The sequence below is a fragment of the Zootoca vivipara genome, chromosome 4 (genome assembly GCF_965207765.1).
Source record: "Zootoca vivipara chromosome 4, rZooViv2.hap1.1, whole genome shotgun sequence".
In the NCBI taxonomy this organism is placed as follows: Eukaryota; Metazoa; Chordata; class Lepidosauria; order Squamata; family Lacertidae; genus Zootoca; species Zootoca vivipara.
The window spans coordinates 96,427,455-96,570,784 of NC_142587.1; the positions used below are offsets into that span (position 1 = coordinate 96,427,455).

Consider the following 143,330-nt stretch of genomic DNA (forward strand, 5'->3'; position numbering starts at 1 on the left):
TTATCTGCTTGGTGGAGCACGCAGCTCACACACTCCTGTGCTGTTTAGCCACCTAATGCCTTTGCCACCTTTGATGGTCAAAGGCTGATGGCACCTGAGCTGGAGCTAAGTCCCTGATGCTGGGCTTCCTGATAAGATTACGCCTTATCGCAAAGTCTGAAGGTTTGCCAATCCATTGGGTGCCATTCCGCAATGTTCCCTTGGCGGCATGCCCATCACAGGGGCAGGGGAGGGGTTTTTTTTGCAGCCAGAGGACAGCATCCCTTTGCAGGAAGCATTATGGGAGGCCTCATGCAAGTGGCAGTCAGGGCCGGAAGCAAAAGTAGGAGCATCAAGGGATGAGAGCCTTTCTGAGAAGGACCCCCAATCCAAGAATGAAAAGGCATTGCCCCAGTTCAAGGGCACATTCCAGCTAGGCAAAAACACCCAAGGAGGGTTCAGAGGAGAGCTTTGGAAGAAGGTAGTGTTTGGAGTTGGGTGTGGCCTAAGGAAAGTCCCAAGGGCCACAAAACAGGGGCCTCAAGGGCCGCATTCAGATCCCAGGGGTGTGATTCCCCACCCCTGAGCTAAAGAAGCATGGGATCATAAGACAAGGCAAAGAATCGACCCAGTCCGCCTCATCATTTGAACCCAGCACACCCCTAGTTATTTACACACACGTGGTTGGTTGGCATCCAAACCACTGAGCCTCTTGGGCTTGCTGATCAGAAGATCGGCAGTTCGAATCCCCACACCAGCTCCCAGTGCTCTGCCCCAGCTTTGGACAACCTAGCAGTTTGAAAGTAGATAAATAGGTACCACTGCGGTGGGAAGGTAAACGGTGTTTCCGTGCGCTCTGTTTTCCGTCACGGTGCTTTGTTGTGCCAGAAGCAGTTTAGTCATGTTGGCCACATGACCCGGAAAGCTGTCTGTGGACAAACGCTGACTCCCTCAGCCTGAAAGCGAGATGAGCGCCACACGTGGGAATGCAGAAGAGAGGACCCTGTGCCAGATTTACGTATAAGCTAAACAAGCTATAACTTAGGGCCCCACTCTCTTGGCCCCCCCCCCAAAAAAAAATTAAGGAAAAAAAACTGGACACTTCTTAATTGTATCTCAGTTCAACAACTAAACTTGATAAAATACATATTTTGTGTCAAATGGCTTTAAATACCTATTAGGTCCATAAATTACCATATAGCATATATTCAACACAAAAAACAGCGACCTTTTGTTGTGGACAAAGGACAGCTGGACATATAAAGGGCCCCATTACCTTCAGTAGCTGAGGGCCTCATCCAACCAAAATCGGCTGCAACTCCATAGTCGCCTTTGACTGGACTTAACTGTCCAGGGGTCCTTTACCTTTACTTTTACCTGCACTTTTGGGGATGAAGTCAAATCACTGGAGAGTTAAAGCATCTGCTGTGGCTGTAGAGACCAATATGAGAGAGACATTAATAATAATAATAATAATAATAATAATAATTTATTATTATTATTATTATTATTATTATTATTATTATTATTATTTATACCCCGCTCATCTGGCTGGGTTTTCCCAGCCACTCTGGGTGGCTTCCAACCAAATATTAAAAACAGTATAGCATCAAACATTAAAAACTTCCCGCCTTCAGTTGTCTTTTAAAAGTAAAATAGTTGTTTCTTTCCTTGACATCTGAAGGGAGGGCATTCCACAGGGCGGGTGCCACCACCGAGAAGGCTCTCTGTCTGGTTCCCTGTAACCTCACTTCTCGCAATGAGGGAACCGCCAGGAGGGCCTCGAAGCTGGACCTCAGCGTCCGGGCTGAATGATGGGGGTGGAGACGCTCCTTCAGGTATACAGGACCGAGGCCGACATGTTTTGTTGCAGCTGGAGCAGGTGGAGGCATCCAGTTTTGTCGCTCTAGGCGCACCATGACATTTCTGCTCTTCTCCCAGATGCACACACAACCTGACTGTCTGTCTCTAGGCCCTGCGGTCGCCTGTAAGGTGACAGGCTTGATGTTGATAGCCTCAAGTTTGCAGATATCTTTGTAGTGCAGAGTTGGTCTGCCAACAGGCTTGGTGCCTGAAGGCAGTGTAAGGTCTCAGGAAAAACCACAGGGGCCTGTTCTTTGGTTCGCCTAACTGATGCCATTTTGCTTCTGTAAAAAACTGCCTGCTTTAGAATTTAGGAGGGTGAGCCGCAAATATGTGAAGACCAGATAAGGTTGCTAGGCGATTTTCAGGAAAACCTCCCTCTGCCAGGCAACTCTCCCCTTCAAGGTCTCCAGGCAGGGTGTCCTGTTTCGACCAGCACAAGGAACCTCGAAAGGGGGAAAGGGAGGGGGGGATGCCTATAAAAAGTATGAACAAAGGCTATTTAGGGTAGCGTTGTGGTGTAAACCACAGAGCCTAGGCTTGCCAATCAGAAGGTCGGCGGTTCGAATCCCCGCGACGGGGCGAGCTCCCGTTGCTCGGTCCCTGCTCCTGCCAAACCTAGCAGTTCGAAAGCACGTCAAAGTGCAAGTACCGCTCCAGTGGGAAGGTAAATGGCGTTTCTGTGCACTGCTCTGGTTCGCCAGAAGCAGCTTAGTCATGCTGGCCACATGACCTGGAAGCTGTCTGCGGACAAACGGCGGCTCCCTCGGCCTATAGAGCGAGATGAGCGCCGCAACCCCAGAGTTGTCTGTGACTGGACATAATGGTCAGGTGTCCCTTTAACCATCACACTGGTGAGTGTGGCTTGCCCACTCTGTTTTACTCAGCTGAATAAATGATTATGGGAATCTCCCCATAATCAGATTATGGGAATCTCCGGCATTTAATGGCTTTTCAGTGACCAAGGCAGCTTGGGCCCGATTAGCGGACCTCAACACCAGCTCCCTGTAGAGCACATCCTAGGGGATCCTGCCCTCTTCCATTCCGTGGACATGACCAAGGCAGTGTAGATGTTGCTGAAACAGGAGTGCAAACATGCTGGGAATGTGGGTTTGGGGGAGCACACCTTTGTTTGAGACTCTGTCCTGACATATGCTGCCCAAAACCTTCCTTACATAGCACACATCGGCTGTAGGAATTCAGGACACATTTTGTCTCTCTCTCAGGATCTGAGTAGGGGGCTGAGATTTGAAGAATGGCCATTTTCGCTGTTTGAGTGTCCCCAAGTGATAATGCACAGGCAGGTTCAACTAGGGACTTGAGTCAGAAAACAGAGTCTCTCTCTCTCTCCCTGGTAAATAGGGAGAGCTGGAACATATGGCATGCGTGTGTTGCTTCCTTTAATCTGAAAAGCAGCGAAAGTTGTGCTGCCTGCGACTGGTGGAAGTTGTAGGCTGTGTACAAACCCTGCCTTTAAAACCCATTCTCCACCTCTGCAAAGAATCTCAGAAACTGAATTTTGTTAAGGGTGCTGGGAATTGTAGTTAAGCTACAGATCCCATGATTCTTGGGGGGGGGCATGTGCTTTATTCGTGTGTGTGTGTTTAAAGCTTTGATTAAAGTAGTCAATCAAACAATGCAAACTACCAATTTGATAAAAATAATAGCAGCAGGGAAGAGTAAGTGGGTTTAGGATCCCAGCCTTATAGCATGATCTTCAACATGGTAAACTCAGATGTAATGAGCTCAGTGTGTTTTTCACGTGGCACACTTGCTGGTTAGTGTGTTATGCGCACTAACTTGGGAGTAAGCCCCGTTTGAACACAGTGAAACTTTGGGACTGTGTGATCTGAAAATAAAGATGAGGTGTGTACTTTTGTAGCCCAAGAAAATCTTTAAGAAAAGAAAAAAATGTTGTTGTTTTTTTTTAAAAAAAAACCCCACTGTTAATCACCACCCCAAACACCCACACACCTTGAACATTTAATCCACATAGGCAATTCCAACCCATTGGTTGTTTCTTCTGTATCTTTTCAAATTCTGCAGTTTGGGGAAGGATCATAGCTCAGGGGGAGGGTGTTTGCCTTGCATGCAAAGGTGCCCAGGTTCCGCCCCCAATAGCATTTGCAAGCACAGCCGGGGGAGACTCCCTGCATGGAACCCTGGAGAGCTACTGCCAGTATAAGGCAGCCTCCTCTGTCCTTAAAATAATTTTTAAGATGCCATTATAAATGTGGCGATGATGCTGTTGCCTATTTCTGCCATCAGTTAGGAGACACTGGCTCCTAACTCCTGGTGGCCTATTGCATTTCCCCCAAACAGATCTCTCCAATTTCTGGTTGTTTCTCCATTTCCTATAAGCAGGTGTAAGACTTGGGAGTTGAGGGAGCACGTGCTACTCTAGTCTAGGCAGCAATAAGTAGTTAAGGCAGTGCTGGATCTAGTGCGGTGTAGTGGTTAAGAGCAGTAGACTCGTAATCTGGTGAACCGGGTTCGCTTCCCCGCTCCTCCACATGCAGCTGCTGGGTGACCTTGGGCTAGTCACACTTCTCTGAAGTCTCTCAGCCTCACTTACCTCACAGAGTGTTTGTTGTGGGGGAGGAAGGGAAAGGAGAATGTTAGCCGCTTTGAGACTCATTCGGGTAGTGATAAAGCGGGATATCAAATCCAAACTCTTCTTCCTCTTCTTCTGGATCCTTGATATCTTTTCCTCCTTCCCCTGTTGTGGGAAAAACTTGCAAAGGTTTAAAACCCCACGCCCAGGAATAGAATTCTTCCCTCCCACCACAAACACACAGCTCTAGAGACTTTGGGATTTTATTTATTTTAAATGCCCCCTGGCACTTCCATAGCCTATGATCCGCCTTTCAGATTTCTAAATGGGCACGCCATGGTAGATTAAAGAGGGGGATTAATTCATTATTCACCGCTCCTTCCCTCCCTCTGCACTTTCCCCTCGCTCTTTCGTTTGAGATCTTTTAAAGGGGTGGGTTGCCTGGGGATCTGTCCAAAGATTTTTAGTACTGAAAATTCCTGTCTGGGAAAGATAATGGCAGGAATTCTGGGGTGCTGTCCAACACCTTTGCGAGAGAGAGCGAGAGAGAGAGAGAGAGAGAGAGAGAGAGAGAGAGAGAGAGAGAGAGAGAGAGATGCTTGTGTGTTTGTGTGCTTGTGTCCTTTCAGTTGCCTCTGAAAATGAGAATCTGTGTGCTTCCAAGAGGCAGTTTGGCAAGTGCTGTGAAGTCTGGGAGGGGAAGAACGGGGAGATCTGAGGCCTTTCTGTACACAAATGGGAACAAACACTGGATGGAAAGTGTAATGCTGGTGGTCAACAAAAGAGGTTTAAAGACTCTCTCAAGGCAAATCTAAAAAAAAAGTAGTATAAACACCAAGAATTGGGAAACACTGGCCTGCGAGCATGCTCCAATTGGAGAACAGACTTTACCAAAGGTGTCATGGCCTTTGAAGACACTCGAACTCAAGGCGCAAGGGAGAAATGTGCTAAGGGGAAGGCACGCTTGGCAAATCCACACCGTGATCAACTCCTGCACGGAAACCCGTGTCCCCACTGTGGAAGGACGTGTGGATCCAGAATTGGCCTCCACAGTCACTTACGGACTCACTGTTAAACCTGTGTTTATGGAAGACAATCATACTCGGCTACAAGTGATCGCCAAAGAGAGAGAAAGAGAAGAGATTCTGAATGAAGTCTGCAGGTTCAATCCCCGGCAGGCACCTCCAATAATAATAATAATAATGGTAATAATAATAGTAAAAGCAATAACAATAATTTTATTATTTATACCCCGCCCATCTAACCGGATTGCCCCAGCCACTCTGGGCAGCTTCCAACCCATATAAAAACATAATCAAACATGGAAAACCTCCCGATACAAGGCTGCTTTCGGATATCCAAGAGAGACCACCCGAGCCGGCCATTGTCTGGCGCAGCGCTTTGGAGATGTGGAGCGCTTTTTACGCATCTGCCAAGCGCCTTTCTTCCTCGGGAAGAACGCACGCCCCCCCCACACCCTTGGGGAAAGCCTCCCTCTCCTGTCCGGGCCGGGAAGGGTTAAGGGCTGCTTCCTCCCTCCTCCTCCTCCTCCTCCCCCGCGTCCCCCTCCCTCCCCCTCCCCGGCGTGCAGTGCGTGCTGACGGAGGCAGGTGATCCGACTGCATCGCCTCCCTCCAGCATCCTTCTCCGCCGACTGCGCGACTGGGTGCGGTCCTCTCTCCTCTGCAGCAGCCGCACCATCGCGGCCGTCCTTGCGCCGCTGCCGTCGGATAGCAATGGCCGGAGCCCCGAGGCGCGCGGCTCTTTCTGAAGCCTGACTCGGTGTCTGCAGGCAGCTGAGCCGGAGAGAAAGGGAAAGACAGGCAGGCAGACAGGCAGGCAGACAGACAGAGCGAAAGAAAGAGGTGGGGCTGCAAGGCCGGGTCTCTCCCCCCACCATCCATCACCCGTCCGTCCCTTCTCTCAGCTATGAGGCTCCGAAGGACCCCCCTTTCTCCTCCTCCTCGGGTGGGCGATGCCCTTTGAAAGCAAGCGTGTCTCCAGCCTCTCTTGGGGATTGCCGGCGCCCTCTGCTTTGGATACTTGCAAATCGGATATAGGACAATTTCCTCCCCTCCCCTGATCATCTTTCTCTTGGGATCTCCAGACTCTTCATCCCCCTGCCAAAGGGAGAGGCTCCGAATTTGTTTGCCCTCTTTTCTGAATGACTCTAGATATTTATTATTATTAATTGCTGGGTGTTTGTTTGTCTTACTTAAGGTAGTGGGGTTCCGCCTCTGATCAAGCTTGGGTGCTTTCGCCAACCGCACTTTTCATTTGTGTGTGTGCGTGCAAAATCACGCCTGTAACGTAAGGGAGAGAGAGAGCTGGGTTGCCACTGAGCTGGTGGCTCCCATTGTCTGTGTGTGTCTCTATCTATATCTCGGGAGGGGGAGGGAGGTGAGCAGGTGCTCCCCAAACGTGGAGGGAGGAGTGGAACTGGACCAGGCTGCCAAGATGGCCTGGCCTTGCATCAGCCGGGCGTGCTGCATTGCCCGCTTCTGGAACCAGCTGGACAAAGCCGACATCGCCGTGCCTTTGGTCTTCACCAAATACTCGGAAGCCACCGAGATCCCGGGGACCCATGTTTTGGTGCACCAACAGCAGCAGCAGCAGCACCTGCCACGCCCATCCTCGGCCATCGAGACCCAGCCCAGTGCCCTTGGTGGGGGTGACCAGGATGCGGTTGCCAGGGCGACCTCTGCAGCTGTGGACCACAAGCCCGGGCAGCCGAAAGACCCGTCGGCCGACTCGGTGATGCGGCAGGACTACAAGGCTTGGAAGGTGCAGAGACCCGAGCCCAGCTGCAAGCCGAAGAGCGACTACCAACCGTCGGACACGCCCTTTGAGAAGGAGAGCCAGTACCAGAAGGATTTCCGCGCCTGGCCCATCCCCAAGAGAGGCGACCACCCCTGGATCCCCAAACCTATGCCCATTCCCGGGGTGGATCCGGACAAAGGCTCCAAGGAGAGGCCCGGGAGCCTGGAGAGGAGGAGGAAGACCCACGTGGCTCAAGAGAAGGAGGAGAGAGGGAAGGAGGAGGAGGCCAACGCCACCAGGCCTGAAGAAGGGAGGGTCCAGAGGACCAAGAAGAAGCTCCTTGTATCTGAGGGCGACCCGCAGGTGCAGCAGGAGCAGGTGGCGGCGGGGTACTCCACGTCGGTCGACACCAGCAAAGGACGGGCGGCCGTGGATGCGCTCAACCGGCAGATCAAGGAGGAAGTCACAGCCCGGGTGAGCACCTCCTCCTACAGGTAAGAAGCCCCAGCAGGTCGACCCATACCTGGTAGGACTTCCTGCTTGGTCCAGTCGCGCGGTCGGAGGTGGGCCTGACCGCCAGGCGGAGGGAGGGGGCTGGCCGAATTCGTGGGAGATGCTCAGATCTTTGTTGCCGGGCACAACCCACAAGGCGGTTCTCCTCCGCAAGCCACGTTGAGACGGCGAACATCAGAAGCTGCCTTTGGTCCATCTAGCTCCCTATTGCCTGCATTGACTGGCAGCAGTTCTGCAGGGTTTCAGGCAAGGGGGAATCTCCCAACCCTACCTGGAGGCACCAAAGGTTGAAGCTGGGACCTTCTGCAAGCACAACAGATGTCCTGCATCTTCTGAGCTACTGCCATCGCCAAAGCAGGTCATTGGTAGGACCTGTGCTATGCGTGCAGAATCTCCCAGGTTCAACCCTGACATTTCCCATTGAGAAGATGCTTGGCCGCGGGGCTAGGAATGTCCTCCTGGCTCCCTGAAGAGCCCCTGCCATTCAGACAATACGCAGTCAGATGGGTCAGTGGTCAGCATGTACATGCTTGTATGAATTGTTCTCTCCTTTTACAGCTTGCATTCAGATTAGTGAAAACCACACAGGAGAAGTCCCTAGAGGATTGTTTCCCAGATCAATAACTGCAGGGGCACATTATCTATATATATATATCGCCCTGAGAGTCAAAATATTTGGGGCCAATTTTGCATGCTGTGGGAGATGACATAAACTTCTTTCTTTTTTTCTTTCTCCAACTTAAAATACAATGGATTTCATGGTTTCAGAAAGAACAAGTGTTGACTCCAGAGCTGACGATGAAATTCTGTAAGAGGCCCTGAAATTTTGCCATCCACGAATTCTCACATTGACGGTACAAAATTCCACACCCGGAACTGAATTTTTGTACCCAGAACCAAGACTTTGACATTTGCTAAGAGAATTCTGTTGGGTGTTCCTAATTCTGCCATCTATAAATCTCCCCCCCCCAAAAATATATGAGGGTACATATATGAACTTGCAAAATTTTATATTTCAAGTTTATTCTGTGCCTTTTAAAACTTCTTATTGCTGTCATCCATTCAGTTCCTTTCACAGAGTTCGTATATATTTTAAATCATCATAACCTCTGTGGTTTACATGAAATAGAAGACATACTTTAAAATGACTGATAAACTCAGATGTTAAAAACAAAATGAAAGCAGCAGATTTTTAAAATAAAAGATATAAACAAAAATTACACATGAGAATACATGTTGAATTGACATGTCTGGGTAGGCATGCTTCAACAACAACAAAAAACGGTATTAGCAGGTCCTGAAAAGACACCCTGGCCTAATATCAATTGACAGGGAGTTCCAAAGTATAGACTGTAATACTGAAGGCTTGATTCCTTGCAAGGGCAGAAAGAACATTATGTAGCCTTTGTGAAACTGCATGTGGTTGGAGAGAGAAAGGGCTGGTGGGCTCAGAAGAAATGTACTTAACCAAATAACCTCTCACCTGACTTTCGGATTATATCTTTAGCCAGCATAGCAGAGTAGCTCTCTGGATATTGTTCTATTACAGTTCTCATCATTCTTGACCATGGCTGATGGGAGTCGTAGTCTAGCATCTTCTGGAAGCTGCCCCTGTCTTAACTAAGACGGCAGCCCCACCCTATGCTTACCTGGGAGCAACTAGCCTTGAACCGAAGGGCGGTTCCTCGGGAGGAGACCTGCGTAGGGTTGCATATCAGTCGCACCTGTGCACACATATGATCAAGTCTGTAATTCTAAAGCAGGCATGGCCCAACTCGGCCCTCCAGGTGTTTTTGGACTACAACTCCCATCGTCCCTAGCTAACAGGACCAGTGGTCAGGGATGATGGGAATTGTAGTCCCAAAACACCTGGAGGGCCGAGTTGGGCCATGCCTGTTCTAAAGGAAAGAAGCTGGCTGTTTTGGGTTATGAGGTCCAACCCGTGTCTTAATCTTTGAATGCTAGTGGAATAGTAAGTCTCGGGCGTGGCATCCTCAGTTCCTTGGGGCTGAGCAGGGAATGAATGGGCTGCAAACAGCAGATCGAGGAAACTAATTTCTACGTGTACGATGCTGTCGTACAGGCAGCTTCCCATTAACAGAGGAGTTACGTTCCAAGGCGCCGTGCATTAAAATGAAATTGTGTATCTATATCTAATCTCCCTATTGATCTATACGTTGTTTTTTTATTAAAGGATCGCTCACAAGGGTACATACAACACCTCTGTTTTCAATAATAATAACAATAATAACAATAATAATAATTTATTCTTATTTATACCCCACCTATCTGGCTCGGTTTCCCCAGCCACTCTGGGCGGCTTCCAGCAAAATATTAGAATTCAATAATTTATCAAATATTAAAAGCTTCCCTAAACAGGACTGCCTTCAGATGTCTTCTAAAAGTCAGACAGTTGTTTATTTCCTTGACATCTGATGGGAGGGCGTTCCACAGGGCGGGCGCCACCACCGAGAAGGCCCTCTGCCTGGTTCCCTGTATGCACAGAGTCCTTTCTTCAGTTGCATTCGATGTGAGTCACTGCTTTCATGGACATTGTGAGGTTGGGGGGCAGTGTTAGATACTCCGGGGGGGGGGACTCGATGCCAAATGGCTCTTTAAACTAAGGCTACAGTTGCCAAAACAGTCTAGTTGCCATTTTGGGAGCAAGACGGCTCCAAAGCCTCATTTTCCAAACGATGATCTGACTGTGATCAGGAGCGGATTTAGGTTTGATGAGGCCCTAAGCTACTGAAGGTAATGGGGCCCTTTATGTGTCCAGCTCTCCTTTGTCAACAACAAATTGTCCCTGTTTTTGTGTTGAATATATGCTATATGGTAATTTATGGACCTAATAGGTATCTCAAGCCATTTGCACATGTTGCCATGCAACCAGTCCATGCAGAATGGAGGCACCCTATATATATATATACCGGTATATACAGTGCTACCTCTACTTATGAATTTAATGCGTTCCGAACGCACATTCGTAAGTCAAAAAAAATTGTAAGTTGAATCCCATAGGAATGCATTGGGAGAAAAAATTCGTAAGTCGAAAAAATCCTATCTAAACCGCATCCAAGATGTAGAAACATTCGTAAGTAGAGGTACCACTGTATAAAAACATTGCATATGAAGCCTCATGCTACATAATTAAAAACAAATCCATATTTCCTGGTGAATAGCCTTTGGACTATAATGTAACTTAAATGGAAAACTATCTTTGGAAAGATTTTTTCCTCCAAAAGCATTTTATTTTTAAAAAACTGATTTATTTATTTTTAAAAAAATCCAATTTAAATTTAAAAAATAAATCTGATTTTTATTGTTTATTTTTTAAAAATAATAATTGATTTTTATTATTAATTTTTTTTTTAAAAAAAAACACATAGATTTTTATCCACCCTGGCCAGCTTCCAGGCATACCTGCCGCTTGCCAAGAGGGGGAGGTGCAAAGCAAGGGGGGGGGTCGTGGCTGTGTAGACACACCAGCGAAGCCGATCTGTTACTCCCACCACCCACAAGTAGTTGCTCCTTTCCTCTTCCTTTCACCTTTTCTTGTTGCCGCCGCCCTTCTCCTGTGTTTGAGGACCGATTGTCCTTTAGCAGAAGATCTGGCAAATTCTCTCCCTGCCCTCGTAGATCAGCACAATGCAATCCCTGAAAGGTTGGGAAGGCCGTCAAGTCTGGAACCAGGAATAGAATCGTAGGTCTTTCCAGATGCAGTTATATTTAATTAAAAGGGACGTTGTGAATCATCTTCTGGTTTTCTAAAAAGGCATTGCAGAGCGCTCCTCTCATTTCAATTAGCCTCGACTGTGTACAGAGAGCCTTTCGGCATCCCTGTTTCCTAAAAAGCACCCACACCCCCGCCAGTGAAAACAGGGCTGATTTTCTGCTTCGTGTGGGGTTCTTTTTTGGGGGGGGGGGAATTCCCTTTGATTTTTCAAATGGTTTTGCTACATACCTTTAAGAAGTGACGGTGTGTGCATGTGTATTTGATGTGTGTATGAGAGAGAGAGAGAAAGGTCTTGCTTCTCCTTTCCTTAAAATAATCAAGGATAACCAAAATTGTGTGACAGCGTTAGGGCAGACGGCGCAGTGTTCAGAACGCTTTGCTGCTCTTAGTTTCAGTGGATGGGATCCACATGTGCAAATTAAGGTCTCTTGTCTGGAAAGGTCGACCATGGTTGTAGGAGCAAACGTGGAAGTGGCGTATTATTTCCCAATATTGTTAATGCATAAAACCATGGGTAGACAAACTTAAGGCCCGGGCGCCGGACACCGCCCAATCACCTTCTAAATCCAGTCCGCAAATCAGCGTGTTTTTACATGAGTAGAATGTGTCCTTTTATTTAAAATGCATCTCTGGGTTATTTGTAGGGCCTGCCTGGTGTTTTTATATGAGTAGAATGTGTGCTTTTATTTAAAATGCATCTCTGGGTTATTTGTGGGGCATAGGAATTTGTTCATATTTTTTTCTTCAAAATATTCTCTGGCCCCCCACAAGGTCTGAGGGACAGTGGACTGGCCCCATGCTGAAAAGGTGTCCCTTCCAACTCTGCAGTTCTTTGATTCTAATTAGAATGATTTGATTAGATCTGGTAAGATTGATTGATTAGATCTGGTAAGATTGATTGATTAGATCTGGTTTGTTTGTTTGGTTAGATGAATTGATCTCACCCCTTGATTTTTCCTGTAAGACCAATTGCAGTCATTAACAGTCATCCACAGGTTTACCACTCCTATCAGCCAATCACCCATTCCCACCACCCTTCTGAGTAATACCCCTCCCCACCCTCTCACTATATATAAGGGCCTGGTGACTTCTGTGTCAGTGTATCTGAAGAAGTGTGCATGCACACAAAAGCTCATACCTACCGTGTTTCTCATATTATAAGACATGTCTTATATTTATTTTTTCCTCAAAAAAACACACTATGGCTTATTTTCAAGGGATGTCTTATTTTTTTCCTCCTCCTGCCGCGGCCGGCATTGCTGCTGCGCCTATCACTATGTCTTATTTTCGGGGTATGGCTTATATTCCTTGAATGCTTAAAAATCCTGCTATGGCTTATTTTATGGGTATGTCTTAAAATATGAGAAATTTAGTTGGTCTCTAAGGAAGGATTTTTTTTTATTTTGTTTCGACTACATCAGATCAACACGGCTACCACCTGTAACAGGCTAATATTATTGTTATTTTTAAAAGTTTTTGTTTATACTCTTCAAATGTATACATTTCATTAATTTTACAATCATTTTAACATTTCAAGGTTTGACTTCCTTCCCCCTCTTTCTGCGGATCATTTGTTAATATCTTCTGCATATCCAAAATTCATTTAATTTGCTCATTTAATTATCTACAGTGGTGCCTCGCTAGACGCATTTAATTCGTTCCACGGGTCTTTTCTTATAACAAAAAACTCGTCTAGCGAATCCCATAGGAATGCATTGAATTTTTTTTTTTGCCCATAGGAACGCATTAATTGAATTTCAATGCATTCCTATGGGAAACCGCGATTCGCTAGACGAATTTTTCATAAAACGAATTCATCTAGCGAGGCAACCTCCGCTAGAAAAAACCTTTCATTAAGCGAAAATTTCGTTAAGCAAGGCATTCGTTAAGCGAGGCACCACTGTACTCTTATGAAGCTGCAGCTTATTACAATAATCCTGTCAATGTTTTTATCTGCAATTGCAATTTATCTGTAAATATTCAATAGACCATTTCCATTCTTTCCTTAAAAGTTTGTTATCTTGATTTCTTATTCTTCATTTCGCCAGTTCTGCATATTCCTTAAGTTTTTGTATCCATTCTTCCTTTGCTGGGACTTCTACTTCTTTCCATTTTGGGGCGAGTAGCATTCTTGCTTGGGACGCGGGTGGCGCTGTGGTCTAAACCACTGAGCCTAGGGCTTGCTGATCAGAAGGTTGGCTGTTCAAATCCCCGCGACGGGGTGAGCTCCCGTTGCTCGGTCCCAGCTCCTGCCAACCTAGTAGTTCAAAAGCACGTCAAAGTGCAAGTAGATAAATAGGCACCACTCTGGCAGAAAGGTAAACGGCGTTTCCATGCGCTGCTCTGGTTCGCCAGAAGCGGCTTTGTCATGCTGGCCACATGACCTGGAAGCTGTATGCTGAAAGTAATGGAAAGTGGCTTAATCTGTTCCAGACGGTCCGCGGAGTACTTAAACTGGAGCATTCATAAACTGAAGCGAACTTTCCCATTGAAAGTAATGGAAAGTGGATTAATCCGTTTCAATAAAGACGGGTCCGCGGAGTACTTAAACTGAAGCGTTCATAAACTGAAGCATGGGTATAATTGGTTCCGGAAGTCTGTTCATAAACTGAAGCGTTCATAAACTGAAGCGAACTTTCCCATTGAAAGTAATGGAAAGTGAATTAATCCGTTCCAGATGGGTCTGCGGCGTTCGTAAACCGAAAATTCGTAAACCGAGGTGTTCAAAAACCGAAGTTCCACTGTACTTTCAATGGGAAAGTTCGCTTCAGTTTATGAACGCTTCAGTTTATGAACAGACTTCCGGAACCAATTGTGTTCATAAACAGATTTACCACTGTAATAATAATAATAATAATAATAATAATAATAATAATAATAATAAAGCAATTAAACACCAATCATTAAAAACTTCCTTAAACAGAGCTGCCTTCAGATGTCTTCTAAAAGTCAGATAGTTGTTTATTTCCTTGATTTCTGATAGGATTTACAAACAATAAACAAACAATAAAATTATCTGTAAAAACAACTCTTTAAAACAAAAGATAAATCCATCGTGTCTGGAAAGGCTTGTAAACACAAGATTTGTAAAAACCCTAAAGGTGTTTTGTGGTTGTTGTTTTTTAAAGCAAGCCCTGAAATTGTATAGTGAAGGCATCTGCCTGATGTCAAGAGACAGGGAGTTCCACAGTGTAGGGGCTGCCACACTAAAATATCAATTTCGTAAGAATGCGAAATGGGTATTATGTGGCACCTGTAAGTAATTATTTGCTTGGATAAGACTTGCTTGGGTTTGCTCCTTTGCTTCTCAGATGTGAAGGCTGCACACCAGCCAAGCTGCAAAGCTCACTCATTTTGAGACCTGGGAGAGAAACCACCCCAAGAGACAATTCTGGTGGGATTGGTCACCTGGCTCAGTCTAAGGCAGTTTCACATGTGTGGAAGGTGAAAGAGGCAGGTGAAAGCATTTGTGCTACAAAACGGGCACCTGTAAAAATTTTTTGTTTGCATTTAGCAAAGGACAGAGGGATTTCAGGTCTGATGCAATAAGACTGCAGGTGCGGATGGTGACAAAAAAGGGAGAGTTAAACATAGTGGATAATATTTATTAAATATATATATATAAACACATATCAAATATCAAAGTCCCTGTGGTTTCAGTGGATGCTATGTCCAAGTTAGGATGCTATCCTGTTCTCATGTGAATGGACCTGTTGGATGTGACCACTTAGATCTGGAACGCCCAGGCTCTGTGCTGGTGTCAGGTTGAGGTACAAAGAGCGGCTCAAGTAATAACTCACAAGCAGGCCTTGGGAGCACAACTTTGCCCGGTAGATCTTACCTTGATGCCGCCGATCCCTAAGTCTCCCTCGTCGCCTGGGTCCTTCCCAAGCAATCTGAGACTTTGCCGCCTTGCCTGTCTCTCCTCCACCCTCTTCATACCACTTCTGGTACTAGGAGAACGGGAGAGGGGGGGCTGGTTGCAGCAGGAGGGGGAGACTGACTCATCTCTGCCTCTTGGTCTCCCTCCTCTTCTGCCTCTGATTCTGGACTGCTCTCTGCCACAGTTTCTTCCTGCTCACTAAAGCCTATTACTTCTTCAGCTTCCAACACCTTCTGCTCCCAGTCTTCTCCCTCTTCTCCCTCTGACCACTCATAGTTGTCCCACCACCAATCCCTGGGCTCTGAGCCTTCTTCCCTTGGGGGTCCCCCAGCTGGTTCCTCCCATCATTCTCCAGCCAGTGCATGACAGCTGGGGTCACGAGAGACCTGCTTATGGTGCTTGGATACATAAATGAATGAAATAGTGAAAGGTTCTGGTGAACTCAACAGCCCTGGCAACAGAGGAAGCCTCTTGTTATGTCTCTGCATGCTCTGTGGCCTTCCCCCCCTTACATTCAGCTGGAGATGAGCCTCTCTCCAGCCAGTGTAATTGGATCATCCTATTACAGGTAGGTAGCCGTGTTGGTCTGAGTCGAAGCAAAATAAAAAAATTCCTTCAGTAGCACCTTAAAGACCAACCGTTGCTCAACTTCTAACATTGTGTATGCCATCAAATGCCAACAGTGCCCTTCAGCTCTCTATATTGGACAAACAGGCCAAACCCTACGCCAAAGGATAAATGGACATAAATCTGACATCAGGAACCATAAGACAGAGAAACCAGTAGGAGAACACTTCAGTCTCCCAGGACATTCTATACAAGATCTCAAAGCAGCTGATTTATTACAGAAAAATTTCAGGAACAGACTGGAAAGAGAAGTTGCTGAATTGGAACTCATTACCAAGCTTAAAACCATGTAGCCACCTGGGATGAACAAAGACATTGGATTCTTATCTCATTATGCATGATCAAGCTTTCTTTAGCGCCTCAGCCCTTGCTTTTTCCCCGCAGGACCAATTGCAGTCATCAGCAGTCGTTAACAGCCACCTACAGGTTTACCACTCCCATCAGCCCCATTCCCACCTACCCCCACCCTCTGTATATACATAAGGGTCTGACTCTTCTGTTTCAAGTGTATCTGAAGAAGTGTGCATGCACACAAAAGCTCATACCAAAATAAAAACTTAGTTGGTCTTTAAGGTGCTACTGAAGGAATTTTTTTATTTTGGATCATCCAATTCAGTGATGTAGTAGAATTTGATTCCCTTCAGGGGAAGCTTTCCACTGTATCTCGGCGTCAGTTCCTCCCATGGGCTTTCTGAAGAGGCACACCCAGATCGGCAACTCACACAGAGAGAACAGAGTTGGCTACCTCACTTTTACACACTCAGGTGCAAAAATAAAGCACTTCTGTTTTAATTCAGGGAAAAAAGTGTGTCCCCCAATATCGGAAAAGGTGCTTCGCAGATAGCGAGAGATTTGAGCCTGTATTTTCTAGTTGGTTTCCTTAACCACTGAATTTGCTCTTTAGATGTCATGCTGATTAAAAGAGTAGAATGTTCATTTTTGGTCCATGATGCAACCTTTGCAGCTGCCTGTTTTTCGAAATTCCTGCTGCTTGATTAATAGCCAAGTCCTGCTCACTTTCATTAATAATAGCATTGTCCGGCTACTCTCTGGATAAACATCTTAGCTCTTCTCCTGATACTATTTTAAGGATCCACATACCCTCCTGATATCCTGGCAGTCAAGCTTTGCCAGACACCACAAGCCAACAGAGGAGCTTTTAGAAATACAACAATTATAGCCCATGCTTAAAGCTTAATGCTGCTGCTAAAGCGGACACGGAGCAATGGATTCAAACTACAAGAAAGAAGCTTCCACCTAAACATTAGGAAGAACTTCCTGACAGTAAGAGCTGTTCGACAGTGGAATTTGCTGCCAAGGAGTGTGGCGGAGTCTCCTTCTTTGGAGGTCTTTAAGCAGAGGCTTGACAGGCATATGTCAAGAATGCTTTGATGGTGTTTCCTGCTTGGCAGGGGGGTTGGACTAGATGGCCCTTGTGGTCTCTTCCAACTCTATGATTCTATGATATCTTTGACAAGGTTTGCCTCTTTTCTCCCTCACCACCATGGCCAGTGCACAAAACTCTTCTTGCATATGCTTAATAATAATAATAATAATAATTATTTATTTATTTATTTATACCTCACCCATCTGGCTGGGTTTCCTCAACCACTCTGGGCCGCTCCCAACAGAATATTACAAACACGATAAAGATCAAACATTAAAAACTTCCCTAAACAGGGCTGCCTTCAGATGCCCTCTAAAAGTCAGATAGCTGTTTATTTCCTTGGGAGGGCATTCTATAGGGCGGGCGCCACCACCGAGAAGGCCCTCTGCCTGGTTCCCTGTAACCTCACTTCTCGCAATGAGGGAACTGCCAGAAGGCCCTCGGAGGTGGACCTCCGTGTCCGGACTGAATGATGGGGGTGGAGATGCTCCTTCAGGTCTACTGGGCCGAGGCCATTTAGGGCTTTAAAGGTCAGCATCAACACTTTGAATTGTGCTCGGAAACGTACTGGGATCCAATGTAGGTCTTTCAGGACCGGTGTTATATGGTATCGATGGCTGCTCCCAGTCACCTGTCTAGCTGCCGCATTCTGGATTAGTTGTAGTTTCCTGGTCACCTTCAAAGGTAGCCCCATGTTGAGCGCATTACAGTAGTCCAAGCGGGAGATAACCAGAGCATGCGCCACTCTGGCGAGATAGTCTGCGGGCAGGTAGGGTCTCATCCTCCGTACCAGATGGAGCTGATAGACAGCTGCCCTGGACACAGAATTGATCTGCGCCTCCATGGACAGCTGTGAGTCCAAAATGACTCCCAGGCTGCGCACCTGCTCCTTTGGGGGCACAGTTGCCCCATTCAGGCTTCCAAGGCAATGTATTCTTTTCAAACTCAGAAGCCCCAAGTTGCCAACTGACCTTTGGTGACACTGCAGGAATGAGCTTGTTTTTGCACTACCCAAAGGGTCAAGCGTCCTTATGGGTCGGTGTGCAAGGATCCAGAGCTCCATTAATTTGTAAAGTGGGGTAGATTTGTGTGCAGACACCCCGAGGCATAATGTGGGGCGGCAGGGAAGTGAGAATTTCTACCAATGGGGGGGGGATTTTTATCGGTGTTTCCCTTTGCCAAAAGAATTCAGAGGGTCAGGGAGAATCTCCTCTTTCCCCCCAAACTCCCAAAGCTTCCCTCATATTGCTGTTGAATCCTGATTTCCTTCTTTTCTTTTCAAAAAAGTTTTTATTTATACTTTTCAGGTTTATACATTTCATTAATTTTACAATCATTTTAACATTTCTAAGTTTGACTTCCTTCCCCCTCTTTCTGAGGTTCTTTAAATTTATTTTTTCGCATCTTCCGCATATCCAAATTCATTTCATTTGCTCATTTAATTATCTACTTTAAATATATACTCTTATGTAACTGCAGGTTATTGCAATAATCCTGCCAATGTTTTTTTATCTGTTTGAAATTTATCTGTAAATAGACCATTTCCATTCTTTTCTAAAAAGTTTGTTATCTTGATTTCATATTCTTCCAGTAAGTTTCACCATTTCGCATATTCCATGAGTTTTGTATTCATTCTTCCTTTGCTGGGACTTCTGCTTCTTTCCATTTTGGGGGATGAGTAGCGTTCTTGCTGCTGTAAAGGTAAACGTAAAGGTAGAGGTAAAGTAACCCCTGACCATCAGGTCCAGTCACAGACGACTGGGGTTGCGGTGCTCATCTCGCTTTACTGGCCGAGGGCGCCGACGTTTGTCTGCAGACAGCTTCTGGGTCATGTGGCCAGAAGGACTAAGCCACTTCTGGTGACCAGAGCACTGCACGAAAATGCCGTTTACCTTCCCACCGGAGCGGTACCTATTTACCTACTTGCACCTTGATGTGCTTTCGAACTGCTAGGTTGGCAGGAGCTGGGACAGAGCAACGGGAGCTCACCCCGTTGCTGTTCAGTTTCTGTTAATTGATTCTCATGGGAAACTTACAGATTCTTGCTTCACACAATTAACTCAAGGCAGTGTCAATTTAATCTTGGCAGAAAGCCAAGGTCTGCCTGGCCTGGAAGCTACTCTCTGATTGGTTAATGACCAGCACTGAACTCTGTTATCTAGGAATGCTAGCACAGTTGTTCCTTGTTGGGTGTTAGGAGTAGGAGTGCTGTGTATGGTTGGAGAGAGAGAGAGAGAGAGAGGATTTATTTTGCTTTGCTTTGTATGCAGAAACTCTGCTGCTTTTATTTTTCTTTTAATAAATCCTGTAAATAGTTATTCTGCGTCTAGCCGACTAGTCATTTCCACCTCAACTAGCTTCTGCGCTGTGCAGGAAAACTCTGCTACGTTTGGACTAAAGCCACTAGAGCTATGCCTGACACTTCAAAATTCTAAGAGTTGCGGGGATTCGAACTGCCAACCTTCTGATCGGCAAGCCCTAGGCTCTGTGGTTTAACCCACAGTGCCACCCACGTTGTAGTAGCATACATAAATAAATTTCTATACAATTTCCCATTCTGCCCCTGAATGTATCCCAAAGGAAATTGGTCACCTCAGAGTTCAATTTCCTCTTGATTTCTCCCCTTCTCTATTTGTGTGTGTGTGTGTGCGTGTGCGCAAGCAGTGCCGAATTTACATATAAGCTAAACAAGCTATAGCTCAGGGCCCCACTCTCTTGGGCCCCCCCAAAAAAATTAAAGGAAAAACAACAACTGGATGTACATTTCCAAAATATAAGATAAAAAAACAAATAAAATAAAACCTACATCATTTTAAGTTAGAGCTCAATAATTATCTCACCATTAATATACTTCTTAATTGTATTTCACTATTAATATACTTCTTAATTTTACTTCGGTTCAACATTTACTTTGATAAAGTACCTATTTTGTTTTGCGCAAATGACTTGAGATACCTATTAGGTCCATAAATTACCATATAGCATCTATTCAACACAAGAAACAGTGACCTTTTTGTTGTGGACAAAGGACAGCTGGACATAAAAAAGGGCCCCATTACCTTCACTAGCTGAGGGCCTCATCAAACATAAATCCAGCTGTGTGGAGGGGGGAACTTGCTGAGCACCCCCCCATCCGTGCACCGCAAATTTATTGCCAGGTAATTACTTGTCTGCTCCAGTTACCGCTATGTGATGCAGTTGGGGAAGAAGAGGAGGACGTGTGCAGGCTTGCATTATATCACGGACGCTCCACTCGCCTAAAGTGCTTTGCTGGCAAGCACTCTGGGCTCAGGTGTGCAGAGGTCAGCAGAGTAGCTCAGAAAGGGAGGGGGGAAATGGATGGAGACCCTCGCTTGGCTGCAAGCCAAATGAGAGCATGTCAAGCGCAGCTTTCGAAGCGCCCAACCTCTGCATTGTTAATTTAAATATAATATATAGCTGGAAAAGAGGGACCCAGGTGGCGCTGTGGGTTAAACCACAGCGTCTAGGGCTTGCTGATCAGAAGGTCGGCGGTTCGAATCCCTGCGACGGGGTGAGCTCCCGTTGCTTGGTCCCAGCTCCTGCCAACCTAGCAGTTCGAAAGCACGTCAAAATGCAAGTAGATAAATAGGAACCGCTACAGCGGGAAGGTAAACGGCATTTCCATGTGCTGCTCTGGTTTGCCAGAAGCGGCTTTGTCATGCTGGCCACATGACCTGGAAGCTATACGCCGGCTCCCTCGGCCAATAATGCGAGATGAGCGCGCAACCCCAGAGTCGGTCACGACTGGACCTAATGGTCAGGGGTCCCTTTACCTTTACCTTTTATTGGGGTTTTATGTTGTCATGGCCCTGAGACCTGCGGGTATAGGGCAGTATACAAATTTAAGTTTGGGTTGTTGTTGTTGTTGTTCCTTGGCTACTGAACATGCTCGATCTTCAGTGAGCTGTTTGGAAAACAGTGACTTCTCCCTCTTATTTTTTCAAAACTTTCCAATCATTGGGTTTCCCAGTGCTGGGCATAGCTGTCAAGTTCTCCCTTTTTTAAAAGGGAAATTCCCTTTTGCTGAATAGGCTTCCTCGCGAGAAAAGGGAAAACTTGACAGCCATGGTGCTGAGACCTCCTCCTTGCACCTCTGACACACTAACCTCATTCTTCGCTCTCCATCTGGTACGCAGGCTGAGACCCTACCTGCCTGGAGACTGTCTCGCCAGAGTGGTGCATGCTCTAGTTATCTCTCGCTTGGACTACTGCAATGCTCTCTACGTGGGGCTACCTTTGAAGGTGACCCGGAAACTACAACTAATCCAGAATGCGGCAGCTAGACGGGTGACTGGGAGTGGCCGCTGAGAACACATAACACCGGTCTTGAAAGACCTGCATTGGCTCCCAGTACATTTCCGAGCACAATTCAAAGTGTTGGTGCTGACCATTAAAGCCCTAAATGGCCTCATCCCAGTATATCTGAAGGAGTGTCTCCACCCCCATCGTTCTGCCTGGACACTGAGGTCCAGCGCCGAGGGCCTTCTGGCGGTTCCCTCACTGCGAGAAGCAAAGCTACAGGGAACCAGGCAGAGGGCCTTCTCGGTAGTGGCACCCGCCCTGTGGAATATCCTCCCATCAGAGATCAGAGAGATAAACAACTACCTGACATTTAGATAATACTCAAAGGCAGACCTGTTTAGGAAGCTTTTAATCTGTGATATTTGATGTATTTTAATGTTTGTTGGAAGCCGCCCAGAGTGGCAGGGGAAGCCCAGCCAGATGGCGGGGTAATAATAATAATAATAATAATAATAATAATAATAATAATAATAATAATGATATATTATTATTATCATCATCATCATCTCCAGTCTTTGCCTGCCTTCCTTCCTCTTTACAACCAGTCCATGGGGTCATAGCTGCCAAGTCTCCGGTTTTTCGCGGGAAACCCCCGTATTTTAAACCGTTTCCCGCTGGCAGCCCGGATTGGGAAAAATCCCGTAAATCCCCCGGATTTCCTACCTGCCAGGGAGGCTCCATTTTGGGTCCTGGCGCCGCCCGATTTCCGGTGCGCAGACATGGGTAGCCCAGCACCGGAAGTTGCTTCTACGCATGTCCGGACATGCGTAGAAGCGACTTCCGGTGCCGCGCCGCTGCTGATCCCGCAAATCCGCAGGCAGAGTAAGATCCCAGGCCTGGAGGAGGAAGGATGAATAATAGTTTTGGTGCAGTGTGTGGGGGTGCAAATTGCTTTTCAGTGGCTTGCAGAACATGCAAACAAATAAACATACAGTGGGTGTAATTAAAAGCTTATTGAATGCCAAATCAGGCCAAATCTCAGGTCCTGTTACTTGCAGATCACGGCTGCTTCACAAATCTCACAAAAACCAGTCACTTGCTGACACTCACTTTTGTGAATGAGTTTCTCACACCCTGCTCTTCGCAGACCTGTGAAACTCATTCTAGTGAATGGGCTATTCACACGCCCCAGTGTTTCGTTCTTGCATTTTGAATATGGCCTTATTGAATGCTGCAACCTATTCCCTTCCCCCATGCTATGAAACCTGCATTTTCTTAAATCTGGTAACGAAGACCTCCAAAACAACATCATTGGTGATTGATGTGAGCTTTCCAGGAGCTGCTCAGATCATGGCAAATCTGTGTAGTCAACATGCAAACTTTTGCAAAATTCCTGCGTGCAGACTGTAGCTCCTATCTAGAGTCTTGCAAGAGGACATGGCAATGTTTTAGAGAAGAGCTGTTCAGACTCTCGGGAGCAGTAAGAGCTTTAGATTCGGTGCTTTTTTGCGCTATGGCAAGGGCCTCACAACCTAACACCTGATACAAAGTTCTTATCACAGAATCATATAATTGTAGAGTTGGAAAGGAGTTTTTGTCAAACTCCCTGCAATGCAGGAATATGCTTCTGTCCCATACAGGGATCGAACCTGCAACCTTGGCATTATCAGCACCACGCTCCAACCAATTGAACTATTTCCAAGGATGCTTGCACCTTAACTCTCTCATTCATTTGCTCCAGGTGGGCCTGTGGGCCTTCAGATGGACTCTGACTCTTATCACCTGTCCCCACCTACCAAAGCCATTGCCCAGGAAGAAGACGAGTTGTAGCCTAGCTTCTTCTTCTTCTTCTTCTTCTTCTTCTTCTTCTTCTTCTTCTTCTTCTTCTTCTTCTTCTTCTTCTTCTTCTTCTTCTTCTTCTTCTTCTTCTATCCCTCATAGCCGAGTAAGATTGTCTTCCATAAACACAGTTTTAACAGTGAGTCCGTAAGCGTTCCTTCCTCTTAGTGCATTTCCCCCTTGTGTCCTGAGTTTGAGTGTCTTCAAAGCCCATGACACCTTTGGTAAAGTATGTTCTCCAACTGGAGCGCTCGCAGGCCAGTGTTTTCTAGTTGTTGGTGTTTATACTACATTTTTTTAGATTTGCCTTGAGAGAGTCTTTAAACCTCTTTTGTTGACCACCAGCATGTTGGGAATAGAGTAGTTGCTTTGGAGGAAGATAATCAGGATCTGAGAGGCTGCAGAGTCCCCATGCCAAATTTATTCGTACATGGCTGTGGCTTCATGCACAAAAATTTGGTAGCCTGAAATGTCAACCTTAGAACCACTGAAGCTAAAGCAATGAATCAAACTACAAGAAAGAAGATTCCACCTAAACATTAGGAAGAACTTCCTGACAGTAAGAGCTGTTCGGCAGTGGAATTTGCTACCAAGGAGTGTGGTGGAGTCTCCTTCTTTGGAGGTCTTTAAGCAGAGTCTTGACAGGCATATGTCAAGAATGCTTTGATGGTGTTTCCTGCTCGGCAGGGGGTTGGACTGGATGGCCCTTGTGGTCTCTTCCAACTCTATGATTCTCTGATTCTATGAGCCCAGAGCGCCTCAGCATGCACCAGGAAACCCAATTATTCTTATATGAATCTCTCCTTTTATCTCTGGGTGCTTCCCACACAGTCTATCAGATTATGCGTGAGCTGGATTGCACAAAGCTCATTCTCGTTGGCACCACTGTTATCCTTGGATGAGTGCAACTTGGTGATGCAGGAGCCCTCCCCTTTAACAGGCTGTCTGGTTGATTTCCTGTCTGCATTGACCTTGAGATCCCTTGCATCTTTTTCCATGCTCCCTGGAGGTTCGGAGCAGCATCTAGCAACTATAATTGTAATAGAAAGTGTCTGGTGATGGATGGGAGGTTCATCAGGATTCAAATTATCCTGATGGCTTTTCTTGATCCATAATTTGCACTGCTTTTCTCTCTGTCTCTCGCTTGCGCCACCCCTCCCCACATCAATAAATATTATGGGAATAACTCAGCAGCTGATTTCAGCATCTTCTTCTTTGGCGATCCCTCGTAGCCGAGTAAGATTGTCTTCCATAAACACGGTCTTAACAGTGAATCCGTAAGGAACTGTGGAGGCCAATTCTGGACCCACACGTCCTTCCACAGTGGGGACATAGGTTTCCAGACGGGAGTTGATCAGGGTGAGGGTTTGCCAGGCGTGCCTTCCTCTTAGCACGTTTCTCCCTTGCGTCCTGAGTTCGAGTGTCTTCAAAGCCCATGACACCTTTGGTATAGGCTGTTCTCCAATTGGAGCGATCACAGGCCAGTGTTTCCCAGTTTTCGGTGCTGATGCTACATCTTTCAGATCCCGCCTTCTTCCCTGACAGGGGCAGCATACAGATAAAAACAAGAACCGCTAGAAACACAAAAAATAATAATTGAAAAACAATTGATAGAAATCAATCTAATCTTTTGGGACGCAGGTGGCGCTGTGGTCTAAACCACTGAGCCCCTTGGGCTTGCCGATCAGAAGGTTGGTGGTTCGAATCCCCACGACGGGGTGAGCTCCTATTGCTCAGTCCCATCTCCTGCCAACCTAGCAGTTCGAAAGCATGCCAAAATAGTGCAAGTAGAGCAATAGGTACCACTCCGGCAGGAAGGTAAATGGTGTTTCTGTGCACTGCTCTGGTTTCGGTGTTCCGTTGTGGCAGAAGTGGCTTAGTCCTGCTGGCCACATGACTTGGAAGAACTGTCTGTGTACACACGCCGGCTCCCTTGGCCTGAAAGTGAGATGAGCGCTGCAACCCCAGAGTCGTCTGCGACTGGACTTAACTGTCAGGGGTCCTTTACCTTTTTATCTAATCTATTAAAACCGTACAAATAATTGCAATAAAAGTGGGATAGAGCCAGCTCTTTCATGAAAAGCAGTCAGTTCCCTAAAGCCTGTTGGAACACAGGTCTTCACGTGCCGGCCGAAGGGCAGAAAGGAGGAATTTCTCCAGAGAGGGAGTTCCAAAGTTGCCTGGGGGCTGCCACAGAGAAGACCCTCCCCTGCATTCCCACCAACCATGCTTGTGATGGTGGTGGGACATAGAAAGGGGTCATTGAGTCTTCCCCATGTTACCTGCATTAGTCTACCTCCCCCAGCAGGGCGCTGTCCGGTGCTGAAATCGCATTCTGCCGCCAGTCAACTTCTCTGAATTGAATGATGGGAACATCTCGTCCTTTGCTTCAGCCAGCAGCATCTCTTGGATTGGCATCAACTCCTGCAGCAGATGGCAGCAGGGAGATTCCTGCATACTTGCGGAACTCCCTGCCACAAGATGTGGTGATGAGCACTAGCTCCAAGCAGCCCTTTTGTCAGGGGATGTTTAAGAATGTTTGACAGGAATGTTTGGCCAAGGAGGAATGCAGCTGATGGGCCAAAGAAGGGCCAGTCACTTCTAGTTTAAGAGACGGGTGTTTTCTTCCTTTCTTGCACTGCAATTCATAGGAACCTAGGAAGCTGTCTTACAGTGAATCATGCCACTGGTCCGTCTAGCTCAGTATTGTCGACACTGGCTGCCAGCAGCTCTTTAGGGATTCCCAGTTATATCTGTAGATGGTGGGGATTCGAACCTGGGGCCTCCTGCGTACAAGGCAGATGCTCTGCCAATGAGCTTCTTCCCCAGATTAGGAATCATACTGAGAACACAGGGAGCTGCCATAGAATCATGGAATTGTAGAGTTGGGAAGGAACCCAAGGGCCATCTAGTCCAACCCACTGCAGTGCAGGAATCTCAACTAGATCATACTTGACAGATGGCCATCCAACCTCTGCTTAAATAGATCTAGTGAAGGAGAGCCCTCCACCTTCCAAGGGAGTCCATTCCACTGCCAAACTGTTCTCGCTCTCAAGGTTATTCCTGGTGTTTAGTCAGAATCTCCTTTCTGGTAGCTTGAAGACGTTGGTTTGGTTCCTATTCTCCAGAACAGGAAAAAGCAACAACAACAACAACAACAACAACAACGGTGATTTATTATTTCCCCAGCCACTCTGGGTGACTCCCAACAGAATATTAAAAACACAATAAAACATCAAACATTAAAAACTTCCCTAAACAGGGCTGCCTTCAGATATTTTCTAAATGTTATATAGTTACTCTTCTCCTTGACATCTGCTGAGAGGGCGTTCCACAGGGCGGGGGCCACCACCAAGAAGGCCCTCTGCCTGGTTCCCTGTAACCTCACTTCTTGCAGTGAGAGAACCACCAGAAGGCCCTTGGAGCTGGACCTCAGTGTCCGGGCTGAACGATGGGGGTGGAGATGCTCCTTCAGGTATACTAGGCCGAGGCCATTTAGGGCTTTCAAGGCCAGCCCCAACACTTGCTCCATGTTCCATATGGCAACCCTTCGGATATTTGAAGATGGCTATCATATCTCCTCTCAGGTCTCCTCTTTTCCAGGCTAAACAAACCCAACTCCTCATAAGGCTTGGTTTCCAGACCCTTGATCATCTTTGTCGCCCTCCTTTGCACACCTTCCAGCTTGTCAACATCCTTCTTAAATTATGGTGCCCAGAGATGGACACAGGACTCCAGGTGTGGGGTGACCAAGGCAGAATAGAGCCTAGACTTTTGTTGATGCAGCCTAGAATAGCATTAGCCTTTTTCCCTGCTGCATCACACTGTTGACTCGTGTTAAGCTTGTGGTCTACTAAGACCCCTAGATCCTTTTCATATGTACTGCATGTACTGGCAAGCCTTATACTGACATCAGCCTTATACTGAATCAGAACATTGGTCCATGTAGCTCAGTAATGTCTACCCTGGCTTTCAGCAGCTCTCTAGAGCTTCGGGTAGAGGTCATTCTAGATATTGGGGAACAAGCCTGGGGCCTTCTGAAGGTTCTGCGACTGGGCCATAGCCCTTCCCTATAATGCTCCAGGCACATTATGATATTGTGGTACAGTGGTACCTCTACTTACGAATTTAATGCGTTCCCAACGCACATTTGTAAGTCGAAAAAAATTGTAAGTCGAATCCCATAGGAATGCATTGGGAGAAAAAATTCGTAAGTAGAAGCAACCCTATCTAAAAATTCGTAAGTAGAAAAAATCCTATCTAAACTGCATCCAAGATGGCGGACAGAGCTCCATTCGTAAGTAGAAACATTCATAAGTAGAGTTATTCGTAAGTAGAGGTACCACTGTACCTTGGTTCTCAGACTTAATCTGTTACGGAAGTCCGTTCCAAAAGCAACACATTCCAAAACCAAGGAGCGCTTTCTCATAGAAAGTAATAATAATAATAATTTATTATTTATACCCCACCCATCCGGCTGGGTTTCCCCAGCCACTCTGGGCGGCTTCCAACAGAAAAATGAAATCAAATAATTGATTAAACATTAAAAGCCTCCCTAAACAGGGCTACCTTCAGATGTCTTCTAAAAATCGATGTCTTCTAAAAGTAATGCAAAATGGATTAATCCGTTCCAGACTTTTAAGAACAACCCCTAAAAAAAGAAATTTAACATGAATTTTACTATCTAACAAGACCATTAATCCATAAAATGAAAGCTTTGCAGCTTTTATCCATTTCCGCAGTCACACAATCTGTCAGTAGCTGAACTGGGTTCCACACAGCCACAAAAACAAAACAAAAAGCCACAAGAATGCAAAATAAATAGGAAAAACAGACCGACCTCAGCGTAGTACTCAAAATGGAAGTTTGGCACTCAAATCGGAAGCGCAACACTCAAAACGGAGCACGTTCGGCTTCCAAAAAAAGTTCGCAAACCAAAACACTTTGCAGCGTTTGGGTTCCAAATTGTTTGAGAACTAAGCTGCTCGAAAACCAAGGTACCACTGTATATCATTCAAACTGTGGCATCCTATTCTCCTATGCAAATTAAGAGCTTTTATAAGTCATGCAGAGGAATTGTATTCCCCCATGTTCATGCCATTGAGCATGCGCTGTAAGCTTGCCTGAGATTGTGGACTTTGGGTCAGTTTATACGTAGTGGCAAATCAACCAAGCAGCCCCCCAAACCATTGTTTGCTGTGCTTCGAACGAACACCATTGCATCCCAGCTGCCAAACTATGATTTGTGTGAATCCTGCAAAAATAGTTTGCCATTGCATCCAAACAGCATCGGGGAGATAATGGACAAGTCAGTGCAAGAGAAGAAATTTAGCATTTATTTATTTACGTATTGATGTAGCCCAAGTCATGCTTAATGACTGTTCGGCTTGCATGTTCTCCCCATCTCCTTCCCCTCCTTCTCCTCCCAAATCTGTTCTGGGGGTTCTCATACTCCTCCAGAGCAGAACTGTGGGGCACATTCAGGCGGAGGAAAGAGGGAAAACGTTTGCTGCGCCTACTAACAGCGTTGAGCGCATTGGATCCCACCCTTAGCGTTACAAATGGGGAAACTGATAAGGACTTGTGCTCAATTAGTGTCAGCCCCTTCTGTCAAGAGTTTGGGTGTAACCTTGGATCATACCTACCAAGTTCCTGCGGGAGAAATAAGGGACCGGACCAGAAGTAGCAGACCGGAAGTAGCGCTGCCGCCATTTTGGAACTGGGCGGAGCATGCTCAGAAGCGACTTTTGATGCTGCTTTGCCCAGTTCCAAAATGGCCGCTGCGCCAGAAGTCGCACTACAGCCATTTTGGAACTGGGCAGAGCAGCATCAAAAGTCGCTTCTGAGCATGCTCCGCCCAGTTCCAAAATGGCCGCCACGCCAGAATAAACCGGGGGGGGGGGACATTTTTTCAGCTGAGAAAAACGGGGGTTTCCCGGGAAATACGGGAGACTTGGCAGCTATGCCTTGGAGGCCTCCCTTTCCATGGAGGCGCAGGTTGCAACCACAGCCAAGGTGGCTTTTTCCATCTCTGCCGCATTAAGCAGTTGACCTTTCTCAACCTGATCTGGCCACAGTGATCCATGCGATGGTCACCTCTAGGCTTGATTATTTTAACTCGCTCTACGCGGGGCTGCCCTTAAAACTGACCCAGAAACTCCAGCGGGTGCAGAATGCCGCGGCGAGGCTCCTTACAGGGTCCCGGCCGCGGGATCACATTCATCCAGTGCTTTACCGGCTGCACTGGCTCCCGGTGGAGTACAGAGTCAGGTTTAAGGTGCTGGTTTTGACCTTTAAAGCCTTATGCGGCTTAGGACCCTCGTACCTACAGGACCACCTCTCCCGGTATGCCCCGCAGAGGACATTAAGGTCCACAAATAATAACATACTGGAGATCCCGAGTCACAAGGTGGTTAGACTGGCCTCGACTAGGACCAGGGCCTTCTCAGTACTACCCCCGACCTGGTGGAACGCTCTCTCTCAGGAGACTAGGGCCCAGCGGGAGTTGCCATCTTTTTGTAGGGCCTGCAAGACGGAGCTGTTCCGATTGGCCTTTGGACTGACTCAGTCTGACCCCAATGTTACCCTCCCCTAAGGCTTTGTCCTACAGATATTTAAATGCACCTGTAGATTCCTACTTTTAAAATTGAATTTTAACATTGTATTTCATTTGCATTTTAATTGAATTGTTTTTACGCTTGCTTTGATATTCTTACTGTTAGCCGCCCTGAGCCCGGTCTTGACTGGGAAGGGCGGGGTATAATAATAATAATAATAATAATAATAATAATAATAATAATAATAATTATTATTATTATTATTATTATTATTATTATATTCAGGAGACATGCAAAGGCTCTTTCTCCCCCTAGGACGGGAGAGGATCAAACAGAAATAAAGGGAGTGATACTTTGGACTAAGCCGCGAGGACTAAACCTTGGCACGCATTAAATTTTAAGCAGAGTGTCTGCGAAGCTTCGTTGCCCATTATCTAGAATGTGATGGTTGACAGTGATTTTTCCCCCTCCCTCTCTTTTAATGATGGCTTTCCCACAAACACCACCTGTGTTACAGCAAACGCCTGTCACCTGCGGCCTCCACTTCAGTCACCGAGTCCTTTTATAGTGGATGGCTAATTAAACCGAGAAAAGACGACTCTCAATCTGGCCATCTGCTTCGAGGCTCTCAGCCTGCCTTGCAGACTCCCCTGAGACCTTTGGGGACGGCCCTGATGTTTGCAGAGATTCTTGACATGGCGAGAAGCAGGGCTAAATTAGCAGTTTGAGAAACTGGGCTCCAGGATTTATTATTATTATTATTATTTTGCAAAAGAGGTCATCCATCCGTTTGTAGAAAATGGTGTTGAAACGAAGAAAAGCTCCTAAGTTTGCTTTCCTGAGGCACTGCTGCAGCAAAGCCTAGTCTCTGCATGTACGTGGTTTTTTTTTCAAAGAGATCAGATTTTGCATCACATCCTAACTCCTGCAGCCAGAATAAGTTCAGAAAGCGTGCACAAAGCAATTTATTTCATTAAAAATTATACGCCACCCATTGACAACAATTATAGAATAATGGAATTAGCCGTTAGAAACAATTTCAGACATTTGGGTCTGAAGATTGGGGAAATACTGCTTAACAGAAAGTAGAATAGCTGGATGTCATCCTAGAGGGAATGTATTGAATAATTTCTTTTATGTAACTGACAGACGGAAAAGGAAAAGCCCTTGTTTTCTCTTTCTTTCTTTCTTTCTTTCTTTCTGGGAGGGGCCACAACTTCCTGTGCGAAACAAGAGAGGATAAAAACAATGAAATCTTCAGCTTAAAACAACCCACTTACAGACAACTATCTTAAAACATTCAAAAAGTATCGAAATCTGCAATTAGCTAAAAGCCAGATTAAAAGACATGGCAGCGTACCTGAATACACTTTCCTAAATGAGAATGCTTTCAGTAGGCACCGAAAAAAGTACAATGAAGGTTCCTGCCTGACATCAATAGGCAGGGTGTTCCAAAGTGTGGCTGCTGCCACAATGAAAGATTAATTTATTTCAGATCTTGAATGGATGTTATTTGGTTCCTGCAACTGTGCCAGTACTGTCAATGGAAGTGGTCGAGTGAACAGATACGGCAAGCACACAGGTAGTTGCTTTGCTGAAGTTATTTCATCCATACGATGGTAGTTTTCAAATGCAAACATGTGGACGGGTGCCTCCCTGCTTTCATGCGTTTGCCTTGCGTGAGACCTCGGCGATATGCGATTTAACTAAAAAGGCACGAAACTGGCAAAACCAGCCCCAAACCAGTGGGGAAACTGCAAAAAATGGTGCAAAAGGAACATGTCTGGTAATCCCAGGAGCCTTTGCACCAACCTTTGAGGCCTGGGAAGAGTTGGAGTTTGAGAAAGGAAATCTGGAGGGAGCAGTTGTGGTGGTGTTTGCTGGACTTTTTGATTTGGTGGAGACTTTTCAATGGTGTCCTTAGGTTTAAAGGATGGCACTGTGGGTTAAACCACAGAGCCTAGGGCTTGCTGATCAGAAGGTTGGCGGTTCGAATCCCCACAATGGGGTGAGTTCCCGTTGCTCGGTCCTGGCTCCTGCCATCCTAGCAGTTCGAAAGCACGTCAAAGTGCAAGTAGATAAATAGGTACCACTGCAGCGGGAAGGTAAACGGTGTTTCCGTGTGCTGCTCTGGTTCGCCAGAAGCGGCTTTGTCATGCTGGCCACATGACCTGGAAGCTGTACGCCGGCTCCCTCGGCCAATAATGCGAGATGAGCGCCGCAACCCCAGAGTCGGTCACGACTGGACCTAATGGTCAGGGGTCCCTTTACTTTTACAAGCATTTTAGATGGTGTCCCTCACTATACACGATTTCCTGTTTACACGTGGAACCATAAGTGGGGAGATTCATGTAGCTGAAAATGTGCATCTTGCAGATGGAACGTATCAAACATATATTATTCTTGGTTAAATCTGCATCAACATCTTTCTTCTCTGATTGAAATCAAGGGGGTATACATGGTGAGGGTCCCAGGCAATCTCCAATTCAGGGACCAGGAAGCCCAGGCTTGCTTGCCGTAAGTCGTGCTGTCGGGTTTTTCAGTCATCCAAGCATCTTAAGACTCTGCATGTGCCAATATCCAGCTTTCTAAGTGGTCTGGAATGAGCCTAACTATTTGGGATGCATTCCTAGCCCTTCGTTTCCAGGGAGAGACTTGACAAACATACCATTGCTTCAAATTTTCATAGCAACCAGAGTTTTTTTTGGGGGGGGGGACAGCAGCCTTTTTTTTTTTTTACCTCTCCCGGGGTTCAGGGGGCGAACACTGGCTTTCACTCAACCCAGCTGTTTCGGACAACAATTCCCATCAGCCACAGCCGGGGAAGGCACGAGGTTGGGGGAAGAAATAAAGGGGACATGAGAGAAGTTTGTAAATGTATGCATGGAATGGAGGAAGCAGACCTCTTTCAAACCACCAGAACTTGTGGACATCCAAAGAAACGGAATGTTGGAAGGTTCAGCATGTAGTTAAACTATGGAACTCCCTGCCACAGGAGGCAGGGATGGCTACCAATGTAGATGGTTTTATTTTTATTTTAAATAATTTTTATTAAATGTTCCAAATAAACAAAACAAATTAAATTTCATCCTATATTCACCCTTCTCAATCCTTTCGCTCTGCCGAGCTTATTACTTCCCGCGCGCCATCCGGCTTTGTTTCTCACTCTCAATCTCGCAGTTCCTTTTTAAGGGTCAAGTTCACATCGTAGGATTTATTTCAATCCTGCAAGTGTCTTCAAACCTCTACAGTTCTTCTCAATATAGTCAATAAATTTACTCCATTCCCTCTGGAACTTTGTCTCACCCTGGTTTCGGATCCCTCAGGTCAGCTTTGCATATTCAGCATAGTCCATCATCTTCGTTTGCCACTCCTCAATCATTAATTTCCACTGTAATTTCCACTTTGGGGCTAGTAATGTCCTCGCCACGGTTGTTGCATACATAAATAGTCTCTGATCTCCTTTTGCAATTTCCTGCCCCATCAAACCTAATAAAAATGCTTCAGGTTTTTTGGGAAAGGTATACTTAAACATCTTTTTCAGTTCATTATAGATCATTTCCCAAAATCCTTTTGCTTTCTCGCATGTCCACCCCATATGAAAAAATCCACCATCTTTATCTTTACATTTCCAACATGCTCTATTACTCATCCTGTTGTTGTTTAGTCGTTTAGTCATGTCCGACTCTTCGTGACCCCATGGACCATAGCACGCCAGGCACTCCTGTCTTCCACTGCCTCCCGCAGTTTGGTCAAACTCATGTTTGTAGCTTCGAGAACACTGTCCAACCATCTCATTAATTTCCACTGTAATTTCCACTTTGGGGCTAGTAATGTCCTCGCCGCGGTTGTTGCATACATAAATAGTCTCTGATCTCCTTTTGCAATTTCCTGCCCCATCAAACCTAATAAAAATGCTTCAGGCTTTTTGGGAAAGGTATAGTTAAACATCTTTTTCAGTTCATTATAGATCATTTCCCAAAATCCTTTTGCTTTCTCGCATGTCCACCCCATATGAAAAAATCCACCATCTTTATCTTTACATTTCCAACATGCTCTATTACTCATCCTGTACATTTTAGCTAATTTCACCAGTGTTAAGTACCATCTATACATCGTTTTCATTACATTTTCTTTCAAGGCGTATATATGTAGATGATCTAGGAGTCAGCAGTGTGATGCAGCAGCTAAAAAAGCCAATGCAATTCTGGGCTGCATCAATAGGAGTATAGCATCTAGATCTAGGGAAGTAATAGTACCACTGTATTCTGCTCTGGTCAGACCTCACCTGGAGTACTGTGTCCAGTTCTGGGCACCACAGTTCAAGAAGGATACTGACAAACTGGAACATGTCCAGAGGAGGGCAACCAAAATGGTCAAAGGCCTGGAAATGATGCCTTATGAGGAACGGCTTAGGGAGCTGGGTATGTTTAGCCTGGAGAAGAGAAGGTTAAGGGGTGATATGATAGCCATGTTCAAATATATAAAAGGATGTCATATAGAGGAGGGAGAAAGGTTGTTTTCTGCTGCTCCAGAGAAGCGGACACGGAGCAATGGATTCAAACTACAAGAAAGAAGATTCCACCTAAACATTAGGAAGAACTTCCTGACAGTAAGAGCTGTTCGGCAGTGGAATTTGCTACCAAGGAGTGTGGTGGAGTCTCCTTCTTTGGAGGTGTTTAAGCAGAGGCTTGACAGGCATATGTCAGGAATGCTTTGATGGTGTTTCCTGCTTGGCAGGAGGTTGGACTGGATGGCCCTTGTGGTCTCTTCCAACTCTATGATTCTATGAAAAGAGGGTTGGACAAATTCACGGTGGAGGAGAGGGCTATCAAGGGCTGCTAGCCAGGATGGCTGTGCTCATTCTGCTTCCACCTTCGGAGGCAGCAATGTTTCTGAATACCAGTTTCTGGAAATCTAGGAGGAGAGAGGGCTCTTGTGGCCAGATCCTGCTTGTGGGTTTCCCACAGGCATCTGTTCAGCCACTACAAGAACAGGGTGGTGACCTAGACGGGCCACTGGCCTGATCCAGCAGGTTTAGAATCATAGCATCATATGCGACCACGGCAGCTGCGCGGGTGTTACTGGCCCAGAGATGGAATGAAGATAAAGTCCCTACCCAGAGAAGAAGGGTGGATTATGCCGAAATGGCAAAAATGACTGGAAGGATCAGAAATCAGGAAGACCAAAATGTTAATAAGAAATGGGGGGGAATTATAATTCATCTTAAAAACCATTGTACACAGTTGAAATCGTTAGTAGGATTGGAATATCACTTACAGTTTAGGGTTGAATTCTGGACACAGGGGCGTAGGAAGATAGGGGCGGTGGGGGCGGGCCGCCCCGAGCGGCAGGCTCCAAGGGGCACCATCGCGGGCGCCCGCCCCCAAAATGCAAACTCCGCCCCCCGGAACGTGTGCCACGCCCCTCTTAGTTCAGCATCTTCTTTTCATATAACACAGACTTGTTACTCCAGCTCCTGCATCCCTCTCCAACACTCTACTCCCCCCCCCAACTGCCAACTCCCAACTGCCATTTGGAATGCCCTCTAGCTCCGCCTCCCAGGGAACACCTGCCTATAATGGGAGTGATAGATTAACCCACGATGAACCAGAATCATCATCGGGCGCCATTCCGCCCCACGCCCCACCCCCAGAACAGGCGCCAGCCCCGCCCCCCGGAGCCGGTGCCGGAGCATGAAGCTCTGCCACTGTCTGGACACTATGGAGATGTAAAGGATGATCATAAAAGATGCAGGAGGAAATGATTAACAATAGGACCCACAAAGGGGAGGAGGGAAGCTTTGGAATCTTGTTTCTATGTTGCATGTTGGATATGTGACTGTAAATTCTTAATCTGGAGAAAAGCAAATAAATAAATAAATTTATATAACAGATTCATAGATCCATCGAATTGCAGAGCTGGGAGGCACCCCGAGGGTCATCTAGTCCAACCCCCCTTGTCCACAACTGTCCCTGGGTGGGCCTGAACCACCAGTCTTCTGGTTACCACTGACCCATTTCTCTTAAAGGTTTGAGTCTGCCCAAGACCCAAGGCATCCTGGGTTCTTCAGGTGTTGCTGAACTACACCTGTTCAAGTTTGGGGATGACACCAAATTGGGAGGGGTGGCTAATACCCCAGAGGACAGGATCACACTTCAAAATGACGGATTAGACAACTGGGCCAAAGCAAACAAGATGAATTTTAACAAGGAGAAATGTAAAGTACTACACTTGGGCAAAAAAAATGAAAGGCACAAATACAGGATGGGTGACACCTGGCTTGAGAGCAATACATGTGAAAAGGACCTAGGAGTCTTGGTAGACCACAGACTTGACATGAGTCAGCAGTGTGATGCAGCAGCTAAAAAAGCCAATGCAATTCTGGGCTGCATCAATAGGAGTATAGCATCTAGATCAGGCATCCCCAAACTGCGGCCCTCCAGATGTTTTGGCCTACAACTCCCATGATCCCTAGCTAGCAGGACCAGTGGTCAGGGATGATGGGAATTGTAGTCCAAAACATCTGGAGGGCCGAAGTTTGGGGATGCCTGATCTAGATCAAGGGAAGTAATAGTACCACTGTATTCTGCTCTGGTCAGACCTCACCTGGAGTACTGTGTCCAGTTCTGGGCACCACAGTTCAAGAAGGATACTGACAAGCTGAAACGTGTCCAGAGGAGGGCAACCAAAATGGTCAAAGGCCTGCAAACGATGCCTTATGAGGAACGGCTTAGGGAGCTGGGTATGTTTAGCCTGGAGAAGAGAAGGTTAAGGGGTGATATGATAGCCATGTTCAAATATATAAAAGTATGTCATATAGAAGAGGGTGAAAGGTTGTTTTCTGCTGCTCCAGAGAAGTGGACACGGGGCAATGGATTCAAACTACAAGAAAGAAGATACCACCGAAACATTAGGAAGAACTTCCTGACAGTAAGAGCTGTTCAACAGTGGGACTTGCTGCCAAGGAGTGTGGTAGAGTCTCCTTCTTTGGAGGTCTTTAAGCAGAGGCTTGACAGCCATCTGTCAGGAATGCTTTGATGGTGTTTCCTGCTTGGCAGGGGGTTGGAATGGATGGCCCTTGTGGTCTCTTCCAACTCTATGATTCTATGATTCTACAACTCCCACCAGCCCCAGCAAGCATGGCCAATGGGCAAGGGTGATGGGAGGTTTGGCTCAGCCACATCTGGAGGGCCAAAGGTTCCCCACACCTGGCCCACAGGATCCAAACCCAGCAAGCAGGCACAGGTGGGGGGACGGTCACTGCATGCAATGCTGGCCTCTCTGCCTGCAGCAAACATGCTTGCTTTGGGTATATCAGGGTTCTGCTACTGTGGGCGAGGCTGCCTTTGGTGATGCTGTCAATCTCCCTTAATTTCACTACAGCAAAACGAGACTCGCGTGCCGGTCCCCACACCCAGTTGTAGAGCTCCGTACGGCTTGCGCTTATTCTTAGCTCCTGCCGCCTGCACATTACATTCTTCATGTGCCTTTTGTCTCGGGGATGCGCACGAGGCAGAGCATTTTAATGAAGGCGCACTCGGCGGCACGTCTCTTTCCATGCCTGCCTGGAAGCCCCCCTCCTCATCTTTGCATTAGGGCCAGGAAAGTAGGGAAAGTGGGCTACTGGACTCCTGGGGGAGGGGGGCATTTCAAGGAAGAACCCGTTCAGAATTGCCTTCGACTCTCAGACTAAAAGGCCCAGGGTTCTGCTGCCAAGAGAACATCAATCTCATCGATGCCTCTGGCTTCCTGCAAGACGGTGAAATGAGCCCGCTGGATCAGGCCAATGGCCCATCTTGTCCGGCATCCCGAATGCATGTAGTCCAGAATGTTGGAAGATTCAGGACAGTGGAAAAAGCAGCACATAGTTGAACTACGGAACTCCCTGCCACAGGAGGCAAGGATGACCGCCAACCTACGTGGATTTGAAAGAGGATTAGACAAATCCATGGGTGAGGTGTGGGCTATCAGTGGCTGTGGTTGGAGACTGCAATGTTTGGATGAACTGGATAGCTCAGTCCATCCAGCACAAGACTCATAATCTCAGGGTTGTGGGTTCGAGCCTCACATTGGGCAAAAGTTTCCTGCACTGCAGGGGGTTGGACCAGATGATCGTGGTGCTCCCTTCCAACGATTCTGAACACCAGTTGCTGGAAACCGCTGGAGGGGAGAGTTGCTCCTGGTTCTGCTTTTGGGCTTCCTCACAGGCAACCAGTTGGCCACCGTGAGAACTTCTGATGTTCTTAGGAGTGAGAGCTAGAGGGTTTCAGTCCCAAAAGGCAAGCGGTCAACTAGATGGCCATGGGAAATCTGCAAGCAAGATTCAACCCCATGAGCCCTCTGCCCTCTGGCTGTTTCCAGCAACTGATGTTCAGAAGCATTTCTGCCTCCCACTGTGGCTACTGAGCATAGCCATCATTTCTAGTAGCCAGTCCCGGATTTACGTGTAAGATAAACAAGCTATAGCTTAGGGCCCCACTCTCTTGGGGCCCCCCCCCCCCCAAAAAAAAATTAAAGGAAAAAAGAACTGGGTGTACATTTCCAAAATATAAGATAAAAAAACAAATAAAATAAAACCTACATACAGCAACAGTATTTTGTGTTGTGCGGGCTCCCCGCCTGCTCGCCTGCTCCCTAAAATATCACTGGTTTGCTCCTTTCTATATATAGGGTGCCTACATTCTGCATGGACTGGTTGCATGGCAACATGTGCAAATGGCTTGAGATACCCATTAGGTCCATAAATTATCATATAACATATAAAAAAAATTCCTTCAGTAGCACCTTAAAGACCAACTAAGTTTTTATTTTGGTATGAGCTTTCGTGTGCATGCACACTTCTTCAGATACCTGAAGAATCTGAAGAAGTGTGCATGCACACGAAAGCTCATACCAAAATAAAAACTTAGTTGGTCTTTAAGGTGCTACTGAAGGAATTTTTTTTATTTTACTTCGATCCAGACCAACACGGCTACCTACCTGTAACCACATATAACATATATTCAGCAGAAAAAACAGTGACAATTTGTTGTTGACAAAGGACAGCTGGGCATATAAAGGGCCCCATTACCTTCAGTAGCTTAGGGCCTCATCAAATCAAAATCTAGCCCTGCTGGTAGCCATCAATAGCCATAATAATAATAATAATAATAATAATAATAATAATAATAATAATAATATAGTGGTACCTCAGTTCTTGAATGTAATCCATTCCAAAAGACCATTTGAGTTCTGAAATGTTCGAAAACTGAGGCGCAAAAGGGCTGTCTGCAAATTCAAGTGAGAAAATAGAAAAACACGTTCGACTTCCAAGGCCTGTTGAAAAATGGAAGCATTTACTTCTGGGTTTTCAGCATTTGGGTTCTGAAACATTCATCAGTGGAGACATTTGAGAACTGAGGAACCACTGTAGTAGTACAGTAACAACAACAACAACAACAACAACAACAACAACAACAACAACAATAATAATAATAACTGGGTTGCCCCAGCCACTCTGGGCGGCTCCCAACGAAAAATAGTAAAAGCACAATACAACAGCACACACTAAAAACTTCCCTGGTGTCTTTTAAGAATCATATAGCTGTATATCTGTTTGACGTCCGATGGGAGGGCATTCCACAGACTGGGTGCCACTGCCAAGAAGGCCCTGTGCCTGGTTCCTTGTAACCTCACTTCTCGCAGGGAGGGAACTGCCAGAAGGCCCTCGGAGCTAGATCTCAGCGCCTGCACTGAACAACAGGGGTGGAGATGCTCATTCGGGTATATAGGGCCGTTTAGGGCTTTAAACTTTGCGTTGTGCTCAGAACGGTGAATTTGTCCTGATTACAACCCTCATCGGTCCCAGCCAGCAAAGCCATCTGGAGTCACCAAGTTGAGGAAGGCTGGTCTGGACCAAAGTTCCTTGTTAGAAACGACCTGTTGTGCATGCAGATCTCAATCCAGCGAGTGGAGCCCTGATCTACATGCAAATCTCCCTTCTGGGATGCCTGTCTGTTTTATTAATGCAAGGGGAGAAATCATATGCATGCAGACACACATTTGCTGCTTGTGGTGTTTGCGGTGTGGTCTTCGGCGATTCGCAAGCGGTTTGTCGCTAGTCTGGAGTGTGTGCTGAATATTAACGACCGGCTAGGTTTTAATTAATGGGTGTGTTTCTGCCCTGGAGGAAGGACGCAGCATCAGGGGCCGCTGTCGCTCAAATGGATCACAAAGTGGATTGATCATCCTGAAAAGGGAAAAGGGGGGAGGGGAATAAGGCATCCCTTACTGGACAGTCCACCATCAACTCTCATTGGCTATTTTCCACTGAGGATGGTGGAAGCTCAAAGATGCTTGACAGTAACACACACTACCCCTCATTTTTATACCAAAATAAAAACTTAGTTAGTCTTTAAGGTGCTACTGAAGGATTTTTTTTTTATTTTGCTTCGACTCAGACCAACACGGCTACCTACCTGTAACTACCCCTCATTTATTTTTGAAACAAAATAAAAAAATTCCTTCCAGTAGCACCTTAGAGTGACTAAGTTTGTCAATGGTATGAGCTTTCGTGTGCATGCACACTTCTTCAGATACAAATTTCGTATGCATGCACATGAAAGCTCATACCAATGACAAACTTAGTTGGTCTCTAAGGTGCTACTGGAAGGGGAAAAAATTATTTTGTTTCGACTACGGCAGACCAACATGGCTACCTACCTGTAACTCTTATTTTCGAACAGAGGTTCCCAACCTTATTTGGCCTACTGCCCTCCTTTTCGGGGGAGGGGGGAATTTACTCAGCAAAAAACAAAGATGCAGAGATGAATTTGCATTCTTTTGCACCACGACGCAGGTCAAGGGGGAGGCGTTTTGGGGTGCCCCGACTACTTTGCTGGCATAAGAACAGACGTATCCCATTGCCGGATTCTGATTCTGAATGAGAGGTCATATTTTAAGCTGTCTCTGCACTGTAAATACCTTGCACAATAAAAGTCTATAAAAACAAACTGGACTCAAGCGGAGTTACTCTAGAGTATCCACGACGACCCTCTGACACCACCCATCCAAGATGGTGCATTTGCAACCAAATACCTTTGCCACCTGATCTAAGGTTAAACACTCACATGTTAGCTAGCAGACAACAGTAGTTAATTATCAACTCATCAAGGAGTTCACATCTAGGCATTCCCCCTTTCGGTGTCAATTAAACAACTGACACTGATCAGCATAACGGTGTGTACAAACAGAAAGCTACTTAAGCCATTCTATTTCTTAGCCGTTCTGGCCAGCCTTCTGATTCCCTGCTTCTCACTCAAGCTCTCCCCCTTCCCCTCAGAAATGAATTCCAACCCTGGACAGACGTCAAGCCGGCGAAGGCCATCAAAGTCAAGCCCCAGTACAAATTTCCGGAGGGGAAGATGAACCACAAAACGAGCTACAGCACCCAGTTCACTGTCGAAGGGGCAAAGCCCGGCCCTTCGGATAACAAATTCCTCGAGCATCGGAGGATACGGAGCCTGTACAGCGAGCCCTACAAGGAAATGACAAAGGTAAGGGAGATGGGCAGCAAGGCTCCTCTGTGGGATACTTCCCCGCCGAAACAAAACACTTATTTATTTCATACTTTTGTATGTTGCTTCCTCATGCATGCTCGCTGGGGCTGATGGGAGTCCAACATCATCTGGAGGGGCGGACGTTCTCCCTCCCTGCTCTGTGGCAAATTTGGGGAGGGGGGAGTCTCTGCGCGGCAAGCAGGATCCAACCCCCCCCACGCATCCCACCAACATCATGTCCAGTTGGTTGGCTAGTTCAGAAGTTATCACCTCCTTGGACTGCTCTGTGATTAATAATAATAATAATAATAATATATTATTTATACCCCGCCCATCTTTCTGGGCTTCCCCAGCCACTCTGGGTGGCTTCCAACAGATTAAAATACAATAATCTATTAAACATTAAAAGCTTCCCTAAACAGGGCTGCCTACAGATGTCTTCTAAAAGTCTGGTAGTTGTTATTCTCTTTGACATCTGGTGGGAGGGCGTTCCACAGGGCGGGAGCCACTACCGAGAAGGCCCTCTGCCTGGTTCCCTGTAGCTTTGCTTCTCGCAGTGAGGGAACCGCCAGAAGGCCCTCGACGCTGGGCCTCAGTGTCCAGGCAGAACGATGGGGGGTGGAGACACTCCTTCAGTTTCATTTTGTTCCACAAACCAGATTCGACAGAGACTAGGAGCCATCAAATCAGGCTCCCCCTGTTGCAGAAGCTGCAGGGCTTGGGTTTTTGTTTTGTTTCCAGGGCCTATAACAGTGATGGGCAACCTTTTGAGCTTGGTGTGTCAAAATTCGCCTAAAAACCAAGCATAACTTGAGTGGTGTGTCACTTAAAGAGAAAAAAACATAATTTTGCAATATTTATAGTTTAAATAACAAAAATGTATAATTTTAATATATACAGTAACTGTATTTAATAAACCAAAACCTAATTATTTAACCAAACCAAACCAAAAACCCCTTATTTATCAGAAAGTGCCCAGAGTTGTTGAGCTTTTTGGGGAGAGGTGCTGACCAAAGTTTTGGAGCTTTTGGGGGGTTGCCCAAAGCTGCTACGCTTTTGGGGGGGGAAAGAGAACAGAAATAAATGATGAATAATACCTTCGCTGGAACTAACACGCAGCACTGTCATAGTCTGCCAAAGCGCCAAAAAAAAAAAAAAGCACAGAAAGGGTTAAAAAGCGCCAAATAAAAACAGCACAGAAAGGGTTAAAAAACGAACCTGTTGCACCCAATTAGAACCATCCACTGGTTCAGCAAATTGAAAAACAGACCAATCGCTGAACACAATAATCTCTGGCTACCAGGAACAACAACAACAACAAAAGTATCCGAGGAGGAGCGGGAGAACAAATGGGGGGGGCGGGGAGAGACAACAACAACGCGTGCCAGCAGTGAGGGCTCTGCGTGTCACATCTGACACGTGTGTCATAGGTTCGCCATCACTGGCCTATAATAACCCCTAGTATCTCTGTGTGCCCTCATTTGTTCACTACAAATCTATACGTGATCTGGTGTAAGCAGATTAGTTCTCTGGATCTGCAGAGCACTGCCGTAGCATGGCTCCCAGCTTCCCTTGTGCCGTAGGATTCAGGATGCCGCCTTCACCATCACACATGGAGCCTCTTCAGACATTCTCTGTCCTCTCGGGGATGGTGGTGGTGTGTGAGGGGCAGAGATCGAGGCATCTCTTTGGGGTCCTGGCTAGGGGTCTCTCCCAGCCTTTACTGCCCAAGGTTTTAGAAGGGCCCTGCACAAAACTCCCTGGGATATATCTGGCTACAATTTTGGAGGCAGGCTTAATCCACTCTGAAAGGACTTTGACCAAAAGGAGGGGGGTTACGCCCATTTTTATATTACACATTACAGTGGTGCCTCGCAAGACGAATTTAATTCGTTCTGTGAGTCAATTCGTTTTGTGAAAAATTCGTCTAGAGAATCCCATAGGAATGCATTGAATTATTTTTATTTTTATTTTGCCCATAGGAACGCATTTGAATCATAGAATCATAGAGTTGGAAGAGACCACAAGGGCCATCCAGTCCAACCCCCTGCCAAGCAGGAAACACCATCAAAGCATTCTTGACATATGCCTGTCAAGCCTCTGCTTAAAGACCTCCAAAGAAGGAGATTCCACCACACTCCTTGGTAGCAAATTCCACTGCCGAACAGCTCTTACTGTCAGGAAGTTCTTCCCAATGTTTAGGTGGAATCTTCTTTCTTGTAGTTTGAATCCATTGCTCCGTGTCCGCTTCTCTGGAGCAGCAGAAAACAACCTTTCTCCCTCCTCTATATGACATCCTTTTATATATTTGAACATGGCTATCATATCACCCTTTAACCTTCTCTTCTCCAGGCTAAACATACCCAGCTCCCTAAGCTGTTCCTCATAAGGCATCGTTTCCAGGCCTTTGACCATTTTGGTTGCCCTCTTCTGGACACGGCATTAATTGAATTCCAATGCATTCCTATGGGAAACCACAATTCGCTAGACGGATTTTTCACAAAACGAATTCGTCTAGCGAGGCAACCTCCGCTCGAAACATCTCTTCGTTAAGCGGAAAATTTGTCTTGCAGGGCATTCGTCTCGCGAGGCACCACTGTATAGTGAACAGGGCACCCAGAGCTTCGTTCATGCAGAGCAGCCCAGAACTCAGAGCACAGGTCTACTGTAAGTGGAGAACGCACAGTGGCTCAGAAACAGACTGGAAATATAGGTTGTTGACACCCATCTGTCTTGAAAGACAATGGAGTGTGCCTTTAGGGGCGAAGTGAAACCAGTGCATTAGCAGCACCAAAGTGACCTCTCTGGGGCACAAGCCTGGAAGTCCTGGGCTGCCCCCCCCCTCGGCCTCGCTAATGTGCTCCAAAGGAAAGCAGAGCAAGGAGTTTGGCACCAGCTTGGCTGCAGGAGTTGCCAGAAGGAGGCGTACAAGGTACCGTCCAACCATCTTAGAGACTCCACTTTGGATTCGCGTGAGCCTTTCCTTCTCCCGAAGATGTCCCACAAGGCAGCGGAGGTTTAGGATCAGAGTTTGCCTTCTCCTAGATGAGCTCCCTTCCCAGGTGAACGAGCCCCAATCTGCCCCTACAGCAGGGATGTCCAGCCAGTCGACCACGAACGACTGGTTGATCCCCAGGAGGTTTCGGTCAACCGCGGGCTCTTCTTCCTTTGCGGGGTTAAAAGAGCATCTGGTGTGGGTAAATGCCAGGATCTGTCCAGGTCTTCTTAGGCCCCTATGCCTGGGCAGGACGTCTGGAACACCTTCAGCATACACCCGGGAATCATGGACTCATAACTGGGCTTTATGAGCACCAAATCAGCAGTAAACAGCAGAAGCATTTGTAGAGGTTTCAAAACATTCCTCATTTATTTCTATTAACTACTGCATATTTACAGATCTGGCTTTGTGAGTGTTACAGCCTCTCACTTAGCCATCTTGTCTACAGAAGATATTAAACTGCACACAGCACACAGCAGAGAGCAGAGTCAGGAATGAAAAACAACAAAGTAACAATTCCTAACTGTTCCCTCCCAACAGCAGATATCACCAGATTTTCAGAATGGGAGGGGTGAAAATGCTCACAACCTCCCCCTTTTCATTCTGACCATTATGAAAATCTAGCACAAAAGCAATTTCTTTACATATATACCAAGTTGTTCCTTATTAACAGCTTTAGTCAAAGCATCAGCAGGTATTTCTTTCCCTGGCATATATGAGACTTTTACAACTCCTTTCTGAATGCATTCTCTGGCACGGTGCAATTTGATTAGCAAATGTTTTGTTCTTTGCTTGCACCCTTCTGAATGGATTAGTTCTATGCAGGCTTTGTTGTCCTGATAAACTTGAACTGGACAACAAATTTTTACTCTCATATCCTCACATAGTTGCAACAACCACTCTACATTCATGAGGGAAAAATTTAAAGCGTTGAGTTCTGCTTCACATGAACTCATGCTTATTGTTGCCTGTTTCTTACAAGACCAATCAAATAGGCACTGATTGTACAAATAACACACACCTGAGGTGCTCTTGCCATCAGTTGTATCACTACCAAAACTGGCATCGGCATAGATCTCAAGACCTCCAGATTTTTGGCTAGTAAGCTTCAACCTGTAATGCATAGTGCCTTTTAAATACCTAACTATGCGTTTCAGTGCCTTCCAGTCTTGCACTGTAGGTTGATTTACATATCTGCTGAGCAAATTTACGCTAACAGCAATGTCTGGTCTTGTGCACCTTGCTATAAAACTAAGTTTACCCAAAACACTTCTGAACAATGTAGTGTCAGGAAAAACATTAGCATTAGTATCATGTTGGTACCCTGTGACCATGGGGGTGTCTACAGAATTGGCATCTGTCAGATTTAATTTTTCAATCACATCATTGATCTTACGTGATTGATGCAGCAAAACATCACCTTGCTTATTTCTCTCTACTTCCAGTGAGAGATAATTGCTGACTTCCCCTAGGTCTTTCATATCAAAATGCTTTTGCAGTTTTGCAAGAGTGGTTTTGTAAATATTTGCATCCTTCCAGAAAAACAAAATATCATCCACAAAACAAATGCAGTACAATTTGTGCTGGTTAGATTCTTTAACAAAAACACAAGAATCAGCCTTTCCTTGCTGGAAACCTAAGGAAAACAGCACTTCTGTCAGCTTAGTGTGCCAGCATCGAGCACTTTGTTTTAGACCATACAGGGATTTTTTTAATTTACACACCATTCCCTTTTTTATCTGCACTCCGTCTGGCGGTGACATGTAAATACTCTCATTGAGAATTCCGTACAAAAACGCAGTATTTACGTCGTGATGAGATATGGTCATGCCCTCTTCTGCAGCAATTTTCATCAACAGCCTAACTGTCTCAAATTTGACTGTCGGTGAATATGTCTCATGATAGTCCTGATCAGGAACTTGAGAAAAACCACGTGCAACTAATCTGGCTTTATATCTGACCACTTTACCAGTCTGATCAGTCTTGGTTTTGTAAATCCACCTGCTGTCTACAAGTTTCATGCCTGGTTCTACTGGAACCAATTCCCACGTGTCATTTTGCTTTAGGGAATTCAATTCAGCTTTCATGGCATTAAGCCAAGGTTCGGCATCTTTTTCAGGTAAATTTTGAACCTCTTTGTAGTTAGTTGGTTCAAAAACTGAGTTTGGATTGCTAGTGGCAGCCATATCTGAAATAGCAGCTTTAGCAAATTCTTTAGAAAATCGTTTAGGTGCTTGTCCCTTGGTAGTTCTCTCAGATCTACGCAATACTCTGGGATCCTCTGGGTCTGGTTCCTCCTCCTTGGGAGAATGGTGACCTGTATCTGGCAAAGATTCTACCTCTAGATCAGTGTGAGACCCATCTGATTTCTTAAAAGAGGTCTTTTCATTCTGATCATCTGTATCAGTGTCAGAATCTGTGCTACCATCAGCATCAATTACAGGTTTTGCCTCTTTGTTAATTGGTTTAACCACCTCATCATCTGAAATGGGATGACATTGAAAAATGCCAACTTTGTCCCATTTTGGATTACAATCCATGCTTCTGGTCAGCCTAATTGTGTTTGTGTCTGTCATCAGCACACGATAGGAACCTTTTTCATAACCTAGAAAAATGCCATGTTGACCAGATTTGCTCAGTTTGTCACCTTGCAGAGTGTGCACCCAAACTTCAGAACCGAAAATTTTTAAATGTTTTACAAACGGTTTCCTTTTGAACAGCATTTCGTATGGGGTGCAATCAATGGCTGATTGATACCTGCGGTTGTAAATATAGGTGAAACACGATAGAGCTTCAGCCCAGAAGGGGTTGGGTAGGCCTGAATCATGCAACAGAGTTTTAATTCCTTGTTGCAAGGTCTGGTTTACTCTTTCACATAAACCATTCTGCCATGGAGATCTGGGCGTGGCAGTCATGTGCTCTATGCCCTGTTCAGCAGTAAAGTTTTCAAACTGTTCTGAACAAAATTCTCCACCCCTGTCAGTAAAAAGACAACGTACATGCTCATCGTGAACATTCCTGAGCCATGCACAAAATTTTTGAAACTTAGAGAAGGCTTCAGACTTCTTTTGTAACATATAGACCCAAACATATCTAGAATAGGCATCTATCAGAACCAAAAAATAACATGAGTTTCCTCTAGAGAGCGCTAGAGGTCCAACCAAGTCTGCATGCACAATCTCATAAGGTTTCTTAACCTCCCTCCCAGATTTTGTACCTTTGGGAGCTTGCTTAATTTTGTTCTCTGCACATGAGACACATTTCATATGATAAGGACACTTTTGAACTTTCATGCCCTCAACCATATTTTGCATTTTACCTACTGCCTGGAAATGCAAATGACCAAACAAACGATGATAATCATGAATACAATGGTTATGCAATTTCTCATTCTTATCTACTGATATATTACAGCATGCCTTTTCAGTTTCTTTAGTTGCTCCAGCAGCTGTACCTGTAACAAAAGGCAATACATATAAACCATCAACACACTTAGCATAAAGAATGAGTTTGTTATCTCGAAGAATTTCACACCGAGAGTTTGCAAACACCACTTTAAATCCTTGAGCGTCTAGCTGAGAAACACTCAAGAGATTATCCTGCAAATGAGGAGCATACATAACATTTTTAACTGTTGCATTAAGGCTCTGCAAAGAAACCGTTCCCTGAGCCAAACTTTTAATAGTCGTTCCATCCGCTTGATGAATTGCTCCTCCCTGTTTCTCAAGATGAAGAAAGATATTTTTATCATTGGCCACGTGCCTTGTCGCTCCTGAGTCGACAACAAAAACAGAACGTGTGAGTTGATTAGAACTGCGTGAGATCAAAGCCTTTGATGCAGCTGGCCCTTGGGGTTTTCGGCCTCCTCCCCCTTTGCCTTTGAAGTTGCCCTTCTTTTTTGAAGAGTTTTTACACTGATTTTTAAAATGGCCGACCTCTCCGCAAGAAAAACAGCGGCGCATTTTAAGAGCTTTTGCAACACTTTCACTTTCCCCTGTTGAAGGCTTGTAAGCATTTCCAACAGCCTTGTCCCTGCTTTCTCTAGCAGTCTGTCTGCGATCCCACTCATTCAAGAGCACGCTAGACACATAATCTTCTGTTAGACGGTCATTGGGCAAAGACGACAATTGAGCAGCTACAGCATCATAAGATTCATCCAAACTGTTTATGATAAGCATTGCAAAAACAGCTTCTGAAATATTTAAGTCTCGCTGGACAAGATCTTGTCTGAGACGTTTTAATTGGGCTAGATGGCTGGGCAAATCACCATCTTTCTGCAATTCCAGCCTACACAGCTTTTTAAAGAAAAGCACACTGGATCCTGCATTTTGTCTTAGATGCATATCTCGAAGTTTATTCCAAACAGCCCGTGCAGTCTGCTGGTTCTCCAAGTTGACCAACAACTGGTCCTGGACACTCAGAATAATTGTCCCCCTGGCTCTCATGTCTGCCTCATGCCACGCTGGCCATCCATCATCATCCTCATTAGGGGGGTCATCTTCTATAATATGGTAAAGCTTTTCCCTTTGTAAAAGTGCTTTCATTTTGACCTGCCATGTAGGATAGGTCTCTGGTGTAAGGAGAGGAAAAGATAGAGACATCTGGCCAGAATGTGCAGAAGCCATGCCTGTGTTTAGTTAACAGCAAGACACTTCCCTTCATGCACCCCAAATACTCTTGACTCTCTCAGCAACTTCTCTCCCCACTCAGCACAATTAACAGGCAAACTGGAAAAGCGTCTCTGCTGTCTTCTTGGCAGCCAGCAACATACCTTTTCTGTAAATCAAACAGCAGCTTGAAAAACAGCTTCAGCTCACAGCTCAACTCCGATGTGCAGCATCAGATGGAAATGGATCAGAAACATCCAATTATCCAACCATCAATAGCCATCTGCAACCACCAGTCTGCTACCAGCAACTATCCGCCTGCTACCATATGTGGGTAAATGCCAGGATCTGTCCAGGTCTTCTTAGGCCCCTATGCCTGGGCAGGACGTCTGGAACACCTTCAGCATACACCCGGGAATCATGGACTCATAACTGGGCTTTATGAGCACCAAATCAGCAGTAAACAGCAGAAGCATTTGTAGAGGTTTCAAAACATTCCTCATTTATTTCTATTAACTACTGCATATTTACAGATCTGGCTTTGTGAGTGTTACAGCCTCTCACTTAGCCATCTTGTCTACAGAAGATATTAAACTGCACACAGCACACAGCAGAGAGCAGAGTCAGGAATGAAAAACAACAAAGTAACAATTCCTAACTGTTCCCTCCCAACAGCAGATATCACCAGATTTTCAGAATGGGAGGGGTGAAAATGCTCACAACTGGCCCCGCCCCCCTCACCCACTCTCCATTTGCACATGATCACTAGAACAGAAGGCGGAGTTTTCGCTGACTTTCTCCGTTTCCCCCTAAAGAAAGCTCAACATTTCTACCTGCCCCTCTAGAAAAGCTCAACAACTTTGACCTGACTGCCAGTTTTTTTTAATTCTGTGAGTAGATCACAGTTTCATGGGAGCTGGATATCTCTGCTCTACAGCATGTGCAGAAACGGATTTTTTTGTTTTTCCCCGGTTTATTCTGGCGCGGCGGCCATTTTGGAACTGGGCAAAGCAGCATCAAAAGTCACTTCTGAGCATGCTCCGCCCAGTTCCAAAATGGCGGCAGCGCTACTTCCGGTCTGCTGTTTCCGGCCCGGTCCCTTATTTCTCTGACAGCAACTTGGCAGGTATGGCTCTTAGTCTCACCCACTCAATCTGCCAGAGCCTGTCTTCACATGCAGGGGGAACCCCTAACTCCCTGAGGGTTTGAGACCCCATCAGCTACCCTCACCTGGTTTAGCTGGCCAGTCTAGGGTGTGGCTGCTGTCGCCTACTGACAATTTCTTGGAGCCACAGGTGAGAGCCGAGTGCAGGGTGGGGACCAAAGGTGGACAAACTACCTCAGAAGGAGCACCACCAGAGGTACTAACTGCCCCCTAACGCTCCATACACCCCATATACACTGGTACCTTGATTTACGAACTTAATCCGTTCTGGAAGTCCGTTCTTATTAAACCAAAGCATTATTAAGCCAAAGCGTGCTTTCCCATAGCAGCGGGGGACTCAATTTACAAACGCAACACACTCGACAGGAAGCGGAACATGTTCTGCTTCCAAGGCAAAGTTCACAAACCAAAACACCTGCTTCCGGGTTTGCAGCGTTCTTAATCCAAGTTGTTCATAAACTAAGCTGTTCTCAAACCAAGGTACCACATTATATCAGACTAGTGTATTTCAGCCCGTTCAATAACGGGCGCTAGAACATCCTGGGGTTCGGAGAAGCGCTTGCGCAGCGCTTCTCCGAACCCTGGGACCTGTCCTTGCTGTTGGCGGCAGGGGGACAGGGACGGAGGAGGAGAAAGCGCTGCTTTCTCCTCCTCCGTTCCTCTCCCGCAGCCGCCGACAGCAAGGAGACAGGGAGGGTTGTCAGGTCCGCGGGTCGCCGGGCTCCTCCTCGCAGGCGGTTCGTCCTGGCGGGCGGGCAGGATTAGCTCATCTCGGCCGTGGAGAGGCAGCACAGCAGCGGCGGCAGCAGCAGCAAGAGCGGCGGCACCTCAGTAGCCTCGTCCTCCTTCTCGCCCGCCTTTTTGCGCGCTGCTTCCCGGCGCCCTCTCCCCCCGCGGGCTGGTCCCTCACGGAGGGAGAGCGCGCGAGGGGATGGTGTGAGGGGAGGCGGAGTCCGGCGCTTGGGCTTAGCATCCCTCAGCCATGGCGCGCTTCGGCGCGAACTTCGCCTACGGCGACGGGGAAAGCCTGGCCGCCCTTGGTCCACCGCCGCCGGGAAACGGGAAGTGACAGGAAGGAGACATTGCTGGACACACACGCGCTCTCGCTCTCTCTCCCCCCCCCACCAACGCTTAGTCCGGCTGGGATCAGCGGTTGGCGGCCGCAGGGAAACGGTAGGTGGGGGGTGGGGAGAGCACGCGCGCGTGTGTGTCCAGTCTCTGCTGTCCAGTCCCTGGGGGACATGCGCAGTGACCCAGGGACACACGGGACAGCTTGGACGCAGGGACAACTTGGACTTTATATATATAGATAGAGATGCAAGGAAAATCTTGCGGCCGATGGTGGTACATACACAAAGAGGGTTTAATGCAGGCATCCCCAAACTTCGGCCCTCCAGATGTTTTGGACTACAATTCCCATCATCCCTGACCACTGGTCCTGTTAGCTAGGGATCATGGGAGTTGTAGGCCAAAACATCTGGAGGGCCGCAGTTTGGGGATGCCTGGTTTAATGCTTCTTAGGACAGGTTAGTTTAACCAGTCAACCTCAAGCAGGCATAGGCAAACTCGGCCCTCCAGATGTTTTGTGACTACAACTCCCATCATCCCTAGCTAACAGGACCAGTGGTCAGGGATGATGGGAAGAAGAAGAAGAAGAGTTTGGATTTGATTTCCCGCTTTATCACTACCCGAAGGAGTCCCAAAGCGGCTAACGTTCTCCTTTCCCTTCCTCCCCCACAACAAACACTCTGTGAGGTGAGTGGGGCTGAGAGACTTCAGAGAAGTGTGACTAGCCCAAGGTCACCCAGCAGCTGCATGTGGAGGAGCGGAGACGTGAACCCGGTTCACCAGATTACGAGTCCACCGCTCTTAACCACTACACCACACTGGGAGTTGTAGTTCCCAAAACATCTGGAGGGCCGAGTTTGCCTATGCCTGGCTTAAAGGCTGCAGCGCTTCCTTGACGCTGCCCTCTCGATGAAACCTTTGCCACCGTTTGGCAACGCCTCTCTAAATCCACTTTTCTCCTCCCTCCCCCTCACCTTTCCTTGTGTGTTGTGTGTGTGTCGTTTCTCTCTGTGCCGGCGGTGGCTTGTCGGTTGCGCCCGCCCAGGTGGAGAAGCCGAGCCCTCAGCCTTCTAAGCCAAAAAAGACGACCACCAGCCATAAACCCCTGAAAAAGGCCAAAGATAAGCAGATGGTTTCGAGCCGGCCGTCCAAGAAAAAGAGCACCGAGGGGCCCAGCGGAACAAACGCCGAGGAAAAGGAGAAGAGTAAAGAGATAAACAATAAATTGGCCGAGGCGAAAGAGTAAATTTCACTGCACTTACTTGCTTTCTCTTTCTCTCTCTCTCTCTTTCTCTCGTTTTCTACCCCCCCTTCCTTTTCTTTTCTTTTTCTTTTCTTTTTAAATAAAGGCCACAAATTTAATTAGAGGCTTCTAATCTGCCTGTGTTCCAATTGTATTAGAAGCTTTTTATCTTTGATTTCAAAGGCGGATTAGAAAGCCTCCCTTTTTGGGGGGGGGGTGTTTGGCTGCCTAGCGTAATAGGAGGCAGGGAAAGGCACAGCAGATTAGTTTTCAATCTATGTACATCCAGAGATTTAGGGGAGAATTAGAATAAGAGGGTGGCTGGAAGATAGGTCTCCTCGTCCAGCTTTCGCCCCGGAGAAACAGGTTGGCCTGTTTTTTTTGGCATCACAAAATCCTGCAAAACCTGTTGGACCCAGGGGCAAGAATGAGGCAAAAGGAGTGTGTGTGTGTTTTCATACACTTAAAACAGAATCCCCTTTGGACCCCTTCCAGCTCCCTTAGAAGCAAATACAAGTCTCTACCCGAGTGCCCCTTTCTTATGCCTTAGCCTATAAAGCTCAGAAGAAGAATAACCTCAATTCATACCACTAAGAGAGGGTGTAAAATAAATATAAGTTCGTGTGTAAAAAATAATCTATCCGGTAGCTCTCCTGAACCTCCTTGAGGTGGTTTTTTTTTTAAGTCAAAGTAATGAGATATTTGCATTTTTGGTGGGGGTGAATGGGACCGTCTTGCCACTCCTAAGCAACTTGGAAAGGGGGCAGGATCAGCCCCTTGGTTAGAATCAGTTTTGAGGACGGACGCAAAACCAGTGACCTAGTATTTGAGGGCCCACCCCTTCCCACCCACAATGCCTTAGGAGAACGTGGCGCTTGCTGTGATGTCACAGCGTTCCATATTTCCTAGCTCCGCCTCGGCCAACCAGGGTGGAGAGCGTCTCATGGTTGTGATGTCACTAGGAGAAAGTTCTACTAAGCAGGACAGAAGGAAAGAGGTGGGGGGGGGAGGAACCATGCCCGTTTGCAGCAGGAGCCGATGCAATTCCCATTAACCTAGTTTCTTTGGACATCCGCAGCCTGCACCGTGCGAGGTTTCAAAAATTGTAAACGTCTCCCAGAGGAAATGCTGTTTTTCAGCTTTCAAGTCTACGTAGCTCTGAGGTTCAGAGCTAGCACCTTGCAGAAGTAGATCAGAAACCAGAAAATAAAAAGGGAACTTCCAGAATATAAATAAAGACCCAGGGATTTCTGTGATCAGTCTAAATGGCGTTGCCAGAACCCTGCTGATTTCAGATTATGTCATACAGAAAGCTGCATTCTACCATCCAGCATTCCATCTTGCTCAGCATTGCCTACACTGGCCGGCAGCAGCTCCCCAGGTTTCAGAGGTCTCTCCTAGCCCTACCTGAGCTCGCATGTTGGGACCGGTTGTCCTCAGCAGAGGTTGGTTTTCATACATTGCCAACAGCAGAGAACTCATTCCAAGGATGGAGAGAGGCGGCTGGGTTGACCCTCTCCTCAATCCCAACCCATGCTGAAAATAACATGAAATTTCAAGGTCTCCACCTGGCAGCCACGTGCACCGACGTCCTGATTTGCCCAACGTTTTCGCCTCCGAAAAAGGGCAGATCAAGCGTGTGTGTGTGTGTGTGTCGCATGTATGCTATGTCAGATATTCATGCAGGTGTGATGTGAAAGACTGTACAAAACTGGAGTCTGATGAGGACAGCCGGCACCAGCAAATGACCTCATGATGATGTCACGCAACTGACAATGATGTCATACAAGTGTCAGCTGATCGCTGCTGAACCACCATCACAAATTTGAAGAGTACTAGTTAGTATCTCTCCAGGTGGGTTCTGAAAATCCAGGGTTAGGTAACATCACCACTCAAAGGCCCTGGGTGCTTGTCCTGTCAAGGACAAAACACTTTTTAGTTTGTTTGTTTTTCTGGTTCTTCCAAATGTACAAGTAAGAACACCACTGCAAGCGATTGGGGGAAAAAAATAAATAATCCACTGTCTCTAGAGAAGCAGCCGTTGGGTTTAATTGCTCTTTGGCCCAAAATTGCCAATTAGTTTTTAAAAGAATGTTAACAAAACAGGAAGGGGCGAGCGGGGGGATGGATCAAAAGGGCAAATTTCCAGGTCCGCAGTCGCTATGGAGATGTTCGAGGAAGGCTTCCACCCTCCCCCCCCCCACTCCCCATGAATCTTTTTTAATATTATTATTTATAGAGCGCAAGATTTGCAGAATGTAAATTTTTGAGATAGGTGAGAAAGAAGCAGAGATACATGTCTTTGCCGCAGAACCAGGTTGGGGGGAAACAGATCTTGGGCTGCAGACCTAACTAACCATGTCTGCCCAGAAGTAAGGCCTATTGAATTCAGTTGGGCTTACTCCCATGTAAAGTGGAGCTTTTAGGATTGCAGCCTCAGAGGCTAGGCTGGGGTGGGGTGGGGGGGAGAGGGTGGGGTGAGCTGTATGATAACCGGGTAGCAAATGTTGTGGGCTTGGCTTGACTACTGAACTGAATGCAAAAACCGTACTGTATTTGTGTGTGACGTGTTCTATTAAGGCTTGCTCCCGAATGCTTTCGGCTATAGAGTATGTGTAACAAAATTCTGTGCTGTATCTCCAAGTGTACCTATATTAGAACTTGTAGAGTATGAAGTATAGCCAGGTTTGTGTGTTTGTGGAAGGGTTGTTGGGGGGGTGGGGTGGGGAGGTGGGGAGGGGGCAAGGTTCTTATACCTCCAGTGCTTTGGGAGAAATGCAGGAATATCCATCAGGAAGCAGAAGCGTAGAAATAATTGCAAATGTGTGATGCATTAAAAAGAGAGAAAAAATCTCAACAAAGATTCGTGCATCGTGGAGAGCTTCATTGATTGATTCATAATGCTCATTTGCTATTCAGAATGCTTTTTTAAAAAGGAAAGGGGGGGACACCTGCATGGACATTGCTTGATTATAAAAATTTGCAGCTCTGAAAAGATGCTATTTCCTTCTCTGCGATAGCATCTCATCTACATGCTCCATGAGAGCCCTGCAGCAAAAAGTTGGGCCATGATCCAGGGGGTAGATCTCTGTTTTTCTAAAGAAGTTTGTTGTTGTTTTTAACTCCTTAGCTTAACCACCATCACCCTAAGGAATCCACAACCTTTAAAACTGCCCTGGGTCCATTTTTCTTCTTGAATTTCTGCCAGCTGGAGCACAGCAATCTAATTCACCATAGTGGGATCATTGCCTCAACCTTTCCCCAGCTAAACAGGGAGTTTCAAATACCCAGCTCAAGCTGGGAATAAATCATTTCCCTTTCTTTCTTGCCATACAGTGGTGCCTTGCTTCCCAAACTTAATCCGTTCCGGAAGTCTGTTCCAAAACCAAAGCGTTCCAAAACCAAGGCGCGCTTTCCCATCGAAAATAAGGCAAAATGGATTAATTTGTGCCAGGCTTTTAAAAAACAACCCCTAAAACAGCAATTTGACATGAATTTTACTATCTAACGAGACAATTGATCCATAAAATGAAAGCATTAAACAATGTACTGCAGTCACACACACAATCAATCAATCAATCAATCAGTAGCTGAACTGGGTTCTACAGAGTCACGAAAACGAAACAAAGAAGCCACAAAAACAAAAACGCAAAATAAATAGCAGAAACAGACAGACCTCAGTGTAACACTCAAAACGGAAGGGTGGAACTCAAATCGGAAGCGTAACACTCAAAACAGATCCACATTCGGCTTCTGGGAAAAAAAGTTTGCAAACAGGAACATTTACTTCCGGGTTTGCAGTGTTTGGGTTCCAAGTTGTTTGAGTACCAAGGCGTTTGAGAACCAAGGTACCACTGTATTCATAAATTTGGGGTGGCAGATATTTGTTTGGGTGGACGGGAACAGGGAATGGATTTGGAAAGTCGAGGGAGAAAAGCCTGGGGCTTCATTTGATCTTTGAAGCACTGTCAATTGACACACGGAGCAAAGGGTAGCCATAGGAAAAATGGTATACTTCCGGTATACTATCTCCAGTCCTGTGCAGAACCGGGATATGATTCAGCCTGGCTCAGGCAGCTGAACAAGGCAGGGAACCGGGAGCTTCCTACGCCAGGCTGAATAGCATCTTAGGGGTGTGTGTGCGCACTTTTCACCAGGGCAATGGTGCAGGAGGGAAGGCGTGGCTCCAGGTCTCCCTGCACAATCAGAACCCTGACCTCCCACCCCCTCACTGAGATTGCTATTTGAACAACAAAAACCACACACCCGAAATAAGGAAACTCACACACCTCGAATGCATCTAGCGCAGTCTTTGCCAACCTGATGCTAGAGCTGATTTGAGAACTGTCGTCTGAACGGCACCGGGTTAGCAAAGGTTGATCTAATTCAGGCATCCCCAAACTGCGGCCCTCCAGATGTTTTGGCCTACAACTCCCATGATCCCTAGCTAACAGGACCAGTGGTCGGGAAAGATGGGAATTGTAGTCCAAAACATCTGGAGGGCCAAAGTTTGGGGATGCCTGATCTAATTCAGTGCTTCCAGCTGTTTTCGGACTACATTTCCCATCATCCCTGACCCCTGGTCTTGCTAGCGAGGGATGATGGGAGTTGTATTCCGAAAAACAGCAGGAGACCCAAGTTTGGGGAAGACTGATCTAATCCAAGTGCGGGGAACCTTGGATCTGCCAGATGTCTCCAAACTACAACTCCCATCAGCTTTAGCTAGCATAGCCAATGACCAGGGGTGGTGGGAGTTGTAGTTCAGCAACATCCGGAGGGCCAAAGGTTGGCCACATCTGAACTAATGCATTTTCTGCTTTGATCCGAAGCCCCATTAAGCATAACTGGGCAGCTTAAATGCTCATCTGGCCTCTTATAGGATGCTAAGATGCCCCTCCGGGTCCATGGGGAAACTCGACACTAATGAAACAAGGATGTGGGTTTATTATTATTATTATTTTATTTTAAAAATCCTCATGGCTCATGGAGGGTGCGAAAGGCCTTTAGTAACTCATATTTTCTCTGGTTAACACCCAAGTGTCTCTTTTAAGACCGATCATATAGCAACAGCACCTGAAATCTCCTGCGGTCTTGGATGCAAAATATGATTTCGTTTCATTCAGCCATTCAGGTTTTCCTTCTGAACTGTGTCTCGGCAAAACTTCTGTAACTCCCTCATTCTTTGCATTCCTAGTTGTACAAATATTTGCTTGCTGGCTTCCCTTCCCGTCCCCGTCCCCCCCCTTCCTTTTGAATATTCCTGCGCTTTCTCGTCTGCTTGTTTGATCACCTCCTTCGTTGTACACTGTTATATCCTCTTTTTGGTGAGATGGTGCTTAAAGTCCTCTTCACGGCTTGTTGACACCCCCACCCACCTTGGCTTTGCAAAAAAAATCTGAAATAAATTCCACAATCACTCGCTTTGCTCATCTGCAGTGTTTCTGTTGGGGGGGGGGGGAGAGATTGTGTGGTCTTTTCACAAACTCATCCATGCTCATGATTCTGCAAGGCAGAGCCAAGATGTCTTAAGGGATATTTTGTGGCCTCGATTCTGCTGCGTTATCACCGGGGGGGGGGGAATTGTCTCCCTAAACTGTGCTAAGAGATCACTGTCTCAGTACTGCCTTCAGTTTTGCTGTTAGTATAATCACAGCCAGACCTACATTAATGTATAGCCAATGGATTGTGGTGTGTTTGTTCAAATAGAGGGTCACTTTCTTCTTCATGGACAACGATAAATAAATGCTGAACACAAACACCCACTTCCTCGATTTTTGTTTTTACCCTCCAAATTGAGTAAGCCAAAGATGTTTCCTTTTTTTTGACTGTAAGTCCCACAAGAGATCTTAGTTTCATCCGGGAGAAATTGCGAGAACGTTGCTCTGCAAAGTTTGGTTCTCTTTCAAACTTGAGCTGATTGATCGATTAGGTATAATAATAATAGGAGGAGGAGGAGGAGGGTGAAAGTAGGGGTGGACGCAAAAGTTTGCTTCCGTTTGCATTTAAAAATAAGCCTACACAATTCACACTTTGCAAAACTCTGCACGAACTGAAACACAGCCACCTTTTCAAACATGCGCTTCTCTGAATGTTGCAATGCTTTTCTTTAGCCAAGTAATGTGCACAAGCAAGCAAATACTATGGTAAAGAAGGTGGTGTGCATTAAAACATATATATTAGTGGCAATAGCAGACACCCCATCCCACCCGAAAAAAGCACTCTGTTAGGAGCAAGTGTTTTGCAAAAATGTGAATATTAGGCAAAATTGTATATATAAATGTGTTTGTGGTGGGGGAACGCACTAAAATGCTGATGAATTTTCATGAAGGCTTTTTTTTATTAAAAATAATAATTGTGAACGTAATGTGGAAATGTGGAGAACTGAACTTTAAGGCTGGGGAAATGAGATACCAAGATGGGACAAATCAAAGTACGCTTCATGCAGAGTTTATAGAAAAACAAAATACGCAAACAGACGTTGACTTGGCTAAAATACACCACCAAGAGTTTAAAGATTTTTCCCCAACCTAGCATGAAACCCCTGACTAGCAGTATACCTGTTTAAAGTATACAGAAGAAAAACAAAAGGTTGGTTTTCTCTGACAGAAAAACAAACTGACTCGGAAGAGACTTTAAACTAAAGATAAACGCTCCCTCTCCCAGCAACTTTACATACCCACATGCCAAACCTCCCACCATACTCCCACACAACTACCACACAAAATGCTTTCCAACAGAGCCTTATATACATGGAGTAGAGCCTGCGAGCGATTAAACAGAAATTACCGGCACCTGTTTTTCTTAAACAGACAGTATAGACATTAGACCGGCTCAAAAGCAACTTTGATTATTCAAGAAACCCAACACTAGTCACATGCAGAGGAAGTTTGTCCCAGCTCAGGAGGAAACTGGAAGTTTTCTCTTCCCCTGGCTGGTACAAAGCATCCCCTAGCATGTCCATTCTAGGAATGTTGTACTTGACTGCTCTGTGTTTCACATCCCACAGATAAGACCTTCGTGTTCCCTTCCGATTCTACAATTCTATGATTCATTTAAATGCCTCAGACGGGCACAGCCCCATTCCCAGTATTGAAATAAGATTCAGCTGTCAGCCAGCCCAGCTCCTGCACATGAAATGGGCTGGTTTAGCCATTTTGGTCTTTGCCTCAGGCAGAAAAACATCTTCTAGCCCAGGCAACCCCAAACTTTGGCCCTCCTAGATGTTTTGGACTACAATTCCCATCTTCCCCGACCACTGGTCCTGTTAGCTAGGGATCGTGGGAGTTGTAGGCCAAAACATCTGGAGGGCCGCAGTTTAGGGGTGCCTGTTCTAGCCCGTCGCTGGAGACGAAAGCACCACCACACTCCTGGACAAGGCCTGATTTAGACAAACGCCATAAAATGTTTGAAGGAAAAGCTCGAATGGAAGAAACCCATGCTTCATGAGGTCTCGCTTTTATTTAGAGGAAGGCTGGAAACCATTTTGGTTCTGAGCGCTGAACTAAAAACAAGGGAAGGAGGTAACCAGAGGCATTTTGGGGGTGGGAATCTCTCTCCACTTGCACTGAATTTGGAAAAACTGCAAAAGGACTCCTCCCCTGTGCCGTCACCACAACAGTCATCAAGGATGGGGAAGCGATTTGGTTTGGATTGCATTTCGATGCAAATTTACCTAACCTACAGGTCGCCTTCAACATCCACACCTCTCTGAATTTTGCAATGCAGTTCAGCAACGCAAAAGTGTGTACAAAAAATGCATTATGTTAGGGGAAATCAAGTGTGAAAATGCATATTACTAGACAAAATTGCATACAAAAAAAATGTATGTATTGGGATAAAGAGGAATTAACATGGTGCTGAATGTTCACGAGGAGCTGTTTCTTTAATTGCAAACTTAAGCAGAAATATAGTGGACTGAGAAAACGAGAAATGAAGAAACCATGATTAACAAATCCACCAGTCAGCCAGCTGTTGTAGGAAGCTCAGAGACAGGACCCAGTGTCCTGGTCCTTAAGAATAAGTTGCATTCTCTACATTAAATTCCCATAAAATAAATGCCTTGCACACCCAGATATTCTGTCTCTCACGCCTACGCAAGTACACGCCATAATAAATGTTTTCACTTTCAAGATGCTCTCAAGAACTTCACCCGGTCTCACCAAGAATTCGGTTGCACGAAATGTCCAACTTGGCTTTGGAAATTGCCATTTAGAGTCCTGTAGAGATACTTAAGAAACAAAATAAAACGCTCCAGTCGAAAACAAGCGTTAAGACGACCGATCAAAAGGCTTGTACATTTGTGCGATTTGTTTGGGATTGTGACCACTGGATCTTTCCGCTTAATGGATGCTGCAAATCTGCTTAGCAAATGCACTAAACCCCACCAGCACTGGGAATGTTCAAAAATACCATATGATGGGCTTTTGCAAGAAGACGGGCACCGAAGCTCCTGCGAATTATTTTCCTTCATCTTTTAAAGATGGAGACCATTGCACATGGCGGGTAGGGGTTTTTCACCCTTCCCTCCCACACAGATTTCCCACCCAATTCACACGATAAACATCTCTAAAAACAGGTCCCGGGAGATTAAGATGCCATAAAGACTTCCTGACAGTAAGAGCTGTTCGACAGTGGAATTTGCTGCCAAGGAGTGTGGTGGACTCTCCTTCTTTGGAGGTCTTTAAGCGGAGGCTTGACAGCCACCTGTCAGGAATGCTTTGATGGTGTTTCCTGCTTGGCAGGGGGTTGGACTGGATGGCCCTTGTGGTCTCTTCCAACTCCATGATTCTATGATTCTAAGACATGCAAAAGCATGAATGCAACTACAAAACACACGCAAAAAAAAGATTATTTGTGACACGCAGATGTGAACCAAGTGGATCATTTTGGGGAAACCTTTGCAAGCGAGGGAGAATCAAAGTTATCCGGCCATCTCTGGTCTTCTTTCTCTCTCTGCAGTCGAGTCTTCATCGTGGCCTATCAGAATTTCCCGCACACTGTAGCACATCCTGGCAAATTCGTTCTTCACAGATGGCAAAGGGGTTCCTATTGCGACTCAACATTTGCCAGCCTCCACCTTTTGCTTCAAAGGGAAGCAAACGCCAGGGATGTCATTTTGAATAAGCTCCAAGATATGTGGTTGAAATTTCAAAATGCGAATGTAGAGGTGCAGCTTGCGGAAACGGATTATAAATCCCCCCCCCCCGCTTAGGGACAAACTATCTCTCATCTGCAACAGGGGACAGGCCTCAGACTAGAATATACATCATCGTCCTTTGGATGTTTAGGAGCCGTATTGTCTGAGTTTAAAAACAAAAAGACCCAAAGGAAAACAACTCTCTCTCTCTCTTTGGCTGTTAAATTATTGTCCACCTTTTGGCTACAGCCCTGTAATGAAATAAACACTCTCACAAAGCATTATTCATATATAAAATGTGAAACCTCTTCCATATTGTAAGCCTTCAGGGTGCGATATCAAAAGCCAGTTTCAACATGACTCCATTACAGGAGCATAGTTCTAATTTTCTCGTTAACTAGACAGTTGGGGGAGTTGTTTTGCATTCTATGCAAGTAATAATAATAGGCAAATCCATTAAATAGCCAATATTGGATGGGGGGAGGGGTATTGAACTCACAGTGCGCTCAACATGCAACAAAACCAGCCTAGCCTAGTGGCTCCAGTTTAGGCCAACCTTTGAGAGCAGAAACACCCAATGATAGGGTTGTAGGGGGAAAAAAGTTGTTGAGTTTTGGGCGAGAGTTTCAAAAATCCAGACATTTCCCGATTTCCTGAAATTCATTATTGGAATCCCGGACATGTCCAGGAAAATCCGGATGTATGGCAACCCTACCCAATGAATTGTTTTTATGAGTTTTTAGAATAGAATAGAATAGAATAGAATAGATATTGTCATTGTCCCCTTACGGCAGGGGTGGCCAACTCCCAAGAGACTGCGATCTACTCACAGTTAAAAACTGGCAGTAATCTACCCCCTTTTTTGAGGTTCAGGTCAAAGTTGTTGAGCTTTTTTTAAGGAAGGAGGAAGGCCCATTTGGGGGGGGGGTTCGGGTCAAAGTTGTTGAGATTTTTCAGGGAGGAGGTAAAATGTTGAGCTTTTTTTAGGGGAGCCAAAGTCATAGCTGCCAAGTTTTCCCTTTTCTCGCGAGGAAGCCTATTCAGCATAAGGGGAAATCCCTTAAAAAAAGGGATAACTTGGCAGCTATGGCCAAAGTTGTTCAGCTTCTTTGGGGGAGCCAATGATCTACCAGTGATCTACCGCAGACGTCCAGTGATCTACCGGTAGATCACGATCTACCTGTTGGACATGCCTGCCTTACGGGGACAGCAAAATTTCTCCATTGCTGTATCCAACAAAGCCATGCTCAGAGTAGACGCATTGAAGTAATGGACTACAGACAGTGATGTTTATTGATTTTGGTAGCTTCTTATCCGAATGACATCTTAGTTGGCTGCCTATGGACCACATCCTGCAGTTCCACGCTACGCAAATGATTGCAAGTTCTGCTGCCTTTATGCGTGACAGAATAGGCTTTCGGTTAGTCTTGCGCCATGATGACTTGTTTCCTTTTTTTTGCTTTCAGTGCCTCCAATAAAACAACCGGTGCTACAGACAAGGAACCCATTTCCTTAGGACGGGACCACCTGGTCGAGGCTAAGCCCCTGCCTTCTATTCCTGAGTAAGCAGTCGGGACAAGCATGTAGCCTGCATGAAACTTATAAAAGACTTATTTGAATCATAGTGCAAAAAATAATAATTAAAAAAAAATCAATAAAGTGGTGCTAGAGCCTCTGTTGTCTCTGGAATCATTTACAGAATTGCGTCTGGATTCATTCCATCAAGTTGAGAATGGCGAGGGTTGGATTTCAGCAACATCTGGAGAGCAAAAAGTCTGCCGTGCCTGTTTTAAAGAGTCAAGCTCCAAATCTCTGCCGCTAGAGTCTCTGGGCCTTTACAGGCCAGTTACTAGGGATGCTGCCTAGTGGGGCGAGCGCTGTAGATCTTGTTTCCATTGGTTTGAAAGGGGAAACAATATTTTAGTGGTTAAAAGGATAGTTCTCTGGGTGCCTAGATCCAGGTTCGGGGCAAGTACTTTTCATGAGAGAACCCCAACAGATTTAAAATCGCAAAACACGCAGCCAAGTGAAGAGTAGGAATGTAGCCTGTTAGACCTTTAAAATACCCCCTTCTAAGTCGCTTCCAAAGTTCCCCGCTTCCCTCAGCATAGAAAGAGACCACACATTTGGTAACTTGAAAAAATGGTTTACTTACAAACTCTTCAAAGGTCAGATTCATGTGCTTTTTCATACAGCAGCAAGACAGACAACTTAGTTTCAAAAATGGTACGAGTTTCTAAATTATCTGTACAGAAACAGAGAGGTGGCTTGCTAAAGCCACATGGCCTGGGATTGGAGCAACCTAGCTCAGACGCCGTTATTGGAAGGGTTCACATGGTGGAAGAGAAAAAAACAAAGAGTCTGGTAGCGCTTCCTCCCAAGGTGAGTGGGTGTGACCTAGCTAAGCCTGGCAGGACAGCTTACTCTATGGTCTTAACCCCTTCATGCATTAATTAGAGTTAAGCATGTTGGTTATATAAGACTGGATATATCCCACAGATCTCAGGTGCTCCTGGAAGGCGGCATACATGATTCAGATTCCTCCATTGTAGGGGGGTTGGATTAGATGATCCTTGGGGTCCCTTCTAACTTTACAGTTCTACAATTCCATGGCTGAGTGGGAATTTGAACCCCAGGTCCAACACTCTAACCCAGCCTTTCTCAACCTTGGGTCCCTAGATGCTGTTTGTGTGCATCTCCTATCATCCATGACCACTGGGTCCTGCTAGCTAGGGATGCTGGAATTTGTAGCCCAACAACATCTGGGGAGCCAAGGTCGAGAAAGGCAGCTCTAACCATTATGTCACACTGAATCTCAAGACTTGGGATGCCAGTTCCCATCATCCCTGACAAGTGACCATGCTGGTCAGAGCTGACGGGGTCCCACCAATATCACCCGGTCCACAGGATTTCCATTCTTGTGTTAAAAAATAAGGGCCTCTAACCACTGACACCCAGGGTATTAAAGAGACCCATATTTATTAAAACACATACATACACAAGTCTACGCTGATGTCCTTGCATGGATGGGAGAAATGTAAAGTACTACACTTGGGCAAAAAAATTGAAAGGCACAAATACAGGATGGGTGACACCTGGCTTGAGAGCAGTGCATGTGAAAGGGATCTAGGAGTCCTGGTAGACCACAAACTTGACATGAGTCAACAGTGTGATGCAGCAGCCAAAAAAGCCAATGCAATTCTGGGCTGCATCAATAGGAGTATAGCATCTAGATCAAGGGAAGTAATAGTACCACTGTATTCTGCTCTGGTCAGACCTCACCTGGAGTACTGTGTCCAGTTCTGGGCACCACAGTTCAAGAAGGATACTGACAAGCTGGAACGTGTCCAGAAGAGGGCAACCAAAATGGTCAAAGGCCTGGAAACGATGCCTTATGAGGAACGGCTTCGGGAGCTTGGTATGTTTAGCCTGGAGAAGAGAAGGTTAAGGGGTGATATGATAGCCATGTTCAAATATATAAAAGGATGTCATATGGAGGAGGGAGAAAGGTTGTTTTCTGCTGCTCCAGAGAAGCAGACACGGAGCAAAGGATTCAAACTTCAAGAAAGAATATTCCACCTAAACATTAGGAAGAACTTCCTGACAGTAAGAGCTGTTCAGCAGTGGAATTTGCTGCCAAGGAGTGTGGTGGAGTCTCCTTCTTTGGAGGTCTTTAAGCAGAGGCTTGACAGGCATATGCCAGGAATGCTTTGATGGTGTTTCCTGTTTGGCAGGGGGTTGGACTGGATGGCCCTTGTGGTCTCTTCCAACTCTATGATTCTATGATTCCTTCTCTTTGTCTCTTTTGCCCATTCCTTTGTGTCCCAGCCTTCATGTCAGCTCCATCCTCCCCCCCCTCTCCTTAACAATCCAGTAGTCACATACCTATCCCAGATCTCCATTATTATTTAAGCTGGGCGAGGATTTCCCATTCAGTAACCACCAACCATCAAGCCTTGTGACATTTCTGGGTCACAATCAGGATTCCCCCATCTCAGAATAAGATATATACTGTATATTATAGTGTTCCATTTTTAATGAGCGATCCATTATTTAGGCAGAGGCATTAATGATGTATAACTAAGCCAGGACCACGGAGTTAAACGTCTGTCTGTGTCATGTTGCGGAAGTGAAGTGGGAGGGGGGCAACGTTCTCCATCTAGATCTACATCTGTAACATAAATTGTCGGGATTATGCAGGAACCTCGGAGCTACAGACATAATCTCAAGGTTGTGGGTTTGGGTCCCACGTTGGGCGAAGGATTCCTGGGTTGCACAGTGTTGGACTAGATGACCCTCACGGCCCTTTCCGATTCTACGATCTTCCTTTCAACCACTTTTCAACACCTCGGGAGTGGGGCAGGTTCGATGTATTTTCTTACCGCGCCGTAAAAGCATGGGAGTTGGCACTGGGCACTGAACTCCGCGTCAAGAATGCCAATTCTACATTCAAAAAAAGAAGGCAGGTTTCTAGTCCCCGTGAAGATTGGATGGATATTAGGAGTGAGCCATACCTGCCAAGTTCCTCTCTGAAAAATAAGGGACCCGACCGAAAGTAGCATACCGGAAGTAGCGCGGCGGCCATTTTGGAACTGGGCGGAGCATGTTCAGAAATGACTTTTGATGCTGCTGTGCCCAGTTCCAAAATGGCCGCCGCACCAGAAGTCGTGCTGCAGCCATTTTGGAACTGGGCAGAGCAGCATCAAAAGTCGCTTCTGAGCATGCTCTGCCCTGCCCAGTTCCAAAATGGCCGCCGCGCCAGAATAAACCGGGGGGGAAACAAAAAAAATCCGGTTTTTTCGGCTGGGGACAGCTGGAAAAACGGGGGTTTCCCGGGGATAACAGGAGACTTGGCAGCTATGAGTGAGCAATGACTCTGTCCCAGACTGCAGCCTGTTTCCTTTGTCCAGCAGAACTGAGCAGAAGTCAGAGCCGAGCTAGCCCATATCTACATGATGGTGTGTGCATTTCTTTCACGAAAAATTGAAAAGCTGAACTGAAAGGAGTCTGTTCGTTTCTGTTTTTGGATGTCTGGAGGGAGAGGGAACTTGTGCATTTAATTACATGCCTGATTTCGCTCTCTCCCTTCCCTACATACAGTACATTAATGCAATATGCAGAGATGTCAGGGAAGCAGTGATGTTGCAGTGTAGCTTTCCCGCTTCCATGTTCATCAACACAGGAATCCTATTCCTGTGGTGCTGCAGTCTAAACCACTGAGCCTCTTGGGCTTGCTGATCAGAAGGTTAGCGGTTCGAATCCCTGCGATGGGGTGAGCTCCCGTGGCTCAGTCCCAGTTCCTGCCAACCTAGCAGTTCGAAAGCACGTCAAAGTGCAAGTAGATAAATAGGTACCGCTGCGGCAGGAAGCTAAACGGCGTTTCCATGCGCTCTGGTTTCCGTCACGGTGCTCCATTGTGAAGTGGTTTACTCCTGCTGGCCACATGACCCAAAAAGCTATCTGTGGACAAACGCCGGCTCCCTCAGCCTGAAAGTGAGATGAGCGCTGCACCCCATAGTCACCTTTGACTGGGCTTAACTGTCCAGGAGTCCTTTGCCTTTACCTATCCCGTTTCCCCTATTTTAAGACATGGTCATAAAATAAGCCATAGCAGGATTTTTAAGCATTCAAGGAATATAAACCATACCCTGAAAATAAGACACAGTGATAGGCGCAGCAGCAATGCCGGCCGTGGCAGGAGGAGGAAGAGGAAAAAAATAAGACACCCCCTGAAAATAAGCCATAGTTGGGGGGGGGGGGTTAAAGGAAAAATAAATATAAGACGGTGTCTTATTTTTGGAGAAACACGGTATGATTCTATGGTCACCTATAATGCTTGCACAGGAATTAGTTCTGTGCAGCCTTGCGGGGAGAGGGGCGTCACACCTATACAGGTCTACTCAAAAGCAGGTTTACCCTGAATTTAATGGGGCTTACTCTCGACAGGTAAGCACAGCTAGCCAAAGTGTGGGGAAAAGGAGAAAGATAGCCTTCTGCTGATTAAATGCAAATGCTTGGGGTTGATCTGTCTCCTATTTATGCTGAGTTCTCTTTTCCCGATCACATCTTCGATCATCAATCCCTGTGATCGATTGCAGCTTCCTGAGGATCCAGAGAACTGCTGAATTCCATGTTGTCCACCATTGATTATATCTTCCAGAGGACGTTCCAAATGTTCAGCGATGTCGCAGCTACTGGGAATCCTTTTTCTCTTTTCAGAGGCGCTCGCGTGAATGACGGCCCTCTCCTTTGGGCAGCTGCCCAGTCATCTCTTGGGCGTTTTGCACATCTACTCATTTTTATCTATACTGGGATGCATGCATCCTCATTTGCACGTGGCATCCAGCCAAGTAAGGTAGGTGGGTGGGGAAATGCCGTTCCTGGAGAGAGCCATCGCTTGGTTGTTGCTATGGCAACGTGGGCACTCTTTTAGTCATGCAAACGGCAATGCTTAGCTAAGCAGCTAAGGCCATTAGCCCAACGAAGAAACTGTGGTGCCTCGACTTACGAATTTAATCCGTTCCGAAGGCACCTTCGTAGGTCGAAAAATCCGTAAGTCGAAAAACGCCATTGGAAACGCATTGGAATGCATTGGAAACGGAAAAAAATCGTAAGTCGAAGCAACCCTATCTAAAAATCCGTAAGTCGAAAAATCCCTATCTAAAACCACCGCAGTTTTCTTTCGGATGTCGAGACATTCGTAAGCGCGCAGCCATTACCCCCATTCGTAAGTCGAAAAATTCGGTTGTCGAGTCGTTCGTAAGTCGAGGTACCACTCTAGTTCAGCTTCACCGTCTACTAGATTCTCAACCTTATGGAAGCAGACTCAGAGGCTTGGAATAATAATAATAATAATAATAATAATAATAATAATAATAATAATAATAATTTTATTTATACCCCGCCCATCTGGCTGGGTTTCCCCAGCCATTCTGGGTGGCTTACAGAATATATAAAACATAAAAAATTAGGCATCCCCAAACTGCAGCCCTCCAGATGTTTTGGCCTACAACTCCCATGATCCCTAGCTAACAGGACCAGTGGTTAGGGAAGATGGGAATTGTAGTCCAAAACATCTGGAGGGCCAAAGTTTGGGAATGCCTCTAATAAAGCATCAATTTCTTTTAAAAAAAACCTCCTGATACAGCGCTGCCATCAGATGTCTTCGAAAAGTTGTATATTTCTTTATCTCCTTGACATCTGAAGGGACCCACAGATATCATCCAGACTGACCCCCCAAACCCATAGCATTAATATTGGGTGTGACTCTTATGTTGCCACCCCACGCTTCTCAGTGCCACCATCCAGGCAAGCAAGGGGCATGATCAGAGTTCAAGGACACATTCCAGCCAGGCAGAAACACTCAAGAGAGGTACGGAGGGGGGCCAGTGATTTATTTGGCTTGAGGATGGGCAAGTCCTAGAGAAAGGCCCAAGGGCCAGAGAGAGCACCCTCAAGGGCCAGGTTTGACTCTTGAGATTCCCCAGCCCTGGTTTACACTGGTGGGAAGCAGCTTTCCCAGGGACCAAGCGCAGCAACTCCTGTAGGCACAGGGGCGTAGGAAGATAGGGGCGAGGGGGGCGATCCCAGGGGGGCCATCGCCGCTGCCCGCCCCACCCCCAAAACGTGCGCCCCGTCACTGCGCACAGCGCCCCACCCCCAAAACGTGTGCCACGTCACTGCGCTGTTAAATAGTCCAATTGTCTAATTGGCTATTACCGGTATCAATAACACAGCTTTGTGAGACAGAAGGATAGCAGAGAAATCTATCTGCCTACGAACAACTTTAGCTGTGTTCCAGACACTTGCAAAAAACTCGCCCAGCACGCTCCGTCACAAATGTCTTTGCTTCTGTTTCAAAACGTCCAGAAACTTTTCCTTCTCAAGTTTAGATAACAGTCTGCAGCAGCGGAAACTTTCTCCGACTCTCCGTGTCTGTGAAATAACTCAGTCCACTCCCTTGTTCATTAAAACAAAGAGATTTATTGCTTAGGGCAACTCAGCCAGGAGAATTCATCTCCATTCTGGCTGGAAGCTGCGACACGAACAGAAACAGGATACAAACATACAGTCCTATATAACAGAAAGTATACAACAGCAACAGGTACTACTTCCTGTTTACATGGACACGTCCCATGATCCAGGACGATTGCTGAGCTATTAACCCTCTCAGCTCACATGCGCATAGAACGCGTGCCACGTCATTGGGGGCAGCGCGCCTGCTCTCCGCCCCCAGTGGCGGAGCATGAAGCTCTGCCGCTATGTAGGCATGGTATGTGATCTGTCACCAGGTTTTTTTTCCAGCTGGAACTCACTGGAACGCATTTCCAGCAACTCTCAGGTGGTGTCAGGCTTCGGGGAATCGGATCCCTCCCCCGGCGGCAGTAAATAAGCAGATCAAACAAAAGGAACATTCTTTCTTTTAATCTTTATTGATTGTATACAATGAATCACAGTTGTAACTCTCCATCAGTAGTATAAATAAAAGAAGTTTTAAAAAAAGTACTGTTGTTCCCATATTGAGACTACCCTCCTCCCCAACCTGGGTTTTCTACATTTCTATATCTACTTTGCATCTATTTCGGAATTATCCAGCACTTCCAAAAAGTTATATCACATTGCAGAAGTCATTCAAAGCCTGCCAAAGATTTTACATGTTTACAGTGTTCTTTTAAATATTACAGGTAGGTAGCCGTGTTGGTCTGAGTCAAAGCAAAATAAAAAAATTCCTTCAGTAGCACCTTAAAGACCAACTAAGTTTTTATTTTGGTATGAGCTTTCGTGTGCATGCACACTTCTTCACTTCTTCTTCACATCTGAAGAAGTGTGCATGCACACGAAAGCTCATACCAAAATAAAAACTTAGTTGGTCTTTAAGGTGCTACTGAAGGAATTTTTTTATTTTGCTTTTAAATATTGTCTGTATATTTATCCCATTCTCTGTTAAATTTTTGATCTTCTTGATTCCTAACTTTCCCTGTCAATCTTGCCATCTCAGCGTACTCAAACAATTTAGTCTGCCATTCCATTTTGTCGGTATGTTCTCTCCTTTCCAACATTGGGCTAACAACATTCTCGCAGCCGTGGTTGCGTACATAAATAATCTCCTTAAATCTTTCGGTGTCTCTAGGTGTAGAGATACTGAAAGGAGCGTTCTTACCAGCTAAGTTCTTTATAAATCACAGCGAGAGATGAAGGAATGCATATCTCTCTTAAAAAAATGGTGTTGCCCCCAGTAAAGGTTCACCCCCCTCCATCCCCATTAATCTATGTCACTCCTACATTGGGTAATCTGAGCTTGTTGCTGTTGCGTTTTCTGTTCTATCACTTTCTAAGCCCATCTAGTCTTAGGCGAAGGGGGGTAAGGAATGCTGTCCAAGGACACTGAATCAGCCAGCTGTCTCTCTCCTGTTGCTTCCTCTTCTAGCTGTTCCTCACCGAGTATTTCCCAGCTTTTCCCCTCTGGACTATGCCCCTCTGCAAACCGCTGTTCTAAATCTATACTGTCCTCCTGCCCTTAGGAAGTTTCAGAAAAAGGAGATGGCAGCTCCCACCCTTCCTCCTTAGTCCAATCCCTGACAGGTGGGCATGATTGGCATTATAACGGGGGGAGGGGGCGTGCAGTGCCTGATTTACGTATAAGCTAAACAAGCTATAGCTTAGGGCCCCACTCTCTTGGGGGCCCAAATTTTTTTTAAGGGGAAAAAACTGGATGTCCATTTCCAAAATAGAAGATAAAAAACAAATAAAATAAAACCTTCAGACAGCAACAGTGTTTTGTGTTGTGTAGGCTCCTATGATGTAAGTCATGGGCCCTGCCTGCTAGCCTGCTCCCTAAAATATCACTGGTTTGCTCATTTCTATATATAGGGTGCCTACATTCTGCATGGACTGATTTCATGGCAACATGTGCAAATGGCTTTACATACCTATTAGGTCAATAAATTATCATATGGCATATTTGTTTAGTCGTTTAGTCGTGTCCGACTCTTCGTGACCCCATGAACCATAGCACGCCAGGCACTCCTGTCTTGCACTGCCTCCCGCAGTTTGGTCAAACTCATGTTCGTAGCTTCGAGAACACTGTCCAACCATCTTGTCCTCTGTCGTCCCCTTCTCCTAGTGCCCTCAATCTTTCCCAACATCAGGGTCTTTTCCAAGGATTCTTCTCTTCTCATGAGGTGCCAAAGTATTGGAGCCTCAACTTCACGATCTGTCCTTCCAGGGAGCACTCAGGGCTGATTTCCTTAAGAATGGATCGGTTTGATCTTCTTGCAGTCCATGGGACTCTCAAGAGTCTCCTCCAGCACCATAATTCAAAAGCATCAATTCTTCGGCGATCAGCCTTCTTTATGGTCCAGCTCTCACTTCCATACATCACTACTGGGAAAACCATAGCTTTAACTATACGGACCTTTGTCTGCAAGGTGATGTCTCTGCTTTTTAAGATGCTGTCTAGGTTTGTCATTGCTTTTCTCCCAAGAAGCAGACGTCTTTTAATTTCGTGACTGCTTTCGTGTGTTGAATATACATATGGCATATATTCAACACATAAAACAGCAACAATTTGTTGTTGACCAAGGACAGCTGGACATACAAAGGGCCCCATTACCTTCAGTAGCTTAGGGCTTGGATTTTCAAATCTAAATCCAGCCCCGGGGGCATGTTCAGGGGTGAGTTCCAGAACATCTTTTTCTAGAAAAATAGCACTGTATATCACTGACCTATGGCACCGCGCTGAAGGTCTGGAAGCAACACCTGTGCATGCCACCCAAAAGAAGAAGTTTTCAGAAACATTCAGTTCTTGACTTTGGTGCAGAAGCATGCCAACTGAATCAACAGATGAATCAGTCTATTGGCTAAGGCAGTTAACTGAGTCAGATCGCTTGAACATACCTGCCAAGTCTCCCACTGAAAAATGCGGCGTGGCACTGGAAGTTGCGTAGAAGCAACTTCCGGGGCTGCTCTTCCCATGCGTGGGCATTGGAAATTGGGCATGCGGCCACCACCAAGATGGCCACCAGGCATGCGTAGAAGCGACTTCCGGTGCCGCTCATAGCTGCCAAGTTCCGGCCTGAGAAATAAGGGACTGGACCGGAAGTAGCAGACCGGAAGTAGCGCTGCCACCATTTTGGAAATGGGCGGAGCATGCTCAGAAGCTACTTTTGATGCTGCTCTGCCCTGTTCCAAAATGGCCACCACACCAGAAGTCGCGCTGCAGCCATTTTGGAACTGGGCAAAGCAGCATCAAAAGTCGCTTCTGAGCATGCTCCGCCCAGTTCCAAAATGGCCGCCGCGCCAGAATAAACCAGGAAAAAACAAAAAAATCCGTTTTTCGACTGGGAACAGCTGGAAAAACGGGGGTTTCCCGGGGAATACGGGAGACTTGGCAGCTATGGTGCCGCTCTGTCTGATTTCCAGTGCCCACACATGGGAAGAGCGGCACCCCAAATGGAGGCTCCCTGGCAGGTAGGAAATCTGGGGGATTTCCAGGATTTTTCTCCATTTGGGAGAACAGCGGGAAACAGATTAAAATCCAGGGGTTTCCTGCGAAAAACGGGAGACTTGGCAGCTAAGCTCTTGAACCAGGGGACACATCTCGTCGTTAAGCTTCCCGGAAATGCAAACTGTGCTTGTCGGGTGGGACGAGGCGAGGAATGGTGTTTTCTCAGCTAATGGGAGATGTTGAGGGTCCGATTCTCCAATGAGGACCTGTATTGAGGAAAGGCAGTACGCCTGCCGCTGAGCAAAAACTAAGATGTACGTTGCAATGAAACAAAGACTAAGCTGCGCCTTGTTCTTCAACAAAAGCAAATAACCAGAAAGGCTCTTTGAGAGACCGCTAAATGAAAACAGCTACAGCTCATCTCTGTTTCCACCCGTTGGTTTTCTTTTTTAAAGAAGAGTTATATAAAAAACAAGTGGCGGATTACTCTGAGCGACTGGCGTGCGCTCGTTTTCTGCGGCTCTTGTGTAATCCGAGGGCAGGAGGGGTGAGAGGCCCGTCACCGAAGAGCTTGTGAACAACCGCTCCAAAAACTAGTGTAGCATTTGGGCAGTGAGAGGAAGCTAAGGGCTGTAATGACTCTGGCTGCCATTTCTCACCGTCCTGTCCTGAACTTGACTTGAGAAAGTGTTTCTTCGCACAGCGCACTGTTCAGTTCTGGAACTCGCCCCTGCAGAAAGCGATGAAGGCCACCCACCTAGGCGGCTTTTAGGAAGAACTGGACAAAGGCATGGAGGAGAAGGCGATCGATGGCCACTAGCCACAATGGCTATGCTCTGAATCCCAGTTGCTGGAAACCACTGGAGGAGAGAGGGGGCACTCGTGTTTGAATCCTGCTTGCGCAGGGCCGGATTTAGGTTTGATGAAGCCGTAAGCTACTGAAGGTCACAGGGCCCTTTATATGTCCAGCTGTCCTTTGTCAACAACAAATGGTCGCTGTTTTGTTGTTGTTGTTGTTGTTGTTGTTGCTTATATGCTATACAGGGGTCAACAAACTTTTTCAGCAGGGGGCCGGTCCACTGTCCCTCAGACCTTGTGGGGGGCCAGACTCTATTTTGGGGGGGGGGAATGAACAAATTCTTATGCCCTACAAATAACCCAGAGATGCATTTTAAATAAAAGGACACATTCTATTCATGTTAAAACATGCTGATTCCCGGACCGTCCGCGGGCCAGATTTAGAAGGTGATTGGGCCGCATCCGCCCCCTGGGCCTTAGTTTGGGGGACCCCTGTTCTAAGCTAAAGTCTTTATTTACAAAGCAATGAATCTGCAACTCCCAGCGAACAGCACTCCATGGCACTCCATGGCTGCCGGTTGAAAACAAAAGTAATTACAGCAATACAGAGAACAAAGGAACAGAATTCCCCGTATGTACTCCTCCCTCCTTCTCCTCCCCCAGCGACCAGACGTCACAGCAGACTGCTTAACTCCGGGCCTTAGTTTGGGGACCCCTGCTATATGGTAATTTATAGACCTAATAGGTATCTATTAGGGACACAAGTGGCGCTGTGCGTTAAACCACACAGCCTAGGGCTTGCTGATCAGAAGGTCGGCGGTTCAAATCCCTGCAACGGGGTGAGCTCCCGTTGCTCGGTCCCTACTCCTGCCCACCTAGCAGTTCGAAAGCACATCAAAGTGCAAGTAGATAAATAGGTAACGTTACAGTGGGGAGATAAACGGTGTTTCCGTGCGCTGCTCTGATTCGCCAGAAGCGGCTTAGTCATGCTGGCCACATGACCTGGAAGCCTAGGGCTTGCTGATCAGAAGGTCGGCGGTTCAAATCCCCACGATGGGGTGAGCTTCCATTGCTCGGTCCCAGCTCCTGCCAACCTAGCAGTTCGAAAGCACGTCAAAGTGCAAGTAGATAAATAGGTACCACTACAGCGTTTCCATGTGCTGCTCTGGTTCGCCAGAAGCGGCTTAGTCATGCTGGCCACATGACCTGGAAGCTGTACGCCGGCTTCCTTGGCCAGTAAAGCGAGATGAGTGCCACAACCCCAGAGTCAGTCACGACTGGACCTAATGGTCAGGGGTCCTTTCACCTTTAATAGGTAGCTAAAGCCATTTGCACATAACAAAATATGTATTTTATCAAAGTACATCCAGTTTTCCCCCCTTTACATTTTTTGGGGGGCCCAAGAGAGTAGGGCCCTAAGCCATAGCTTGTTTAGCCTATACAATAATAATAATAATGATGATGATGATGATGATTTCTTATACCCCGCCCATCTGGCTGGGTTTCCCCAGCCCCTCTGGGCGGCTTCCAACAGGAGATTAAAAATACATTAAAACATCAATCATGAAAAACTTTCCTAAACGGATTTCTTCTAAAGGTCATATAGTTGTTTATTTCTTTCACATCTGATTAAAGGGCATTTCACAGGGTGGGCACCTCTACCAAGATCCGTGTGCTTCTGCATTTCCCACGGGCATCCGGTTAGCCGCTGTGAGAACAGGATGTTGGATTTGGTGAGCCATTAACCTGATCCGCAGAATTATAGAGTTGGAAGGGCACCCCGGGGGTCATCTAGTCCAACCCCACGCAGTGCAGGGATTTCCCTCTGTGTGGGAGAGAAGGTGGAGTGCCTTCCAAAAGAGGGTTTGCTATCCACAGTTCATGGAGAATGCTTGCACTGACATACAGCTACCTTTATCTAGCCAACAAAAATGTTGTGTATTTGTCTGTGCAAACTTCAGAGTTCTCTAAAAAATTCTTTGTTGTTATGGCTGCTGTTGTTGTTACCCGCCCAGTCTGTGTCTTGTAAGAGTCTGAGGGAAAAGAGGAGGCAGAATATGTTGAAACGAAGCTAAATTTGGGTGATATTCTACCCTGACTGCATTATAAGGCTTACAAGGTGCAGACAGAGCGCTCTCTCTCTCTCTCTCTCTCTCTCTCTCATATCTAGCCCGATGAAGATTTTTGTAGTACTCAAAAGCTTGCACACAATTTTGTGACATTTCGGTTGCCCCTCCAAAAGGGTCTTGTCCCACATGCAGATTTTTTAAAACTTCCTTGTGGGCCAAGGTGGCTGCCTTTGCTATTTATTTATATTATATAGAATTATAGAATTGCAGAGATGGAAGGGACCCCGAGGGTCATCTAGTCCAATCCCCTGCAAAGCAGGAGTTTTTTAAATAAAATAATATACCCTGTTTCTCATATTTGTATATGATGAAAACAATTTACTCCCCCCCCCAATCATTAAAGGTTCCTTTCTAATTAGTCAGAAGTGTTTTCATCAATTAACCAACCGTTTAATTAAAGCACCATATTTACTGTTTATGATCCACAGTGATATTTTCTCCCTCCGCGATTTATTGCCATGAAATCTTGCCTTCTTCCGACTTAACCCCAGACATGACTGCCCATTGGACAAGACAAATGGAGGGAAGAAGGCTGCAATGGGGGAGGGGGCTGCAATGAGCCTATATCGTGAGCAGATGGTGATGCTCTGGTCCTGGGGGGGGGGCGGGGAGAGAATTTGTAGGGGGAATGGGTTCAGTCACGCCCCCCCCCCACACACACGTATTCACAAATGGATTAACTGCCTGCAGGATGGTTCTTGATCCCTAAGGGTGGATTTTTGAAAAGTGAGATGGGAGCAATTAGGAGGAGGAGGAAATCAATAGATGAGCAATTTGAAAGCCCCATCATTCATCTTCATTGATCATTCATGATGGCATTTCCCTGAGAAGGCAGATTAATGAGTTTGCTAAGCTAAGAACATAAGAAGTCCAGAATTCTGTTCTCACAGTGGCCAACTGGAAAGTTCAAAAGCAGAACCCCCCCCCCCAATAATTTTCTATTAAATTTTCTGTTTTTAGAATATTCATTTAAACCACCTTCATTCATTTAAACCATCAGTGACTTCCCTTCTTCTCTTTCCATGGTTCATTTTGCATAACGTAAATCCCTGCATATTTTATATAAACTAAACCACTGAGTATTCCATTATTACACCCATCAAAACTTATTTACACTGATGAATTTATCTTAATGAGGCTCACGTTTTCAAATATACACAATCACCCCCATATCTATCTATCTATCTATCTATCTATCTATCTATCTATCTATCTATCTATCTATCTAAAAATGTAAAATTTGTGAAAGTGTGGGCTCCACTTTTCTCCGTAACCGCTTGACCGATCGTCCTGAAATTTTGACACAACAATCCAGCCCACTCCCCGAGTGTTCCTAGGGGGGAAAAATCCCTCAGATCTCACACCTGCGCAGGTACAGACCTCTTTTTCAACAAAGTAAAACAGCGCCCTCAAGTGCATTTCCTCCCACAGTACACCCCCTCCCTTCCTGTGAAATTTACACCATACCCACAAACCCTGCCTCAACCACGAGATCCACCAGTCACATCCATCCATCTGGCAGAGGTATTGAAGACCTCACCAGAACTGAAAACAAGGACCAACATTGCCAAGTGGAGGTAGGGGCCTGACGGGGGGGGGGCAAATAGAGGGCAGGGATAGGTAATGGGTCACAACAGGGTGGGGGGAGACACAGGGATGAAACCTGCCCTCTCCACAGTATCTCGGCTCAGGGGGACTCTGAGGCTCAGGGGGATCTGAAGGGGGGCTATTACCCTCCATCTCACAGACTAACGCGCAGACACGTGTGCAGCGCCAGCTAGTATTCAATAAACATTTTCCAATCCTCTCTAAACATATGTTCTTCTTGATCTCTTATTCTATATGTTAGGTCCGCAAGCTGCACTTATTCCATCATTTTAAGTTGTCATTCTTCTTTGGTTGGGACCTCGCTCTTTTTCCATTTTTGGGCTAACGAAACATGGGCCGCAGTAGTTGCATACATAAATAACCTTTTTTGACACCTGGGAATTTCAGTCTGAATTACCCCCAACAAAAATGACTCTGGGTGGTGGTTTTTTTTGGGGGGGGTGTTACTTTTAAACTTTTCCCCCCCAATTCATTATGAATTCTTTCCGAGTACTCTTTTACCCTTTTAACAAGTCCACCAGCTCAAAAGCAGAACCCGAGTACCACCTGGGCTTCATAGTTTTAGAAGGACCCTGACAAGCTGGAACGTCTGCAGAAGAGGACCAGCAAGACGATCGAGGGTCTGGAAGCCTTATGAAGAACGGATGAGGGAGATGGGGAAGTTTAGCCTGGAAAAGAGGCGACTGTGATGTGATGTGATAAAGGTAAAGGTAAAGGGACCAAGCAACGGGAGCTCACCCCGTCACAGGGATTCGAACCGCTGACCTTCTGATCAGCAAGCCCTAGGCTCAGTGGTTTAACCCACAGCGCCACCTGGGTCCCTTGATGTGATGTGAGACCCATCATCAAATATCTGGGAGACAATGCAAGCTTGCATTCTTCTTCCTCTCCAGAGTCGAGGATCTGGGCCAATGGATTCAAATGACAGGAACAGTGCCAGATTTACATATAAGCTAAACAAATAGGGCCCCACTCTCTTGGGGACCCCCCACCCCCCCAAAAAAAATCAAAGGAAAAACAAACTGGATGTACATTTCCAAAATAAAGATAAAAATCAAACCAAATAAAACCTACATACAGCAAATGGCTTTAGATACCTATTAGGTCCCTAAATGACCATATAGCACAGGCATCCCCAAACTGCGGCCCTCCAGATGTTTTGGCCTACAACTCCCATGATCCCTAGCTAACAGGACCAGTGGTTGGGGAAGATGGGAATTGTAGTCCAAAACATCTGGAGGGCCGAAGTTTGGGGATGCCTGATATAGCATATATTCAACACAAAAAACAGCAACCATTTGTTGTTGAAAAAGGACAGCTGGACATATAAATGGCCCCATTACCTTTAGTAGTTTAGGGCCCCATCAAACCTAAATCCAGAGATTCTGAATAAAAAATAGCAGGAATTTTCTGACAGTAGGAGCTGTTTAACAGTGGAAGGAACACGCTTAAAAGCTGGTGGACTCTCCTTCCTTGGGGGTTTTAAACCGGTGTATCCCAAAGTTGGGTCTCCATCTGCTTTCAGACTACAATTCCCATCATCCCTGACCACTGGTCTTCCTAGCTACGGACGGTGGGAGTTGAAGTCCAAAAACAGCTGGAGACCAAACCGTGGGAAACACTAGTTTAAACAGAGGATGGCCGGCCATCCGTCAGATGTTTCTTCGCTGTGTTTGCAGGGGGTTGGACTAGATGAGCTTTCGGGTCCCTTCTAACTCTACAGTTCTATGATCTTGCCCCACCTGCAATTGCCAGCAGCTAGTAGCCATTGGTGGGACCAATGGCTGTGGTTAAACCACTGAGCCTAGGGCTTGCTGATCAGAAGGTCGGCGGTTCGAATCCCTGTGACGGAGTGAGCTCCCGTTGCTTGGTCCCAACTCCTGCCAACCTAGCAGTTTGAAAGCACATCAAAATACAAGTAGATAAATAGGAACCGCTACAGCAGGAAGGTAAACGGTGTTTCCATGTGCTGCTCTGGTTTGCCAGAAGTGGCTTTGCCATGCTGGCCACATGACCTGGAAGCTATACGCCGGCTCCCTCGGCCAATAATGCGAGATGAGCGCGCAACCCCAGAGTCGGTCACGACTTGACCTAATGGTCAGGGGTCCCTTTACCTTTACCTTTAGTAGCTATTGATAGCCCTCTCCTCCTCCATGAATTTGCCCAGTCCTCTTTTAAAGTCATCCAGGTTGGGGGGGGGGCATCACTACATCATGTGGGAGGGAGTTCCATAGCTTTAACTATGGGGGGGAAAGTACTTTCTTTCATCTGTCCTGATTCCTCCAAAATTCAGCTTCATTGGGTGTCCCCGATGAGAGGGAACGGAGAAACGATTCTCTATCCATTTTTGCCCACGCCAGGCATATTCACCCGCAAAGGCATTGTTGGGTCACGCTGCCTCCATAAAATGTGATTGGCCAACAGGTTCCCACGGCAAGTGACGGTGCAATAATGCAAAGGGTCCTTTCCCCACCATCATCTCTGCTCCTGACATGTCCGCTCCGGGGTTGGGGTTGGGGAGGGGACATTAAGAACAGCTGCATGAACGAGATCAAGGAGAAGAACAACTGGCAGCTGGCAAGAAAGGGGTTTGTTCCATAGCTTAATATAAGACGGGTGCCGTCCTTGAATCACAGGGGGGCAGGAGAAAACTGGAGAAGCCCACGGTTTGGCTAAAATTGTAGGGTGCTAGGGGGTGGGGTTTTCTTAAGCCCACACAGTGGCGTGGCGTCCTTTGCTGGCACCCGGGACACCCACACATGAACCAGGTGGGACTAGGGGCTTTGCAAAGGAGGAACAAAACCCACGACGTCTGCCCAACTCCGTGGCTTTAGACATGGAGGGTTCACTGCATTGCCCACCGGTGCAAGGGGGAGACTGGTCAACCAATGCACCCCTTGGCAGGTGCAACACCCCCCCCCAACACTGGCCAGTTGGACATTCAACAAGGGGGCCAGGGGCATTGTGGCATGGCCCCGGGCTCTTGGGCCCAGAGACCCCCAGCAGCAAGCAGGACAGGGATCCCTGTGTGGGGCACCTAGCCTGGGGTTACGGCCCTCCTGGGGCTCCCCACGCTATGCCCCTGAGCCCACCCCATAAATTTCCTTGTATATTTCAGTCAATGAGTGGGGGGTAGGCAGAAAAAAAAACTATACACAAATAGGCACAGGTTGCTCAAACAGCAGCATCTAACAAATGGGGAAGAGGTGCTGTCCAAAATGGTGTTGGACTACAAGTCCCATCAGCCTCTGCAAGCAGATGGCAGTGGTCAGAGATGATGGGCGTGGCAGCCCAGCAGCAGTGGGGAATCTGTGGCCATCTGGATTTATTGCTTTCATTTATTTATAGCATTTATAAACAGATTAACAGGTCCAAAAAAGGGACCCAGGTGGCGCTGTGGGCTAAACTACTGAGCCTAGGGCTTGCTGATCAGAAGGTCAGCGGTTCTAATCCCTGTGACGGGGTGAGCTCCCGTTGCTCGGTCCCAGCTCCTGCCAACCTAGCAGTTCGAAAGCACGTCAAAATGCAAGTAGATAAATAGGAACCGCTATACCGGGAAGGTAAACGGCTTTTCCATGTGCTGCTCTGGTTTGCCAGAAGCGGCTTTGTCATGCTGGCCACATGACCTGGAAGCTATACGCCGGCTCCCTCGGCCAATAATGTGAGATGAGCGCGCAACCCCAGAGTCGGTCACGACTGGACCTAATAGTCAGGGGCCCCTTTACCTTAACAGTTCCAAAATGTATTTGGATGACAACTCCCATCACCCTTGACCATTGGCCAAGCCCAATACATGAATAAAAATATTTCCGCCCCCTTTTTGTATTCAGTGAATGCTTCCGCCGCCACCACCAAACGAGAAATATCTGCAAGAAGCAGCTGTCTGTATCCAGCCAGCGACGCCACAACGAAACCTAATCCAGAATCTCAGAGGCAGCGGGGAAATATTCGATCAGATTCGCCTCGATCTGGAGGAATGAAATTTGTGCTGAAAAACAAAGATTTAAAAGAAAAAGAACAAGAGGAAGGAAGGAAGGAAGGAAGGAAGGAAGGAAGGAAGGAAGGAAGGAAGGAAGGAAGGAAGGAAGGAAGGAAGGAAGGAAGCCAGATATATCAAGAAGATGAGCCAGAATTTGCGAGACACTCTCGAGAAGTTTCGGAACGTGATGGAAGAAATGGAGCGGAAAGTTGCGACCATGCGGGAAAGGACGGAGGAAGCTTACAAAAAGATCAACGAACTGGAAGATCAGAAATATTCTCTGTTTGACTCCAATGAGCAGCTAAGTAGGGAGGTACACAAATTGTCCTGCCAAGTGGCCCTCTTTGAGACCCAGAAAAACCCTCAAGAAAAGATCTATCAGACTCCCAGACCGAAGGCAAATCTTGCTGTCGAGAAATGAACAGGAGACAAAAGAATGGCAAAAAAAAAGTTGGTTTTTTTTTGCTAATGATCACAACCAACAGCGTGAATTAAAAAATGACAAAAATGTGTTGGTTTCCCCACTTTTTAAAAGAGCTCAAGGGTCCCGTCCTCAAGAAAAGACATGGGGACATAGGGAGCACCTCTTTCACACACAGAGACAAAGACACATCCACCATGGATGCTTTAGTTGGGATTCCAAAAGTCCTCACCCCAACACCTAGGCCTGATTGCCGGGACCCACTGCATAGCTGCCAAGTACCCCGTTTTCCCCGGGAAACCCCCGTTTTTACTTACCTTTTCCCGGTGGTCCCCCGTATCACTTCATCTCCCGTTTTTCTCCATTATTTTCTCCTGCCGGCGGCCATTTTTTTCTTTCTGATTTGCCCTTCTATGGGCACAAAAAATGGCCGCCGCCGGCTTCAAAAGTCACATCTACGCATGACCGGAAGTGCGTAGATGCGACTTCCTGTGTCGTCGTCGGCCATTTTGGTGCCCATAGATGGGCGGGCTGACACCGGAAGTTGTGTCGACGCACTTCCGGTCATGCATAGAAGCTACTTTTGAAGCCGGTGGCGGCCATTTTTTGTGCCCATAGAAGGGCAAAGCGACACCGGAAGTTACATTGACGCTACTTCCGGTGTCACACGGCTGCCGGTCCCGGATTCTGCAGTCCGGGACTTGGAAGGTAAGACCCACTGCAATGCATGCCCTCTCTTGTAGGGAGGACCCGATTTCTCGTGTGATGAGAGGGAACGGAGAAATGTTTCTCTATCCATTTCCCCCCCCCCAAATAATTTTTATTAATTTTACAACAAACAAGAAAACCAACAAAAGCATACAACACAGTAAAACACAATAACATAACAATAAAAAGAAAACACAAAAATCCAAATACACAATCCTTTTCCTTTAACATTGTATATAGGGACCTCCTCGAGTTCCCTCGATCTGCGGTTCATTTCACTTTTATCTTTAGCAATTTCCAATGCATTTTTTGTAAAAATTTCTTACAATTTCAAATCTTTCATACCTCTATTTACTTCACATAATTGCCAAATCCACAGCTTCTAAACACTTCTAAATCTAATCTCAATATGCAACTTTAGCATATTTTTTAAAATAAATTTTAAAATCTTTCCACTCTTCTTCTGTCGCTTCTTCTCCCCGCTCGCAAATTCTCCCGGTCATCTCGGCCATTTCCATATACTCCATCATCTTCATTTGCCAGTCGTCCACTGTTGGTAATTCCTGAGACTTCCAGTTCTTGGCCAATAATACTCTTGCCGCCATTGTGGTATACATGAAAAAATTAACATTTTTCTTTGGAGTCTCTTTCCCGACTATACCCAATAGAAAGGATTCTGGTTTCTTAGTGAATGTGTTTTTCAACACTCTCTTTAGTTCATTACAAATCTTTTCCCAGAAATCCCTTACTAATGGAAGAAGAGAAGGTTAAGGGGTGATATGATAGCCATGTTCAAATATATAAAAGGATGTCATATGGAGGAGGGAGAAAGGTTGTTTTCTGCTGCTCCAGAGAAGCGGACACTGAGCAATGGATTCAAACTACAAGAAAGAAGATTCCACCTAAACATTAGGAAGAACTTCCTGACAGTAAGAGCTGTTTGGCAGTGGAATTTGCTACCAAGGAGTGTGTGGGGGAGTCTCCTTCTTTGGAGGTCTTTAAGCAGAGGCTTGACAGGCATATGTCAAGAATGCTTTGATGGTGTTTCCTGCTTGGCAGGGGGTTGGACTGGATGGCCCTTGTGGTCTCTTCCAACTCTACGATTCTATGATTCTATGAATGGGCAAGTCCACCATGTTTCTCTATCCATTTTTGCCCACGCCAGGCATATTCACCCGCAAAGGTAAAGGCATTGTTGGGTCACACTGCCTCCATAAAATGTGATTGGCCAACAGGTTCCCACAGCAAGTGACGGTGCAATAATGCAAGGAGTCATTTCCCCACCATCATCTCTGCTCCTGACATATCCGCTCCGGGGTTGGGGTTGGGGGGGACATTAAGAACAGCTGCTTGAACGAGATCAAGCAGAAGAACAACTGGCAGCTGGCAAGAAAGGGGTTTGTTCCATAGCTTAATATAAGACGGGTGCCGTCCTTGAATCACAGGGGGGCAGGAGAAAACTATAGAAGCCCACGGTTTGGCTAAAATTGTAGGGTGCTAGGGGGTGGGGTTTTCTTAAGCCCACACAGTGGTGCGGCAGGTAGGGGAGAGATCCCTGTGTGGGGCACCTAGCTCACACCCACTCAAAATAATCCGCATGGGTTTGCGACCCTCCTGGGGTTCCCCACGCTATGCCCCTGAGCCCACCCCATAATTTTCCTTGTATATTTCAGTCAATGAGTGGGGGCAGGCAGGGGGGGAAAACCCACACAAATAGGCACAGGTTGCTCAAACAGCAGCATCTAACAAATTATTATTATTATTATTATTATTATTATTATTATTATTATTTATACCCTACCCATCTGGCCGGGTTCCCCCAGCCATTCTGGGCAGCTTCCAACAAAACATTAAAATACAGAAATCAAACATTAAAAGCTTCCCTAAACAGGGCTGCCTTGAGATGCCTTCTAAAGGTCTGGTAATTGTTGTTCTCTTTGACCTCTGGTGGGAGGGCATTCCACAGGGTGGGCGCCACTACCGAGAAGGCCCTCTGCCTGGTTCCCTGTAACTTGGCTTTTTCTAGCGAGGGAACCACCAGAAGGCCCTCGGCACTGGACCTCAGTGTTATTATTATTTATTATTTATACCCCTCCCATCTGGCCGGGTTCCCCCAGCCACTCTGGGCAGCTTCCAACAAAATATTAAAATACAGAACTCCATCAAACATTAAAAGCTTCCCTAAACAGGGCTGCATTGAGATGCCTTCTAAAGTTGTTCTCTTTGACCTCTGGTGGGAGGGAATTCCACAGGGTGGGTGCCTCTACCGAGAAAGCCCTCTGCCTGGTTCCCTGTAACTTGGCTTCTCGTAGCGAGGAAACCACCAAGAAGGCCCTTGGTGCTGGATCTCAGTGTCCGGGAAGAACGATGGGGGTGGAGATGCTCCTTCAGGTATACTGGACCGAGGCCATTTAGGGCTTCAAAGGTCAGCACCAACACTTTGAACTGTGCTCAGAAAAGTACTGGGAGCCAATGTAGGTCTTTCAGGACCGGTGTTATGTGGTCTCGGTGGCTGCTCCCAGTCACCAGTCTAGCTGTCTAGTTGTAGTTTCCGGGTCACCTTCAAAGGTAGTCCCACATAGAGCGCATTGCAGTAGTCCAAGCGAGAGATAACTAGAGCATGCACCACTCTGGCGAGACAGTCTGCAGGCAGGTAGGGTCTCAGCCTGCGTACCAGATGGAGCTGATAGACAGCTGCCCTGGACACAGAATTGACCTGCGCCTCCATGGACAGCTGTGAGTCCAAAATGACTCCCAGGCTGCGCACCTGGTCCTTCAGGGGCACAGTTACCCCATTCAGGACCAGGGAGTCCTCCACACCTGCCCGCCTCCTGTTTACCCAAAACAGTACTTCTGTCTTGTCAGGATTCAACCCCAATCTGTTAGCCACCATCCATCCTCCAACCACCTCCAGACACTCACACAGGACCTTCACCGCCTTCACTGGTTCCGATTTAAAAGAGAGGTAGAGCTGGGTATCGTGCGCATACTGATGAACACGCAGCCCAAACCCCCTGATAGTCTCTCCCAGCGGATGCATGTAGATGTTAAAAAGCATGGGGGAGAGGACAGAACCCTGAGGCACCCCACAAGTGAGAGCCCAGGGGCCTGAACATTCATCCCCCCCACCACTTTCTGAACGCGGCCCAGGAGGAAAGAGCGGAACCACTGTATGACACTGTGACAGTGCCCCCAGCTCCCAAGCCCAGACGGTCCAGAAGGATGTTATGGTCGATGGTGTCAAAAGCCGCTGAGAGATCCAGCAGAACTAGGAAACGTCCAGCAGAACTAGGAAACAAATGGGGAACAGGTGCTGTCCAAAATGGTGTTGGACTCATAGCTGCCAAGTCTCCCGTATTCCCCGGGAAACCCCCGTTTTTCCAGCTGTTCCCCGGTTTATTCTGGCGCGGCCGCCATTTTGGACCTGGGCGGAGCATGCTCAGATGCGACTTTTGATGCTGCTCTGCCCAGTTCCAAAATGGCTGCAGTGCGACTTCTGGCACGGCGGCCATTTTGGAACTGGGCAAAGCAGCATCAAAAGTCACTTCTGAGCATGCTCCGCCCAGTTCCAAAATGGCGGCAGCGCTACCTCCGGTCTGCTACTTCCACCCGGTCCCTTATTTCTCTGACAGCAACTTGGCAGGTATGGTTGGACTACAAGTCTCATCAGCCCCTGCAAGCAGATGGCAGTGGTCAGAGATGATGGGAGTCGCAGCCCAGCAGCATTGGGGAATCTGTGGCCATCTGGATATATTGCTTTCATTTATTTATAGCATTTATAAACAGATTAACAGCTCCAAAATGTATTTGGACGACAACTCCCATCACCCTTGACCATTGGCCAAGCCTAGTACATGAATAAAAATATTTCCGCCCCCTGTTTGTATTCAGTGAATGCTTCCGCCGCCGCCACCAAACGAGAAATATCTGCAAGAAGCAGCTGTCTGTAGCCAGCCAGGGACGCCACAACGAAACCTAATCCACAATCTCAGAGGCAGCGGGGAAATATTCGATCAGATTCGCCTCGATCTGGAGGAACAAAATTTGTGCTGAAAAATAGTTTTAAAAGAAAAAGAACAAGAGGAAGGAAGGAAGGAAGGAAGGAAGGAAGGAAGGAAGGAAGGAAGGAAGGAAGGAAGGAAGGAAGGAAGGAAGGAAGGAAGGAAGGAAGGAAGGAAGGAAGGAAGGAAGCCAGATATATCAAGAAGATGAGCCAGAATTTGCGAGACACTCTCGAGAAGTTTCGGAATTTGATGGAAGAAATGGAGCGGAAAGTTGCGGCCATGCGGGAAAGGACGGAGGAAGCTTACAGAAAGATAAATGAGCTGGAAGATCAGAAATATTCACTGATTGACTCCAGCGAGCAGCTAAGTAGGGAGGTACACAAATTGTCCTGCCAAGTGGCCCTCTTTGGGACCCAGAAAAACCCTCAAGAAAAGATCTATCATACTCCCAGACCGAAGGCAAATCTTGCTGTCGAGAAATGAACAGGAGACAAAAAAAATTGCCAAAAAATGTTGTTGGTTTTTTTGTGTGCTAATGATCACAACCAACAGTGTGAATTAAAAAATGACACAAATGTGTTGGTTTCCCCACTTTTTAGAAGAGCTCAAGGGTCCAGTCCTCAAGAAATGGCATGGGGACATAGCGGGCACCTCTTTCACACGCAGAGACAAAGACACATCCACCATGCATGCTTTAGTTGGGATTCCTGCATTGCAGGGGGGTTGGACTAGATGACCCCTGGGTTCCCTTTCCAATTCTGCAATTCTATGATGCTATGATTAGGCCCCTAGCTCAGTGTTCTCAGTGTTTGCAAGTCCTGTTCGATTTGACCTTTCACATGGGCGCAAAGGCACGACCAAAAGCTAAAGTGTTATAATGTATTTTTAGCATTCATTTCTCATACTCATAGAATTGTGGAGTTGGAGAAGGGACCCTGAGGGTCATCTAGTCCAACCCCCTGCAACGCAGGAATCTTTCACAGAACGTGGGGTTCAAACCCATGACCCTGAGATTAAGAGTCACATGCTCTATCGACCGAGCTACGTAATCTGTGTGACTACATTCTGGAAAAAAGCCTGTTAGCCTGCAAAACGGCGGAAATAAAGTGATGAAATTTGGGGGCGATATACCAGATTACAGTTCTTACCTGGGAGGGGGGGAATTAATTGGGGAACAGAAGCACACCTGTGCGGAAAGGGTGTTAGAGAAATTTCCCTTGGGGGTTCAAGTACGGATGCTCAGAATCATTCCCACTTGGTCAGACATTATTCAGGAATGCATTACGGGACAGAGTGCAAATATCTAGTTACAGGTACGTAGCCGTGTTGGTCTGCCATAGTCAAAACAAAATAAAAAAATTCATTCCAGTAGCACCTTAGAGACCAACTAAGTTTGTCATTGGTATGAGCTTTCGTGTGCATGCACAGGTATATCTGTGTATCTGAAGAAGTGTACATGCACACGAAAGCTCATACCAATGACAAACTTAGTTGTTGTTTAGTTGTTTAGTCGTTTAGTCGTGTCCAACTCTTCGTGACCCCATGGACCATAGCACACCAGGCACTCCTGTCTTCCACTGTCTCCTGCAACTTGGTCAAACTCATGTTCGTAGCTTTGAGAACACTGTCCAACCATCTTGTCCTCTGTCGTCCCCTTCTCCTAGTGCCCTCCATCTTTCCCAACATCAGGGTCTTTTCCAGGGAGTCTTCTCTTCTCATGAGGTGGCCAAAGTATTGGAGCCTCAGCTTCACGATCTGTCCTTCCAGTGAGCACTCAGGGCTGATTTCCTTCAGAATGGATCAGTTTGACCTTCTTGCAGTCCATGGGATTCTCAAGAGTCTCCTCCAGCACCAGAATTCAAAAGCATCGATTCTTCGGCAATCAGCCTTCTTTATGGTCCAGCTCTCACTTCCATACATCACTACTGGGAAAACCATAGCTTTAACTATACGGACATTTGTTGGCAAGGTGATGTCTCTGCTTTTTAAGATGCTGTCTAGGTTTGTCATTGCTTTTCTCCCAAGAAGCAGGCGTCTTGTAATTTCGTGACTGCTGTCACCATCTGCAGTGATCAAGGAGCCCAAGAAAGTAAAATCTCTCACTGCCTCCATTTCTTCCCCTTCTATTTGCCAGGAGATGATGGGACCAGTGGCCATGATCTTGGTTTTTTTTGATGTTGAGCTTCAGACCATATTTTGCACTCTCCTCTTTCACCCTCATTAAAAGATCTTTAATTCCTCCTCACTTTCTGCCATCAAGGTTGTGTCATCTGCATATCTGAGGTTGTTGATATTTCTTCCGGCAATTTTAATTCCGGTTTGGGATTCATCCAGTCCAGCCTTTCACATGATGAATTCTGCATATAAGTTAAATAAGCAGGGAGACAATATACAACCTTGTCATACTCCTTTCCCAATTTTGAACCAGTCAGTTGTTCCATATCCAGTTCTAACTGTAGCTTCTTGTCCCACATAGAGATTTCTCAGGAGACAGATGAGGTGATCAGGCACTCCCATTTCTTTAAGAACTTGCCATAGTTTGCTGTGGTCGACACAGTCAAAGGCCTTTGCATAGTCAATGAAGCAGAAGTAGACGTTTTTCTGGAACTCTCTAGCTTTCTCCATAATCCAGCGCATGTTTGCTATTTGGTCTCTGGTTCCTCTGCCCTTTCGAAATCCAGCTTGCACTTCTGGGAGTTCTCCGTCCACATACTGCCTAAGCCTGCCTTGTAGAATTTTAAGCATAACCTTGGTAGCGTGTGAAATGAGCACAATTGTGCAATAGTTGGAGCATTCTTAGGCACTGCCCTTTTTGGGGATTGGGATGTAGACTGATCTTCTCCAATCCTCTGGCCATTGCTGAGTTTTCCAAACTTGCTGGCATATTGAGTGTAGCACCTTAACAACATCATCTTTTAAAATTTTAAATAGTTCAGCTGGAATATCATCACTTCCGCTGGCCTTGTTATGAGCAGTGCTTTCTAAGGCCCATTTGACTTCACTCTCCAGGATGTCTGGCTCAAGGTCATCAACCACACTACCTGGGGTGTACGAGACCTCCATATCTTTCTGGTATAATTCCTCTGTGTATTCTTGCCACCTCTTCTTGATGTCTTTTGCTTCTGTTAGGTCCTTACCACTTTTGTCCTTTATTATGGTAATCTTTGTACGAAATGTTCCTTTCATATCTCCAATTTTCTTGAACAGATCTCTGGTTTTTCCCATTCTGTTGTTTTCCTCTATTTCTTTGCGTTGCTCGTTTAAGAAGGCCCTCTTGTCTCTCCTTGCTATTTTTTGGAAATCTGCATTCAGTTTCCTGTATCTTTCCCTATCTCCCTTGCATTTTGCTTGCCTCCTCTCCTCCGCTATTTGTAAGGCCTCGTTGGACAGCCATTTTGCTTTCTTGCATTTCCTTTTCATTGGGATGGTTTTCATTGCTGCCTCCTGTATAATGTTACGAGCCTCCATCCATAGTTCTTTAGGCACTCTGTCCACCAAATCTAAAGCCTGTTCCTCACTTCCACTGTGTATTCATAAGGGATTTGATTTAGATTGTATCTTACTTAGTTGGTCTCTAAGGTGCTACTGGACGGAATTTTTTTTATTTTGTTTCCAGAATCTCTGTGAGATATTTCCATTTGAAGACATCATCTTGGCTGCTCAGCTGCCCACCCTCTCCCCCATCATCACCTTCTGCCACCCCATCATCTCTCATTCAACCATAGTCCTTGAAATGGACTGTGATTGCTCAATCCATCTTCACTATACCAATCAGAACCCTCCTTGTACCTTGCACAGAGTTGTTTTTCACATTAACAGCCAGGCATTAGGTGTGCCCCCCCCCCCGCCCAGTTTTGCTGTCAGGCTTCACTAATAATGGGTAATGAAATATACTCGGAGTCGCGTAGTGATTTCATGTTCTTTATTGCAGCTCATAAAACAGTGAAAGGATTTCCCCCCAAAACCTCAGGCTTTTGATTGACGGAATTTGTGTGGAGAGGGTAACAACGTTTAGATTTCTAGGCATTGAGTTACAGGAGGATCTGTCCTGGAGTGTTAATACGAGGGGGCTTGTGAAGAAGGCGCAGCAGAGACTGTACTTTTTGAGAATTTTAAGGAAAAACCACCTTCCACAAAAGCTGCTGCTTGCCTTCTATCACTGTGCCATACAGAGCGTGCTCACGTACGGTTTGTGTGTGTGGTACGGAAGCTGTACGTCTCAGGACAGAGCAGGGCTGTGTAGAATTATTAAAACAGCAGAGAGCATTATTGGCTGCTCACTCTCCACCTTAGAACAATTCTACAGCACCAGGTGCCATAGAACAGTGTTTCTCAACCTTTTTTGGGCCACGGCACACTTGTTCCGTGAAGAAAATCACGAGGCACACCACCATTAAAAAAGTTAAAAAATTTAACTCTGTGCCGCCCTATATTATAACTATGACTGTAAGAAACACTTGCCAAATATTGCTTTCCGGTGGGTCAGTGTAGGGTATTGGCGGCCGCCAGGCTCGTTTGCACTGAGCTTTGGGAAAGAGGAGGAGAAATATTGCTTTCCGGCGGGTTAGCGTTGTCTATTGGCGGCCGCCAGGTACGTGACAATGCAAATCGCCCTTCTCGTCGCCGCACGTCGCGGCACACCAGCCAGCGTCTCGCGGCACACTAGTGTGCCGCGGAACAGTGGTTGAGAAACGCTGCCACAGAAAAGCACTAGACATATCAAGAGATCCAACGCACCCTGGTCACCGTTTCTTCAAGCTCCTGCCATCAGGACGGAGATATAGAACAATGCAGGCAAGAACGAGCCGTCTCAGGAACAGTTTCTTCTCTAGAGCGATTTTGGCCTTACATGGAAAGCCTGGACTTTGAAGTCATCTTATTTTACTTGTTATTTGTATTATATTTACTGTTTTTAATTAGGTTTTGTAATTTTGGATTATGCGGAATGCTTTGTCTGAGTGGATGTAGCAACCGAGTAATTTCGTTGTTCCCGCAAGGGAACAATGACAATAAAGATATCTTAATATACATTATTTACACAATGGGTCCCGTCAAATTGGCTGATTCTGCTTCCCTCCTGGAGCTTGGAGCAGCCCAATCAGGTTGTTGCATTCTAGGATCCTACCTGCCTATTGTTCTAGGATCCAAGCTCAGTACATAACAGGTAAGAGAAATCCCACCTCATTGGGGGAGTAATGGCATTGTCCAACAGGGTCCGTTGTTGTCACAACATGCCCATTGGTGTGAACGAAACTTAGCTTGGCGTACCAGCGTGTCAATCAAAAACTCACAGTTCCATAATGCAACAGGTATTGAACTGCAGGTCTGATTTGCGGCAAACGGAATCCCTGATCTGGACCATACGCAGGGTAGAAATAAATGAGCTCCCCGCCGCAAGAAAAGAGTTTCAAAGCTTTACTGCAAACGGTCTTAAACTAAAAAAAAATCCTTCAGTAGCACCTTAAAGACCAACTAAGTTTTTATTTTGGTATGAGCTTTCGTGTGCATGCACACTTCTTCAGATACACTGAAACAGAAGTGTCAGACCCTTATATATAGAGAGAGAGGGTGGTGGGAGTGGGTGGGAATGGGTGATGGGCTGATAGGAGTGGTCTTAAACTAGTTACAAAATAAACATTGGGGGTGTGTGTGGCTTACCTGAGTAGAATGTGTCCTTTTATTTAAAATGCATCTCTGGGATATTTGTGGGAATTTGTTCTTCCCCCCCAAAAAATATAGTCCGGTCCCCCACAAGGTCTGAGGGACAGTGGACCGGCCCCCTGCTGAAAAAGTTTGCCGACCCCTGGACTAGATGATCCCCGTGGCCCCTTCCAACTCTACAATTCTATGATTGTAGAAGACAGTGTCTTCATTGAGAAATTGAGTTGTATAGAGTATTGGAGTAATATAACAACTAACGTTGCTTTGAACCTTGTGATCTTAATTTATTATGTTTGATTTTGGTATGGAAATTGGTTCCTTTTGGACAGCAACAGTTCAGCTTGTTGTTAGCAAGCATCGTGGACCAGGGACAAGACTTAAATGTCACTCTTGTAGATGAAAGGGATCTTAAAATACAAGCTTCCAATGATGCACAACAAAACAAGGAAAAGGAAGAAGAAAGCGCTCAACATGAAGAGAAGAACTTTCAAAAAACAACTGAGAAATTATTTACTGTGGGAATGCATCGCCAAGAATTGGAACTGATTTTTGAAGGAAATAGGGAGGAGTGGGAAAATGTAATTGGGCAAGGGAATGAGATTGAAGGGTGGGAAAAGCAGAGGGAGGGGAGGACAAAGATTTGGAATCTAAAATGGGATAGAACTTGGGGTGGGTTGAAAAAATTGGTAAAATTGTATTTAGGCTGGTTGAAAAACGGTTTTGAAATCTTGGCTTGGTTATGGAAATGCTGAACCGAATGGGGGAAAGAATCCAGGGGAGAGGAGGAGGTATTTAGGATAATAAGGTTAAGAGGTATGAGTAGAGATTTGAATAATCATTTGATATTTCTTGTGGGGGAGGTGGAGGAATGGCTTGGGAAAAAATCTTAGGTTAGCATAACAGAAATTGCTATAGTTACAGGTAGGTAGCCGTGTTGGTCTGAGTCGAAGCAAAATAAAAAATTCCTTCAGTAGCACCTTAAAGACCAACTAAGTTTATATTTTGGTATGAGCTTTCGTGTGCATGCACACTTCTTCAGATACACTAGAAACAGAAGTGTCAGACCCTATATATATATATACAGAGGGTGGTGGGGGTGGGTGGGAATGGGTGATGGGCTGATGGGAGTGGTAAACCTGTAGATGGCTGTTAATGGCTGCTGATGGCTGCAATTAGTCCTGGGCTGAGGTGCTAAAGGTTGCAGAGTTTTTTATTTTTCCGGTTCTTCAGTAACTCCAGTTGAGAGTGGTAAATGGTTTGTTTTTCCTTGTGGAACTCCTGCCAGGCTGGGTGATTCCTGATAGAGTTGTCCAGTGCAGAGAGTTCCTCCTTTATAAGCTTCTGTTTTGAATAACAGAAGCACCTCAGCCCAGGACTAATTGCAGCCATCAGCAGCCATTAACAGCCATCTACAGGTTTACCACTCCCATCAGCCCATCACCCATTCCCACCCACCCCCACCACCCTCTGTATATATATATATATAGGGTCTGACACTTCTGTTTCTAGTGTATCTGAAGAAGTGTGCATGCACACGAAAGCTCATACCAAAATAAAAACTTAGTTGGTCTTTAAGGTGCTACTGAAGGAATTGCTATGTTTAGTTAGGTAGTTGGGGGGATATCTGCCTCTCTCCTCCCTGCCATCCTGGAGCCTCTTGTGGCAGGGGGGGCTCGGGGGGGGAAGGGCGAGACGGAGGGAAACCCAACTACAAAATGGATCACCTTTGGATGGTCACTTCTCATGGGTATCCCTAGTGGCAGGAGGGGGCCTGTGGGGAGGGGGCACAAAGAAGGTGGAAATTGTTGGATAGTCTGATTAAAGAGTAAGAATTGAATTTAAGCGTAAGAAACCCGCTATGATTAATATTAGGAAACTATGAAAACCAGGAAGAAGGGATCTGAGGAAGTCACTAAAATAATGTTTAACAAAGTAAGAGATTGGAAAAGGAGATATTTTAACTGCTTGTTTGTTTTTCCTTTTTGTGTTTTATTTTATTTTTTCTTCTCTCTTCTTTTTCTTTTTTCTTTTTTAGAATTTATTGGGATTATATATAAATAGTTGTGGGAACTCCAACCCGTATCTCTCCTTGTCATCCTAGGGACTCTTGGTGGCAGGGGGAGGCTCTGGGGGGAGGGAGGGGGGGAGGACATAAAATGGACTACATTCGACTCTCATCGTCCACGGGATTCCCTTGTGGCAGAAGGTGTCTGGTGGAGGGAGGGAGAGAATGTGGATTGATATGTTCTGTATGTTTTTGTTTTTTGTGTTATTATATAAGACCAATACATTTTTTTTTAAAAAGGAAATTGGTTCCTTTACATTGCATTCTAGATATTCCCTTCTGCTTTATTTGGCATCTGTTATTATACTTTGTTACATTGTACTGTAAATAAATATATGACTCCACATTTGGGGGGGGGTATTTATTTACACCCCACCTTTTCTCTGAGGAGCTCAAGGCGGCAGGCGTAACTCTCCTCCTCCCCAATTTTAGCCTCACAAAACCCTGTGTGAGTGTGAGTGGCCTTAGTAAATACCAACAAGGGGCTACCTTTGAAGGTGACTCGTAAACTACAACTAATCCAGAATGCGGAGCTAGACTGGTGACTGGGAGTGGCCGCCGAGACCACATAATACCCATCGCGAAAGACCTACATTGGCTCCCAGTAAGTTTCCAAGCACAATTCAAAGTGTTTGTGCTGACCTTGAAAGCCCTAAATGGCCTCAGCCCAGTAGACCTGAAGGAGCATCTCCACCCCCATCATTCTGACCAGAAACTGAGGTCCAGTGCCGAGGGCCTTCTGGTGGTTCCCTCCTTGCGAGAAGTGAGGTTGCAGGGAACCAGGCAGAGGGCCTTCTCAGTGGTGGCGCCTGCCCGGTGGAACACCCTCCCTTCAGATGTCAAGGACATAAACAACTATTCTGACTTTTAGAAGACATCTGAAGGGAGCCCTGTTTAGGAAGGTTTTTTTAATGTCTGGTGTTTTGTTGTGTTTTTAATATTTTGTTGCAAGCCCCCCCCCCCCCTGAGTGGCTGGAGAAACCCAGCCAGATGGGCAGGGTATAAATAATAAATTATTAATTGTTATTTTTATTATTGCAACAGGATTGAAAGAAGAAAATTCACGCTGCGGGCGCCTCACCATTCAAGAGAGTTTTCAAGGGATGAATGAATGAATGAATGAATGGAGAGATGGTTCTTCCCAAACCTCAAGAGGCAGGGAGTTCCACAGGGCTGCCACATCAAAGGCTCAGTCCTTGATGATGGTCAGCAGAACCCCAGGAGCTGTGCTGGGAACCACCAGAAGTGACCTGTTTCCTTGACTGCGGTTTCTCGTCCTCCTTCCTGTCCACCCTTTTCTTCTTGCTCCGTCCAGGAAAAAACCCCAACCAATGCTATAACCCTACCTGGAGAACCCAGGGATCAAATCTGAGACCTTCTGCCTGCTAGGCAGATGTTCTACCCACTAGGCTATGGGCCTAGAGGGCAAAGATGCCTGCTTCTCCCATGACCACCTCCCCACTCCTCCATGAACACACACCCAAAATGCGGTGGCAAGCTATCAAAGTGTCATTCAAAGAAAGTGGATTTCAAGAGCCCAATCAAAGCCAAGGTTTGTGACATCACCCTGCCTCCCCGCTGACGCTATTGGCCGAGGCGTTGCCATGACGAACGACAACACAATGGCACCCGGAGTGATTTCTGCCTTCCTGACATGGGAGCCGAATTAAAAACAGCTGGATGGAAACAAACGAGGAGTTGGCAGCCGGTGATATAGGAAAGAGGGGTGTGTTTTCTACCCGTGGTTTTGGGCTTGGAGACAAAAAAATAATAATGCTTAGTAGTATCTGAAAGCGGAAAGCAGGGGAATGAGGGAAGTAGCAATGGTCAACCCAGTGAGGGGGCATAATTAGGGTGCTAGGCCAGAAAGATCCTCATCATGACCAGCCAGGGAAGAGTCCGACCCGGGCGCCATGGCAGTGCCAACTTCTGTTGCTAGCCCTCGCACCTGCGGCTGAGTCGCACAGGTATAGCATCCCCGGAACTGAGGCTGAGGGTTCGAGGTCAGGGGTGGGGAATTCGTGCGGGGACGAAATTTCGCAAAACGCCCAAGCCTGGCTAAATACTAAAAAAATCAAAGAATCGTAGAGTTTGCAGGGACCCCGAGGGTCATCTAGTCCAACCCCTGCAGTGCAGGAATCTCCTCAACTAGGTCATACATGAGACATGGGCATTCAGCCGCTGTGGGTGCGGTGACCGCAGGACTTGCCGTCTCAATTTTCAGCTTTGGAATTTGACCTCAGCACCTGAGATGTGCCTATTTTGATTGGCGAAACCGGATTCATGCCATAGATTGAACACACATCCAAGGCATGACTCCCCCCAAAATAATAATAATAATAATAATAATAATAATAATAATAATAATAATAATATGGGAACTGTAGTTCCTGCCCTAAGGGAGCAATACTTCGCAAACTCAATGCATTCTCAGGGAAATGTGAGGTTTAGGAACTAATTCCTTGAGTTTGGTTAAATGAATTTTCAGTTGACAAGCGTTTGGAGAGCGGGACATTTCCAAGCAACATTAAGGGCTGTGGTACATCAAATGTAACTGATCTGTAGAAAATATACTTTTGCAAACCAAGAAAATCTTTTATTTAAAAAAAAAGTGTGTGTGGAATCAATAGAACATTGGAGCATGGGCAAAGCGCTCAGGCAGGCTTTTGAAGACCCCCCTTTGTTTCCATTCGCCAGGCTCCCTAAAGAAGGCGTCATCCTCCAACACTCCTCCCCATTTTCCCCGAGGAAAACAGTTTCTCTCTCCCGGCTGGCGCAAGTTTCGTGGGTCACCAAGAGACACAGTGAGTCTTAGAAAACCTTTTGCAGTATTATACATGCACCAGTAGGGGGCGCTTTTGCCTTAAACATGTGCCGGCAAAGTCATTATTTACATATATAGGAGAACGGATTTTACAACCTAGTACAGGCATGTCAAACATGCGGCCCTCCAGATGTTTTGGCCTACAACTCCCATGATCCCTAGCTAGCAGGACCAGTGGTTGGGGAAGATGGGAATTGTAGTCCAAAACATCTGGAGGGCTGCAAGTTTGACATGCCTGACCTAGTAGGTTTACTTGCATAAGCAACTCCCCATTCATTAAAATAACAGCTACGCTCAGGAACAGGCATTGGAAAGGTGTTATGTTATTAAAGTGGGCACATTCCTACAAAATATCCCCTGTGAGCAGGAATCAAGCTTAGGGGGAAAGGTCCCATTTATACAAACATAACCTTTCCGTAAACCTAATTGTGATGCGGAGGGGGGGGCACAATTTTGGCTTAAGGAGTGGCATTAAATTAAGTTTCAGAGTAGACCTACTGAAATGAATGGGCCTGACCAAGGTGTCATCCACTAAATACAGTGAAAGGATTATTCTGCCTCTTTAACAAACATGGGGAATCCTGGGAACTGTAGTTTGTTAAAAGGGCCGCGCATTGCAGCTCTAGGAGGTCGGCACCCTTCGCAAACTACAGTTCCCAGGCTGCTCCGTGGCTGTGAAAGTGCTAGAATAGTGCTTTAAATGCATGGTGTTGTAGTCACGTTTGTTAATTTCAATGGGTCTACTTGGAGTCAAGGGACGCGGGTGGCGCTGTGGTCTAAACCACAGAGCCTAGGGCTTGCTGATCAGAAGGTTGGCGGTTCAAATCCCTGCAACGGGGTGAACTCCTGTTGTTCGGTCCCAGCTCCTGCCCACCTAGCAGTTTGAAAGCATGTCAAAGTGCAAGTAGATAAATAGGTACCACTCCGGCAGGAAGGTAAACGGCGTTTCCGTGCACTGCTCTGGTTCGCCAGAAGTTGGTTAGTCATTCTGGCCACATGACCCGGAAGCTGTACGCCGGCTCCCTCGGCTAGTAAAGCGAGATGAACGCTGCAACTCTAGAGTTATCCGCGACTGGACCTAATGGTCAGGGGTCCCTTTACCTTTACTTGAATTCAAACCACCTGTGGCCATTACTCCCCAAATAACCCCTTGTGCGTCATGCGCCCTGCCTCAGGGCCCTAGTGTCAGCCCGAGGAGACCCTTGCCAGTTACCCTACTTGGGGGAATCCCACTGCACCCTTCCACTGTACCATCCTGGCTTGAAGTCGTGGTTCTCCCCAAATCCTCAGACTCTGAGGACAAGAACATAACATAAGGCTAGTTTGCTGGGTCAGGCCAAGGGCCCATCTAGTCCAGCATCCTGTTCTCAGAGTGGCCAACCAAATGCCCGTGGAAAACCAGCAAGTGGGCTTATTCTTTATTTTATTTTTGTAACATCTTTATTAAAATTTTAAAAGCACATAACTATATGTGCACCAATTAGGGACCCAGGTGGCGCTGTGGGTTAAACCACTGAGCCTAGGGCTTGCTGATCAGAAGGGTCAGCGCTTCGAATCCCTGTGATGGGGTGAGCTCCCGTTGCTCGGTCCCAGCTCCTGCCAACCTAGCAGTTCGAAAGCACCTCAAAATGCAAGTAGGTAAATAGGGACCGCTCCAGCGGGAAGGTAAACGGCGTTTCCGTGTGCTGCTCTGCTTCGCCAGAAGCGGCTTAGTCATGCTGGCCACATGAGCTGGAAGCTGTATGCCGGCTCCCTCGGCCAATAATGTGAGATGAGCATGCAACCCCAGAGTCGGTCACGACTGGACCTAATGGTCAGGGGTCCCTTTACCTTTACTTTATATGTGCACCAAACATGGTGAGACACAAACAAAAAAGAGAGAGAGAAAAAGAGAAACAGAACCTGTGCAGAAGGGAAAACAAAGGCGGAGGGAGGGAAAAACCCAAAACTGTATATTTTACAAGGCTGTTATTGTTATTGTCCTTCACCAAATCTTAACCTATTGCAGTATTTGTAAGAATGGATTCCAAATGTTGTTGTTTAGTCGTGTCCAACTTTTTGTGACCCCATGGACCAGAGCATGCCAGGCACTCCTGTCTTGCACTGCCTCCCACAGTTTGGTCAAACTCATGTTCGTAGCTTCGAGAACACTGTCCAACCATCTCGTCCTCTGTCGTCCCCTTCTCCTTGTGCCCTCCATCTTTCCCAACATCAGGGTCTTTTCCAGCGAGTCTTCTCTTCTCATGAGGTGGCCAAAGTATTGGAGCCTCAGCTTCAGGATCTGTCCTTCCAGTGAGCACTCAGGGCTGATTTCCTTCAGAATGGATAGGTTTGATCTTCTTGCAGTCCATGGGACTCTCAAGAGTCTCCTCCAGCACCAGAATTCAAAAGCATCAATTCTTCGGCGATCAGCTTTCTTTCTGGTCCAGCTCTCACTTCCATACATTACTACTGGGAAAACCATAGCTTTAACTATACGAACCTTTGTTGGCAAGGTGATGTCTCTGCTTTTTAAGATGTTGTCTAGGTTTGTAATTTGTCATAAATAGGTACCGATGCAACGGGAAGGTAAATGGCATTTCCGTGTGCTCTGGTTTCCGTCACGGTGTCCCGTTGTGCTAGAAGCAGTCTAGTAAGTCTGTGGTTTATTCCTGCTGGCCACATGACCCGGAAAGCTGTCTGTGGACAAACGCCAGCTCCCTCGGCCTCAAAGCGAGATGAGCGCCGCAACCCCATAGTTGCCTTTGACTGGACTTAACCATCCAGGAGTCCTTTACCTTTACCTTTTACCTTTATTGGGCAATATACAAATTTAATTAATAATAATAATAATAATAATAATAACTTATTATTATTAATTTTTATTTATACCCGGCCAGGGCTGGGCTCAGGGCGGCTAACACAGAATATAAATTACAATAAATCATAATAGAAAAAAGAAGAAAAAGTTAATTAAAATATGGCTTAAAATACGGCTTAAAATGCAGCCTCAATTTAGTAGTAGCCCATAAATCAGGACCATAAAGGGAGGAACCATCAGATATTCACCCGAGCCAGCTATCCATGCTAGTCCTACATGGGACAGCAAAATGCCAAGGGAAAATTTATATACCAAATCCCATATGAGGGGTCAGAGTGAGTCCAAGCCTGAAGGCCGGGCAGAACAGCATCTTTCTGCAGGCCCTGCAGAAAGATGTCAAATCCTGCAGGGCCCTGGTCTCTTGTGACAGAGCATTCCACCCCCGTCGGGGCCAGTGCTGAAAAGGCCCTGGCCCTAGTTGAGACCAATCTAAGCTCCTTGAGGCTTGGGACCTCCAAAGTGTTGTTATTTATGGACCTTAAGGTGCTCCGCGGAGCATACCAGGAGAGGCGGTCCTGTAGGTACGAGGGTCCTAGGCCGCAGTGGGCTTTAAAGGTCAAAACCTTTATTATTTCCCATAGAATTGGCTATGGGCCCTTTAAGACTGCAGACCTCTGGCTGAGACAACATCTTCCCAGGCTCAGCTAGGAGAAGCCACTGGGAGCTGACCAGGGTCCTGATCTGTTTTGCTGTAGATTGCTTGCTCCAAGCTTCAGAGCATATGGGTGAAGAGTTCAAGGCTCAAGGCTCCCAGCTGGGCATAAATATTTATCATGATGATCAACTATTAGGCACTCCCTTGGCTGGAATAAATCTCTCTCATTTTCCCCTCTGGGTCTTAGCTGTCTTCATATAAGAGGCTCAAAATTAGAATCGTTCTGTCCCTTTAATCTGTTTGAGGGGCCCTTTTGCTGTCAAGCGGTTCATCATTAATTGCTTCCTCTCTGCCTCTTACCGAAACACTCTCTCTCTCTCTCTCTCTCTCTCTCTCTCTCTCTCTCTCTCTCTCTCTCTCTCTCTCCAATAATATCTTCTTTATTTATAAAAGAAGATTTTATATTTTATACCAAACTCATGCAACGCAACATGACGATGTGCAGCAGTATAAGAAATGAGACATAAAACTCCGTTAAAAACAGTGCAAAACGATTAAAATGAAACAAAAATTAGTTGCATGAGCCTGACCACATTCAAATGACTTCAGGAGACACTTCAAAATTGAAAAGGAAGGAGCCTTAGCATGGGACCAGTGATTCTAAGTAGGATTTGAGTAAGCAAAGATTTACAGAATGCCTTTCTTTCAAGCAAACAACAAAATAGGTGGGCAGCAAAATTTAAAATGGAAACAAATGTGCAACATCCAATGCATTTTAAAATGTGTTGGGGAGGGAAATTAGTGGGTTGTTTTGTTTTTTGTTTTTCTTATGTGTTTTGTGTTTTTACCGTATGTTGTGAACTTCCCTGAGACCTGCAGGTATGGATAGGGTGGTAAGGTCAAGGGGCCCCTGACCATCAGGTCCAGTCGTGTCCGACTCTGGGGTTGCGGCGCTCATCTCGCTCCATAGGCCGAGGGAGCCAGCGTTTGTCCGCAGACAGCTTTCGGGTCATGTGGCCAGCATGACAAAGCTGCTTCTGGCGAACCAGAGCAGCGCACGGAAACCCCGTTTACCTTCCCGCCGGAGCGGTCCCTTATTTATCTACTTGCACTTTCGTGTGCTTTCGAACTGCTAGGAGGGCAGGAGCAGGGACCGAACAACAGGAGCTCACCCTGCTGCAGGGATTCGAACCGCCAACCTTCTGATCAGCAAGCCCTAGACTCTGTGGTTTAACCCACAGTGCCACCTGGGTCCATTGGATAGGGTGGTATACAATAATTAAATCCCTGCGATGGGGTAAGCTCCCGTTGTTCGGTCCCAGCTCCTGCCAACCTAGCAGGTCGAAAGCACGTCAAAGTGCAAGTAGATAAATAGGTACCACTCTGGCGGGAAGGTAAACGGTGTTTCCATGTGCTGCTCTGGTTTCATCAGAAGCGGCTTAGTCATGCTGGCAACATGACCCAGAAAAACTGTCTGTGGGCAAATGCCGGCTCCCTCGGCCAGTAAAGCGAGATGAGTCCCGCAACCCCAGAGTCATTCACGATTGGACTTAGCTGTCATTCTTAGCTGTCATGCCATTCTAATTGGGAATTCTGTCCCAGGGATATGGCTGGGCTGCAAAGAAGGTGCATGAGCTCATCATTGAAACACTGCCAAACACACACACACACACACACACACACACAAAACCCCAACCTTATTATAACTGTGCACAGAATTGTATCACAAGCCATTTTTATCAACGTGCTGTGGTCTAAACCATTGAGCCTAGGGCTTGCTGATCAGTAGATAAATCAGTAGATAAAGTAGATAAATAGGTACCACTCTGGCGGGAAGGTAAACGGTGTTTCCGTGCGCTGCTCTGGTTTCGCCAGAAGCGGCTTAGTCCTGCTGGCCACATGACGCAGAAAAACTGTCTGCGGACAAACACTGGCTCCCTCAGCCAGTAAAGCGAGATAGATGAGCGCCGCAACCCCGGAGTCATCCGTGACTGGACTTAACTGTCAGGGGTCCTTTGCCTTTACCTTTTTAATCTTCTCATAGGCTCGCCAGCTCTGAACCAGCTCTGCACGAAACGTCTTCACCATGTCGCTGACAATGGAGGAACTGTCCACAACGAACGAAAAGCTCCGCTACCAAATCAATGACCTGACAGAGACGGTGGCCTACCTTGATTCCGAGAACCAGGCGCTGCTCAAGGACAACAGCAGTATCAAGGGCCACAACAGGAGCTTGCAAGAGACGGCAGACAGATTCAAGGCCGCCATGGAGGAGATGCAGAAGAAGGTGGAGGACATCAGAGAGACGATGGACCACACCAACGCGAGGATTCAAGAACTGGATGCCCAAAACAAGGCCTTGGCAAAGGCTAACGCAGAGCTCAGCAAGGAACTCCACGAGGTCACCTCCCAAGTGGCCCTTTTCGAAGACTACAAAGCCGCTCAGGAGAAGGACCTTCGAGAGATGCAGAACCTGTCGGTGGAAGTCAAAAAATACCTGAAGAGCCTGGAAGATAGGCTGCAGGAGACAGAGCATCACTATCAAGCGGAGAAGAACAATTCCTCCCAGCTGAGGGAAAAAGTCGGGGCGCTTCTTCAACTCCGCCAGAGCCAGAGGAACGATATCAAAGATCTGCAGGCCCAGCTGGAGACCTGTGTGCAGCAGGCCACCATCTTGAGGTTAGACCAGGAAAACAGGGTGCAGATAGGCTCGCTAATGCACGAAATCGTGGAGGCCAAACTGGTGGACGTCGCCTTGCAGCAGTCAAAGGGCAGGAAAGCCATGTACTGGTTCTGGCAGGTGGGGAAAGTCCTGAGCATTTTGGTGCTCGGCTGCGTTCTCCTGCTGACCTTGGCCTTATGCTACACCTATTTTTTCAACCACGAATTCATGGCGGAGACTCTCCTGGCGTTTCTTGGGGAGCACAACGTCAACAGAATCGTGCAAGGCTTCGCTCACTACTTGACATGGAGGAACGATGGCCTGTTGCCTTTCTGAAATGTAGCCCGCGTGGAACTCCTCCATGTTCCTACAACTTGATTTTGACATTAGAAATCTATGGATTTAAAAACTTTGTAAGAATCCCAATAGATGGGTCCGGTTGTTTCTCCTTCTTTATTTCATTGTGCTTGGTTTTTTATGCTGGCGTAAAAGACATTAGTAAATTCAGGGGCAGATAAAACACAAAGGCCAGCTCAGTTTATCTCTAACTAGCAGTCTCGTGCCTTAGCATCGCTTGAAGAAACAAAAAATGCAGAGTTTTTAATGGTTTGGTCTGCCACCTTGATTCAAAATGGCATCCAGCTGTAGCCAAACATAGGAAAAAACCTGCTCTTTGATCTCAGGGGCTAGCATGCAAAATTGGGTCATAGTATCTTAAGAGGAAGGGACACGGGTGGTGCTGTGGGTTAAACCACTGAGCCTAGGGCTTGCCGATCAGAAGGTCGGTGGTTCGAATCCGCACGACGGGGTGAGCTCCTGTTGCTCGGGCCCAGCTCCTGCCAACCTAGCAGTTCAAAAGCACATCAAAGTGCAAGTAGATAAATAGGGACCGCTCCTGTGGGAAGGTAAGTGGCTTTTCCATGCGCTGCTCTGGTTCGCCAGAAGCGGCTTTGTCATGCTGGCCACATGACCCGAAAGCTGTACGCTGGCTCCCTCGGCCAGTAAAGCGAGATGAGCACCGCAACCCCAGAGTCGTCCGCGACTGGACCTAATGGTCAGGGGTCCCTTTACCTTTACATTAAGAGGAACCATATCTCTTAGGTGAAGAAGTAGCATCTCTCTAAATTACATTTTAGGAACATGGGAAGCTGCCTTAAACGGGTAGATCTAGCTCAATATTCTGATGGGCGGCAACTCTCAAGGATTTCAGGCCGGGAACCTTTCCCAGTCCTACCTGGAGAGGACAGTTGGGTCTGAAATCTGGGATGGTCTGTATGAAAGGTAGACCACTGAGATTTGCCTCTTTCCCCAAGGCATGTCCTGTGGTCAGCGGTGTTCGAAGAGACATCTTCCTGCATTTCCTACACTGCAGACCTGCTTAATAACAAACAACAAATGGTCATTGCCTTTCATACCTACCCTTCACTAGAGGTTCCCAGGGCATCTTATCACCAAATAAAAATACGATATTAAAATCAGTTTAAAACGCTTAATACTGCCGAGCCCCACAATGACCTGCCTTCATTGTCTCCGTAGCGGGAGTTCCCAGATGGCGATGGCAACCTTTTATCTCCGTTAATCGCTGATCGCCTGCCTTCTCAAGCTGGGGTCTTTCAACATTGCTCATTTTGAGAGCTCTGTCGTCTCACACCAGCTGGACACCCCCATTATATTTCTGAAAACCCACCCACCCACACAACCCAGCGGCAGCTCAGGAGGGTTAGAGAAAGGGATCTGCCTTCGTGGGATTAGGAGTTCTTTAGCAATGCGCGGGCGATAAATGTGCAAAAGAGGGAGATTGAGAGTATGAATTGGCCTCGGGGAAGCAGAGGGGTGCAGCAGCAACAGAAACAAATGGTTCATTGGGAGAAAAACAGAGAAGAAATGGGGCAAGATTGGGGCCGAGGATTTAATGTGAACAATTTAAATATCTCCTCCCTCATCATCTCTCTAGGTAGCTGTAGGCTTAACTACCTCAACCTTTGTCTCTATCTGCAACATGGTGATCATTCATATGGGCCTACCTTGAAGGGCTGTTGTTAGGTTAAAACAATTATGATGGAGAAGCACTCCCCCCCCCCAAAAAAAATGATAGTCACAAGGTTTTCTGTTATAAGGGCATCCTTCCCCAATCTGGTTCCCTCCAGATGTTTTAGACTACAAAACCCATCAGCCCCCATTGGGCTGGCTAATGGACGATGGGAGTTGGAGTCAACAACTTTTGGAGGTGGTGATGAGGAGAGAGATTCCTTCGGCTCACATTTTGATGCAAAACTATGTTAACTGGCACTTCTCCAAGCAGTATGCAAAATGAAACGCAGCTGTCTCTTGAAATTTAGCACCAACTTTTGCAATGGGAAGAGCAAACACACAAAAGAAAACAATGTACAAAAAAAAAAAAACCCCTGCACTATGTCAGAAGAAACTGCCTGGAGGAATGTGCGCAAGAGGCAAAACGGCGTACAAAACGGTGCTCGTTAAGTGAAACGCATAAGAAGGCGTGTGTGAATTTTCTGGGGTGGGGGAAATGAAACACCCAAACGGATGTGGAAATGGAGAGGGCTGAACTTAAGGTTGGAAGAATGAGAAACCAAAATTGTCCATCCCTTATTGGGAGGGCCATCTCCCGAAGAACCAGTCGCGGGAGCCTTTTGAAAGGAGCAATTATACACGGGCCGTGGTTGTGTAGAGGATGAAAGTGTGTGGGAGGGTCCCCGCGGGGATCACCTGGTCCTGCTCCGGAGGATGGTCACGCAACCATGGCAACTGGTGCAGCGCTGGAGCGGAGTCTCGGGTTCAACCACCCCAGTCTCTGCATCAAAAGCGAACACCTTGTCCGTGCCTTGCTCGTTTTTGTCTGTGCCCCCCAGGATGTAGATTTTGCCAGAGCAAACGGTGACGCCGCAGTTCTCCTGAAGGAAGAGGGGAAAGTCAGGAGGAGAGGTCTGTATCCCCTCAGAAATCCACAAAAAATCGCTCTCTCAGCTCAGCTGTTATCTGTACTGGCTCAGCTTCTCCTTCCCTCGACCACCCACCCCTTTAAATTTGTCCACATCTCAGGGCCGGCCCATGCATGAGGCTAGGTGAGGTGGCTGCCTCGGGCAGCAAAACCCACAGGGGCAGCAGATCTCGATACAGTGGTACCTCGGTTTAAGAGCAGCCCTCCTTACGAGCGATTCGGTATACGAACTCCGCAGAACTGGAAGTAGTGTTCCGATTAGTGACCTTTACCTCAGTCTATGAACGGAAGCTGAACGGTGGAAGGGCACTGGCGATGGGGGCCTCAATAGGGAAAGCGCGCCTCGGTTTAAGAACGGCTTTGGTTTAAGAACGGACTTCTGGAACGGATTAAAGTTCGTAAACCGAGGCACCACTGTATAGATCTTTCTTCCCTTCCTTGTTCCAAATATAGATCTTCCCTCACCTAGTGAGGTCTGCTCAGATGTAATGATCTCTGGCAGGCAAGCAAGGCCCGATAAGAAGTAATGACCCTCTGGCAGTTTTATGTACGTTTATTTACAAAAAGACACACCCAGAGCACGGCTTCTTGCCTGCTTGCATTTACGATACAGTGATACCTCGGTTTAAGTACACAATTGGTTCCGGAAGTCTGTACTTAGAATCATAGAATCATAGAGTTGGAAGAGGCCACAAGGGCCATCCAGTCCAACCCCCTGCCAAGCAGGAAACACCATCAAAGCATTCTTGACATATGCCTGTCAAGCCTCTGCTTAAAGACCTCCAAAGAAGGAGACTCCACCAGACTCCTTGGTAGCAAATTCCACTGCCGAACAGCTCTTACTGTCAGGAAGTTCTTCCTAATGTTTAGGTGGAATCTTCTTTCTTGAAGTTTGAATCCATTGCTCCATGTCCGCTTCTCTGCAGCAGCAGAAAACAATCTTTCTCCCTCCTCCATATGACATCCTTTCATATATTTGAACATGGCTATCATATCACCCCTTAACCTTCTCTTCTCCAGGCTCAACATATCCAGCTCCCTAAGCCATTCCTCATAAGGCATCGTTTCCAGGCCTTTGACCATTTTGGTTGCCCTCCTCTGGACACGTTCCAGCTTGTCAGTATCCTTCTTGAACTGTGGTGCCCAGAACTGGACACAGTACTCCAGGTGAGGTCTGACCAGAGCAGAATACAGTGGTACTATTACTTCCCTTGATCTAGATGCTATACTCCTATTGATGCAGCCCAGAATTGCATTGGCTTTTTTAGCTGCTGCATCACACTGCTGACTTAACCTGAAGCGTACTTAACCTGAAGCGAACTTTCCCATTGAAAGTAATGGAAAGTGGATTAATCCGTTCCAGGCGGGTCCGCGGAGTACTTAATCTGAAAGTACTCAAACCGAAGCGTACTTAAACTGAGGTATGACTGTAGTTTGTAAGTCTGAATTTTCGCCCCTCCCACAGCATGAGGACGCCAAACTCCTGCCTTTCCCCTCTTGCCATCTGATCTTCTCCAGACGCCTAGAATGGGGACTGAGAAGTTGGCCTGTCCCCTCCTTCCCCACTGTCACTCAACACAGACTCAGATCTCGGCTTATCTGCTGGCTGCCTAGCAACACTCTGGCTGCCTTCCGACTCTTCCTCTCCTTGAGAGCTAATACAGTCTTCTCCAGCAAGGGGGTCAAATTGCCCTTTCTCGACTCTGTCAGCCAGCTCTCATCTGCAGTCGGTACCTCGTTCACTAAATTCATTTTCTGAGTCTAACTTTTCCCCTGCGCTCTTGGGGGGGTGCACGTTTCTGACACCAGGCACCAAAAGGTCTTGGGCTGGCCCCGTCAGACCTCATTTGATACCAGGATTGGACACCCACCCTACTTGTGTTCTGGACAGAAGCAGGAGCAAAGAGGTGGCAAGCATGAGAACAGGTCCTTTTCTGTGGTGGCTCCCCGCTTGCAGAATGTTCTCCCTAGAAAGGCTCATCTGGCCCCATCGTTACATACATTTAGATGCCAGGTGAAAACATTTCTTTTCCACTAGGGGCCTTTGGCTTTTATATTTTTATTAAACTTGTTGGTTGCTTTATCTTGCGCCCAGGGCAACTCAAAGCAACTTACAATCAATTGTTTAGTGGGTGGTTTTTTCGAATCCTGCCTTTTAAAAATACAAATGTGCTTTAGAGCTTTCTGTGTTTTGTTTTGTGCTGGTTTTAATGTATGTGTTGTTTATTTATTGCTGCAAGTTGCTTTGAGTTGCATATAGAAAAAAGAAAAAGGTGACTAATAATTTTAAAAAATAATCGAAAATAAAATAATAAAATGGCTACTTCCTGTGAGCAAGCATGATGACAGCTGGTGTAGGAGCCTTTGTCCCTACTGACGGCTGATGAGGGGCCTGTCCTCACCATTCTGGGGTCCTGGTCCGTCCGTTCCCCCCCCCCTTTTAGATGTGGCAGCCATCTTGGGACTGGTGCCCACAGCAAATTCTCTAAGGGCCCAATGACCTTCTCTTTACCTGAGGTCCTGGGAGGGACGCAACTTCAGCCCAAGTGTCCTTCTGGGGGCTGTAGCTGAATATTTTACTGAGGAGTCCTCCAACAACGTAAATCGAGTGATCCAAAGCGACGGCACTGATGCATCGCTGGCGGAAAGGAGCCGCCGACAAAATGATCCACTTGTTTTCCTCCGGGTCATAGCACTGAACCTGGGGGGGCAAGAAGCCAGACAGCTTCAAAGAGGGAGGCGTGCTGGCGCTTTGATTAAGCTATGAATATCGGCTTTACCATCTATTCACCTCTCAAATCTTCGCTCACTTGCCAATAAAATGGATGAACTGCACCTTATTAATCAAGAAAACTCAAGCAACTCCGATATGTTAAAGAGGAGGCTTGCAGGAAAGGAGGCGGTATTTTGTACAACCAAGCCAGGAATGCGCTGACAAAGGAGATTAAAGTGGCGAAACGAACCTATGGTGAAAAACTGCAGACTCATTTCTCAAGCAGGGACTGAATATAAAAGAACATCTTCTTCTGCTCCGGAGAGTCAAAAATTGGCAAACGAGCTGAATCAGTTTCATAGCAATTTCAATGTTTACATCGCAATGTAGCCGAAGCAAAATTCCAAGTATATTGGTACTTGGCCAATAAATTTTTATTCTCTTCTCTTCTTGCTGCAGAGGCTCAGTTTGCAAAAGTCCCCACGGTCCGGTCCCCCCCAAAGGTTGGCAACCCCGACAGTACCTTATCTGTGTTGGCCCCGTCCTCCACGGCACCCCCGATCACATACAGCTTGTCGAGACACGGCACCACAGCCGCCAAGCTCACTGCCTCTGGCAAAGGGGCAACATCTGCCCAGCTGTTGGAAAAGGCGTCGTAGCATTCCACGCTGGCCAGGCAGCGAAAGCCGTCGCATCCACCCACTGTGTAGATCTGTCGACGAGAATTGGGGAGGACGCGATTCAGATCTCCGATACCACCAAGGTGCAGGTGTGTTTGTAAATGGGGGCGGGCAAAGAGAGAGACAGTGTGGTACAGTGGTTAGAGTGCCAGACCAGAACCTGAGCAGACCAGGGTTCAAATCCCCCACTCGGCCGCAAAGTCACCTTAGGCCAGTCTCTCTCTTTTTTTTTTGAATGATATTTTTTTATTTTTTCCCATCACCAAACCTGAACATTGTTCTTCATGCTTGTATACATATACATATACATACATATACATACACATATACATTTATGTTTGTTTGTTACAATTTTTCGTATCGTATTTCTAATCCTCCTTTCCCAGAGAAAAAAAGGGAAAGGAGAAAAAAAAGGGAAAAAAAGAAAAAAAAGTAAATTTTATCTTTGGACTTCCTGTTATCTCCATCAGCATACTCTCCTCTTTTTGTCGCAGAGTGTATATTCAATCCATGCTATCTCTGTTTTTACATATCGTTTGACACTCCCATTTCTTAAGGAAACTGATTTCTGCAAATCCAAACAGATTTTTTCCCTTTTTTACTCAAACGCTATCATAGAAATTTTGTTCTCAGTATATTTTCTAACATATTTCTTGTACCTGTCCCATTTTTTTAGAAATTCTTCTTTAACCTTTCCTCTCAAACTGTTATACCTATTTCAAACCATACCAATTATAGGAAAGACAAATATGATTGATAAATGGCAGAAAGAATTGTCGAAATTTCTCTGGCAAAGTAAGAGGCCAAGGGTCAAACATAAAATACTTATTGACCTTCCGGAAAGAGGTGGCTTTGGCCTCCCAGACCTCAGGCTTTACTATGAGGCTTCCTGCCTTACATGGTTAAAGGAGTGGTGCCTGTTAAAGAACGTAGATACACTGGATATTGAAGGATACGAAGCTAGGTTTGGATGGCACGCGTACCTGAACTACGGAAAGGCAAAGGTCCACAAAAAATTTACAAATCACATTATTAGAAACACTTTATTTAAGGTATGGGATAAATACCGGAATTATCTGGAGCCAAAGGTTCCAAGATGGTTATCTCCAATGGAGGCAATTACACCAAAAAGAGTTAACATGGGAGCTACTTGGATAACATACGATAAGATGATATTAGAAGAGGAAGGACAAACAAAGATAAAAAAATATGAAGACATAAGGGAACAACTTAACACATGGTTGGATTATTATCAGTTGAACGAATTATTCAAAAAGGACAATCAAGTAGGGTTCCAAAAGGAGAGGTCAAGATTTGAAAAAGAACTGTTGAATGGCAAAACAAAACTTATTTCCAAAATGTATAAATTGTTATTGGATTATGAAGTAATGGATGAAACGGTCACCGCTTCTATGACCAAATGGGCACAGGACTGTGGTTATCCGATTACATGCTCGGAGTGGGAAAATTTGTGGAAAATAAATATGAAATTTACCTCGAGCTATAATATAAGAGAAAACATGCTAAAGATGAACCACAGGTGGTACCTCACACCTTCCAGACTTTCTAAAATGTATAAGAACATCGCAAATGTCTGCTGGAGGTGTGGGGGAAACGATGGGAACCTGTTTCATATGTGGTGGACCTGTGAGAATATCAGGAAATTTTGGGATAAAATTCATGATGAGATCCAAAAAATTATAGGTAGGAATATCCCAAAAAGACCAGAGATCTTTCTACTAAGTATCACCTTTCAAAAAGATATTCCCATACAGGCAAAAGAACTCCTTCTATATTCATTAGCAGCGGCTCGTATTGTTATTGCCAAAGGATGGAAAGAAAAAGAAGCTCCAAGAATTTTAGATTGGCAAAATAAACTTCAAGAGTTTGCTGAAATGGCACAGTTAACACCTTAGGCCAGTCTCAGTCACTCAGTCCGACCTACTTTGCAGGGTTGTTGTGAAATGTAAAATGGTGTAAATATGTAAAAGAATTTTGGCAAAGCGTGTTTAAGGAGATAACAGAAATCATAGAAACATAGAATCATAGAGTTGGAAGAGACCACAAAGGCCATCCAGTCCAACCCCCTGCCAAGCAGGAAACACCATCAAAGCGACTTCTGGTGCTGCTCTGCCCACTTCCAAAATGGCCGCAGGTGCAACTTCCGGTGCTGATCCCGGATTTTTGGGGGGAGTTGGCACCTATGTTCAGCAGCCTCACGGCCCATGGGTAGGGACTGTTCTTTAACCTGTTGGTGCGGCTTATCATGCTTCTATATCTCCTGCCCGAGGGCAGGAGATTAAAAAGGTGCTGGCCAGGGTGTGAGTCATCCCTGAGAATGTCCCTCTCTCTTCTGAGGCAACGGTCTCCCGCAATAACATCTAGCCGACTCAGGGGACAGCCCACGATATCGTGTGCTGTCTTCACCACCCTCCGTAAGGACTCTCTGTCCATGGCTGTCAAACCAGCATACCACACGGTAATGCAGTATGAGAGAACACTTTCTATCATGGCCCAATAGAAGGAAATCATCAGTTGCTGTCCAACCTTGTTCTTTCGCAGGACCCTAAGGAAATGAAGTCTCTGTTGGGCCTTCCTAAGCACCTGGGCTGTATTGACCTTCCAAGTGAGGTCTTCACTAAGATGGACCCCCAGGTATTTAAAGGAAGAGACTCTCTCCACACAGCCCCCCTGATATATAACGGGGCTAGCTCCCCTCTCTTCCTCCGGAAGTCCAACACCATCTCCTTTGTCTTGCCAATGTTTAGGTGCAGAGGGAGAAGAGATGGGAGGAGGAGGCATCGGAAGATGGAGACGGAGCAGGGCTTCGTGAGCGGGGAGAGTCAGTGGCAGAGAGAAGGCCAGAATCAGAGGCAGAAGCTGAAGCAGGAGAGGAGAGGAGAGGCAGAGATGGGTCAGGTTGGGGAATAGTAACAAATGTCTCTCCCTCCTGCGGGCACGACACCCCCCCCCCACCAATCACAAAGCAAAGAGAAGTCTGTACCTTTCCCTGGAAGGCGGCCATCTTGTGCCTCCACCGCCCTTTCTGCAAACAGGCGACTTTCATCCAGACATTCAGCTGGGAGCTCAGCACCCAGACATCTCTGCTGTTCAGGTGGCCTCCTTCAAAAACAGACACAGAGCAACCACATAAGGCAACAGAAAGGAGGAGCCGGGTTAAACGCTGGGAGAAGGAGGCGCATCCCGTTTCACCGCCTGAGGCAAAATGGGAAAGTGTTGGGCCGGCCCTGTCTCCAGACGTTTTGGACGACAACTGCTGTGCTGTCTGGATCTGAAGGGAACTGGAAGTGACAAGGTGTGAAGGGAGCCCCCTTAGTGACCCCTGATAAGGATAAAATGAGTTTTAGTTAAAGGACAGGTTGCTTAAAACAGTGGTGGGAAGCCCTCCTTGGAGATTTAACAGGAGCGCAGGCAGGAATATGGACAAGACGCAGTGTTGGAAGCTTGGACAGGAGAAAGTTAATGGACTCAGGAGTCCTACTGCAGATTGGTGCGACAGATGGACACTGTGAAATATAGCTTATAGGCAGTGTGAAGAATCATAGAATCATAGAGTTGGAAGATTGGAAGAGACCACAGGGGCCATCCAGTCCAACCCCCTGCCAAGCAGGAAACACCATCAAAGCATTCTTGACATATGCCTGTCAAGCCTCTGCTAAAAGACCTCCAGAGAAGGAGACTCCACCACACTCCTTGGTAGCAAATTCCACTGCCGAACAGCTCTTACTGTCAGGAAGTTCTTCCTAATGTTTAGGTGGAATCTTCTTTCTTGTAGTTTGAATCCATTGCTCCGTGTCCGCTTCTCTGGAGCAGCAGAAAACAACCTTTCTCCCTCCTCTATATGACATCCTTTTATATATTTGAACATGGCTATCATGTCACCCCTTAACCTTCTCTTCTCCAGGCTAAAGATACCCAGCTCCCTAGGCCGTTCCTCATAAGGCATCGTTTCCAGGCCTTTGACCATTTTGATTGCCCTCCTCTGGACACGTTCTAGCTTGTCAATACCCTTCTTGAACTGTGGTGCCCAGAACTGGACACACTATTCCAGGTGAGGTCTGACCAGAGCAGAATACAGTGGTTCTGTTACTTCCCTTGATCTAGACCAGGCATCCCCAAACTTCGGCCCTCCAGATGTTTTGGACTACAATTCCCATCATCCCTGACCACTGGTCCTGTTAGCAAAGGATCATGGGAGTTGTAGGCCAAAACATCTGGAGGGCCGCAGTTTGGGGATGCCTGATCTAGACGCTATACTCCTATTGATGCAGCCCAGAATTGCATTGGCTTTTTTAGCTGCTGCATCACACTGCTGACTCATGTCAAGTTTGTGGTCTACCAAGACTCCTAGATCCTTTTCACATGTACTGCTCTCAAGCCAGGTGTCACCCATCCTGTATTTGTGCCTTTCAAATTTTTTGCCCAAGTGTAGTCCTTTACATTTCTCCCTGTTAAAATTCATCTTGTTTGCTTTGGCCCAGTTGTCTAATCTGTTCAGGTCATTTTGAAGTGTGATCCTGTCCTCTGGGGTATTAGCCACCCCTCCCAATTTGGTGTCATCTTACTAGGAAATATTTGGCAGACTTTTCTTATAAGAGCAGTCCTGTTGGATCAGGCCAAGGGCCCATCTAGTCCAACATCCTGTTGTCACAATGGAAAACCCCAAAACAGGACCTGAGCGCAACAGCTCTCCCCCACCTGAGATTCCCACCAACTGGTATACAGGGATATTTTGTGGTTTATATCCAGCCTCATATAACCAGCACGCTTAGTTTTAATTAACGCATGAAGGGGTTAAGACCATAGAGTAAGCTGTCCTGCCAGGCTTAGCTAGGTCACACCCGCTCACCATGGAAGGAAGGGCTACCAAACTCTTTGTTCCGTCATCTTCCACCACGTGAACTCTACAAGTAAAGATGTCTAAGCTAGATGCTCCAAGCAAGTCATCTTTGTGTTTCTATACAAATAATTTAGAAGTATTTAGCATTTTGTAACCGAAGTGATGCTGTCTAGGTTTGTCATTGCTTTTCTCCCAAGAAGCAGGCGTCTTTTAATTTCGTGACTTCTGTCACCATCTGCAGTGATCAAGGAGCCCAAGAAAGTAAAATCTCTCACTGCCTCCATTTCTTCCCCTTCTATTTGCCAGGAGGTGATGGGACCAGTGGCCATGATCTTGGTTTTTTTTGATGTTGAGCTTCAGACCATATTTTGCCTAGACAGCATCTTAAAAAGCAGAGACATCACCTTGCCGACAATTGTCCGTACTGTATAGTTCAAGCTACGGTTTTTCCAGTAGTGATGTTTGGAAGTGAGAGCTGGACCATAAAGAAGGCTGATTGCTGAAGAATTGATGCTTTTGAATTCTGGTGCTGGAGGAGACTCTTGAGAGTCCCATGGACTGCAAGAAGATCAAACCTCTCCATTCTGAAGGAAATCAGCCCCGAGTGCTCACTGGAAGGACAGATCCTGAAGCTGAGGCTCCAATACTTTGGCCACCTCATGAGAAGAGAAGACTCCCTGGAAAAGACCCTGATGTTGGGAAAGATGGAGGGCACTAGGAGAAGGGGACGACAGAGGACGAGATGGTTGGACAGTGTTCTCGAAGCTACCAACATGAGTTTGACCAAACTGCGGGAGGCAGTGGAAGACAGGAGTGCCTGGCGTGCTCTGGTCCATGGGGTCACGAAGAGTCAGATACGACTAAACGACTAAACAACAACAACTGAAGTGATACTCCCTGCCTTTTCTTGCCGCTGTGTGGGAAAGCTCACGAATCTGACCTTTGAAGAATTTGTAAGTAAATCCTTTTAAACTGACCAAACGTGTGGTCCCTTCCTCTGCTGAGGGAAGTGGGGGGGTTGTTGGAAGCAACTTAGAAGGGAATATTGGCACCTTGGCTCTTTCCCATGACACATACAGAAAGACAGTGTGGTGTAGTGGTTAGAGTGTCGTGTTGGGACCTGGGAGACTGGAATTCTAGTCTCCACTCAGCCATGGACCTCCCCGGGTGACCTTGGGCCAATTGCTACCTCTCAGCCTAACCTACCTCACAGGATCGCTGTGGGGATCAAATGAGGAGGGAGAGAACCATGTGTGCCATTTTGAGCTCCTTGGAAAAAAGGGCGGAATAGAAATATAATCAATCAATCAATCAATCAATCAATCATACAATGGTCTTCTCCATCTCCTCCCAAGGAAGGAAGGAGACCGTTTCTGCAGTGGGTTGGACTAGATGACCCTCGGGATCCCTTCCAGCTCTACGATTCTATGTTTCTATCCAGCCATCTCACCTGAGATGTAGACGTCGTTCTTCAAGGTACAAGCAGCAAACTCTGACTTGGTATATCCAGGGACGCTGGATAGTGGCTTCCACTGCTTGCTCTCGGGGTGCAGGATATCCACAAAAGGAAGTTTCAAGGATCCTTTCTTGCCGCAGCCTCCAATCACAACGATCATCTCTGCTAACTCCATGTATCTGGGATAAGAAAAGAAATTTGTTAGTCTTAGGGGATAATAATAATAATAATAATAATAATAATAATAATAATAATAATAATTTATTATTTATACCCTGCCCATCTGGCTGGGTTTCCCCAGCCACTCTGGGCGGCTTCCAACAGAAAAATGAAATAAAATAATCTATTAAACATTAAAAGCCTCCCTAAACAGGGCTGCCTTCAGATGTCTTCTAAAAATCTGGTAGCTGTTTTTCTCTTTGACATCTGATGGGAGGGCGTTCCACAGGGCGGGTGCCACCACCGAGAAGGCCCTCTGCCTGGTTCCCTGCAACTTGGCTTCTCGCAACGAGGGAACCGCCAGAAGGCCCTCGGTGCTGGACCTCAGTGTCCGGGCAGAATAATGGAGGTGGAGACACTCCTTCAGGTATACTGGGCCAAGGCCGGTTAGGGCTTTCAAGGTCAGCACCAACACTTTGAACTGTGCTCAGAAACGTACTTAAGACCCAAACTACACCTGACCTTTAGTGCTGATGATATAAATCTAATAACTAAATATTTTGCTCTTTTGTTTTACTTATTTTCTGATAACTTAGGATGAAGAGCTGTATAGTAATACCTCTGTTTAAGTACGCTTCAGTTTGAGTACTTTCAGTTTAAGTACTCTGTGGACCCGCCTGGAACAGATTAATCCACTTTCCATTACTTTCGATGGGAAAGTTCGCTTCAGGTTAAGTACGGACTTCCAGAACCAATTACACTCATACCGGTACTTCGGATTAAGTACGTTTCAGGTTGAGTACTCTGCGGACCCGTCTGGAACGGATTAATCCACTTTCCATTACTTTCAATAGGAAAGTTCGCTTCAGGTTAAGTACGCTCCAGTTTAAGTACTCCACGGACCGTCTGGAATGGATTAATCCACTTTCCATTACTTTCAATGGGAAAGTTCGCTTCAGGTTAAGTACACTTCAGGTTAAGTACAGACTCCCGGAACCAATTGTGTGCTTAAACCGAGGTACCCCTGTATATGAATTTAATAAATTAAACAAATAAATAACCACTCTGGGCCAAATCTGCAAGTAGGAAGCTACTAACTAAAGGCACAGTAGCCCAGTAAGGCTTCTGCGGCACTTTGCGAGATCACGCCGGAAAGGCTGGCGTTGAAGTCAGTGGCATTTTAAGGAGTGGGTAGGAATTCCCACAAAAAAGAAACAGGAAGAACTTGGACACACGACGGGTTGAAATATAATGGAAATAATTGGCCATCTTTTTATATACGCTTTTATATAGACCCCTAAGTAGTATCAGTTTCCAGGACATTACCCCCTTCACCTCTGAATAGTTACATCCCTATTTCTGACATCAGGATATATCAGTATATCAGGCTGTTTAGCTGGCTATATATCACAAAACCGAAAGCCAAACATCGCTCAACCCTAACGTGCATCATGATATGCGATATATTGCTAGGTCAAAAATTATGAAACCGGTAGTAAAATAATTTTGGGAAATGATATATAATGAGTTGAAAAAAATGTTTAAAATATCATTTTCTTTTTTTAGAAAAAAACCTGAAGCCTTCCTTTTAGGAACTCTAGGTGCCGAAATCTCTCTTTTTTAAAAAAATAATAATATAATCTTTATTAAATTTCCAAATAAACAACACCAAACAACAACAACAAATAACAACAACAAACAAAAACTTTTTTCTTTTTGCATTTTATCTTCTATTCACCTATTTTAGTTCATTTTGCTCTGCCGAGCTTTGACTTCCCTCCCTCCCATCATTCCGTTTTCTTTCCCACTCTTATCTCGCAGTTCCTTTTAGTCCATCTAATTAAAACCAATTCGTAGGATTTATTTCAGTCCTGCAAGTGTCTTTAAACTCCTACAGTTCTTCTCCATATAATCCACGAATTTACTCCATTCCTTTTGGAACTTTGTCTCTCCCTGGTTACGGATCCCGCAGGTCAACTTTGCTAACTCTGCATAGTCAATCATTTTCATCTGCCACTCCTCAATAGTCGGTAACTCCTGTAATTTCCATTTTTGGGCTAATAAAGTCCTTGCCGTGGTTGTGGCATACATAAATAATTTCTGATCTCCTTTTGCAATATCCTCTCCCATTAGTCCCAATAGAAAAGCTTCAGGCTTTGGGGGAAAGGTATACCTAAACATCTTTTTCAATTCATCTAGGTGCCGAAATCTCAATGGAGCAGAAAAGACTATTTATGTATGTGACCACAGCTGCCTGGATGTTATTGGCCCAGAGATGGAAAGAAGATAAAGTCCTTAGCAGAGAAGAATGGCAGATCAAGTGGATGGATTACGCCAAAATGGCAAAAAATGACCGGAAGAATCAGAAATCAGGAAGACCAAAAAATTTAATAAGGAATGGGGGAAATTCATAATCTATCTGAAAAACCATTGTAAACAGCTAAAGACGTTAGTGGGATTGGAGTAACACTTGTAGTTTAATGGTGAATTTTGGACATAATGGAGATGCAAAAAGATTTGTATTATTATAAAAAATGCAGGAAGAAATGATTAACAATAGGATCCACAAAGGGGAGGAGGGAAGTCGTATATATTGCCAGGTCAAAAATTATGGAATCGGTATCACAATATGGACTTCAAACCGGTTTGGGACGATATATCAATAGGTTGCCCAGCCCTAGTAGCAACTTTATCTCTCTCTCTCTCTTTACCTTCTAGGTCTAGACCGCTGAGAGCTGGCCTCCCTGCCTTGGACATAATACTTGCGGGCTTCGAGCAGCAAAGGGATGCACTCCTTGGATTCCTGGATGAGCTCGTCCGTCTCCACCCTCTCTAGAAAATAAACAGGGTCGAGCAGAGGGAGCCGCACGTGCTGGAGCAAATCCTTCAGGGCCCTTTTCCTGGCAGCCACGTCGTGGTACACCCACCGCATCACTGCCTCGAAGACCCATTCCTCCTTGGGGACAGCCAGACGCTCGCTCGACAGGCAGCTCGCGAGCTCCTTGACACCCAGCTCCAGGAACTCCTTGTGACGAGAGACCTCCACAAAGCCCTCCAGCAGACACCTCTTGCTCCTCTCGGTCAGGGATGGGATGGAGAAAGAGTTTGCAACCTTCATGATGCCCAGGCAGTTGCGAGGATGCAGCTGGCCTTCTAAGAAGGCGACGCAGGCGTCCTTGAGCCTTGGGATTTGGAGAAAGCTGGACAGCTCCAGCAGGTCTTCCACGTTGTCCTCCTGGATGAGGAGGTCCCCACCATATATGTAGTCCAGGACGAGGCTCATGCTGGGAGCAGAGACCTCGCGGAGATGGACGGTGCCTTGGCGGGCTTCCTTTGCGCCCCCGGCAAACAGAGCCCGGAAGTAAGGGATGCTGGCGGATAAGGCAGCCCGGTGGCAAGGGAACTCCTGCCCGCCCGTGGCAAGCACCACGTCGGTGAAGATGCCGTCCAGCCGGTAGGAGTTGAGAGTCTGGAGGATCTGCTCGGCATGGCGGGACCCGCTGCAGAGTTTCACATGGAGGTTTTCGCTGCCTTGGCCCAGAGAGGCAGGGTGATCGCTGCCACCTGTTCTGGACTGCGACTCTTGTTTCATCCCGATTCAGGGCATGAAAAAGTTGGATTCCTTTAAAAGTGTGTTTTAATGCTGCGATCTTCCACAGGACCTTGAAGGGAGGGAGGGAGGGAGGGAGGGAGGGAGGGAGGGAGGGAGGGAGGGAGGGAGGGAGGGAGGGAGGAAGGAAGGAAGGAAGGAAGGAAGGAAGGAAGGAAGGAAGGAAGGAAGGAAGGAAGGAAGGAAGGAAGGAAGGAGAGAGGAGGAGGAGGAGGAGGAGGAGGAGGAGGAGGAGGAGGAAGAAGAAGAAGAAGAAGAAGAAGAAGAAGAAGAAGAAGAAGAAGAAGAAGAAGAAGAAGAAGAAGAAGAAGAAGAAGAAGAGACAGAGGAATAGGAGGAGAAGGAGAAGTAGTGGTGACACTTGTAGTTTAATGGTGAATTTTGGACATAATGGATATGCATATTAAATAATAATAATAATAATAATAACATGATTAAAACATATGAAAACATTGCCCACCTAAAAGTTTCCTTTCAAAACCATGAGGACTAGGAACTTGCTTATGATCTGGAATCATGCTTCTTTGTGACATAGCGTAGTTCCAGGGTATTTTGAAGGCTGGGAGAATGATGGCTGGCAGTACAGGGAAGCCCAAAGGCGCACGAGGGAGCTTTCCTCCGCAAACCTTTTAAATTCTCCTCTGCCCAATGCCAAACAGTTTATATTCAAACTCCTGCCAAAACTTCGCCAAAAGTTCAACCTGGTGTACTTTCCATCTCATGCGGAGCTCATCTCGCTTTCAGGCCGAGGGAGCCGGCGTTTGTTCACAGACAGCTTTCTGGGTCATGTGGCCAGCAGGACAAAACCGCTTCTGGCGCACGAAGGACTGTGCCGAGTGCCAGAGCGCACAGAAATGCCGTTTACCTTCTCACCACAGTGGTACCTATTTATCTACTTGTACTGGCGTGATTTCGAACTGCTGGGAGCTCACTCCGTCACAGGGATTTGAACCGCCAACCTCCCGATGGGCAAGCCCAAGAGGCTCAGTGGTTTAGACCACAGCACCACCCGCATCTCTTCAGTCACATGCACCCCTTGTTATGGTTGTTTCATATGCTCTCCAATGAGCTTTATAGCTGGCAAGCTCCGAGCAGAATTTATACCATGGACAATATAACCTTCTTTCTTCCCTCAATCCAGGAATAGGGTTCCCCACCCACCTTCCATCTCCTAAGTTCAAACACCAAGAAGGAGAAGGAGAGCTGGATATTTCCTTGAGGACTAGCAGCATGATTCTCCAAAGGAAGTTCAAACCCTTGGTTTTTCATGGTGCCATTGTCCCATTTCCTACAAATCAGAGAGAGGGTAGGCTTTTGCATTCAGACATAACTTTGCCTGCATGTTCATCGTTGCATGTCCCGCTTCTGAAAACGTTAAATCATTTGGGAACTGCAAAATGTCAAGGCACACAACACGGTTTCCGAGGAAAAGAGGTGACAGACAGTCTGCCAGAGAGTTGATTCAGTGAACGCCAAAAACCAGAGCAAAATAGACTGTGTAAATTTAATAATAAATATAAATATAAATATATTTTAGCACAGGCTTTAGTATCCTAGCCTTGACCTCAGCAGCTCAAGAAAGCATTCCTTGGGTAGCTCCCATTTCACCTTCGCAGCTCAAACCCAGCAGGTTGCCTTAAAACTTCCTAGGAAAGGCGAAGTGGGGATTCGAACCCAGGACCCTGCAGATGACATTCAGCTATATACCCATCCTAGTGGAGCAGCTTGATCTAATATGGGAAAGGACCACATCTCAGTGGTAGAGTGTCTGCTTTGCGCCTCCTCCAATCCCCAGGTAGGGCTGGCAGAACCCCTTGCCTGAAACCCTGGGCAGCTGCTGCCAGTCAGTGCAGACAACACTCAGCTTGATCCACCAACGTTCTGTAGAAGGCAGATTCCTACATCCCCCTCACCTGATCTCTTTGCTCATAGGCACCATCCCCTTTGTTTGGGAAGGTCTTTCTCACCTGTCCGATGGAGATCCGTCACCTGGAATGGAAGGATAATGGCTCAGGTGTATGTTCCTCCGAAGGCATAGGACCAAAGAGCATCACAGCTTGGTTCTGGCACCCCTTGGCCCATGTAAACAGGCCAGCAAAATAAAAATAAAAATAAAATAGGACACTCCCTTTGCTTTTGCGCTTGCCAAAGACAAATAAAAACCCTCCAGCCTCCAAGCCACAAAGCAAGAGGCGAGTGGGTTCGGCTTTGTTCCTGGTAATTATGATGCGCTTGGCATTAGCTGCTGGCAGCTGCCAAGTGATGGTTCAGGCAGGAGGAATCTCCCTGTCGCCTCTGCAGAAGGGAGGGCGTGAGGATGCAGAGGGAGAGTTCACCCAGGGGAGAGCTTAGAGTCAGCGGCCCATCTGGGAAAGCATCATTTGAGCATCATTTGAGCGAGAGCCTGGCAAATTTGCACGGAAAAGGAGAAGGTTCAGGGTGGGACGGCTCAGCTTAAGCCCGCTGCCTAGCGGCCCATCTGGGAAAGCATCATTTGAGCATCATTTGAGCGAGAGCCTGGCAAATTTGCACGGAAAAGGAGAAGGTTCAGGGTGGGACGGCTCAGCTTAAGCCCGCTGCCTAGTGGCCCTGGCAACAAAGGATTCCCGGTGCCTGCAGCCCCTGGTCCACCTCCCTGAGCCACTTCGCGAAAGCTAAGCGGAGATTTGAACCCGAGACCCTGCAGGCGACACTCAGCTTTATAGCCATTCTAGAATGGAGCTGGACCTCAGTGTCCGGGCTGAACGATGGGGGTGGAGACGCTCCTTCAGGTATACGGGGCCAAGGCTGTTTAGGGCTTTAAAGGTCATCACCAACACTTTGAATTGTGCCTGGAAACATACTGGGAGCCAATGTAGGTCTTTCAGGACCGGTGTTATATGGTCTCGGCGGCCGCTCCCAGTCACCAGTCTAGCTACCTTCAACGGCAGCCCCACGTAGAGCGCAAACGTGTACAATGTACATTTGCTGAGCTAGTCCCCATTACCATATCTATGCATACGCATTTTGATTCCGTGCAGATTCAATAAAAACCATTCCCCTCCTAAGACAGGTTTATGGGTTGACAGGAGCTTGGACACAGCAGTTTGTACATTGGTTACTTCAAGATTGGAATCACAGAATCACAGCATTGCAGAATAGGAAGGTACCCCCAAGGGTCATCTAGTCCAACCCCCGTGCAATGCAGGAATCACAGCTCAAGAATTCCTGGCAGGTGGCCACCCAAACTCTGCTTGAAATCCTCCAAGGAAGGAGAGTCCACCGCCTTCCGAGTGAGACTTTTCCCGTCAAACAGATTTCAGTGTCAGAAAGTTACTCCTAACATTCAGTTGGAATCTCCGTTCTTGCAATTTAAATTCATTGAATACTACAATGCACTTTATGTGCAGCTTCCTTGAGCTTGATCCAGAAGCTGCAGTTAGTGCAGAATGCTGCAGCATAATTTCTGACAAGGCCGGGGGGTGGGTGGGTTCCTCTGTCAGCATATAACATCACTGTTCAGAGACTTGTATTGCTTGAGCCAAGTTCAAGGTGTTAGTACAGGCATAGGCAAACTCGGCCCTCCAGATGTTTCGGGACTACAACTCCCATCATCCCTGACTATTGGTCCTGTTAGCTAGGGATGATGGGAGTTGTAGTCCCAAAACATCTGGAGGGCCGAGTTTGCCTATGCCCATAGCTGCCAAGTACCCCGTTTTCCCCGGGAAACCCCCGTTTTTACTTACCTTTTCCTGGTGGTCCCCCGTATCACTTTGTCTCCCGTTTTTCTCCGTTATTTTCTCCTGCCGGCGGCCTTTTTTTTTCTTTCTGATTTGCCCTTCTATGGGTACAAAAAATGGCCGCCGCCGGCTTCAAAAGTCACATCTACGCATGTCTGGAAGTGCATAGACGAGACTTCCGGTGTCGGCGGCGGCCATTCTTGGTGCCCATAGATGGGCGGAGCGACACCGGAAGTTGCATCGACACACTTCCTGACATGCGTACAAGCGACTTTCGAAGCCGGCGGCGGCCATTTTTGGTGCCCATAGAAGGGCAAAGCGACACCGGAAGTTACGTCGACGCAACTTTCGGTGTCACACGGCTGCCGGTCCCGGATTCTGCAGTCCGGGACTTGGAAGGTAAGTATGCCTGTGTTAGTATATAAAGCCCTGAACAGCTTGGAATCAGTTTACTCGTAGGATCGCCTTACCTGTATGTGCACATTCAATCTGCAGAACTTACACCATTAAAGGTGCCAAATAATATTTCACCCTTGTAAGAAATCAATCTTTTAGTGAGGCAGAACTCGCACTTGGAACTCCCTGCCTGTTGACACCCGTACCTTCATTGTACAGTGGTACGTGGGACTCACAACAACTTGGAACCCAAACACTGCAAACCCGGAAGCGTTCCAGTTTGTGAACTTTTTTTCCAGAAGCTGAACATGCTCCGTTTTGAGTGTTACACTTCCGATTTGAGTGTCTGTCTGTTTTTGCTACTTATTTTGCATTTTTTTGTTTTTGTGCTTCTTTGTTTTTGTGACTGCATGGAACCCAGTTCAGCTACTGATTGATTGTGTGACTGCAGTACATTTTTTATTGCTTTCATTTTTATGGATCAATGGTCTCGTTAGAAAGTAAAATTCATGTTAAATTTGCTGTTTTAGGGGTTGTTTTTTAAAGTCTGGAACAGATTAATCCGTTTTGCATTACTCTCTATGTAAAATGTTGATAGGTGTTTTAACCCGGTGTGCTGATTTTATTTACTGTATTTTTCGCTCCATAAGATGCACTTTTTTCCTCCTAAAAAGTAGGAGGGAATGTCTGTGCGTCTTATGGAGCGAATGCATGGTCCCTAGAGCCGAATTGCCCAGGGGCGAAAGGCAGAATGTGCTTTATTTTTTTAAAGAAAGAGCTAAAGGCTAACAAGAGGGAAAGAGAGTGTTGAAAGGACCCGCTCAGCAGCTGACTGCAAGAGATAGGGGAGGGATATAAGGGAGCTAGCTCCCTTCCCAGCCCCGCCCAGCCCCTTGCCCAGGCCTCAATTGTTGTCTGCAGAGGGAGACATGTGACTGGCTGATTAGATTATCTGTCTGGAAACTGTAGAAATAGGTCCCTTTCCTTTCCTAGAGAAGCTGCAGAACTGTGAGTTGAAGCCCATAAAAACAGGATTTTTTCCCTTTGCAAGGTAAGCTCAACAACTTTGAGCTGATCCTCAAAAATGGAGCTTTTCCCCTTTGCAAAAAAGATGCACAACTGTGAGCTGACCCCCCCCCCAAAAAAACATGGCTTTTCCCATTTGCAAAAAAGCTGAACAAAAAAGCTGAGTTGATCCTCAAAAAAATGGAGCTTTCCCCCTTTGCAAAAGAAGCTTCCTCAAATATTTAATGGGGGGGGCAAGGGCACCTAGGCCTCTAGGAGTTGGCTGCTATGCCTAGGACAATTCAAGAAAGCAAAATATTTTTTTTACCTTGTTTTCCTACTCTAAAAACTAGGTGCGTCCTATGGTCAGGTGCGCCCTGTGGAGCGAAAAATGCGGTATTTGCGAACCGTTTTAAAGAGCTGTTTTTAACCGGTTATTTTGTCCCTTTTTTTTTTGCTTCTGTAAACCACTGTGATGTTTTATGAGAATCAAGCGGTCCATAAACCTTGGGGAACGAAAAGTAATCTGGTGCGATTGTAAATCCAGCAAAACATCTGGAGAACCCCCCCCCCCCCGTTTTAAGAAACAGTGCATAAGCCTTGTGTTGCATCTTGACTCGGTTTCCCTACAGAGATCCAGGAAATGAGATTTGCTCCTATACATGGGATGTACTGCTTGCAGCCTATATTCTTAGCCCAGCCTCTAGTGGGGCCACCCGCTGTTCACCCCACAACTGCTTTTTGTCATGCAACATTCTCCCTCTCAGAGCTGCCTTTCCCATTGCTCTTAAGTCAGGCACCCCCAAACTGCGGCCCTCCAGATGTTTTGGCCTACAACTCCCATGATCCCTAGCTAACAGGACCAGTGGTCAGGGATGATGGGAATTGCAGTCCAAAACATCTGGAGGGCCGAAGTTTGGGGGTGCCTGTCTTAAGTGGTTTGTTGCGCCAGGGCGCCGGCCCCTCAGGGGCGCCCTAGCGAGTGGGGGAGCTGCACGGCTTTGCCGGTAGCCTCCCCTTTCCCTGCATGCCTGCCAGCTGTGCCCCGCCAACTATATGGCTGGCGGGTGTGCAGCTTCCTTCCCAAGCCTCCGCAGGAGGAGAGTGATCCCCGCAGAGGATACCGGGTAGACGCTGCGCCCTCCCAAGTCTCTACATCTGCTAAAGACGGCCCTGCTCCCGGTCGTTGTCCTCCTGCTGCTTCCTAGCAAAAGGCGGCACGTTTCTTCCTAGGCTGCCTTCTTGGGCACCCCGATGCCAGAGAGCATGTCCGCCATCATGTTTTCCTGCTTGATCACCGCCGCCCATAGCTGCCAAGTCTCCCGTATTCCCAGGAAATTCCCGTTTTTCCAGCTGTTCCTAGCTGAAAAAACGGATTTTTTTGTTTTTCCCCGGTTTATTCTGGCGCGGCGGCCATTTTGGAACTGGGCAGAGCATGCTCAGAAGCGACTTTTGGTGCTGCTCTGCCCAGTTCCAAAATGGCTGCAGTGCGACTTCTGGCGCGGCGGCCATTTTGGAACTGGGCAAAGCAGCATCAAAAGTCACTTCTGAGCATGCTCCGCCCAGTTCCAAAATGGCGGCAGTGCTACTTCCGGTCTGCTACTTCCGGACCGGTCCCTTATTTCTCAGGCCGGAACTTGGCAGGTATGCCTCCGCCACGCTGGGGATCAGGGCAGTGGGGGAGGCAGGACATTTTCCACTTCCCCCTCCCTTCTTTTGGAGTTGCCGGGGGGGGTGGAGGGATCTTTGTACCCCGGCGCCATTGAGAAAGCAGAAAGATCAAAGCCATTCCACGTTCAGGCTTGTAAAATATTTCCAGTTAATGTCTCCCTTCTTCATGCTTGGAGCTGTTCTTCCTCTCCACATCAACCTACCTGCAAATCAGGATTGGGAAACCTCAAACGCATTGAAATTGGCCCCCCCAGGCCTCTCTATGTGGCCCCCGGCACCCCTCACAAGCCCTGCTTCTCACCCCCAAGCACCTTTGCCTGTCTGCAACACGTCCTTCCCCACTTTTGCTTCTGGCTCCGCCCACTAGTCACACGGCCCTTGGAATGTTGTCTAGATGGGCAATGCAGCCCTCAGATTTCAGGCTGGACATCTCCCCAGTGCCCAGAAGATTTCCAATCAATAAAAATATGGATAATAACCACGCTTCGCAAAGGCGTCACAACATACATCTTTAAATAAGTTCAGCTAACAATCGCTGCACCGAGGAGAGGAGAGGAAGACAGCGGGGGTTCCTTCCGTCACATGACCCTGCATGATGCTGGACTACAAATCCCATCAGCTGTAGCCACGCATGGTCTCCTGGATGATGGGACTTGTAGTCCGGCAACGCCTTTGAAGGCTATCTTCTAGTCTAATGGGCGGTCCAGCCAGGTGGGTCCCATCGCCAGATCACTCCTCGCAAACATGCCTAATCCTGCCCCACCCGCCCCCAATCCCATGATAGGCAAGAAAAGGGGTCACAAAAAAGGGGGAATATTTACAACAACGACAAAAATCAAAGAAACCCAGTCCAGCTTCAGTTTCCAGAGAGGCACCAGGCCACCCTCACGAAGTCCGTTGCATTAATAGTTCTGGAGAACGGAGTACAGTCCCAGGCTGTCCACGCAAGGACCAAGGAAGCGTCGGAAGGTTCCGGAGTCCCCCCAGCCGCTACTCCGCTGCCCCCTCAGTTGATACGAAGCTTCACCTCTCGGTGGTCCAGGGGAGTGACGACTTCATTGGCGTAGCCGTTCTCCGAGCACAACGAAAGCTCGTCCGTCGTCTCGATGCCGCTGTTGATTTCTGAGGAGGAAAGAAGAGAGGCCGTTGAAGTGCGGGGTGTTAGAAGGCGGAGGGGGAAGGATCTTAACAGATGCTGGGTTTCCTATAGGCCAGGCACGCCCAACTCCCAAGAGATTGTGATCTACTCCCAGTATAAAAAAAAACTGGCAGTGATCTAATCTACCCATTGTCACTGGAGGGAGGAGGAGCATGCGTTTTGGAGAGAGCCTGGATTTCCCAGTTCATCATTTCTGGGTCTTTTGGCACAAGGCGTGAGAGCCCTGGGCTGTCATATGACCACTTGAAGCAGCGACTTTGCAAAACCTCGGGCTGGGTCTGTAATGTTTAAAAAAGACTTAGCCTTAGCCGCATGACAATGAATTTAAGGCGAGACTCGAACTTAAGACCCAAAGAAGAGCAGGACACCCCCCACAGGAAGTCACTTCTCGGCTGCAGATCCAAGTTACAGCTGCGTGGAATCTCACCTGAGAAGATGAGTTTCTCCTTCATGATGTTGACATCCCGGCTGGACCTTCGGACGGCGGCACTCAGCATGATCTGCTCGGGGTTGTAGCTGCGGATGCTGCCCATTCGCCACCTGAAATGGACAAGGAGAACGTCAGGAACCAAACGCTTCAGGCGCCCGACTAGGTTTCCAGGCAAGGAGCTCACAATCCATGGGCTCTTAGCTCACGAGGAAAGGATTCTGAACTATTCTCCTAGCACGGCGGCAGAGAACTCGTTTCCTTCTGTTTTGAAGCTCTGCAAGCCAGCCTGACCGTCTCAGGGGCAGTTCACAGAATAAAAACAAGTACTGTAGATAATTATCAAACAAAACAGAAAGAGAATAGCCTCCCCCACCTTCCCACAGACACATTTAAAAGGCTACAGAATATGAATCAGCCCAAGGCCTGGTTTTAGAGGATTTTTTTCGTCTGGTGCCTAAAATATATATAATGAAGGTACCAGGTTAAGCTCCCTGTGGAGAGCATTCCACAAAGAGGGAGCCGATAAATAATAATAATGCGATAAAACTAAGATAATAACGCAATGAAATCCAAAACAGCAACCATTAATGGCACATTTATTGAAAGCCCAATTAAAGCTATTTAGTTTAATTGATCCATTCATTTAATTGATGAACTCTCCCCGTTAAAGAGCGCAGGACTACCGTGCCTCGAGGACCCTGAGATCATCCTTTGGGGTCGTTCACCATGTGCCCCCTACACGAGGGGTCCGGAGGGTGGCAACATGAGAATGGGCCTTTTCTGCTGAGCCGAGCACAGATTCAGTGGCTGGGCTCCTCTCAAATTGGGGAGGGGGGGAGATAGTGGGAGGGGGCCTCAGCATGCTTTCAATGGAAATATGAGAAAGGACTGGAGATTAGCAAAAGTATTGCAAAAGGAGGCAGCTGCTCAATGACCAAACACCCCCTTCCCCTCCAGCAAAGCAAAAAAAAAAAGGTGCGCTGATCAGGATTCGATCTACTGGGAAGGGTGATGGTAAGCAAAACAGGCACAGGCAACTTAATCCCACCAAGGGAAACAGGAGTCGGAGTGAGTCGGAGATTCCCAGTTAATCACTTCTGGCTCTTTTGAGTCTCTGACACAACGCCTGAGAGCCCTGGGCTTCTCACATCACCACTTAAAAGCAGCGACTTTGCAAAACCTTGGGCCGGATCTCTATAATGTTTTTAAAAACGATTTATTTATTTATTTTAAATTAAGCCATCTAAAAAAGGTGCCCCTTATTGATTAATCAATCAGATTGTGTGTGTATACACACACACACACACACACACACACACACATTAAATCAAATTAATAAAATTAGGCACACATATATAAAGGAGGCCCCTTCATGGATCAATGCCTTGTCGTGGCGAAGGGGCTTGAATAACTCAGAGAAGCTATGAGCTATGCCATGCAGGGCCACCCAAGATGGACAGGTCATAGTGGAGAGTTTTGACTAAACGTGATCCACCTGGAGAAGGAACTGGCAAGCCACTCCAGTAACCCTGCCAAGAAAACTCCATGGACAAAGACAACAGGCATATAAAAGTTATGACGCTGGAAGATGAGCCCCTCAGGTCGGAAGGCGTCCAACATGCTACTGAGGAAGAGCGGAGGACAAGTACAAGTAGATTCAGAGCTGATGAAGCGGCTGGGCCAAAGCCGAAAGGACGCTCAGTTGCGGATATGCCTGGAAGCGAAAGGAAAGTCCGATGCTGTAAAGAAAAATATTGCATAGGAACCTGGAATGTAAGAACCATGAGTGGAGGTAAGCTGGATGTGGTCAAAAATGAGATGACAAGAATAAATATCGACATCCTGGGCATCAGTGAACTAAAATGGAAGGGAATGGGTGAATTCAGTTCGGGTGACTATCATATCTACTACTGTGGGCAAGAATCCTGTAGAAGAAATGGAGTGGCCCTCATAGTCAACAAAAGAGTGGCAAAAGCTGTAATGGGATGCAATCTCAAAAATGACAGAATGATCTCGATACGAATCCAAGGCAGACCTTTTAACATCACAGTAATCCAAGTTTATGCACCAACTACCGGTGCTGAAGAAAGTGAAATTGACCAATTCTATGAAGACCTACAACACCTTCTAGAAATGACACCAAAGAAGGATGTTCTTCTCATTACAGGGGATTGGAATGCTAAAGTAGGGAATCAAGAGATAAAAGGAACAACTGGCAAGTTTGGCCTGGGAGTTCAAAATGAAGCAGGGCAAAGGCTAATAGAGTTCTGTCAAGAGAACAAGCTGGTCATCACAAACACTCTCTTCCAACAACACAAGAGACGACTCTACACATGGATATCACCAAATGGGCAGCATCGAAATCAGATTGATTATATTCTCTGCAGCCAAAGATGGAGAAGCTCTATACAGTCAGCAAAAACAAGACCTGGAGCTGACTGTAACTCAGATCATCAGCTTCTTATAGCAAAATTCCAGCTTAAACTGAAGAAAGTAGGAAAAACCACTGGGCCAGTAAGATACAATCTGAATCAAATCCCTTATGAATACACAGTGGAAGTGGGGAACAGGTTTAAGGATTTAGATTTGGTGGACAGAATGCCTGAAGAACTATGGATGGAGGCTCGTAACATTATACAGGAGGCAGCAACGAAAACCATCCCAAGGAAAAGGAAATGCAAGAAAGCAAAATGGCTGTCCAACGAGGCCTTACAAATAGCGGAGGAGAGGAGGCAAGCAAAATGCAAGGGAGATAGGGAAAGATACAGGAAACTGAATGCAGATTTCCAAAAAACAGCAAGGAGAGACAAGAGGGTCTTCTTAAATGAGCAATGCAAAGAAATAGAGGAAAACAATAGAATGGGGAAAACCAGAGATCTGTTCAAGAAAATTGGAGATATGAAAGGAACATTTCGTACAAAGATTACCATAATCAAGGACAAAAGTGGTAAGGACCTAACAGAAGCAGAAGACATCAAGAAGAGGTGGCAAGAATACACAGAGGAATTATACCAGAAAGATATGGAGGTCTCGTACACCCCAGGTAGTGTGGTTGCTGACCTTGAGCCAGACATCTTGGAGAGTGAAGTCAAATGGGCCTTAGAAAGCACTGCTAATAACAAGGCCAGTGGAAGTGATGATATTCCAGCTGAACTATTTAAAATTTTAAAAGATGATGCTGTTAAGGTGCTACACCCAATATGCCAGCAAGTTTGGAAAACTCAGCAATGGCCAGAGGATTGGAGAAGATCAGTCTACATCCCAATTCCAAAGAAGGGCAGTGCCAAAGAATGCTCCAACTACCGCACAATTGCGCTCATTTCACACGCTAGCAAGGTTATGCTTAAAATTCTACAAGGCAGGCTTAGGCAGTATGTGGACCGAGAACTCCCAGAAGTGCAAGCTGGATTTCGAAAGGGCAGAGGAACCAGAGACCAAATAGCAAACATGCGCTGGATTATGGAGAAAGCTAGAGAGTTCCAGAAAAACGTCTACTTCTGCTTCATTGACTATGCAAAAGCCTTTGACTGTGTCGACCACAGCAAACTATGGCAAGTTCTTAAAGAAATGGGAGTGCCTGATCACCTCATCTGTCTCCTGAGAAATCTCTATGTGGGACAAGAAGCTACAGTTAGAACTGGATATGGAACAACTGATTGGTTCAAAATTGGGAAAGGAGTACGACAAGGTTGTATATTGTCTCCCTGCTTATTTAACTTATATGCAGAATTCATCATGCGAAAGGCTGGACTAGATGAATCCCAAGCCGGAATTAAGATTGCCGGAAGAAATATCAACAACCTCAGATATGCAGATGACACAACCTTGATGGCAGAAAGCGAGGAGGAATTAAAGAACCTTTTAATGAGGGTGAAAGAGGAGAGCGCAAAATATGGTCTGAAGCTCAACACCAAAAAAACCAAGATCGTGGCCACTGGTCCCATCACCTCCTGGCAAATAGAAGGGGAAGAAATGGAGGCAGTGAGAGATTTTACTTTCTTGGGCTCCTTGATCACTGCAGATGGTGACAGCAGTCACGAAATTAAAAGACGCCTGCTTCTTGGGAGAAAAGCAATGACAAACCTAGACAGCATCTTAAAAAGCAGAGACATCACCTTGCCGACAAAGGTCCGTATAGTTAAAGCTATGGTTTTCCCAGTAGTGATGTATGGAAGTGAGAGCTGGACCATAAAGAAGGCTGATCGCCGAAGAATTGATGCTTTTGAATTATGGTGCTGGAGGAGACTCTTGAGAGTCCCATGGACTGCTAGAAGATCAAACCTATCCATTCTTAAGGAAATCAGCCCTGAGTGCTCCCTGGAAGGACAGATCCTGAAGCTGAGGCTCCAATACTTTGGCCACCTCATGAGAAGAGAAGACTCCCTGGAAAAGCCCCTGATGTTGGGAAAGATGGAGGGTACAAGGAGAAGGGGACGACAGAGGACGAGATGGTTGGACAGTGTTCTCGAAGCTACGAACATGAGTTTGACCAAACTGTGGGAGGCAGTGGAAGACAGGAGTGCCTGGCGTGCTCTGGTCCATGGGGTCACGAAGAGTCGGACACGACTAAACGACTAAACAACAACAACAAATATAAAGGAGGAGCCTCGCTTTGGCTTGCGTTTGTCATCTGCACTTTTTAAAAGCGCCTCCATTACACACACACACACACACACACACACACACACACACACACTATCAAATACATATGCAAGATTAAGTACGAACACCAAAACCACAAACAAAGCAGCCACACACCACCCCAATTTCGTCTTCGTTGCACCTCCTAGTGGTCATTTAAATAACCCACCCAGGACCATCAAGGGATTTGATTTTGACAGGCCTGTGTGCCATAGCTGCCAAGTTTCCCGTATTCCCCGGGAAACCCCCGTTTTTCCTGCTGTTCCCAGCCGGAAAACGGATTTTTTTGTTTCCCCCCGATTTATTCTGGTGCGGCGGCCATTTTGGAACTGGGCACAGCAGCATCAAAAGTCACTTCTCCGCCCAGTTCCAAAATGGTGGCAGCGCTACTTCTGGTCTGCCGCTTCCGGTCCGGTCCCTTATTTCTCAGGCTGGAACTTGACAGGTATGCTGTGTGCTAACATCAGGTCTGCTGCCAAATCAATAAAAAAAATAGAGGAGTCTGCATTTGCTGCATGTGCACCCAGCCCCCTGCTGCTATCCCCACCCCAACGGGACTCTGAAACCAAAAGGCCTTCTTGCTGGGAGAATGGGCCGCAGCGCTTCCGGAATGAGAAGCCTGCAAGCAATTTTTGCATTTACAACTACCCCTTCCTATATCAGGGGCAGGGAACTGGTAGCCCTAGACATCAAGCTACAATTCCCATCAGCCCATGGCCAGAAATAATGGGAGTTATGGTTCAGTAGTACAGTGGTACCTTGGTTCTCAAACGCCGAAAACCCGGAAGTAAGTGTTCCGGTTTTCGAACATTTTTCGGAAGCCGAACGTCCGATGCGGCTGTCGCCTGTTGTTTCTGGGGCGCCTGCACCAATCAGAAGCCGTGCCTTGGTTTTCAAACATTTCAGAAGTCAAACGGACTTTCGGAACAGGTTAAGTTTGGCGCTTTGGTTTTTGCTATTTATTTTGCGTTTTTGTTTTTGAGGCTTTTTTGGTTAATTTGCTTTTGTGACTGCGTGGAACCCAGTTCACCTACTGATTGATTGATTGATTGATTGTGTGACTGCGGAAATGGATAGAAGGGCCCCCCCCATCCAAACAATGACTATCATCAGTGCAGGTAAGAAAAAATAATTATTTTTATTTTTATCATCTACAATACTGTCTTATTTACTATATAGTACAGTACATTGATTATTGCTTTCATTTTACGGATCAATGGTCTCATTAGCTAGTAAAGTTCATGTTAAATTGCTGTTTAAGGGGTTGGTTTAAAAGACTGGAACGGATTAATCCGTTTTGCATTGCTTTGTATGGGAAAGCGCGCCTTGGTTTTGGAGCGCTTTGGTTTTGGAACGGACTTCCGGAACGGATTAAGTTTGAGAACCAAGGTACCACTAGATGTGAAGACCCACAGGTTACAAATATTTAAAATATTTTATTTTATCATATTGTATTATTTTCTAAATTTGTATAGAGTCTCAGGGTGATTCACAACATAACACCACAAAATAAAAACAGAGTAAGTCTGGCCTGCCGCGGTCACACCCAGGCAGGTGCAAAAGGCTGAAAGTCCCCAAATTTAGCACAAGCCCAGTATGCTGAGAAGCACCTGGGGTTAGGTCCAGTACACCCACCCTCTCCCCCACCAGCCACCCCCCGTGGTGCGCAGGCTTGCTGGTGCAAAGATGCCAATTGCCCACAGCCCTCCTGCGCCCAATGCAGCCCTCGAAAAGCTAAAGGGAGTTGCTCTTCGTAAAAGGGAAGGAAAGAGAGAGGGTCAGGAAAGGAGGAGGAGGAGGAGACACTGAGCTGATAAAAGCACGGACGTGTGCAGAAGCAGCCGGGATGAGTGAAGCAGGAAGATGACATCAGCCGAAACGCTTCTCCTTACTTCCCGGTCCTGCGATCGCTGATGTTCCCGCAAAGTTTCCCAGGCCACAGAAGAAAAGACTTGCACCCTCTTCTCCCAGTGGCTGACCAGATGTCTGGGGAAACCAGGGAGCAGGATTCGAGATTGCCTTATGGGACGCAGGTGGCGCTGTGGTCTAAACCACTGAGCTTCTTGGGCTTGCCGATCGGAAGGTGGGCGGTTTGAATCCCCGCGACGGGGTGAGCTCCTGTTGCTCCGTCCCAGGCTCCTGCCAACCTAGCAGTTTGAAAGCACACCAGTGCAAATAGATAAATAGGTATCGCTGTGGCGGGAAGGTAAACGGCATTTCCGTGTGCTCTGGCTTCCGTCATGGTGTCCCGCTGCACCAGAAGCGGTTTAGTCCTGCTGGCCACATGACCCGGAAAGCTGTCTGTGGACAAATGCTGGCTCCCTCAACCTGAAAGCGAGGTGAGCGCCGCAACCCCATAGTCGCCTTTGACTGGACTTAACCGTCCAGCGGTCCCTTACCTTTACCTTTACACCAGGGCAGAATTGACACTACTGCAGGCGCCCTTGGTGAGAACTCAACGGTTTAGTGTGGCAGACCTGAACTTTGGAACTCCCTGCCTATTGATATTAAGCAGGCACCTTCTCCGCACTCTTTTCGTCGCCTGCTATAAACATTTCTGTTTGGACATGCCCACCCAGATGCTTAGGAAGCCGAGGTGATTTTAATCTGATTCAGTATTTTAACTTTAGGGCTGTGCCTTCTTCTCGATTTTATGGCTTTATCTTCTTGCAACCACTTTGAGGTTTGCTTCTTTCCTTTTTTTATGGCCTGCGGTTTCCAGCAGCTGAGATTCAGACCGCAGAGACAGAGCGCAGCCTCCCATCACAGCCATTGATAGCCCTTTCCTCAGTGAATTTGATTTAATCCTTTTTAAATCCATCTGGGTTGGTCGCTACTGATGCCTCTTGTGGAAGCGAGTCCCACAGTTTTAAATCTGTGCTGCAGAAAGAAGCGCTTTCTTTCACCCATTTCCAGAATGCACAGCTTTGCACGAGTTCGAGAGAGAGGGAGGAAAGCTTTTTCTCTGTCTGTTTTCTCCGAGCCAAGCATACTTTTACAAACTACAAAAGCGCTGCGCACTCGCTGTGCGCCTTCAGCACATGGAAAAGCTGTTCCTTGCAGAGAAAAAGGGGAATAAGTGTGCCCCCCCAAAAAAAGTTCAGAACCCATCTAGAGCTGATACATGCACAACACACACAAGTATTTTCAAGTGTGCCTCTTTCTGGAGGGATCTAGTGGAAACGGCAACATCCCCCCTGACTTCCCCAAGCAAGATCCCACAGGGTGGATCTACACATCGCTTTCGGGCTGCCTTCCAATACAGAAATGTGCAGCGGAGGAAAGCCGAGGCAGCGGATTCGAATCCTGCTCACGCCTACGATCGCTTCGGTTACGTATACCATGAAAACACTGATATGCACAGAAACTATATCTTAAAAAATAAAAATAAATCTTTTGTGTTTTTTTAAAAAAATGAGAAAGGCAGAGACAGACCGATGAGAATGGTTCTCTGTAACACAACCAAACGTTGCTGGGAGATAATGTGCGGAGGTGGAACGCTTGGGTAAACAACAAAAACAAGGAATCAGGGCTTGGCTGCAAAAATGGGGTAGGGTGGGGGAGGGGTTCAAATGCTCGCCAGAAGAGAATAAAAATGAGACCCCAGAGGCCAATTGAAAAAAATGAGAATGGGTTGAGGACATGGGGGAACATGTGGCTGAGAAGAAAAAACCTCAGCTGCTCACAGTCCAGGCACACGAGGGGTTAAAGCAACCTCCCCTCCTTTTCTGGTGCCTTTCTGGATTTTTGGACTACAACTCCCATCATGCTTGACGGCCGGTGGTGCAGATAGAGGAGGCCCAGTTAAAAGCCAACCTGCCCCAAAAGGAGATTTTGTGTGTACTTGGACAGGCTCGGTGAGTAAGAAGCTAAGAAGAGCTTGCTGGATCTGGCCAATGGCCTATGTAGTCCAGCATCCTGTCCTCAGTTGCTAGCCAAGTGCCTGTGGGAAACCCCCACAAGCAGGATTTGAACACAAGAGCAACTCTCCCCACCTCCAGCAACTGGTATTCAGAAGCATTGCTGTCTGCAACTGAGGCAGAACAGAGCCATCCTGGCTAGGAGCCCTCAATAGCTCATGAATTTTGTCTGTTAGTGGCCATCACTATCTTTGGAGGCTATATGAAGAGTGGGGCGTAAATCTTCCCAGTCGTTAAATCGAGAGCCGGCGGGGTAGTGGTTAGAGTGCCAGGCTAGCACCTGGGGTTGGTCTAGAGGACCCTCCAGGGGTCTCTTCCAACTCTCTATTATTTTTATACATGCATTAAACAAACAAACGGCACACATTTCAGGGGTTGCCATCGTAAGGGACGCTTGGAGTTGTGCAACCGAGTTCCGCGTGCTGAAAAATCCCCGCCAAGTACATTTCATGAGCTGGAGGGTCTCCCCCCCCCTTTCTTTTAACTTCTAGAGGGTTTTTAACGGTCTTCTGGAAACAACCCTGCTTTTTAACCCAATTTTGCAGCAGTGTTTTTTTGTTTTTTTTAGGGAGGTGGGAAGGAAGGAAGGAAGGAAGGAAGGAAGGAAGGAAGGAAGGAAGGAAGGAAGGAAGGAAGGAAGGAAGGAAGGAAGGAAGGAAGGAAGGAAGGAAGGAAGGAAACAGACGAAAGGTGGGATGAGGAAGAAGGCATCAGAAATTACCTGATTATGTGATAGCTGTAAAGATGCCAAAATGCAGCAGCAGAGAGAGCGAGAAAGAAAGAGAGAGAGAGAAAGAGAGAGAGGAGGAACATGCAACAAGGTCAGAGCAGTAAGAAAACAAACCAAGGAGGCAGAGGGCCCCTCCTTCGAGTCCATCATTCCTCCCCAGGGAGCAAGGCTACCGATGCAGAGTCAGGACAAAGGAGAATTAACTGCTGGCGTGGAAGACTCAGAATCCGTAGCACTGGGTCTCTGGGCCAATCCCCTCTCATCCAACTAGCTAGCTGCAAAAAGTTGGGAGAAGACTTTCTACCCCAACCCCAGGTGATAGCGTGTTGGATACCTGCGTCCCTTCAGATGTTGCAACTCCCATCATCCCTGACCAGCTGGGGTCCAAAAAACACACCCCACCCCTGACCTAGGGCACCCTGCGTGAATATCGCTTGCCCAAACTTTGCTCGAAAGGGGTTGTGGGAGAGGATTCTAGTCAGCTCCCTCGGCAGCGAACTGCCCTCTCTTGGAATTCACCCGGGAGAGCAGCTGGAAAACAATTCTCTCCTCTCCTACCCCGGCTAGATGGGAAGGTGGAAGAATGGCTGCCCTCTCGTCTTTCGAAGCATCTACAAATTTTGCCTATGTTTCCTCCTTCCCCCTCACTCTGTGGATCTTTGCTTCTCTAGTGAGGTTACTTCTACGCTGGCTAAGGATTAGCAGCTAGAAACCCACCGGGCCAAATCTTCCCGGCTGCTGTGGAAGTGGAGAAAGCATAATTTGCGGCAAAAAAAAAACAACCCCTGGCAGTGGGTTATTTTAAGGTGCCTGGATTGAGGTGCCGGCCTACTGTTCTTTAGGGCCTTTCTGAAGTCAACCTCCAAGTAAACCAGCAGCTGACCAGAGCCCTCATCCTGGCATTGTATTTTCTCTCCTCGGAGTTCTTCCTGACTACATGCCCGGGACTCCAACACAGCATCTTTTACAGGCTTACTGTGACTTCCCAGGCCTCAAGAATTACCTGGGAAATAAACGAGTGGCAGGCATCATGCTAACTAATCCTGTGTTATTCATGACCCCCTCACTAAATCCTTGCTCAGCCGTGAACTCACTACAACTAATTTGGGGGATACCTTGATCTCCCTCTAAATCTCACTCCAGAGCCCAGGATGGACCATCCCGAAAGATTTATTTAAAGAGGTGCGTGGTTTTGTTCCTCCTGGATCACCTCAGCAAGGAAAGTGTGGCGTGGTGCAGATCGCACATGAAATAATGACCATTAAAATCCCTGCATGTAGAAAACTGGTGTGTCAGGGAAGAGGAGTGGGCTAAGAAGCCTGACGTGCTAGCTTTCTACATGCGGGGGAGATTCAGAAGCGAGGGCCTTTTCAAACAAAACATCTTAGAGGTGGTGCATGCCACCTCCCTCACCCCAATGTTTTCGGGTGGCGCCTTGGTTACAGATGTGGCATGGTGCCCATTTCCTCTCTCCCCTACCACACTGGAAATGTAAGAATTGAGCAGGAGGAGAAAAGGGCCTGAGAATTTCTCCCCGCTACGACCCTCTCAACCCGGAGGCGGTCCCTCCCCATTCAACCCCTGCCCTCTCGATCTACTTACAGGACTAGGGTGGCACAGGGTGGCACCTCAAAGGAGCGCCAGCCACATTGCTCCTGCATTGTAGGAAACTGGGTCAACTTCTAAAGGGTTATTGAAAAGGTTCCATTGCCCTTAAAGGTGCCTTTTCAGACATGGGTTTGTTGTTGTTGTTGTTTTGCGGGGGGGGGGGGGAGAGAATAACTCTGCAAAACCACTGCCCGCAGTTACTTACTTCTGGAATATAAAAACTCCTACGATTACCACGAACGAAACGAGGTCGGCGGTTATCCAGATTAGATAGTATTCGTCCGGAGACTGGAAGAGGAAAAAGAGGATGCAGTTGGCTTAATGCAATAATTAATAGTTTTTCTCTCTCTCAATGTGGGGATGCAGAGTTCTGGTTTCAGATATATTTGAGACATTTGTTAGCAGGCAATGAAGCCAGTTCTCTCGGTGACGCAAGATAATGGCAGCATGGCAGCAATATAAACACATACAAAGGGGGGTGCAATAACATAAATAGGGGCAAAAAATAAAAATGCATAAAACTCTCTCGTCGGAGAGCTTCCCTCCTCCCCCTGGTGGCTTCCAAATGTTTCAACTACAATCCTCATCTGGATTTGGCTCCCTGGCCCCTATGAGCGTAAGGGAACCTTAACAACATAGCAGTTAAAATGAAAAGCCTTCTTTTGTGTCCAGGGCAGCTGTTCACCAGCTCCATCTGGTACGCAGGCTGAGACCCTGCCTGCCTGCCGACTGTCTTGCCAGAGTGGTGCATGCTCTAGTTATCTCCCGCTTGGACTACTGCAATGCGCTCTACGTGGGGCTACCTTTGAAGGTGACCCGGAAACTACAACTAATCCAGAATGCGGCAGCTAGACTGGTGACTGGGAGCGGCCGCCGAGACCATGTAACACCGGTCTTGAAAGACCTACATTGGCTCCCAGTACGTTTCCGAGCACAGTTCAAAGTGTTGGTGCTGACCTTTAAAGCCCTAAATGGCCTTGGTCCAGAATACCTGAAGGAGCGTCTCCACCCCCCATTGTTCTGCCCGGACACCGAGGGCCTTCTGGCGGTTCCCTCGCTGCAAGAAGCCGAGTTACAGGGAACCAGGCAGAGGGCCTTCTCGGTGGTGGTGCCCTCTCTGTGGAACGCCCCCCATCAGATGTCAAGGAAAGAAACAACTACTGTATCTGACTTTTAGAAGACATCAGAAGGCAGTTAAACAACTACAGTGGTACCTCGACTTACGAGTAACTCGACGTACGAATGTTTCGAGTTACGAAGAGAGTTCCGTCCGCCATTTTGGATGCGGTTTAGATAGGATATTTTCGACTTCCGAATTTTTAGATAGGATTTTTCCGACTTATGAATTTTTTAAATTCCCCCCCATTGGCTTCGACTTCCGATTTCTTTGACTTCCGAAGGTCCGTTCGGAACAGATTAAATTCGTAAGTTGAGGGACCACCGTATTTGACTTTTAGAAGATATCTAAAGGCAGCCCTGTTTAGGGAAGTTTTAAATGTTTGATGTTTTATTGTGTTTTTAATATCCTGTTGGAAGCCGCCTAGAGAGGCTGGGAAAACCCAGCCAGATGAGTGGGGTATGTATGTATAAATGAATAATTCCTTCTCTTGCAGTAACAACACCAGGAGTGAAGCAGTTTCAAAACCTGTGTCCTTAATTCACAGTGCTAGAACCAAAAGAAAGGGGGGCTTACGCCATGGCATCTAGAGGTCTTCTGTGGCTCCCAAGATCCTTCAAAATTCATTTTTAAAACAGGAAACTTTTTCAATTTAATTGACGACTTATATGAGCTGCCTGACGCCATCAAGCCAAAGTGAATTGTGGCCCTCAAGTTCCCCCCCCCCAAAAAATAGTTCCGTATCTATATCCATTGATCAATCAATATATGTGATCATTCCCCTAGGCTTCCTGCTGCATTGCCAAAAGGTTTTCATGACCCCCTACCCGATATTTGCTTTTTTTTAAAGGGCCATGCTCACTTTTAACACTTCGACCACATCTATTTTGACACTCAGTCGCCAGAGTATTGGCCACAGGTCCAGTCAGCCCTTGGTCAGGAGAACCATCCCTGATACAAAGGGATTTTGCTTATTAATCTACCGAACTAACCAATAAGACAGGTGCTCAAATAAATGCCTGCACATGAATCAAGAATCAAGCACTTTTGCAACCACTAGATGGCGCCCTGGGCCACTAAACTGGTAGCTGCAACAGGAGAAGTCACAAGCCCCGTCAATTTGCTTTGCCCTTTTAATCAACGAATGGATTTGACCCGAGTAGAGGTTTAGCCCCTTTCTGTTTCAGTAACAAGAAGTATATAATCGTGTGCATGTGTGTAGGAGCAAGAAGACACCGGCAAGTAAGCCCTGTATGAACCGCAGCCTCTTCTATGGTGTTTCGAGGCCCAATTCAAAGTGCTGGTTTTGACCTATAAAGCCTTATGCGGCTCAGGACCCCGAAACCTCAAGGACTGCCTCCCACCCCATAAGAACTGGCCCAGATCCTGTGATCATCCTCTGAGGCCCTTTTCCCTGAGCCCCTCCGTGGGAGGTTCAGCGGGTGGCAACAGGAGAGCAGGGCCTTTTCGGCGGTGGCTCCTCATTTGCGGAATGCTCCCCCCCCCCGGGAGTCTCACCTGGTGCTCTCTAGTCTAGCTTAAGGCACCAGGCAAAACCTTTCCTTTTTACTGAAGCTTATTCCCTGTTGAGAGAGCAGAGCGGGGAGAAGGACGGGCCTTAAAAGGTGCAGAAGAATTCTTCTTCCTCTGTCATGAATTTGTCTGATCCTCTTTCAAAGTCACCCAAGTTGACAGCCATCCCTGCCTCCTGTGGCAGGGAGTTCCCCAGTTTAACCCTGTGAAGAAGGGCTTTCTTTTATCTGTCCCGGATCTTGCCGTTGGATGCCCGCAACCTGGCAGGCCTGTTCCAGCAGGCTGCTTCTCCTCCTGACGTTCTGTAATGGTGTGGGTAGCTTCCTCACGAGTAAGTGGTTCCAAACCCCGCGCTTGGTTTTTTTTACAGGGTTTTATTAGATACATATGTACAAGACAGAGCATCAAAAAGCATGACTGTACTAATCAGATTCAGAATCCGGAAGTGCCCCCCCTTCGTGACTTCCGCCAGCATAACCCCCGGGGCACCCTGAACCTCCTCCATTGGTCCCTCCTCTTTCCCCCCTCCTCCACTAGAGGTGCTCAGCTGAGGGACCCGTGCTGTAGCTCCTGGAGCCTCCTCCTCTTGACTGCTTGGGTCCGCCCTCTGCAACTATCCCTCTGGAGCTCCCATCTCCGCAACATCCCTAAGGGTTTTCATCTCCTCCCGAGTCCCAGTCCCATCTTCCGGGGGAAGCTGCCAGGCGCTAGGGCCCTGGGGCTCTGGCAGCGTCCCAGAGCCCTCGCTCTGATCCACCAGGCTCTCTGCTGACCCCTGGTGGTCCCCTGACACGTTCACACGCCTGGAAACAAACGGACGCACAGCCAAAACCCTGCTTACCATCATCCAGACGGGGGAACGCAGCCTACTGAGGACGCGAGAGTTGTCGGAGGTGACAGACTGGACCCCGGAGCACCACAGCACAGAGAAAAGCCAAGGCTCGTTCACAACGTACAGGTTGACGCTCAAGTTCGCCGCCGCGTATTCCCTGTCGAGAGAGCAGAGCGGGGAGAAGGACGGGCCTTAAAAGGTGCAGAAGAACGTAAAAATTGTATTTTCGGGACGCTGTCGGGACGCTGGGTTCTGGCTGGTCCCGGATTCTGCCGTCAGAGAACAGAGAACTTTGGAGAACAGAGGCCGTGTTAGCGCAGCATCACTGGCTAGCCCGCACCGGCTGAGGCAGCACTTTTTTGAAGTCTTCTCCAGCTTTGGGAAGGAGGCAGGTAAAGATAAAACGTAAAGGACCCCTGGACGGTTAAGTCCAGTCAAAGGAGACTATGGGGTTGTGGCACTCATCTCGCTTTCAGGCCGTTTGTCTGCAGACAACTTTCCGGGTCATGTGGCCAGCAGGACTAAACCGCTTCTGGCGCAACGGGACACCGTGACGGAAACCAGAGCAGCGCACGGAAACCTCATTTACCTTCCCGCCGCAGCGGCGCCTATTTATCTACTTGCATTTTTGGCGTGCTTTCGAACTGCTAGTG

General features: G+C 46.7%; 4 protein-coding genes across 5 annotated transcripts in view; 2 read left to right on the top strand and 2 right to left on the bottom strand.

Moving 5' to 3' along the window:
- The first annotated feature begins 5,988 nt into the window (after window positions 1-5,988).
- Window positions 5,989-63,389, top strand: MAP6 (microtubule associated protein 6). Its single transcript, XM_060273929.2, has 4 exons — window positions 5,989-7,650; window positions 41,285-41,498; window positions 52,385-52,581; window positions 63,185-63,389. The coding sequence occupies exons 1-4, from the start codon at window positions 6,854-6,856 to the stop codon at window positions 63,282-63,284; spliced, it is 1,308 nt and encodes a 435-aa protein (XP_060129912.1). The 5' UTR covers window positions 5,989-6,853; the 3' UTR covers window positions 63,285-63,389.
- A 32,737-nt stretch (window positions 63,390-96,126) lies between these two features.
- Window positions 96,127-103,934, top strand: LOC118085092 (uncharacterized). Of its 2 annotated transcripts, none has more exons than XM_088668453.1 (3): window positions 96,127-96,263; window positions 97,235-97,341; window positions 102,861-103,934. In XM_088668453.1, the coding sequence occupies exon 3, from the start codon at window positions 102,903-102,905 to the stop codon at window positions 103,812-103,814; it is 912 nt and encodes a 303-aa protein (XP_088524579.1). In that variant the 5' UTR covers window positions 96,127-96,263; window positions 97,235-97,341; window positions 102,861-102,902; the 3' UTR covers window positions 103,815-103,934. The 2 variants fall into 2 exon arrangements, with proteins under 2 accessions (XP_088524579.1, XP_088524580.1); XM_088668454.1 differs by having other exon boundaries at window positions 96,142-96,504.
- A 134-nt stretch (window positions 103,935-104,068) lies between these two features.
- Window positions 104,069-119,980, bottom strand: KLHL35 (kelch like family member 35). The gene is made up of 6 exons (XM_060274011.2): window positions 119,018-119,980; window positions 116,142-116,326; window positions 112,835-112,953; window positions 109,674-109,862; window positions 108,950-109,138; window positions 104,069-106,390 (listed from the first exon to the last, which is right to left on the bottom strand). Exons 1-6 carry the CDS (start codon window positions 119,896-119,898, stop codon window positions 106,202-106,204), a joined length of 1,752 nt encoding a protein of 583 aa, XP_060129994.1. The 5' UTR covers window positions 119,899-119,980; the 3' UTR covers window positions 104,069-106,201.
- A 7,223-nt stretch (window positions 119,981-127,203) lies between these two features.
- Window positions 127,204-143,330, bottom strand: part of GDPD5 (glycerophosphodiester phosphodiesterase domain containing 5) — a 177,351-nt gene continuing 161,224 nt past the window's right edge. The window contains exons 14-16 of the mRNA XM_060273932.2: window positions 139,401-139,483; window positions 128,294-128,406; window positions 127,204-127,829 (exon numbers count right to left, since the gene is read on the bottom strand). Of these exons, the coding sequence (XP_060129915.2) occupies window positions 127,714-127,829; window positions 128,294-128,406; window positions 139,401-139,483 (312 nt within the window). The 3' untranslated portion in view covers window positions 127,204-127,713. The remainder of the gene's footprint in view (window positions 127,830-128,293; window positions 128,407-139,400; window positions 139,484-143,330) is intronic.

Coding starts and splice junctions, on each gene's coding strand:
- LOC118085092 (XM_088668453.1), top strand. CDS start 102,903: ATGTCGCTGACAATGGAGGAACTGTCCACAACGAACGAAAAGCTCCGC.
- MAP6 (XM_060273929.2), top strand. CDS start 6,854: ATGGCCTGGCCTTGCATCAGCCGGGCGTGCTGCATTGCCCGCTTCTGG. Junction 7,651..41,284: donor GTGAGCACCTCCTCCTACAG/GTAAGAAGCCCC, acceptor CCTTCCCCTCAG/AAATGAATTCCAACCCTGGA. Junction 41,499..52,384: donor CCTACAAGGAAATGACAAAG/GTAAGGGAGATG, acceptor GCGCCCGCCCAG/GTGGAGAAGCCGAGCCCTCA.
- KLHL35 (XM_060274011.2), bottom strand. CDS start 119,898: ATGAAACAAGAGTCGCAGTCCAGAACAGGTGGCAGCGATCACCCTGCC. Junction 116,327..119,017: donor CAGCGGTCTAGACCTAGAAG/GTAAAGAGAGAG, acceptor TTCTTATCCCAG/ATACATGGAGTTAGCAGAGA. Junction 109,139..109,673: donor ACGGGGCCAACACAGATAAG/GTACTGTCGGGG, acceptor TTGCCCCCCCAG/GTTCAGTGCTATGACCCGGA.